General features: G+C 34.8%; 2 protein-coding genes and 1 non-coding gene across 4 annotated transcripts in view; all 3 read right to left on the bottom strand.

Moving 5' to 3' along the window:
• Positions 1–257: 257 nt before the first annotated feature.
• On the bottom strand, positions 258–83,486 carry LOC113500571. Of its 2 annotated transcripts, XM_026881418.1 has the most exons (36): positions 83,049–83,486; positions 41,320–41,398; positions 36,557–36,581; positions 19,334–19,415; positions 18,856–19,169; positions 17,621–18,742; positions 17,361–17,540; positions 17,064–17,246; positions 16,603–16,887; positions 16,236–16,513; positions 15,720–16,150; positions 15,324–15,640; positions 15,059–15,240; positions 14,087–14,972; positions 13,510–14,003; positions 13,210–13,423; positions 12,654–13,124; positions 11,729–12,570; positions 10,734–11,617; positions 10,266–10,645; positions 10,019–10,184; positions 9,653–9,904; positions 9,025–9,566; positions 8,734–8,946; positions 8,492–8,647; positions 8,269–8,410; positions 7,764–7,835; positions 7,398–7,588; positions 7,142–7,315; positions 6,750–6,926; positions 5,911–6,072; positions 5,193–5,317; positions 4,635–4,785; positions 3,598–3,796; positions 2,348–2,673; positions 258–1,739 (listed from the first exon to the last, which is right to left on the bottom strand). In XM_026881418.1, the coding sequence occupies exons 2-36, from the start codon at positions 41,389–41,391 to the stop codon at positions 1,708–1,710; spliced, it is 10,722 nt and encodes a 3,573-aa protein (XP_026737219.1). In that variant the 5' UTR covers positions 41,392–41,398; positions 83,049–83,486; the 3' UTR covers positions 258–1,707. The 2 variants fall into 2 exon arrangements, with proteins under 2 accessions (XP_026737219.1, XP_026737220.1); XM_026881419.1 differs by lacking the exon at positions 7,764–7,835.
• Trnar-acg lies at positions 77,991–78,063 on the bottom strand. The gene has a single exon. It is a non-coding gene; the product is annotated as a tRNA-Arg (tRNA).
• A 27,167-nt stretch (positions 83,487–110,653) lies between the features above and the next one.
• Positions 110,654–121,896, bottom strand: part of LOC113500547 (cytochrome b5-related protein-like) — a 14,242-nt gene continuing 2,999 nt past the window's right edge. The window contains exons 2-5 of the mRNA XM_026881378.1: positions 119,213–119,622; positions 116,198–116,386; positions 113,591–113,815; positions 110,654–111,064 (exon numbers count right to left, since the gene is read on the bottom strand). Coding sequence (XP_026737179.1) covers positions 110,770–111,064; positions 113,591–113,815; positions 116,198–116,386; positions 119,213–119,622 — 1,119 coding nt within the window. The 3' untranslated portion in view covers positions 110,654–110,769. The remainder of the gene's footprint in view (positions 111,065–113,590; positions 113,816–116,197; positions 116,387–119,212; positions 119,623–121,896) is intronic.

Genomic DNA, 121,896 nt, shown 5'->3' with positions numbered 1-121,896 from the left:
AATTTTACTTACGTGTATGAAATAGGTTATATGATGTCATTAATGAAACGCGAGTGTACCAAAATCTTGTTGGGTGCGTTGTGTGTAATTTAGGCGGTCTAGTAAGACCTCTAAGTTAGACATCTTCCACTTGGTGGACAGCGCTCTACGCCGTAGTAGTGCTCTGTCTCGCTTCCATAACAGTTTTACTTTAAGAAGTATTATTAGGCTATAGGATGTGGGATATTAAGGTAGTAGGAATAAAATGAAATCCATAATAAATATAAGTATTAAATTTATTTCGTTATTTTTTGTAAAAAAATATCTATTAATGTAATCACTAATGTGGTAAAAGATTGTGATGGAATATTGACCACCCGCTGAAGATTCTTTGAGTATTTAATATAACATTTAGGTACGTACACAACGGATACATGTCTAGATCTATTCCTAGTTCGAATACTCATATATTTGTTACGAACGATCCTGTACGGCCAAATATTGTGTTAGGAAGAATATTTACTATAAATTATATCAGCTTAAAAATACTTTAATACAAAACGTATATATAATACATGCCCCATACACTCACGTGATTATTATAAAATATCATTCTATACATTCACGTTCATTCACTCATTCATTCAAATCATTTATAATAATACAGTCCAGTTTATAATACAAAACATAAACCGTTAATTTATATTTACCTAACTATTCTTATGTTAGTAATAATTTGCCGTATTTTCCCTTTTAATGTTCAGTAAAATAGACTAAACAAAAAGACCAAGTCTTTTGATAACGTCACAGGGATTCCTAAGGACTTCACTGAATTTTAATTCGATATATCGTCCTTTTAGCTTAATTATTACTAACATTACAATAAAATAACTGAGTTCTACAAAAATATACAAAAAATATTTTATAAAATATATTTACACGATTATAAATCGGAATGTTGTTGGAATGTATTTTTACATAATTCGTTGATAGTACTTCCCTGCATCTGATATGGCGTTCGCCTTATAGTACTTGAGCATTTGTCTTTCGATCATAATTATTTTATTTTAGAACATCAACACATTCACTGTTTGATATAATGCAACGCCTGTTACGTTTAAAAACTTTTGACTTTGTGACGAATGTTTTAAATATATTTGGTGGGGGCTGTAATTAAAACAGTGAGTGTGTTAATAAACAGTTAAAACTAAAAATCTTAATAAAGCTAATAGACATTCTACAATAACATACTGAATCTCGGTTCGTCGCGAGCGTTGTAGTGTAGGTACCTTACGCCTAGTACCAATTGCGTGAACAATAGCTTGACTTGTAGTACGCCGAGAATAGGGATGATGACTGGGTATCAACAGTTACAATCTTTCTAGTCCGTCAGATAGATAATTAAAAATATTAAACACATATTTTTTTCTTTCTATCGGAACTATAAAAGTATTACAAAGAGAAAATGTCATCAAATTTAGGACGGAATCTGACGTAACGACTTCGCAAAGTTTATACACATAAGTGACGTCACATGTTTGTTGCATTCTCTGTTATTTGATAAATATATTATTATGTTTCCAGGTCAAAAGAAAAAACATACGTATTTAATATTATTAATTAAACTAGCTGACGGATATAAAAAAAAGTCTTCATCCCTATCGAAACTAGTACGAAAATATTATGTAAGATTGACCAGAATACGACAAAACGCAGTACCTTGTTTCATTATTGACCTTCACTGTCGCTGTCACTCTTATCTGTAAAGAAATACGTTTTGTCGTTAGGATTTCATCATCGACGTTTATATTTATGTCCCAATGACCGATAATGTTGTTTGCACAAGTGGAATTTTTGTTGTTCACATTCGTATGTTTATTTACATCATGCATTGTTTTACGTAGGTTTGTGTAATTTATAATATTGACGTCATGTTGTTAGTTGTAAATATCTATTAATAAATTGAGATAATTTTATAGTATTAAAATGATAAGTATTTGCTTAATTTTAAGTTATTGGTTTTTAGATTAGTTTAGTTTTTGTAATATGATTAGTTCAGTTAACACTATTTTTTAGTAAAACAGCGCATTCTAATATTATTCTTAAGTAGATTAATTAATTTTCAATTTCTCTACATAGTCTATTAGCGCAGAGCAAAAGTAACGAATCGACAGAATAATAAAAAATATTGTATGAATTAAGAACAATTATTTTGAAAGAGATGATTATAATTTAGCAACATGTTGTTTTTTTCAGCGCTAATAAACCAATGCATCAAAATTCCACAACCAAATTCTACAAAGCGAACCGTGCAAAGCTGCATTCCAACAAAAAAGTGTGCACTAGTCTAAGTGCCGTACATACTGACCTTTCTTACCCGGGTACGCGTGCCTCTTCAGTCTATCGTAGAGGTCCTCTTTGGTTCCGTATATGCTCGCGTTGGACCGCGCTAGGCTGTTCATCTTCCCATTCATACCATTATGAAGGCTCTCCTTCATGTACGTTTCGTTGTAGAAGTTTGGCATCTCCCAGCCGTCTTCCTCGTCGTCATAGTAGTGTGCGTATGTGGAGTGGTGTGAGGGAGCGATGGACTCCGCGTACGGCGTGTGAGCTCCGTAGTAGAAGTTCACCTGGGAACCGTTCTGGTCGATCGCTGGTGTTAGTGTCTTCTTTGGTTCCTTCTTCTTTGTTGATCTGTGGGGGAAATTGTTTTTTTTATTATGAGGTTGGGAATGGGAGGTATGGGAGTCGTGACAAGGTTTTTTATATCAAATAAGATTTTTTGTACCTGATGACCAACATACACATCACAAGTAGTTACGCATGAGCTAAAAGGATTTGATCGCTAAGGATACCTTTTTATCAATAAAAATCCGTGTATGTCTAAAAATATCTCTTTGCTAGGTAAATTAAAGCGGTTCTATTGGTGTTTAACAAAGACTCCTGTTTTGGCTGTGAAAGCGTTTATCTTTAATCGAATATTATCAAAGTGTCTGTGTCTGCCAATTCTACTATGGAAATTACTTATTACTCTTAAATTTAAACAAGCTCAAGCCTTTAAAATAACACGGATGAGAGTCCCGCTGCATAATAATCAAGCTTCGTGAAATTGAGTTACTGTGCTTAAATATTTCATTTATACGAAAAATTTAATCGAAACGTTTAAAATCCATTACTAACAACCTCCCTGAAAATTGAGTTAAATAACCCATTTTCGGTTATTTAATGTATTACGGATTTAATGCCTACGCGCTACGTAGGTACGTACTCGTAGGCTTACTTAAATTTTGTTTCGTATTTTTTTTACAGCTCCCCAATTTCCTAGATGTTACCAAAGGGTTTGTAATCGGATTATTTTTTTGTATGTTAATCCGATTATTTTTAATTGCGTCCCGTAATACATTTTTTATCCCCCACGAGTCCCATTGCACTTGGTCAAAATTTTGCCGTTGGTGTAATAGATTCTTGTCGTAAGTTATCTTTGTATCATCAATAACGTCCAAGGTTTTTTAGCCTCAAGTGCTTGGTTGAAGGATGTTCTACTAGGGGTCAATAGAAAGCTAATCGAGTTCACCTGAAAAATATTGGCAAAATTATCCAACACTTTTTTTTACTAACCTGGCACAAATCATCCATACAAGCAGTACTAAGAATATAATAAATATGACTCCTCCCGCGACTCCGCTGGCTATGTACGCGAACTCGCTCTTCTCGCGGCAGTGGCGGCCCGTGAACGAGCCCGTGCAGCGGCACGACGGCTCGCCTCGAGCGTCCTTCACGCACTCGCCACCGTTGTCGCAGTAGTCCAGGCAGACATCTGGAAGGACAGGAGATAATATTATTATTTGGCCAAGCAAGACGGCTGGCAGCAGCTGATTGCAAGCAGCCGAAGATAGATCTCGATAGCGTGCAATTGGAGAGGCATATGTTCAAGCAGTGGATGAATATGGGCTGATGGTGATGATGATAATGATTCAGTCATATATACATATATAAACTATCTGCCATTGAGAGGTACAACAGATTTTTTGTCCAACTGAAATTTTAGGTAAAACTTAACTCTCTAGATTTACTTGTAATAACTAAAACTGCGCGACTCACTTAATCTAATGATTACTATTGACTCCAAAGATGAAAAAATGTCAGCCTGTCAAATTCTCAAAGCGGAAGCTTTCAAGAAATACAACAGCAAAGATGTGTATCATAACAAGTCTATACAAATTTGCGTTTTGACAGAAATCAAAAGCCTCTCAATTTGAATACAAATTATCAATTAAACGTAATCAAATTTCGGCTGACGTTTAGGCGACACGAAGGTCGACTGGTACAAGTTCAATATAATTGATTTAAATTCAATAATTTGCTTTAATATTGGTCTTATTTGCGTCATATCCAATATAAAAGTTTTAAGTTCCAAGTAAGTCCTAACTTACATAATATATTTTTTAACAACAAAAACATAAAACCGACTTGGGACCAAATGGCACTTTACGTTAAATAAAAAAATAATTCAGTTCAGCCAGTCTGAAGTTCGGAGGTAACAAAAAAAAGGTTAAGAACCTCCTCCTTTTTTGAAATCAATTAAAAAACAACCTTAATTCCCTGTAAAAAAAACATATACGGTATAATAAACGTTAATAACGTGATATGCTTACCTATACAGACTTTTCCAGTTCCATTGAACCCTGGTTTGCATTGGCACTTGAACTCGCTCGTTTCGGGTATCAAAAGGCAATACGCATTAACATCACAATGCATCTCGGGGCCGCTCATCTCGCATGGATTTGTGCAATCCGATTCCGCAGTCTGTTAATCGGATAATGTATTCATTATTTATATTTTATATTTTGATTCTGTATAGGAACTCTATATGGTTTGAATGTTATGAGCTGTTAAACATTTTTTTTTGTATTACGTTAGTATTTCAAAGTGAATACGATTTCATATGGATTCTGTTTCCAAAAATGTGCCCTCATCGGAAGTTCTTTTCCACTGAGGGGGTTTTTCATTTTTCATTGTGATTTTTAATACTTCTAATACAAAATATGTACAATAGAAAGTCAGAGGTATTCTCTACCAACCAACCCACAGGTTGTGAAGAGAAACAAGAAAGCAGTTGGAGTTATATGCATGTTATATAGTGTCAAATTTCTCACAGTGGTATTATACTCTAAAGTTATACGAGGGATATTATTAGTTTGAGTTTCACTTACAGCTCCAGGGCCTCTGGTACTGGTGTTGATCGGGCAAGGAACACAGACTGTCTGTTGAGCCTCGGATTGGTAAGTTCCCTTCCTGCACTGCACGCAACTGTTCAAGGTCACGTTCAGATATGAGCCTGTAATTAACAAAAATAATTAATAAACAAAACTCGGGCTGTACAATCAATCAATCTAAAATGGTAACAAGAGATTGTATTACAAGATATTCCTGAAGTCCTAAAAATCGGAATTGTGATATCGAATTCAATTCGAGAATTGTTTTGAAGGCAATTTTTGATTTTGTAAGTGTTTTTGGCAGGATGTCTATTTTAAGGTTTTGACAGGGGTTTACAATGACTAGTTAAAGTAGCTAATAGTCTCGGTCTGTATTTATATTTCGGGAGAAAGAAATCGACTTTCGCGGGATAAGGAATTAAATTCTGGTGTTGTAGTTTATTTTAAATTTAATAAAAGAAAATTTGGGTGTCGCTCTGTTGAAATGCTTAGCAATGCGAAACCAAAGTTTTGCTATGCTTTTAAAAAAACAATTTGAAGAAGAAAACATCAATTTTTTGTTCTCCTATATTTTCATTTAATTATCTTTCAGTTTCCGTTTACCTATCTGAAGCTCAAATTAGTTTTTCAGACTATAAGATCGTATCCCAACACGCCATCAAAAGGGATCATTTTATCTTTCAGACAGTTTGAATGTAGTTATGAAGACACTCACCAGGTCTGCAGACAGGCAGCGAGCACTGGTCTGCGGAGGAGGCGCCGGCTTGTGGCGTGGTGGTGCCGGGCGGGCAGGCCGCGCACGCCGCGCCCGCGCCCGACGCGCGCCACGTGCCGCGCGGGCACGCCTCGCAGCCGCCGTCGCTGCTCAGCTGCTCGCCTGGGGACAACGGTAAAGTTACAGAGGTTGCGGAGAAAATGTATACGATGGTTTTTCTATACTAACATTATAAAGAGGAAAGATTTGTTTGAATAGGCTTGGGACATACTGGACCGATTTCAAAAATTTCTTTCACTGTTGAGAAGCTACATTATCCCCGCTGAACATAGGCTATAATTTATTTTGAAAAATATTAGGGTAACGTAAGAAAATTTCGATAATGTAACCTAAGGTGTAAAATCGGAAACCTATTTCTGCGTACGCTGCTAATACTATTGACAATAGTACAAAATGATGTACTACTGGTTTGCTTACCACGCGAACGAAGTCGCGGGCAACTGCTAGTGGTATATAGAATAAATGACTGCCGCACTAAGGAACTTACTCCTTGCATCGCGGGGGACAGATCACGTGCACAACAATACCCAGACTCATTACAAGTATTCGTGTATCACACAAATGCTTGTCCTACGTGACGCGTACGGTGGGTTTGGCGTGGTAACCTCAATGACTCGGCTATAGGTGCAGTTGCTAAGAATAGTTTATAACGAAGGAAGAAGAATATTCTATTCTTTTTTCATTTTTATCATACATTTAAGTGATTTTATAAGTTTATATGAGATACTAATTATATTTTATAAAAAGCAAAGAATATAAATTTAAACATTAGATTTTACCTGAAGGACAATCATCTCTGCATTCAGCAGCCGACACGGCTTCCGTAGCTCGAGTAGTTTGTCCTCTGGGGCAGGAGAGACAGGAGAATGCACCCTCGCGAGGCTGGTAGGAACCGTGACCGCAAGGACGGCACAGTTCTGCTTCAGCATCGTAGAATTTACCAGCAGCACACCTCTCTACAAAACAAAGGTAAGTTTTAAACAACCATCCATCACGCCAAGTATTTTTTTCCTGTGATACAACTAATTAAAGCTATGTTTAGGACAAGTACAAAAAGATTCTATGTAATTTCCCATCTTCAACACAGTTCAGTTTAAACTGGTTAAACACATTTGTCATACTATAATCTTCTACTAAAATATCTGGAGTACCACCATTCATGTGCCCATACCTTTGCAGTCAGCGGCGCTACGAGCTCCAGTGGATTGGGTCACTCCAGATTGTCCGGCGATCGTCGGGCAAGCAGTACATTGGACCTGGCCTGCTTCAGACTGGTAAGTGCCTTGCGGGCAAGGCTTGCAGGTGTCACTAGCAGCGTCCAGGAAGGTACCGACAGCACACGCCACTGAACAAAACAAGAACGTGAATGAACATCGAAGGCATAAAAAAAAAATCAGTTCTGTCCTCCTTTGGGTTCCAATACTTACCACAGTCAGGTGCCATAACAACTTGTCCAGTTGGGCAAGCGTAGTCAGAAACTAGCTCCAAGCTCGCTGGATCAGGAACAGTGTTTGGAAGAATATTCCTCACGTCGAACTGTTCGTCTTCGAGAATCAGTTTCTCCAATAACCGTTGGACAGTTGATCTTTCGTTGTTTCCATTATGAATTACTGGATCACTGTAAATTATGTCAATGATTAATATTTACAATCAAGTTGATTAGCTATTTCAATTGATTTGTATCAAAACAGCTGGTATACAAGCAACGTCGTTATTATTTTACAAAAGCATTTTACAATTTGTACGTTCATGTACAGTGCTATGTGCTACTGTAAGGCATGCAGACCACTTACTTGACAGACGGGAATGAGACCTCAACGTTGTACGTATCGCCAGCTTGACGACCCTCCCTACTGCTTCGTGTCCTATGTGCATAAAACACATGCGATTGTGATGGGAGAACATGCTTCATATGTATGTAAGACTTGAGATAGCAAGACATTGAATTAAACTGTCGGACGAGTATGGCATCAAATATAATGAAAATATTTACTTTTTTGTATCCTCAGGTAAATAAACGATTGTCGGCCGGTGTAATTAAAACCATTGTGACGAAATTTAATATGACAGTTTAATTGAAAATGCTTGATCTCATTGAAGTGCAATCGGATATAAATTTTCAATATTGCTACGATACGAAAGTGCTTTACGAGTATTGTGTTATAATAACACATGCTAAGTGCACTACAGGTATTATTTTTTTACAAGTTTTGCGTAACGGTAGGTCTACGCCAGCACCTGATTACGACCAATTCCTACTTTATTGGTTTGCCTGAATGGCACAAATTATGAACTTACTCTTCGACGGGGATGATAGCATCCAAGACGTAGGTATCTTCAGCAGCAACGGCGGGAGGGGTGGATACTTGTCTCGTTTGCCTGGCATTGGCTCGGTGGTCGCACTTCACATTGATATCCAGTTCTTTGCACTCGCGGGTTCCTACATAAATATAATTTTATTAACATTTTTTCTTTTGTTTAACTTAGGATGGAAATAGGAAATAGCAATTATATGACGTACCATCAACAGCGTAAGAGCAGAAGTTCCAGTCCCTGTTGAGTTGGTTGATAGCACTGCGAACCTTCTGTCGTAGGACAGCCTGTCCGGCATCATTGCAGAGGACTGAGCTCGGGAACAACATTGATATCTTGAAGACACGTTGCGCTGGCGACGCCGCTGTATGTGGCAAAAATATATGTTAAAACGATCCATCTTAATTCAAGAGAATTTAATACCACATAACATTGTGAAGGTGTTCTTACGTGAGCAAGCAGGGTAGACTAGAGGTAGCGTAGGGTCAGGAGTTGGACGCCAGAATCCTTCTGCTCCGCAAGTGTAGAATGGTGGTACTGGTTGAGAGAACCTGAGGCCGTCGCGACAGGCGATCTCGCACACCTTGAACTGACCACCGGCACCCCAATCGCGGCAGGATTGGTAGCCACCAAGCGGGTCGGGTAATGGAGGACAGAATTCAGCTGCAAATATAAAAAGAATCAATAAAGTAACTTTAAGTAGAATGTATTGACGTTACTTGATATAGATAATTAACTTACATAGTACAGTTACTTTGAAGGTACAAGTAGCCGCGTTGCCCGCAGCGTCATATGCGATGTAAGCTATATCGTAAGCGCCCCAAGCCAAGTTTTGACCAGGCTTGTGTCCAGATTTCTCAACGACTTTAGCAACTCCGACATTGTCACTGAATACGGGTATATCCCAAGTGACAATAGAAGATCCGTTCTTCGCAATTACCCAAAGGTCTCCAGGGCAACGTTCAACTCGTGGTGGGTCCTTGTCTACTTGCAGTTGTTGGCACTTAGAACCAGAGTAACCGTTGGGACAGACTCTCTGTCCGCAGTGAGATGGCACGATTCTCTCAACTCCTCCGACTACGTCGTCATATCCTGCCCAGGTCAGACCCAAGCCGCTGTATAGTACAGGCTCGGTTCTGCAGTCACGAACTTGTTTCTGGATTTCATTGGTGACGTCAAGAGCACGGTTCCAGATTTGTACTTTAGTCAGATGGCCTTGGAAGCCAGATTCTGTGTAAGCCTTGGGATTGTCAGATTGAGGCTTGCCAAGTGTTACCCAAACACTGAAAATAAAAAAGGAATTTATAAAGTTGAACTTCAAGCAACTTTAATCAACACCTAAGATAGATTTATTACAAAAAGTACTTACTATTGTGGTAGTGTTCGTCCGCTGCCATAACCTTCAATCTTGCTGGCAATTAATCCTTCAGTGATAAGAGTCAATTCGCCGCCGTTGTTTCCGTCCCAAACCAGAGCGACATGATGCCATTGTCCGTCATTCACCGTTGCATATTCACCGAAGCTTAGGTAAACGTCTTGCAGTTCCGGGAACAGGGAAACTTGTACGCCATTTGAGTGAGCTTGAATTATTTGCTTCCTATTCAATGCAATGTGGGAGTTGCTGAAATTCGCAAATGGTTTACGTGTTTACGTTAAATATATTTAGAAAATAAGAAAACATGAGAATCATATCTGTACAAAATGGTAATATTATAAACGTCGTTGAGTATCTTACCTAACACTGTACGCAGTAAAGAATACTCCGCCTTCGTCTTGTTGCGTGTATTGTACCCACATAGCTATAGTCAAACTATCGGCAGATCCTGTATCAAACGGTACCACTTGAGCCGCACTTGAACGTAACGGGTCACTGAAGTACAGATCGTAATCCACACTTATCGCTGCAATATGAATAAAAGGGTATAAATATTGATTATCGTGATGAAAATAATATTTTTACGACGCAATATCGCAATACTTACTCTTTCTACAATCGTCACCGGTTAAATTGAATGGACATTGGCAGTAGAAGCGGCCGGGTAAATCAATGCATGTTGCAGACGGTGGGCAAGAGTTCTCTTTGCAGTCGACAATGTCTTCATCACAGTTCTTTCCTTGGAATCCAGGAGCACAGACGCAAGTATAATCTTCACCTTCATCAATACAAGTGGCTCCGTTCTGACAGAGTCCAGCTTCGCAGGCGTCGAACTCGTATTGGCAACCGATTCCGGTGTAGTCCTGTGAACACGTGCAGTTGAGGCCAGAACCGAAGTCTTGGCACTTGCCACCGTGCATGCAAGGGCTTCCAATACATCTTTCTGGAGCAGTTTCACATTGTTTGCCATCAGTACCGCTTGGGCATCTGAAAAGATATATGAATACGTTTAATTACGAAATAAAATAAATTACCGGTAATACAATGACAATGAAAATGTAACTAGGATACTTACACGCAGAAGTAATCTTGGAAGAGATCGATACACTTGGCGTGGTTTTGACAAGGGAAGTTCATACAGTTGCCGATGTCGTGTTCGCAACGTTTGCCGGTCCATCCTGGTTGACAACCGCACTTGTAACCGCCGATTTCGTCCTTACAAGAGCCTCCGTTAAAGCATGGGTTTGATGCGCAGTCATCAATGTTTGTTTCACACGTTTCTCCTGTGAAGCCCTCGCGACAAACACATTGGTATTTGTTGTCGAGATCCACGCATTTTTCTGTTCCTATAGCATTGCATGGTTCATTCAAACACTCGTCAATAGCTGTCTCACATTGTAGACCTATGTATCCTGGTCGACACTTGCAGATAAATCCTTCTAACTGATCAACGCATGTAGCACCATTCTGGCACGGGTCTGATGCGCAGTCGTCAATTGTGTGTTGGCATCTCTTTCCTGTGTAACCAGCTTCACAAATACAAGTGAAATCATCGATACCGTCAATACATTGACCTCCGTTTTCACATGGTGACATAACACATTCGACGATGTTGATGTCGCAAGAAGGACCAGTCCAGCCAGGGTCGCAAATGCATTGATGGATAAAGAGTTTGTCAACGCATATTCCATGTTTGCAAGGTTCATTAGAACAGAGGTCAATCTTTTCATGACAACGTTTTCCAGTAAAGCCAGGTGGACAGGCGCAACTAAAGTCATTGACTAAATCTGTGCAGGGCGCGTCGAGGAGACAAGGCTTTTCGATACAATCATCGGTGTTTATTTCACAGAGTTGTCCTTCCCATCCTGGTAAGCATTCACATTTGTATCTTCCTTGCTGAAGCGCTATGCAGCTAGCTCCATTTGTGCAAGGGTTGCCGTTGGCTGTGCAAGGATCAATCTGAAAACATAAAATTAAAAAATAATGTACAGTACGTTCAAGTTAATTCAATAAAGTTGATTTCAACAACATTTTTTAATGCATTAAATTATTCTTATTAGGTATTCTTACCGTGATATCACAATCAACGCCAGTGTATCCTGATCTACATAAACATGTGTAGTTGTCAAATCCAGGTTCATCTTTGCACATAGCTCTTTCGGGACAAGTATCATTTCTGCAGTCGGATCTTTCCTCTTGACAGTTAATACCGCCATAGCCCGTAGGACATGAGCAGCGGTATCCTTGTGGGAGATCAGTACAGGTACCTTTGTTGTAACAAGGTTGACTAGCGCACTCATCGATATCAATTTCACATCTGCGACCAGAGAATCCGGCGGGACAGTAACATTGAACACCGTGTCCTTTAGGTACACAGAGACCGCCGTGTTGACAAGCGCTGTTCGAGCATTCTACCGGCAGACACTCTTCTAAGCCGGTCGCTCCAGTACCTACTGTTTTCATGTTCGTCGGACATTCCATACACATTGTTTGACCAACGAGATTCTGGTAGAAGTTTCTTGGACATTGAGAGCATGGGGCCAATCCTGTTGGTGAATAAGTTCCCGCAGCACACTTAGCTCTGCATCGGTCTCTACCTGGTGCGGCTGGTTGGTAAGTGTAGGTGTTAACGGGGCAAGCCTGGCAATCCTTGAAACCTCCTAGTGGTGGTTCGCCAGTGTAACTGTTTCTCGGACATTCCAAGCAAGGAACCAATCCAGTTGGTGAATAAGTACCGTATCCACACACAGGTATACAGTCGTTTATGTCTTTAGATCCTTCTTCTCTTGTGAACGTTCCAGAAGGACATTTGAGACACGATCCTTGACGGGCTTGGTTTTGGAAGAATCCTCTCGGGCACATCGTACAGGTCTTTTGTTTTTCTTCGGCGAACGTCCCAGCAGGGCAGTGCACTAAAATATAAAAAAAAAGACAAGTTAAATAAATTATCTTAGCAGTTAAGGTACGACAACCACAAATATGTCGAAATACTTACAGCATCTTGGAACATCATTTGTATCCATGTTTAATACTTCACCAACGCTGCAAGTAAATCCTTTAGTGATGGAACTCCTGATAGCTCTCAATGGTGGACATTGGTTGCCAATAGATGATACGTTCAATACTGGTTCAATAAGAGCACTAGCGTAAGGAACAGACAGGTCAAATATAAGGTTCAATGTGGAACCACAAAGGTCATAAAGCTGTGTTTGTCTGATTGCCGGGGCTATGGCCAACACAAAGTCCATTTTGACTACGTTCTCATCAAGCAGTGTGGGTATCACATTGACGAATGTTACGTTTATGTTAACATTGACGGCAGAACAACGCTGAGTAAGTCTGTCGTTGAGAACGTTGTCGTATTGAGCAACCAAGTCTTTGTATTGAGGTAAGCAAGCGTTAGAAACTGCACCGAGAGCACGGTATTGTACTGTTGATACTACGTGGTAAGCGGCTTGCTGGGTATCTGTAAAAGGCAATAGTCATTAAGATATTTCTTTACGTAAAGGTACGCAAAAAGTTTCACAAGTTCTAGTAAAATTAGTACGCACTTTCTGATACACAATCGGGCACAACTGATGTCGGCACCCATTGCCGTTTGGTTTCACATACGAATGTTTTGACTGGTTCACCGTCAGTGAATCTGAAGCCAGGGCTGCAAGTAGCTATACATTGGATTCCTCTATCACCAGGCAGACAGTTCATGGCGCCATTTGCAGGTGGCATAAGTTCCCAATCCACACAAGGGGTGGCTTGCACAGAAACCTGAAATTAAGGTGTAATTAAGACATGCTATCTCAATAACCAAAATTTATTTATTTCTTAGTATTATTTTTTAATGTCAAACTTACTTGGAAGTTACATTGAGCTCTGTTACCGAATTTGTCTGAAGCGATAACAGTTACGTTTTCATACCCACGAATGGGGATAACAGCTCTTTCCGGAATGAATTTAAGGAAAACTTCGCCTGAAGCGTCCGTTGCGTTAATCCTCCTTCTGGTTTCATTGAAGTTGACGGCGTAGCTGTCTTGCTTGTCAACCAATTCAATGACGTAGCTTTGAGGGCAGCTCAGCCTTGGAGGAGTATAGTCAGGTACAGTGATGTTCACTTCGCAAATCGCAACGTTACCGTCAAAGTCGAATGCGACGTATCGGACAACCATGTTGTGGAACACTTGGATAGGTGTTTTGAAATGTTGAGGTGTAACTTCTAATCTAGCTATGGCACCAGAATTGTCAATTGCGGTAGGTTCAGTGAAGTTAACTGGTAAAAGGCCGCCATTTACATCGGTTTGGACGAAAATTGGCTGTTGAGGGCAGTTTTGGAACACTGGAGGCTCGTTATCTGAAAGTGACAATGAGTAATTTAAGTATTGGTAGCTCACAACAAAACTCATTAAAAATTACTGATGTATATTTTTTACTTACCAACACAAGGTGAGTATCCATAATCGTAACCCAATAAAGGTTCTGCAGATGGTTCATCACAACCCATGAGTTCAAATTTGAGACAAGCGTTGTCCATGAAGCTCACAATACCCAGAATAACGAATCTAGCTTGAACATATTTCGGTAAAGTAATCATTGCCAATTCACCGTAGTTACCAGGATCTCTCATAGTCAGATTGAAGTTGGGGAAGTAAACAACGTAGTTCTCATTTTCAGCTTGTTTGTAGAAGAAACGGATTTCAGTAGGTCTGCCCACAATGTCAGAGGTTACGACACCCTTAACGAGTATCGCTTTGACTCTGTATACTTTGCCCAAGTCAACGCTAACGTAAGTGAATGCTTCTTGTTTACCGCACCAACCGGTGACTGAGTTCAACCTAATGTTCCTTGCTTCGTAGTTTGGTCTTTCGGATGTTGCGTTGATAGCAGAATCAGGTATTCTTCCTGAGGCCAATCCAAGTGGTCTGATGACTTTGCACTCAGGCTCGCGAATACAAGTTATCGGTCTGGGGTTGATTAATATGTAACCAGGTCTAGAACAACCGAATAGAACTTCAGATCCTTGCTCGTAACTTCTTGCGATTTGGTAACCATCGGCTGGTCTGCCTGGGTCCTCACACACTGGTCCTTCGCATCTTAAGTCGCCGAAATCCCAGATACCGTTGGCTTGACATCTGACAACATTGTCATGTTTGCTTGTTTGACCTGCTAACTTGAAAGTGTTTTGGCATCCAAAGAAGAACGAGCTTTGGTATTTGGTGTCCAGATATTGTCCGTACTCCGCACCAGGCGTGGGCATTGGGACTCCACAGTCTTGTCTCGGGCATTGAGGTTGGGCTCCAGATAGCCAGTAGTCGGGTAGGTCCTGAAAATTACATTATTTTGTTACATGATTTCATTCAAATGACTTGTATAGTTTCTTTATAAAATTTTAATAGTAAGTCAACTTACTGGTTTAGGATCATAGACACACTGTCTGAAGGATGAAGTAAGTGTGTTTCTCAAATGCCTTCCAGGTGACGTGCAGGTAATAGTAACGTTATCTCTGTAAGGAACCAGTACACTCTCGGGGTCATCTCTGATTACCTTCAAGCCATCGTTTTTGTTATCAGAAAGTGTCACACAGCGGGCATCTGCAAATATAACGTGTCGATTAGAATAGGCCTGAGGCAAACCTATTGTATTGTATTGGAATTTTTAGCCTTATTTTACTTACATTGACATTCAGGTACAGTTCCATTCCAAGTTCCACTGGATGTACACAAAAGCGTTGAGAATCCAGACATAACATAGCCGAAATCACACTGAAACTGAACGGTGTCTCCAAAGTGGTAAGAAGTCTTCGTAGATAAGAGTTTTCCATTTTCAGGTGACGAAAGTTGAGGGCACATGACAGGCACACAGGATTTGTTCTTCTGGTAAGTATCACCATCCCTGTCTCCAGTCTCTGATTTTTCGATGGCGAAACCAGCAGTGCCGTTGTTCGAATAGAGCTCGTAGCCGAGGTTGCAAGCGCAAGAGAAGTTTCCAGGTCTAAAGGAAAATGAATATACATTAGTATGATTTATACATTATGTGCTGCAGTATAACGAGTGTATATAAAATTACTTACGTATTAAGACATTTCTGGTCACAGCCTCCGTTGTTCTCGTTACACTCGTTGATATCGAAACAGTCTAAACGAGCACATCCCATGATTTCGAGTTTTAAACAAGGCGCGCCAACGTAGTCTTGGATCTTGAACTTAACGTACTGTGCTTCAATTGGCACTGGCAGATTTAGAACGGATAGAGTAGGCTCCAAGATACGGAACTCTACAGCTGTACCGTCTGGGTTCGTGTAGTCTTTGAAGACATCAGTCAAGTCGTTGGTGTATTGGATTCTGATGGCAGATGTGAAGGCGATGTTGCCGTCAGCGCGCATGACGCTCATGGTCCTGAATCCTCTGATGATAGTTGGTGCTCTCAAGTCAATAAGGATCCAGTTAGCTCCAGCTTCTAAGTTGTTACCGCACCAACCGCCGCCGTTGTTAAGACGTACCATCTGCAAGAAACAATTAAGAGGTTAGAGTTGTTTTTTCAAGTGTTGCATTACGTTTTAGCTTTAATCAATGTGTGAATAAACTTACTCCTTTAGCGTATCCTGATTCCGGAGTAGAAGTAGTGATCGATTCATCAGGAATTGCTCCGTTAATCAATCCTAGATCTCCAACGGGTCTGCAGTCTAAGTTCGGTGTGAAACCAGGTCTGCACGGGCAGTAGAAACCACCATTACTGTTCTTGCATTCAGTTGAGACGGAGTCACATTGACTGCTGGCGCACTCATTAATGTCTTCACAAGTCGGAGGGTTGTCGAATTCTTGGTTAGTTCCACATTTGAGCAAGCTAGGTCCATTGAGTTTGTATCCTGGAATAAGTAGACCACAGTATAAAATGTTGTTTTCGTTGTTTAAATATTTAATTGTTAGATCTAGATTTTTTATTTTAGGAAATTACCTTTGAAACATTGAACACGAGCTTCATCGCCAAACATGTAAATCCTAGTTTGGTCAACAATAAAGCCATTTTTGATTTCGGGGAATTTGGGGCAAAGTGCTTTGGAACAAGTTGGCACGTCTCCCGACCATGTGCCATTACTCATGCAAAGTAGTACCGGCTGGCCAGACCTCACGTATCCGGGTTCGCACTCGTAACGCACAATGGTTCCGTAGCTTCGTCCGCCGCCGTTCAAGATCGTGACATTGGCATGGGGAACGTCCGGTAGGGCGACACATTGGGAAGCTGTGTAAAAAAAGATTTATGAATAAATGGTTACAAAAACACTTAATATAAAAAGAAACATACTATACATTCAAATAATTTTACTTTTATTTAAAATGAAAATTATTAAACTTAACACTCCACAACTACAAATGTTTTGTATGGAAACTTGCAACTGTCACATTGTATTTACTGACCTAAACAAGTAGGCGTTCTCTCCCACCGACCATCTGACAAGCAAGAAATTCTCTCAATAGGTTGTCCAGTCGGGAAAGCAAATCCGGCATAACATTGGTAAGTCGCAACACCACGGTAAGTCACGTTTGTAGAGCCAATTGAAAATCCATTATCGATTTGTGGAACTGGACCGCAATATACCTCTGTGAAACAACAAATAAGTCATATTAATATACAATTTTAGTATTACGCAATGTAAATAAAACCGCACCTTAGAACGGATTTTGGAATGTTGCTATTTATTGTACGTCACTTACCTTGACAGCTAGGAATGTAAGTGGTTGACCATTTTCCTCCGTCTAAACATTTTGTAGTGATACGAGATTTCCCTGTGGCGAATTCTTGTCCAATTGGACACGAGAATGTAATAACTGTTCCAAAGGCGGTATCTCTGTTTGACGCTAAAGCACCGATTCCGGAGTTTAGGGGTGGGCAATCTGAAAATAAAATAGGGATAAGTAGATGTGTGTCTTTGTGTTTGTTTCTCGTAGAGTGTATTGTTAAGTGAATACCATACCTGCCGAGAATGTCGCCTTCCAACCCATTCCATTATGCAATGCATCAGACACAAACCGTAGCAACATTTCACCGCTGGAAGCAGTCAGTGTAATTCTTGGCTTAATAACAAAACCGTTGTCGGAGTGGAGCCTTAAACCGTTAGTACTGGTTCCGTCAAAAACTTGTACTACATCTGTAGTATGAATGCTAAATTCGTCAAATTTCAAAGAAAGTGGACCACCGTTAGGGTTTTTAATTCTGTAGAAGCATTCTTGATTATTCGGATAGTTTGAAAGACCGTATGCTGGCGATGTAACGTTACCATTGGCTGCAATGATAGTTGCTCGACAACCTTGGGAATATCTCATGTTGAATCCTTTTTTAGAATCTCCAAGGCTCGTTCGGAAGTACATGTACAGATGGTTCGTTGTCGAAATTATAACTTTTTGGTTTTCTTCTCCTGGTCCAGTCAGCCTAGCTAAGACAGGGCTAGATGGTGTGTTACCATCCTTGATGACGATGTAGTCCCTGTTCATTCCTAATTCCAAATCTTCGACTTCCAATGAAACTATTCTGCCGGGTTGAGCTTCAATAACGTAAACACATTCCAAACCACCAGGATAACCATTAGGGTAACCAGGTGAGGTCAGTACTTGTCCTTGAGGCGTGGCCCTAAGCATACCGCCGCAGTTGGAGGACTCAGTTTTCCATGAAGCACGGAAACCCTTCCTTTCAACAGAACCATCTGTACTAAATTTAATAATCATAAAGTTCGAAGCGGAAACGTAAATTTTGCTAGATAAATCTTGTTTTCCTGAAAGTGTCGCTAAGTTGACAGATTTATCTTCGGTCCTGCCGCCAACCAGAATTTGAACAGTGTCGAAAGACTTTTCAGTTTCAAAATCTTGGAACTGTAAAACAATGTTTTGTCCTTGTGGCCCCTCGAGAGTCCATTTGCATTCGCTGAAGGGAGGGTACTTGTGAGGGTAGTTTGGACTCTCGACTACATCTCCACTGCTGGCCATGTAGAAGTGACATTCGGAAGCACAGTCCATTTCGTCGGAAGCATCACCACAATCGTCTTGCTTGTCGCATTTGAAGGCTGCGTTTATACATTTTCCATTAGAACAATGGAAGGTTCCTAAAACAAATTTAAATTATGTAAGCATTGTTTGGAATGACCTCAACATTGAATTTGAATGATTGCGCTAATGAGCATAAAAAAGACAGTAGTTGTCTATAAACGATTCTTACCGGCTGGGCAGGCGGTAGCTCGACACATGAATGGCAAAAGGGTCTCGCAGGTCGTGAGTTCCCAGGACTGGTTGTCCGATGTGACGTGGACGTCAACACATTCTCCAGCCTTGGGGTTGGGCTGTTGTAAGTCCCAGAAACCGGCATATTGTGATACCAGAGTTCCAGCCGCCGACTCGAGCGTGTTAGTCCTGAGGTCATCGACCGTCGCGAGCCCCAGCCAGTAGTGGTTGTTACTTGGACTAGATGGAACCATGCTGGCAGTCATGTTGTTTTCCGTGTACGAGTCTACAACCATAAGTTCGCTGCCGTATCTAAAAACACAAATACAAAATATTATAACGTTATGTATTTAACTTAAATCCATTAATGTTCAAGAAAACAAAAAAATAGTTTGCGGGAATTGAACCCATGCAGAAAGTCGGACGCGTAGTCATTGCACCAATCTGTTTAACGAATGGAATACGTATTTAATTACCTTCGACATAGTTCCGCCGCTTTCTCCCACGAATGTCTGATGTTGAAGAATTTGTAACAGTGTAAGCCTTTCAACTCCCATCCTGTAAAAAAGAAAGATCGGTTATAATACTTTGTTTGTTCTACTAATATTATAGAAGGAAAGTTCTCTACCAAAACTGTTGACTTTTTAAATGGCTGAGTATATTTGCAAAGACCACGTAATGTGCCTAGAAATTAGTGTTGATACGTACACATGAGTGAAGGCTTTCTCCTTTGAAAGGGCTTTAAGTGAAAGTCTGTTAATTTCGCCGACAAAATTATGTTGATTTTGGACCCGCCTTTATGTACAAAAACTATTTGAATATCCGAAACGTGTTTCATGAAAATTGAAGTAACCTCACAATTTGTCTGGGTTATGAATTATGAACGACAAATAACTTCGACAGACGTTTTCTACAGCTGAAGTTGAATACTCCCTGATTGTGAATTTGAAACAGCCTAAAGCAATTACTAATTCGAAATTTGTGACTCAACAGGTGTTCTTAACTAGCCTATGAAACTCGCCAAATAGAAGATTCAATTAGATATTTTAGAATTTATATTATGCCAGTGTGTTTAATTGGATGAAAGGAATTGGAAAGCTATAATTATGGACTCCATTCTGTCAAGAAATTCTCTTTTGTTTCTTTTAATTGAATATGTAAAATGTAGTTATTTAACACTCAGAAATAACCTACATATGTGTGTCTACATATTTGATTGAAGTACTTAGTCAGGGAATAAAGGAGAGAATAGAATAATTTTCTTTGAAATAGCAGCTAAATATAAATTTGTATTTATACTTCGTATTAAACTCTAGGTAGGTTTTCGTGTGGAGTATGTTATCGTATGTTGTCGGCTTGTTGACGTGCCTTTAAGACCTTTGTAAGCTCAAGCAGTAAACTCAGCTTAATGGACGTCAAGACAAGCTCAAGTTTGGAAAGCTTAGGCACTTGCTTTGTGTGGGATTTACTATGTTTGGTAACCTCGTTCATGTCATTTATAATGCCTATTAAACTAAGTCAAAATGTTATTGTGTTTATAGACGGTATGTTAAACTCCTTTGTATATTGCTTTACTTCCTGGTATGGCTTTAAAGTCATTAGATAATTTTATTCTCCTCTTGGAGAATTTATCCTTTGTTCCGCGCTTATTGTACTAATCCATGCTTTTTACTTATTAAAACATAGTTTTAGTTTCCTATTATTTTTTTAGTTAGGTAATTGTCAGCCTTAAGTCAGCATCTCTGTAACTCTTACTACAGGACAAAGTTTGGACTTAGAAACAAGAAACAAATGCTAGATGGATGTTCAATAACCGCTCATTAACGTACAAGATAAAAAAGTAAATAGGCATAAATAGAGCGTGCGAGTTTGACGACCGATCGCGAAGACCGCGATACGAACACGCTTCACCGCCCCTCCGCAACACGATGCAATGTGTTTGACCTACTTATCTAGTTATGTTACTCCAGCGAAATGCAATCGCACTGTATATAAATCGGTATTATAACTGCTTTTATAATAAGCGAACTAGGGTAACTGGGAGCTGATAATATCATTTCGAAGCTGAAAATTTAATTTTATGTATCATGTGGAATTTTGGCGGTTCGACACGTTTTGATTATTATTTTAAGGTCCGCAATCAGTTTTCTTTTGGGAGAAATTTCTTTATCTATGTTTTGTTACACTCGTTGATATTTATCATGTTATCATTTACTTATAGATTAATGGCTAATGAATGTGGCAAAAATAAATTTTCAGAAAAGATTTAATCTATTTCAGCACCTATGGGAAAGCTCTCTCCATTTAAGCTTCCTAAAACTAAGCTCCTAATCACACACCAAATCACAGCACATAGTCCATTGCCTAAAACAGTAAGCATAAACTCGTTTTTATAGCAGTACCTTTTTTACGTACGGTATCCGCTAGCCAGACACGTTCATGCAATTTGCCAATTTAGTTGGGAGGAAGCAGTTTTTGTTGGGCCAACGGCACAAATAAATTTAGACGGAAACTCGAATAAATATTTGTTGTAGATGCGATTAATTAAATCGGTTTTGTTTGCATGTAAATGGATGTATGGTATTGTTAGTAAATCCTTATCTGATGAGCGTTTGATGTATCGATTTAGAGAGATGGATGTATGGGCTGTGTGAGAACGAAGCGTGGATATTACAGAGGTGTTTATGTTTTTGTTTTGGCTCAGCCAAGTTACGGTAATTTGTTTGATATAAATAAGTTAGTGATGCTGCAATGAGGTAAAAGACATCAAACTTTAAACTTTAGATAAAGAGAGATTCATCATTCATGAATAAGATTCTCTTTTCCAAAGCGCCAAGTGACAACGGCTGTGCTGTAATTTATTCATTTTCTAATATATGTTTCGACTCTCCGATACGACGTAAAACAATAGCTAAAATATTTACATCGTAATCTAAATGCATGTCTATCTTGTATATTCCCTGTACAATATTTATAATCAATAATATGCCACATCCACATATGCTCATACTATTCGTTCAACCATCGACTAACGCATCGGTGTCGCTCAGCTCGACCACATTCTATGAGGCTCAACGAGCTGGCACATAACGCCATCACACATTTATACCAAGATAAAAGTTATGGTGGACAGTTGTCGGGGATAACTGCCTGTAATCATTATAGTTGAGTTTGTTACATCAGAGTACGTCAAGGTTGGTACGTATAGACTTACCTACTATTCTTGGGCTTGTATTTTACTAGCTTTCATTTCAAGAAGGAAAATGATTTTTAGTCTTGTTTCGTCTATTTCACTAAGATAGGTTCATGGTATGGTTTTGGGGTAGTCAAAAACAAAAAGTTTCATTGCATGGCTATAATTAAAAAATACGTGGTCGCTCTCTATCTCTGTGTTACTATATTGGGAAAATTTATCAGTAAAAAAACCTATGACATAAAAAATAAATGTAGTTTTTAATTATATCATAATCATAAAGCTATCGTCTTTTTAAACTGCATATTACAAATCGAAATAACTAAAATCCATTCAAACAAAACATTCACGCAGATAAAATGTGTTAGAGGAATCGAACGACAGGCGTTAATTTACTGAATCGCGATTAATCGTACAATGTGTCGCGTAAAACGCATCGCATGAAACAATTTGAGAGCACTATGTCTATGCAGATAACAATTACGTGCGTTCGACGTAATTATTGGGTGTATAGACATGTTGCGCGATTTTACTGAATAGAGCTAATACGCGTGAGCCGGCAAACGTTTGATGTTGAACGCACGATCACCGAACGCAATGATTAGTTGTGTGAAACAAAAGCTGGCGGGTGATCTAATGCTGCGATGATTGGTTATGAAACAAAAGCTTCTGATCGTTTGATTGATTTTGTTGGAAGATGTTTTGGACATTGCTTATTTATGAGTAAAGAATTAATCATAGCGGGCAACCTTCACACGAGTAGGTAGTGTAGATTCAATGTTTGATTTGTTCGCAAAGGTTGGTAATCAAAATGTTAGAATCATCTTGGAGCCATGACTTAAGGTAACATAATCCGTTAGTAGATAATTATTAATCATACACGCAATATTTGAAATAGTCGTAGTGTATAACAACGTATCTTGTATCTATGTTACATTGAAACATAATATTCCAACATACCTAATATCTGATGTTTACCAACAGCATTTTCCATTAGGATCCAATTATGTCTAGTAATTTCTGATACACATTCATCTCTTGTATGTAATACCGTGCAGAGGTTAAGCTTTCATTCGGAAACGCATTCATTTCCCATGTCTGTGGCCTCGCATGGCTGGCTTTGTAACAGTTGAATATCGAGATACAAGTGCGGCTTTCAATCATCAAGGTCTGTCTCACTTCGGACGTTTTCACATTGACGCCGCGGAGAAAGTTGCGATGAAATCGATTACGCACATAATTATTATCAAACTTAGGTACGAGAATAACTCTTTGATATGTAATCGATTAAAAAATGTTACGTAATTTTTTGCGTTATGTAAAATATGCAATTAATTTTGTTCAACGGATAAAGAAGTAATCATTTCTGTATATGTAAATCAATTGTGCGTGGGGAATAAGTATTTATGCGAATTGCAATAATGATAGGTAATGAACATGTACGACGAATTATTCCTTGTATAGAGGACAATAGACGTACTAAAGCCCACATTACAGACCGTATGTGTATGAATAAACGTTTATGCGTCAATAAGGCGGTCACCAACTGGATCGAGACTTCGGGAGCAATGTCGACCGGTCGCCGACACGGTGTCTGCCGATCAATTGTGCCGAGTGCCTCTTAGCGAGGCAAACCTGAAACCTTTGAAGGATATACGGATATGCCTCTACACCGGAGATTGACTTACTGCCCCTATTAAGACACTAAGTAGACATATTCACTTAGTCTGTGACGTTCGTTACGCTGCGTTAAAGCAATTATCTGATCCCTGTATAGAATGTTGAATAATTTGCTTTGACGTTAGTCAATAAATTAAATTGCAAGTAGTAGGTTCCTACTCTGTAGTTGTTCATGGTATTTAAAACTGAAAACTTAACAAGAGCAATATTGTATTGTTGATTGAAATAAACATTCAAAGTGAGTAAAACAGAAAAGCTAGTGCAGAATCCAATATAAATTCGTAACACAATTAAAGATTGGTATTTAAAAAAACGCTAGTTTTAAATGCAGAATGAATAGGTTTGTAGCCTGGAGCGTTAATTTATATTGGTATCGGTACCTAAATCTAATCACAGCGCTCGTGGGAAAATGTATGCAATGATGTTTATCTTTGTTACCGAATTCTATGTTCTAACTGTTTTCGTGTGCAGATTGTCGAAAGTCCGCGATGCAAGCTTTCGTCGAAGTTTTCTAATATACCTTCTTACATCAGTCATTGGTCGCATCTTTTGTGGAGTATTTAATTTAGTTCCAAATTTGAATCCGTTCACGATCACAATAGAAAGAGTCAAGTGGTGTCCCCACAGAGATGTATTTTCTAACATATCTACGTAATAAAAGTGAAGGCAGATTTTGACTGCTTTACAGAACTGTAGGATTTTTTAAGAAAAAAACCCGTAACTAATCGACCTCTGTGAAGAAGACTTAATTTAAATGTCGATACATGTTATATTCTCATATTAAAGTCATCGGTGAGTCACGTCCCTGCTATGTATGGCTGAGGCGGTTCCTTTCACTCATTACAAATGTGAACCTTCAAGGCTGGTTTGCCGCTCAATTGACTTTAGCAGCACAAAGCCCACATTGTCTCGTTTGATAAAAACCATTCAATCAATGATATTTTTGTCGCAACATGTAACAACATGTTCTGTATGTGAATTAGTGAATTACTATTCTGGTTACCTTTTTGAAAATTGATTTATTTCGCTTCCATTTTCCGTTCGGAAACAAAAAATATGTATTACGTTAAAATTCGTTTTTTTCATGTTTGTATACTATTTATCAAACGAAGTACCGAAACCAACTAATAAAATAATTTTATAATACACTTTAATACTTTAATGCACTTCTGTAAATCATTATTAAGTATGAAACATTCGTCTATAAATTTGAAAAGTCATAATAAATGTGGGTAATAGTAGACATTGTGTCTACAATTTCTACAAATAAGTGGTATTGAATGGCAGTCTATTGAATCCTTACAATCACTTAAAACAGTAAAGATATCCAACCTTGTTATCTTTCATTTGCATATAATATATGTGAATGGTGAGTCATTTCCATGAATGTAAGTAATTTCAGTGGGTTGTAATTGTATAATCAAATGGCATTGTTAGATGCATCGAGGCGCGTGTGTTATACCGAACGAATGACAATGGATTATAATGTACTAGATGATAAGGCAGTTCTTGTAGGTTTTAGTCTATTATAATATGAGAAGCGAATATGTTATGGGAAAAAGTAATTGTAGTTCACTACAAAGAAAAACTGAAAGAGTTATTATTAATTTAACATAACATTATTGTGTTAAAATTATGTAGATAAAAGAGCGCTATTTTTGCCAACAAAGTGTTTAACGGCTTGACGTTCCTTTTTATTTTTTTCTTAAATTTTGTGTTTAGATAAATGAATAAATAAATAAGACAGCTTAACAGACTTGATACAATGTGATATTTGAAGTCGCATATTTTATTTCGATCTATAATACTGATCTGATGTTATATGTTCGATATCGGAATAAAGAGTCAAATTATTTTTGTTATAAACTAAATGAAACCAAAAACATTCGAGCCTTTACTCCTGGACTAGGTATAAACATGCATCAAGGAGACTATGCCTTCCCAAATACACTTCTTCTGTAAGTAGGTCTAAGCTTAATATGAAAGAAAAAAGTATTGTATATTTTACATTGTCATTTTCACATACATACATTCACAAAATAAAGAATAGTCGTGATAATTGTGATAATAAGAATACCGTGAGTGTTCCACATGGACGTGTGCTAATAGCTCCTGTTAGCCGACATATGCATGTTCTGTGTCACAGTTGACAACCATGAAACATACAGATGTAGGTCTGTCAATCTTCGTGTCTTGTATGTACGAGATTACAGGTGACGGTACGGTACTATGTGTACCTAATGGTAATCTCTAGAGTATTGTTATAACAGTAATTTTAGTACGGTTTGCAAGGTTTAATTACGTTTTGTTTTCGGAATTATGATTAAAGACTCATTAGTTTCGAAAGCAGTCGGACGATTTCGACGAAATGCGCGTAAGTAAACCGTCCCTCTACAAGCCAAGTGAGTGACATTTTCACAACCGTTGTTGTCAATGGAAAACCTTGAATGAATGAAGATGACAGGTCACGTGACTTATCGAAACAAAATGTAATTTCCATACATTCGAGCGTTTTGTATGTTCCTTTAATTTTAGATACATTTAGAAGTAAATACATCAATTTAGTTATTACAACCTACATACTTACAATAAGTAAACACGTCTATGTTGCTTTAGTAAAAGATACACGCGAGTATAGAGGTAGAGCAGTTTTAAATTATGTATAAAAGCTTAGAGCAAATTGCCAGTGACCTTTCCATCATAACAAATTTAAAACTATAATGGCTCTTTTAACACATATTTCATTTTTCTGACCGCGGAAGAACTCAGCGGAAGGTCACAGTTCTTAAGTCATCATGATGTAAGAAAACAAACCAATTTACTCTAAAGTCAGGACAGACATTCTGTAAACAAGACTTCTTTTGTGGCAAAATATAGAAGAGGAAATGCTAAACTGCTGTATGAATCTACTAAAATAGAAATACTATAATAGCTTTGATTGATGATATGTTAAAGTAAAAAAAGTAGTGCTTTTTTTAGTAGTATAGAATTCGATTCTTGAGTCACTGACGATTTCAAAATTATTCTTAATTGCACCCAGACTCAGATCACACAAATGTTTTTCCTATGCGGAGATCGAACCCGCGTCGCGTACTGTGGGTTTGGAGTGGTGACCTATACCACTCGGTTATTCGCCACTTCGCCTTTGTTAGAGTACCTACCGTAGCATACCCTACAAGGTATAGTATACCCATAGTATATACATGGTTTTGATACATAATAGTCCACATGGCAATTAATATGTATAATACCAGCTGAACGTTTCAAATAAGTACGGTTTAGGGGTCGTCAATCTTGTAATGTGTAGTTTCAGCTTTATATTGCGCTAAATAAACAAAAGATTTGTCTGTGATTTACACATTATATTTTTTTTCGTTGGAACGCACGTTTTGATATTAATTTTCCATAATGTTCAATGATTTAAGTGTCATGTTTTATTTATAAGGCTGTTCGTATTGTTAGTGTATTTCTATGTTTAGAATTTTAATACGCTGAGAATTCTTACCTATTATATACAGCATATAGTTTCATTTAATATTGATTTCGATGGTGATAATATTCTCTAACTATACAGTCCTAAGTGAATAACGTAACTCAACTATCGAATCAACAAACTTTGAACAAGATCTATTAATGTGTACGTGATATGAAGTTATACCCAAGGGTATCAGGATATTCTCCTATTACCAATAAAACCGTGTCTAATGCCAGCTATAATTACAGACAGGTAGGCTAATAAACCCGGTCGTAGGTAGTCTAGGCAGCTAGTTATGATTGGCTTGTTTGTAGGCCAGGAGTTAACGGTGCGCCGGGATGCGGATAGTATAGAAAACTGGAGGCTGCAATTACTACAGATCGATAACACAGCATTCATTCTAGCTACGGTATAAGTTTTATGCTTCACGACCGCGATATGAGTCCACGACTGGCTTACAGCAAGTTATAAAGTAAGATTCTTGCAGTTGTGGAAAAGAGATGCCGCACTACGCTGTCTAGTGCTGTTTCATTTCTTTAACTGCAACTATATAGCTTCGTGATGTTGTGATACGAAGTCAGGAAGGTGTAAATAGAGTAATTTAAACTACTTGTACATGTATAGATATAAATTTGAAAACAAATTGCAGAGCCTACCTATCTAGTTATACATTTATGCTGTATGTATTAAGTATAATTCCGCTCTTTGTTCTAAGTTTCTACGTGACCCATTTCATGCTACAAATAACACTAAAGACAATGAAGCTCAAAATTGTATTTAAGTCGTCTGTGACGAACACAAGTTTTGATTTAAACTTAACTCACGTTGATTAGGATTTGAAGCACGTAAGCATAATATAGTATTAAAGTATTATACATTGCAACAAATGGGCTGTTATCTATAAAATGATTATTGCTTTTTAATTGATAAATGACCTAAGACAACGTATTATTTAAGGAAAACCTAACCTCCCTCAAATCGTTGTAAAGATTAATAAACTATGGAAGTTTTCGTTTTAAGAATATATTTTATCAATTTATAATAAGTTAAGACTCGGTAATTACATAAGCCATTAGATAAACTTTTTAGATTAACACTTAGTTTAATCGTTAATATGAAAAACTATAAAAAAACGATGTAACACATTAACAAATCCACGTCACTTAACCATACAGATAGACAAGATTATAATTTGTATTTCTAGGACTTAATCAAATCAACAAAACGTACTTCTTTTGTTTTTAATTTTCCATATTTTTTCTCATGTAGATGGTTTTTCGGTCGTAAGGTATAAACAGCAATAGGTTATACCCATGCCGATGTCGGCTGCATTTATCTTGGCGTTTCATAACTCGCCCGATCCAATGCGATGGAATCCGGCCCTGTCGTCTATCGAACAACAGCGTCGACTGTTAGGCCAACGTTTTGAGTTAATTTTCTTCTCTCATGAAGTCTTAAGTATTTGCTTCGTTCGCTATATCGTCATATTTGTCGAAGGAATTGTGAGCGGACTTTAATTAAACTAAGGAATGCCTTAGAGCTCTCCGAGTATAACATATATATATATGTACGTCTAGGCTACATTTTCAGAACGGAAAGACTCGTGTGACGCAGGGAACTAAACTTATTTATCTCTATGATATTTTTATAACGAGATATCACGTTAATTTCTAAAATATCTGGTTTTTAGTAAGAGCGTACGTCATGGACTCTCTTTTTAATCAACTTCAAAAAGGACTAGGTTCTCAATTCGTCTGTTTGCCATTTTATTTTTGTCAGAACTTCAGAGTTTCGGTTTGCTTGAACGGATTTCTTCAATGCATTTTTTTTATTTAACCTGCAATAACTGTCATTTCGCCCCAGTAGTACTTAGTTTTGTAAAAATAACATTATTACAATAGAATATTTAATAATGTTTTAGAAGTCAGTAAGATTTTTTGTCTCCAAATTTTATTACTGTAATGAAAATAAGATCTCATTTCATTTATCTAATGAAACAAATGCTTAACAAGAAGCTTTTAAAACGACTTGATATAAAAGTCGTTTGTTGACAAAACAATGGATAATGTCACTTAAATAAATGGGAGAACTAAGTGCCTTGTTTTCTTTATCTAGTTAAGTATTTATTTATTTGTGGACTTGCTTATTCATATTAATTTCTTTTTTAAAAATAAACTTTTTTGTACGATGTAAATTTAAAGACTTGGTCTATAATATGTTGTGAAACACTGCCTCGTGATCAAAGCTTAACAACCAAAATTAAAACTATTTTTCGTTATAAAAATATACTTTATGGATACCATTTGCATTTTGAATACCTATGGGATTAAATTTCGTTACACTTCATGAGCAACATTACTCTAAAATTATTTAATCGGTTTTCCAAATGAGTTTTAAATTAATTCGAATAACGAGGTATTGTTTCCAAATACAGACTTTGATTCGATTAATTTTTTATTTCAGTTTATACATTAGCTTCCCGAGACAATCTCTAATTATATCACAGCACTATCATAGCAAAACTTTGCAATAACCATATACTTATCTGTTCCTACGTAAATTTTAATATAACCTTTGACATACAATGCCTTCGGAAACCAAACAAAAGGGAGAACGAGCAGTAATATATGCAGATATGTTGTCGACCTTTGTAATTAGGTGGGTGTAGTGCATTTTAAAACGCCTGCAAGCTTGCTCAGAACTTCTACCAAGGTCTCTTAAAGAATACTACTGCTGATGTGGAAGAGAGACAACGCTCTATAACATGTAGTGCTATCTTGCTTCCACAACTACAACAGTCTAATTTTAGAGGGCCCTCGGTAGAGATTGGCTGATTTTAATAGTGTGCTTTACGTAAGACTTCAAACGAAAAAGAAAAATGTTTGTTGTGCATATTTGAATATTGAGGGTCTTAAAAAGGTTTTTATGAAAATCTTGATTTATTTTCTTGGTTGTAGATTTTTAATTATAATAAGTGTTTGCTATGTAAATAAACTTCTGATTTTAATGAGATACGGTAGGGCGATGATTTAAACAAATCATGGATATTGATGGATAGGTGGGTTTTTTAATTAAGGAATCAGTTTTGAGGTCAAATATTTAAACAGACTAGCAATTATGAAACGAATAAACTTTGCTGTGAGTATTTTTATATTCTTAGAGGTAATTATTGACAAAGATTAGAATAAATTATTTAAACTTTTGAAAATAAGCGACATTTAACTCAAATCTGAATGTGTTAATGGTAAGCATAAGTACGAGAAACATAATTATTTCAAAGAAATTGATGGCTTAAGTGTTTCTTGGTACGTAGAGAAATTTCGCATTTTATGAATTGAAATATTTATTGCACACAATATTTTCATGTTTACTTTTAATTTGTACTTGGTAACTTTTTTTAAACAAATCTACCTATAAGCCTCGTTAAATAATGATGTTGGTATGTTTGCGCTGACCATTTATTATCTATAAATTGTCGTAATATACTCCCTTAAAAATATTTGTAAACATTAAAGCTAAGTCGCATTATTCGTTCATTCGCAAAAGAAAGACTTGTATTTCTATAACATTCACACAAAATTGTTAAAACAAAACAACAAGTAGTACCTACCTAGATCGAGGCCTGTCTAATACTGAACTTTTTATCAATAAGACAAATGTTCGAAGCTACAGTCACTACCTACACATTTACGATTACGTATTTCTAATTAACACGCATCTTACGTAAACACGTAATGCTGTAGGTTCTAATAAAAGCTTCAACTTTCGCGAAGTTTCAATACGAATGCGTAACGGTGTGAATTAACGCATTCACTACTTCGATTCATTCAATAGCAACGAGATATGTACTTTTGTCAATTTCCAATGCCTAAAAAAACAAAATTAAAAAAAGTAAAATAAAATGAGTGGCGTAACTTGCAGTTTTTAAACACAAATCATTCTAAATTCAAAATTTGAATCTATTTTGTTTCATAATAACGGTAAAAGACTGGTATTTAACGGTCTGCTAATTTTTCGTTTCCATTTTTGGTTCTATTATGTTTTTTTTTCATTTTAATTTTAATTTCAAAGTAAATGAATTGCTAACTTTAGTATCCTTTCCATTTTATATTGGTTTCAACTTATGTGTCTGTGAAGATAAACTAAGATTGTAAATAATAAACAACTTATTCGTTGTTTTCCTTTAAAACTGTTTGTGTGTTAACTATTAAGAAATCACAAGATAATACGCGCAAGACCCTGTATCTACCTATTTAAAATCAACAGTAAACAACCTTCACAAGAATTCATCAAGTTTCGCGTAATCACCGCACGTTAATTCCAACCTGATGTGATTTTCGACTCAATCCGTTTCCCGACCGCAGTCACTTTAATATCCTACGTAATCACTGGAATAGAAATAACAGGTTCTATTCGAATACACAACACTAGCCGTTTTAAAATCAAAATATTTCATAGGAAGGAAGGAAATCTATATTCGGTACCCAGATTATTAATATGTGAAAATAAGTTTGTCCGCCTATTATACTTTTAAGCTAAACCGCTTAGCCAATTTTGTATAGAAATAGATTTACTAGAAAGTAAATTTCGCGTGTATCGGCTAAAGCGGCAACAAAAGCGTTACCTATATTTTTGGAGCTGTTGTATAACAAAACTTGATAAAATCCTGCTTTGCTTAGCTTTGCAATTTCCCCGAAAGCATAACAGATAAACAGAAGAGACTACGAGTTAAAGATAGTGAAGCAATTAGAAAAACTTTTTGTTTGAAATGCGAATATCTATCAACGAAACTTCCTTGAGAATTATTATGTAAGAAGTATGCTCTAGGTATATAAATAAGTTACGTTAATTCTAGGAAGATAAACAGTACGAGTAGTCAATGGGTTTTTAATATGGGCACATATTTATACGATAATGATCAATCGCTTCACTCAATTTCGGGTAAATGTTACAAAGTATTAATTAATGTATGAGGTGTTTTATTATGTCTATTTGTTGTTATGCGATGGTTTAATGTTTTTGGTACTGTGAGTAGTTGAGGATAACTTATTGTACAGAAATGATAGGTATTTTAAATTACGTCTGGGTATTTATAAGGTTGAAAAACTATCGAGATTATTTTTTAATGTTGCTAGATAAGATTTCTAATTACCTGCTTCAACATAATCGCTTCTAAAAGGTTTTGTAATTTTCATACATTTTGATCTAAATTACATGACTACAAGATTAAATCTTTCTTGCTGTAATAAAGGCGTTAGCCTTATGTCGTGTTTGTTAAGTTACCATTTTAATCAGTTTTTGTGCAAGAAAATTGATATTGGAAGTTGAGCTCCTTATATCTCTATTCTTAAAGATTTTATGATCATGCATCTTTTTTCTCTAAGGTTTACTGTATCAGAAATAAATTGAATTATTTTTTTGCTATTGACTTGAGATTTGATGCCCTCAATAGTTTTAGCATAAGTATTTTCTGTAGGATTCAAAGTTAAGAAAACATCTCTTATAATAGAGAATAGGACTATCTCCTATCTAGTCTTTAGGCCTAACAGGCTATGTCGGCTTCCCCGTTTGATTACACAAACCAGGTCGGGTAAAGTGTACGTATGTCGGGAAGGCAATTTCCTACTAATTATCTGGCTGATGAAAACGTGGTGCCACGTGACAAACTCAATTCATTACGAACTACGTTTCGGTGCCTGATTGGATATAGAATTCTTTAGTGGGTACTCCCAAAGGATTATTTCATTTGTTTGAATTTGAAAGGGTAATGTTTGCGTGAGGTGCAGATCTTACTTCTATTTTTTTTATAGTAACGGTTTTCTCCTAGGTGTTTGGTGTTTCTACTTTACATGTGTTGTTTTCAACACCCGCCCTTGTAATAATTTTTATGGGACTTAGAGTTCTAATTTCGTTTTTTTTTCAAGGGAAATACTCTTTCTCCGAGGTATGAGAGGTATCTTTTACCGGCTTAACCAGCGGAGTACTTCACTCTTTCCTTGTACCTAAGACCACGAGAACGCGATGCAAAGTACCGCGATCCTAGGCATAGTGTACTGATCTAAGTGAACCTAAACTAACAGATGACTACGTGAAGTAGTATATATTTTACAGCGATAAATATATTCTCTTTATTTTCACAAGTAACTACATACATATGTATGTAGTCATTACTGCTGTGTAACAAATATTTATTACAATTTTTATATCTAAACAGGCAATAAAACACTTTCACTATTATTATAAGGAGACTAGAAAGGGTACGAGAAAATTTATTTGATATGCAATCGACGTTCCGCGAAAACACATTCTGCATAAGAAAATCACTTTCTCCACGTTTCCCATACCAATATACGGCGATGGGATCTGAAATTCGTAACTACACACGTACTTTGAATCTATGGGTACTGAATCACTATCACGTAGGTACTTTTATTTTCTTCGAACATTCTAGGTTTTGTTTGAACGATATTTTTAGCATTTAGCTAATACTGATATACTAACGAATGTATGTTCTAGTGATTTTCTCTAATGTAAGAGACTTTTTCCTAGTTTTATTAACTGTCTTAAGGTGATCACTGACAATCAGCGCCGAGTTATAGTCCGCGCCATAGCATGGCACAATGCAAAGTGGTCACCTACTTGTCGCAGTTTACCTTTATAATATATTTATATATTAAAATGTTATTTATAACTTTGTTTGCATAAGTCTTTGTGACAAATAAATATTTTTTCTTTCTTTCTTTCTTACTTAACAATATTAGCAAGATTTCGATACGTGTTTAGTTTGAAACTGAAATGTTTTTGAAAATATAGTATACTTTTTTAAAGTGTTTGTACACGATTTGTTAACATCTTTTAATTTTTTGGATATTAAAGATGTGTCATTGAGTTAGTGACAGTAAGTCAAGCAAGAAGCCAAACGTTAGATATATTTCTAAATATAATTAACGATGTAAGTGTTAATTTTCATAATGAGTATTTAAACTACACCCGCTAATAAAATACGTAGGAGCTGATAATGTTTCACACCGCCTGTGTTTTATAGTCCACAAAATATTTTAGTATCGCTCTAAACAAAGATAAATTGTTTGTGGAATTTAATTAAACGGCTACATTTAGTGAAGAAAGTGTTCGGTTTTCAGAAGCTTTGACTTTGATAGCGGGTTGTTGAACTATTTTTTTGTTAAATTCTATGATATTTTTCTAGCTTGTGATATTCTGTAAACTTTAAAAGTATTTTTTTGTAGTGTTTTATGTTTTAGTTGCTTATGTTATTGTTTCAGACTGGTAAAAATAAACATTAAGACTATCTATAGAAACCCAGGGCAGACATTTAAATCTATGAATTATAGTGTTAAAAGCACTAAATTAGCCGTCAGCATCTAAAAAGTATTACCAAATATAGTTTTCCATTCATAAACATAATTTTATTCAAAAACTTTCCAACATTTATCTTCTGTTGTATGACGTCATACGGTCATACCTACTTGTCTATACATATGTGTATAACACCAGTTAGGTCAGTTTTTCACGTCTAGTCGTGAGCGACGCGAAATACCACAAGATGTAGTCACCAGTGATTGAGCTTAAACGGATACTTGCGCAAGGTCGTTAGAAATCGCTATGAAGTCGATGCAGGCCCATCTTATATTGTTAGACTGTGTCATATCTGTGTATTGGTTGTGATATATTATGTGTTAAGTGTGGCAGCGGTAGAGCATGAACTTTATCGAAAAAGTATGAGTGGCGAAACGTAAAGGATCGCCGACAGGGCTGCTTTTGATATGTTGGTTAGGCCTACGAAAGATGCCATATGGATGTGGAGCAAGAAAAATGAAACGACCAAATTTTGTCGCCGGTACATACCCGGCCTATAGAGAAATCTTCACCTGGTAACCGAAACTATGAGACATGTTTCACAACACTAAATATAAAAGTTTGAAAAACCAAAAAGTACGCGTTTACGTCACAATCCTTATTATGACGCTTCAGTATGAATACTTTTTCGAAAATCTTCGTGCTATTGACTCTATAAGACTATATTCTTCCAAAATATACTTGATTAAAAATATGTGATATGAATGTAGTCTACCAATCTCGGGTGATAGTTAAAAGAAATATTTTCATATTTATATCGTATTTTACAGTGAAAGTTTACCGATCAGTTATTAAAGCCACTCTTACTAGAACAACATTAGTTCTAAACGTAGAGTTTTTTTTTTTTTTTTACTCCCGCACTAAGGAATTTAATCCTTGTATCGCGGGGTGTTTCACAAACATACAATTCACATGCACAATGACACCCAGACTCAGAACAAGCATTAGTGGATCACACAAATACTTGTCTTACGCGGGGATCGAACCCGCGACACGATGCGCAAAGTGGATTTGGCGTGATGACCTCAACCACTCGGCTATCCGTGCAGTCAAATTCGATTATCCACGACTCTCGTTCTAAAGATTGCGTAGATGTATTACGCAATTTTGCAAAGCCGTGTAGGTAGTCTCAAATAACAATTACACGCCTTAATAGAACCTACCAAGACCTAAGTACTGTAAAGCTTACACACATGATTAATCGTTCATACACACCATGTATTAAAGTCCGAATATTAATTGCCTGTTTGCATACCTTACTTACGTATAACCGTGTAATCTTAATATAATTAATACTATGTACCCTCAACTTCATACCAGGAGTACCATATTATGGTTTTTGTCACCTCTATTCCAAAGCAATAAAGTTGTTTTTTCAGTGAACTTGGTACGTTCAAAATGCGGTTGGATGTATCTAGTTTGTAAGGTATCTTGAACAAATATAGTACATCGTTAGTTTAGTTTAATTACGCGTTTTGGGAGATAATGTAGTAATATGTTAAGCCACGATATAGAGACGATTTTAAGTGTAAGGGGTCTGATATTGAGGATGGTTTTTTCTTGGGGTTATGAAGGGAAATTAGGTTTTTTTAAACTAGTTATCATATTTATAATTAGATTAAGAGAGACCGGATTCTCTTTTATACACAATAGTACCTACATACTTTATCGATTCTGTATTGCATTGAGAAACAGAAGTGGAAGACAATAACTAATTTAAGTACGTTTCCTGTTAATTAACACAAGAAATAACCAAATAATTGAGATACATTAAAACCAAAAATCAAACAATGAAAACATATACATGGTGTTCATTAAAACGTTGAAACAATTTAACGAAGTTTTATAACTCCCAAGAGGTAAACCAAGGGCCCGATTTAATTAAATACACAGTCGAATCGCCCTGTAAAGTTATCCGAAGTATTGGCCGAAGTTATGTTAGCAAAAATTTAAACAATAAAACGGTTTACTCACCATTTGGACACGTGAAGAGGTTGCCCTGTGGAAAAACAAAAGAAAATTAGTGTTTATAAAGAAAAAGAAATGAGTGATGAGTCTTTTGTTTTTATCGTTCTTTGATCTTGTACACAATGGTTTTGGATAATTGGTTATTGAGCCGATGAGTCGGCTGCGTTAAGTTTGCCAGCTGACCTTTACTTCTTTCCTCTGTTACGGGACTCGTACAAGTATTAATATCTTTGTGTAATAGGCTAAAGAAGAATATTAGTCTATAAATTATTCTAGGGATAAGCTCACTTCTTTTATATTTGTTGAATTTAGGTAATTCTTACATCAAAGTTATTATACTGTTTCAATATATTTTATCTGTCGAGAACGAAACTTGTAATTCTGCATGAAAAATTATAAAATAGAGGCTTCAGTCAATTGATCGATTTTATAAGGATACGCTTTTTTTATTAGACTACCGTTCCGCTCTTGGTCGTGTATTCAAGTTTTTCTTTGAAAACTAAGTCCAAGCATCAAACGACAAAACACCATTAATTATTCAGATTGTATAAATTCCTTTCATTTCGACTTATCACAAAAACAAGGTTGATTAAGTTTTAAAACTTTTGTCCTCTTCTCAAAGCGACCGGCTGTTGCCTAATTGCTTTTTATTTGTTGCTCTTTTTAGATTAAGTAATTTATTAGACGCGAATAGATTACCGTAATCTGTGAATGGTCTAAGAGGCGCTGCAATGCTTTCTAATGTACGGTAGTACCTACAATCACCTGTAATTCGGGAAGCGTGTCCTTCGAATAGAACTTGAGCTGTATATCTAAGGCTCCACCGCCAGGCCGTCCGTCTACGATCATGGTTATCTCAGGAAAAGCGATAACTAAATAGTTTAAACGTTCACAAGAGTATTCCATATCGATATTATAACCTACCTATACAGGTTCAGTACGGTCATAAATTGAATAGGTAACCTTTATTACGCAAATATTTTTTCTTTAGATTATTTTGTGCTAAACTACTTGCTCAACAACTCGCAATTGACAGGTTTTATAACAATAAGTACACAGGATCCGTGTTTATCTGGGTAACTTCGTTGCGTGCTTGTTTCTTGATATATGGGCCAGTATGCGAGTAAAGCCTTTATAGTGAAGTAAACTTTGTGTGGGTTCGGCATCATATTACCAAGCCCATATTTGAGAATCTCGTTACACCGTACACCGCCCGTCAATTTACCTTGTATGTGACATTACGACAATGGATCTGTGTTATAGTCGAAACTGTTACGTTGGACGGTAAATAAATTTTAATAGGAAAGTGCGTTATTGCAGAAATATGCGATCGTATATGGTTTGACCACGCCTGTGTAATGTCAAAAGCAATACCGTAATAACAATTCTAAGTTGCGAATAATACATTGTAATAAATTGTTATATCCGCTGAAATATCACTTTAGTTCTTTGTTACAATCTTTTCGATATAATGACTACATTTTACGAACTCCTTTGTGTCAAAGACAATACTACAGCTCTTTATAATTTACATTGTTCATACGAATACCGATCGTCAATTATTAATTTACATTATCATTTCAGATTCTCGTCTGTCATTGATTTAAAAAGTATTATCATGGAAATGACCGGTTAATTAAAAATGTATTCGATTTATAATTAAAAGGATAATACGCAACTTATTGCCTTCGGAAACGCTTCACTTGCTGAATAGCGGCCATTATACTGTTTACAAAAAGAATGATTTAAATTTTCTGACCGCGTACGATTCGAGTCTGAACTGTGGTTGTACAGTTTTCAATTCGAAAATTGATACAGCGAGTCGGTCACGACAGAATGAAATATTTCGAGTGGCTTGCCAAACAGGGGAAAGTGAGCCCGCGAGGACACTTGCTACCCGTGACCGAGCAGAATGATTATAAACAAACCGAGCTTCATAGGCTAAAACAATTGAAACGAGAATTTTATTTTTATTATTTGTTGTTACATAAGACGGCGTGAGAGTGACAGCCATCGATTATAGAAAGTAATTAATGCAATAGACATCGACTCAGTGATTTATAATAGAACCGTTTTCGTCGTTCTCGCGAATGACAGCAATCACACTTTGTTCGTGACGTGGGCTAGGGAAAGAGAATAGACGGATTTATGACTCGCAGTTTCAATTCACAGAATACCGCTGATTCGATTCTGCGGTTTGTCACAACGTTGCATTTGTACAGTAATATTGTCAACTGTATTCTTGCTGAATTGTTTTTTTTTTAACTTTCACACAACGCCATCTAGATTCAAACTAAGCAAAGCTTGTATTATGAGTACAACACAAGTGATAAATACTGTATACTTGTTCTAAATACATAGATATTATAGATAAATTACGACTAGATACAAAAAAATTATTGTACCCATCACACAAACATTTGTCCTGGGTGGGAATCGAACCCACGACATTTGGTATAGCAGTCAGGTTCACTTACCACTAGACCAACAGGCCAATAAATTTCTACTCAGCGTTCCGTTCGAATCCTATAGCATTAGGTATGTATAGTCAGCTTTTACCAAATCAAATATATGCCGAAAGCGTTAACTAGCAATGTTTGCTGTCATATATTCATCAATTTGAACCAACACGACACTCGGTACATGAAAGTTAAATTCCGATGTTTTATAGTTTTTGGGTGTAGTCAACCTGTATTCGATGGCATAAAACATGGCGAGAGATCTCCACGGTTATACAACTCGTTAACAGTTACGAGACATTACAAACTTATTGGAAATTAAAAATTCACGCATTAATTACCTTGTTCTAGCTTATAAAGTATAATTGGGTGCTTAATTTCTGTATCAAATTCGACAACTCTTGAAACAAGTATTTAATCGATAAAAATGTTTGGAAAATCTTTATGTAATCATTAAGTTGTGAATAATCGTTTAATTCTTTTTAATTTGACGTTTAACGGCATTGACATATTATGGAAACTAATTAGACCAATCAGGGTTGCCACAGCGATAATGATGCAATTATTTGCGTGTTTCTAAACAAACGAATTCGTTAATTGCACAATACAGGCATAATGATATCTCGATCGCGGCTATTGATAATGGTATGGTTTTAAACAGATCTACTAATGAACTATTTGATATTCCCAGATAGAACTGATTATGCTAACAGTATCAATTAATAGTGTAACCAAAACACTAGTGTTATAATAATTTATTTTCATGTTCTGCTCATTAATAAGCATCGTTTGTTTGCCCCATGTCAAAACGACGAATTAAAAAAAAGCTAATCGGACTTCGCTATTCGAATAAGGAATACTTACTTTTAAAAAGAGTTCAGGTTTTAATTCAAGCTTAACAGCTGTTAATTATGTGAAATACCGATTAAAATTAGGTTCTAATAAAAGCTTCATTACTCATGAGCTAATCTCGAAGCGGAGATAGGCGTGTTTCCTATCACGCGTTCTAAACATCTATTTAGCTCTGGATTTTCATAGTCAATTGGGAAACGAAAATGTTGTCTCATAACACAGCATTTAGTATTTAAAACTTTTGTTCGTATTTTGTGTTAAAGTTGACTAATATTATTTATACAGTCGTGGTTGGTAGGTATCTGAATTAAAATTCTGACTATTAACAAAAAAATATTTCAAATTTCAAATTAAGGTCGTCTTTATTTTTCATTAAATTATAAAAAAATAGAGAATATTTAGGTAATAAAAGGCAGCGTATTAAGTTTTTAAAAGTGGAATATAATGCCTGTTTAAATATGGCCATTACATTCCACTTTTAAAAAGTCGAGTGCCAAAACACTTTTTACGGCCAGTGAGCAGTCGGGTAAAAGTTATCGCAATACGTTGCAAAATTGCACTTGCATTGTCTAATAATACACTTACAGTTTGTTTACCATACAATGAGATGTTTCGCTAATATTATGATTGAGAGGCTGAATGTACATCCGCCCGTGCCAAACAATACCATTTTACTCAATGAACAGTTTTTAATTAAAACTATATTGTTTTTTTTTAGGTCACTGCTTGTATCAATTTCAAACGATATATTTATTAGTTCTTAATTGCTTTTATTGATATCCGATTCGATTTTAATGGGATTTATAGTTGAGTGGACTAATCGCCGAGGTTTTAACGTTGCGTAATAAACATTTGTCTTTTGTTAACAAAACTTGGATATTGTTTCTTTCGATCTAATGCAGGTTATGAACTTCATATTTTCACTTCACAGAGAGCTGCTTTTACGATTAGTGGACATAAAATTTTTCATTTTAAATTACGAGCTTCGTAATGTTCTGCGATATATAACAATGTAGTCAGACCAATCCTAGCACTGCTGAGTCTACAATGTGAAATAAACTATTAACAAAGTAATTTAGAGCGAATTCTTTGAGCAGTCTCTAAAATTAAGTAATCTAATTTTTGATGTTTATATTATAAAAACTAATTGTTCAAGTTTTGATATGTCTTACTTCCTAAACAATTATTAATTCTTTAGTAATTAAAATGTATTTTTCATGAATATCTTTGCCTACATTTTTTTCAAATATGTAACAAATAAAATTGTTTGGAGTAAAAAATACCCGATGGGCTAAATAACTAAAAAAATTGAAGAAGAATAAATGGCAGTTTCACAAACCATTTAATTCTATTATCTATTATTCAAAAACCATTCCATATAGGTATTAAGCTACTGGCTAACCGTATAAAAAATCATCATATTTTCATAAAGCAAAACCAATTACAATCACAACTCACCTCATTACTGGCGTGCACCGCAGCCAGTAGGAACACGACGGCACAGAGTGCCGCCGGACACCTTATCAACATCGTAAATCTGCGAACAAAACATTATAACATTAGCTTTTCTAAAACTTTGTAGAGAAAACTTCGACACATACCCCTACAACAATAATTAAAAAGAAACATTACACCAACGTGGAAGCGAGACAACGCCATACACCGCGACGCGCGCCATCTCGCTCTAACAAAGTCAACAAAAATTTTTTCAAGAACTCATAGTAGAGGATCATAGTACGTGCGAGTAAACTTAAATCGTAAACGAAATGGCCAGAACGCTAGTGGCTTTTATAACGTATCAGTATACCAGTGTATGTACTTCAGAATGCTTCGTTTGTATTTGGGAAGCTTTGTGTTGTGTAACCCTGTAATGTACTTTGGTCGGAGAAGAGTTACTAGAGTTAGTAATGAAATTCCTAATTTTATCTATCACATTTTCTGTTTTTGTGCCTTTAAAGTATTGGAAAAACTGCACCCTCTTGCAATCGATAGATACCGCTTAAATGATTGGAAATGACAATTCTTTTCAATAAGTCACGTGACTGATCCGTCATGTCCATAAATTGAATTTGTAATTTTGTTCTAACGTTATCAATTGTAGAAATATCATTAAGAGGGGCTAGAAGTAACAGTAGTCATAGTTACTTAAACATCTATTGTCATTCATATGTCTTTTCATCCCATTGCTGGGTGCTGCTGCTAGCTTTTTTCACATACTATCTTTTCGAGTCTAGTCTCATTAAAATTGGACTAAAAATACTTATAATCCATCAACCTAGCCTTTCTCGCTTACTCTTTGATTCATTATTTTGTCCTACCATCTCTATACTCCATTCCATTTCATCCTACATGCTAACATACGCACATACTACACTAATTACCATAACAATCAATCATATCACCAATTTACATTATGTAAAGATCATAAATGTTAATGACAGGAAACAACAAAAATCCATCCTGCACCCGTTTATATATTAATTGAAATTAACGTTCTCATATTTACACAGAGATTCCGTATTGAACCATCAAAATGAAAAGTGTACAACCGTTTACTTTACGTATGTGTTGTTGATTTTATGTAGATGGATTTCAATGTGTATACTTTATATTCGTAAAATGTTTTTTATTTTAGGTTAGGAATTTAATGTGCGTCATGTGCGTGGACTATTATAGAAAAAATACTTATGGTTTTTGTACTTGCTAGTGAGGTCCATACATGACCTTTAGTGGTATGGTGGATGTAGTAATGTTACGAAAAGTCGCTTTACATGGCTCAGATCAGTGTCTCTTTTTGAAAACCACCCGTTGTCTAGCTACGGGTAGGTGTAAGTATCCTAAGCTATAAATTCCCAAATTATGAAACTTCTACATTATCGCGGTACAATTTTGACGCTTCAATTATCAACATCAGTGAACTAGATCGAAATTTAAAAGCAAAAAGTAGTACAAACATGTTTCAAAAGAAAAATAATGTTAACAAGGCATCAAATATATAAACTTAACGATTCATAAATCAACCTCGTATTATTCTACAAACCAGCTAGCGATTTTTCGTAAGCTTAAATTATGAGAACTTGAAGCAGAACTGCAATTAAAAGATAACATTAAAGCTTGGAGCACAATGAGTCGTTTCGTCACTTTTGAAACAGAGTGCCGCGGTCGCCGCCATGCTGTGTAGCATGCGCGTGAGCAACTTAGTAAGTAGAGCAAGGGCAATAGGCGCTAGACACTCGGATATACAGATTAAAAACTAATCAATTTTGTCATTGAATAGTTCATAAAATCACTAAAGGAAACAAATATGATTGCAAGGTTAGTTAGGCTTCCTATTATGTTTAAATGTTGCTCCATATTTAGATGAATCGTGGGAGTATGTAGCTGTAAGAAACATATAAAAAGACTTGATACTAGAGACAAAGTAACTCGCTAAGCAGCCTTTTTTTTTTTCAGCCATTACTTTCCCACTGCAGGGCAAAGGCCTCTCTTAGATTCGTCCACTCTGTCCGGTCTATTGCTTTTGCCATCCACTGTTTGTGGTACGCATCCAGTTCGTCGCGCCATCTCATTCGAGGCCGTCCTCATCGCCGTTTTATGTTTGATGGGACCCAGAGGAAACAGACTTTGGCCCAGGAGTTATCGGGCAAGCGACAAACAGCCTTAATGACAAAAATGTCAATTAACGTCTTTATTTATAGCAAATTATTAATGTGTAATTCAAAACTTTGATTTAATCCAGACTTTTTAAATAATTTATCGATAAGTAAAATCATAAGCATCGTTAAACATGTAATGACACAATAAACTTGACGTCAAAAAAACTATGGGGTCGATTTCTAAGTTTAATGATTTGCACAGACAGACTATTGCGAATACTAAACAACGTTCATGCCGCGGATGTCTTAATTCACCTGTACTGTTCCCTACTTTCAAGTCCCCCCAATCACAAGTAATACTGACAATAATGCGCATACACGAACATTAACACAACTAGGAGGGAGAGAAATAGAGTTATATTTGAGTAACTATCTGTTAAGCTTTCACTAAATTACCGAACAGATTTTGGCAAAATTTGGTAAGTAGTAGTACCAATATCAGGAAAATGTCTGCATATTTGCTAGTGACGCATTCTTGCCTGCGCTCAGATTAACTAGTTGCAGTTTTGTTAAGACAAAATATCAGAAAAGAAGACCATTTTTTATTGTGACTCAAACGGACCTGCCCCTAGTCAAGTGACATTTCGATCCTCGTTATCATTAAACACGTCGTCTTGATCGTCTTCTACATTCAAATGTATATAGATGACAGGTCAAAGTCACTTGACTCACCGAAACGAAATGTCATTTCCATACAAAGTGCAAAAATTGGCTTTGTAGTAATATTGTCGCTACTTGTTTAGAGGTGATATGTCAGAAACTACTACTCGACACTCTACAATAAGTACCACTCTCGCATTAAGGAACTTAATCCTTTTAGTTTAAGTTTTATAAACAGTCATGACACAGGCACAAATACACCCAGACAAGCATACGTGGATCACACAAATGCTTGTCCTATGCGGGGATGGAACCCGCGACACGTCGCGACATTCGCTCAGTGTGTTTGGCGTGCTGACCTCAACCACTCGGCTATACGTGCAGTCAAAGACATTCTATTATTTTGTACCTTAAGTATTAAAGAGTCTGAAGTATTACAATATTGAAATTGGTGAAATTGAAATGATCGATGTCGATAGCGTAATATAGGATAATACGCTATATAATATAAAATAATTCATTCTTTCACAGGATACTTGTAATGGACAACCGGGTTTCTGGTAAATGCATCTCACAAAGGAAAAACCGCTAAATGAGAGTGTACTTAATTAAGTTACAAAAAGGATTTTAATGCATATCGGTGACACATTTTATAGGAAAGAGTTCGTTTACCAAATATTTGTAAATTTATGTATTGTTTCGGTTTGAGAATATTTTTTGTAATGCTGAATTGCTGAATAATAATAATAAGAATGAAAGAAAGAATGCTGAATACTATGATGAATTGATGATGTAGTGATTTACATTTTAATATTCTTGTCTGTGATCTGCGTCTGTTTGAATCTATTCTTTGAATCAATATGTATTTTCTTGTTTAAAGATACTAATAATTATTCCGTAATCACCGCAAATCGATTTCCGCATAGCATGTTCTTGAATAGGCTGACGAAGGCCAAATTAAAACACAGGCAGGTTAAAAAAAAGTAATATCATTGAAAGAGTTTCAATGCTATTTATTTCAGCTTATGATACAAAATTTCGTTTTGCTGGGAATTGTACAGACGCATTAATCAATATTCCAGAAATTTAAATTAACGAAGGATTAACATTCGAAAAGGAATTTCATTTTCGCATACGACGTAGGTAGATGCTCAAATGTCATGGGTTTTACCTTGTGTTTATTCAAAAATAACATATGAAGCCTGTAATACATTTTCTCCTGTCTTTCTTCTATACTATTTTGTTTAATAACCAATGCTTCATAAGTATTTTATGTGCTATGAGATCTTTCAGTTTTACTACAAGCTGTTATTAACTGAATGTGAGTACGACAGTGAGTTACAGGTGCGTTTGCCTGTTTGTGTGTCTGTCAGACATTGTCTCTGTACCATAAAATCTTAAAGTGGGACTCTAGTCATTATAGACGAAAGGCGAGACAGCAATGCTCGTAGCACTCTCCCTTTTCCACAAACCAACAGTCTTAAGGTTTTCGACCACTACTTAAATTAAGACTTTTTAAATTCGACTTAATTTGGAAGCCTGACAGCGCACTACATAATATATAGCGGTATCTCTTCCACAATTGTAATTCCTTCTTCCGCGAGCTATCATAGAGTGTTCACAACGGAAGCCTTACACAAAATTGTTTTCAATTACACAAATTGCAATCCAATGATTACATTGGATAACGTTTATACATTTTCTCTATACTAGCGTAGATGCAGTAAATCTTAGCACTTAGACCACTTATGTAACTTTTACTCCAGATTAAGAAATAATGTAAGCTCATTACGTATTTAAGTCTAGTTTGTGAAACTACTGGAGGAAGTTTGAACCTAATTCGAAGCGAGCGCAGTGAATTTCTAATGTTGTGAATTAACGTTCAAGGTTCGATGGTTTGTAACCTCTTTTGATTTAATTATTGGTGAATTTAACTGTTTTCAAAAAGTAAAGAACTGAATGGTTTTGAAAAGAAAGTCGTGAATTATTTCAAGCATTTTAATAAAACGTATGCGTATTAATCGGGTCATATGAAGGTTGCATGTTTTTGAACAAGTTAAATCGATTAGATAATTTTAATAAATTTCTATCTCTGATAATAATATTTAGTGTTTAATTACACAAATTAATCTTCAAACAAAATCTCCCATGTTGCACTAATATTTAACAGAAAAAGTACTTGCACCAACAACGGCAGAATCTTTCTTGATTATCTGTAAGCAAACGCCTCTTCGCGTTGTCATGGCAACTGGGCGTAACAGTTACGTCACACCACAGATTATACGCTAGTCCGAAATCATCAATGTTGTACATATACCATTCATATGAATGCAGCAGTAATCTTTACACAGAATGATGTCATTCGTTGACGGTTGTGTTTTTTATCACGAACAATCGATTCATTAGCATAAATTGTAATTGTGTTTCCTAATTTAATATTTGTGAGTATAATTTTAAGTTACGCGGATATAGCATAAAAATATTGATGATTCAATGCTACGCTAGATATTTTTTTCAATTTACGATCTTACTACTAGTCATTAGACCAACATTTTCAAGAAAACAATTGAGTTTGTTTTGAACAGTTGATAAAACGGCGCTCTGTTAATACATAACTGGCAATATTGTTATTTTTTTCTAATCTATATCTATACTTCTATACTAATATATAAAGCTGAAGAGTTTGTTTGTTTGTATGTTTGTTTGAACGCGCTAATCTCAGGAGCTACTGGTTCAAATTGAAAAATTATTTTTTGTGATATATAGACCCTTCACCAAGGAAGGTTTGAGGCTATATACCATCACGCTGTGACTAATAGGAGCGAAGATACAATCGAAAATGTGGAAAAAACAAAGAAAATTATTCATTTTCGAGGGCTTCCGTACAAAAATTCCTAACTTATATCTTCTAACCACGCAGACGAAGTCGCGGGTAACAGCTAGTGTTATAAAATTCTAATCTTAAATTAGTCATCGCCGGTATAAAACTCAGACAGAACTTTGTTTTACCTGTGCAATGATGTCATGTCTTTAAAATCTGGTTTCCCAAAGGGTTGTGGAGGTCACGCGGTATTAATGTAGCTTTAAACCGGAATCTTGCTTCATTGTATTCTTATGATTTAAAACTTCTTTAAAGTAAAACTGCAATGAAAATGTATGAATGAATTCCTTACTGAGCTTGCTTTTCAAGATGGCGCCCTTTTGTTTTTATTTTTGAATTGTTTTAATATTTAATGGCTTCATTATTAAAATTTGAATTTCGAATGTTTTTGGTGGCCGGTTGCAAGACATTCCCTTCGAATAGTATTTATTTTATTACGAAAATTAATTGCAACGTTAAATTTTTGAATAGAAGTTTGTAATTTAATGAATTTGAGACTTCGATATATAAGCAAGTATTTTTTAAACATAAACTACTTAAGTTTCGTAATAATAACATCCGCTGAATGAGTATCAAGAACTTAATGAAAGACGTAAAACCGCACTTAAAACACACGTCTTAAATTTGCAACTTCTTATTAAAGTGTCATTGAGTAATTTATATATAGCAAGGCAGTTACAAGTAATAACTGGCAATAGTATATGATCGAAGGTTAAAACAGTTAACACATACTTAAATTTTTAACAAAATCAACTTTTAGCAGTCTCATTAATAATTTATAATTAATTGGTAAAGGTAGTGGTTTTGTAAGAAGGGAAATCGATATTACAGGAGGTAATATTACTGTTAGGATATTGCAACAAGTGATATACAGGTAATAAGAAACCAGTTATAATTTGACCAATTAGGTTGTAGGAAAAGCTCACTTTCAGTAAACTGTTTGGTATGTAAATATTTAATGCTATGTATTTATAGTACGCACCGCCCACCATTTAACGAAATTGCTGTTTTTTCGTGGAAAAAATAAAGAAATATGTCGATTAAAACCAAATGAAAAAGATAGTCGAGTTACATATAACTACAAGTACTAAAGCTAACATCCAAACAGCCAGCGCGATTAATGCTGTAAAAAAATACGCATTCTAATTTAAAATTTAATTTTTTATTTGTCTTGACTGACTTACTTATTTTTGGCGAATGAAACTAAAACAATATTCTGTAATTTTTTTAATCTGTAAGAAGATTCTGACAGCTTGCATAGAGTTCAAAACGTACATTCATTTGTTTCCTATGTTCGAAGAATGTTCTGAATGTAAGCAGAGCATTTAACATAAGCATACAGCAGCCACGTGTAACTTGTAAGATAGTGTTAGGTTTATCGACTGCAAGTGCATTAGGTTAGGTTCAGTGCCTATGCGCATCAAATAACCTTTCCCAGAGACAGCTACTAGACTGAAAAGATTAGCCGAGCATATATTTAGTATTCTTGACTTTCAATGCGGAACTAGAGCAAATACTTCGAGACGAGTCGAGTCATAGATTGAATGAGGTGTGAGTGTATGATTGAAGAATGAATGGTTTTGTAGTTCAGTTCAATGGTGTCGAGTTTAGATGTATTCAAGCTATACAGCAATCACCTTTGCTTCGGTAATTCTTTTTTTTTAAATATGTTACGGAAAATATTTTAAGAGGCTTTATGCTTAGATAGTTTCACTAAATAAAATAAAATAATGACTGCACCTGATAAAAGCTAATATATTAATATTTCGCCTTCTATTTACTTTCATAAATCCTGTTTTGTATGCGACTTGGTAAACATTATTAAATGATGAAGATAATGTCCGTGGAACCGTTAACCGCGGCCAGTTATTCAAATGATGATCTTAGCTGATGTGGCTGCAGAATAATCAATAAGTTCTAGCAATAAATATTAATTGAGAGAGCGGTAAACATATTTTACAGTAAAAGCGATTGGAAATAAACTGTAAAAGTCTGTAGGTATTCAGAGTCACTTAACAGCCATATCTTTCATTTGGAGTTGAACAAAGCAGCTCTTAAGGATAATTGATTTAAATAAGTTGAAAATACTTGTTTGATCTGGTTTATGATTATTTAGTTCTTGCTTGCTTAAGTTACTTGGTATGATACAAAACACTGCGTACTTAGAAACAAGCCACATAACACTAATAACAAGTGTACCCAAAGAAATTAACTTAACAGTAATCTCAATTTTAACACAGAATCCCTAATGATACAACAACGTAACCCACTTTCGCTTAAATAATAAAATTAATTAGAACGGAACAAAATTGTCTTATCTGTTCACAGATAGTGGCAACATAAGCGATCTCACGCTTGTGTCTGCGCCGGTGCAACAATACGATGGCGGCGGCGTTTATGAAGGGGGGGGGGGTGCGTGTGAACAGGCCACGAGGGCAAGCGATACATCACGGACTCATAGATGAGGAAGTTGTTCTTGTAAGAGAGATGTCAAATAAGTTCCCAAAGGATGTTATATATTGAATGTTTGAATATTGCTATGTATTAAATAGAAAGATCAATAGAGATTGATAGACAATAGAATGTCTTTCAGTCTGTTTTGTTTTGTAATTTTGATTTGATTCCCATTCTCATGATGGTGAATATTGTATTTAACATGGAGTCATTGTCACTCTTTCACATCCCATTTTCTGGGTAACAAATGAAGATCACAAAATCAACAGATACCCTTCCTTTTTCTAATCAAAATTTTACATTCATACTTTATTTTCAAAGTGCTCTTCCTAATCTTATTTTCTTCATTAGCAAATCACAAGCGATTTTCAACACATTTCGTAAATCATCACTTAGTCACAAGTGTATATTTAACACTTCTATTTACCTAATATCTCAGCTAATTAACTCACATATTCAACTCATACAATAAGGTTGTTTCTATTGTAAAGGTCACCTCCATGTCAATTGTCACACGTTCGCAATACAATACAATTTACTTCATATTCTATGTCTGTGACCGCGCTGACTTACAGACTGTGGCTAATGTTAGCCCTTTTGTTTGATAGTTGCTTATTATGATAATATTTAAACACTATACCCTTCAAGGCTATAGTTTTTCTCATTTAAAGTGTGGGTAACTACATAGGTAGTGCGAGCTAAACAAGCGAATCTCAAATCAAAAATATTGCAGCGTCTCTCGTTATAAACAGCTGTATATTAGTTTAGACGAGATGGCATGCCTATACACTTAATTTAATAAGGAAATATTGACTTTTTGTGCTATATTTAAGTTGTCAGCTATAATAACTTTGCATTAAGAAAGAGCAAGAGCCAATTTAAGATTATGGAGTTTCTTGCCGGTTCTTCAACATAGAAATGACATCTGTAAACCGTGTACAAAGAGTCATTAGATTACTGTATAATTTTCAAAGTGTCTGAAAACGCTCTACTTGAAATAAAAGCCTTAGATTTTGATAAAGAGTTACATGAAACCACCTACAACCAATTTAATTTTCATAAATATGTTTTCATGCAGGTCATTATTTACGGTAACAGTAAGGTTGATAGGGTTGTATTAGAATGCCAAAGCCTATTGTTTTGGGGTGAGCACCTACGGTAATTTTGTAGCGACAATAACAACTGGCCGACAATACGGGCCCTATTGTTCTTCAATACGATTGCTGATTTTATTAGGATGCCAATGTATTCGATATTAATAACAAATAAAAGGGAAATGAAATTATCAGCTGTTATTACCTGTTTGTTTAATACCGGAATTGTTATGTTCGGTCGTTGAGCTGATGTTTTCATCTGTATTTGGTTTTTAATCGAGGTAACAATTTTATCGATGAAGTACTCGTTTCAATTAAGTTTTGTTAAAATAGAAAAACTACTAAAGAACAGTAATGTCGTCATAAGTCCTTGGTAGAAACAGAAAACTAAGAATTCAAACAAAAACAGCTTCACCATATCTATTAGATTAACTGTTATTTATATTTGACCTTCTTGCCTATTTTTATAAATCTAACAACATTATAGTTCATTAACTTTGTTTTTTTTTTATATTATAACGATGAAAAATCTTAAACAAAGAGGTTTCGAATTTGGAGGATTTGAATTTGCGTTTCAAGTAATTCATAAAATCACTATTTAAAGTGACTACGAGTCCTGTATGAGGCCGTAGTAGACCCCTGGTCTTACCAACAAGAAGAAAAAAAAACATTTTGGTCTTGTGTTCTAAATAAAACAAATGGTTTAAAATAAAGTAGGTGGTATACTTCACCCAAAAATATGAGTTATAATAGCATTAACGTGTTGTACTACAGATAGTGTGAACTAAGATTAACATCTTTAAATTTGTGGTTCTCTCACGTGGTGTCGTTGTGATGCTCCACATATTTTGACTATTGTGATCTGAGAAACTTGCGTCGAACTGACCTGCTTATATAGTTCGTAATCACAGGTGTTTTTCGAAACAAAGTCCCACGCCTCTAAGTTGAGCGTGAGCACACTATTATGCAAACAATGTTCAATAAAATGAGCTTCGAGGTTATAATTAGGCTTATTTTAAACAATTGTAACATTTTCATTTGCTTTTTTTTTTAAATGTGCTACTTATAAAAACAAGTGATCAAACATGTATAATAATGGCCAGTATGACAGTTTGAAAATAGAATTTGGTGTCAAAAAGAAACTCTTTACGTCACAAGCAAGTCTTAAAGTCTAGAAATGATTGTTTATTTAGTGACCATTATATTACGCATAATACAGTTTTAACGAATGAGTGATTTGTTGAAGGAAGAAAGAATATCATTCGCAAAACTTGACGTCATTTCGAGCACTTTGTATTTACAGCTCATTATTACCTACACTTACTTTGTGGGTCTACTTCCAGGTCTTAAAAAATATTATTATGGTGGTGGAAGCGGCGTGACAGAGCAATACACTCATAGCGGTATCTCTTTCACAACCGCGATGATATTGTTTTAAATCTTCGTGGTAGGACCCCAGATCAGAGCCTGTTTTAAGTGACAAGAAAGGATCTTCGCTTGAACTCTCAACCTTTACCATTTCGGCTTGTCAAGGTAAAGTAGCTTTGTAAAGGCGAGCGGACAGATGGGGCAAGTGCTTATCACGAGTGATCTTGAGACTTTTGACCTTAAAAGTCATTTTTAGATCTCTGCTTGAAAGTGGAAAATTGATTCTTGCATTTATGTGTAACATTTTAAATAATGCTCTAGTGAATACTCAATACGCAATCAATTACTGAGTATTGAAATTTTGCATCATTCGGGAATCGTTTGGACAGAAGTTGTTGATACAGTAAAGCAAGGTTTAAAAAGTGACAATGTCTTTTTAAACATTATATGTCTACACGTCAAACTAAAAGTAGCCAAATAACGGTTTTATGATTTTAATTTCTTCTACTTGACTGCACATTCATATTTGTCAATGAATCAATACTTTTTTGCAAATCAATATTAAAGTCGATATAATAGTCATTTTTTATACAATATTGTTACAAGTGTTACAAAGACCTAGAATTTTTATAACCCACTCGCAAACGGTTAATGCCCGACTAAGCTATTAAACTGTGAATGATATGACGCAATATTCGCATATTGTATCGATATGGCCGTTGAATTGTACTGAACTACTTCCACTGATTTACAATCATAATTCGTGCACCGTTAGCTTATAAAAAATAATAGAATGATCGCTGTTCTAAGCCCAAAACGTCGTCTTGAACTAACTTTGTGGTATTTGTAGAAGTGAGATCGCAATACTAGGTGTAGAGCGCCGTCCCACTTCCACGACTGCAAGACTTACTTTAAGTACTTTAAAGTATAGTAACAGGTCTACTGATTTCTCGGTATTTCACTGCAGGTTTTAAAATATACAAAACGCTTAATAGGATTACTCAAGCCTCAGCTCGCCTTTTTGTCTTTTAATTATAGCACAAAAACAGTTCGTAAAATTGTTTAATTAGATAAGGTTAGCAGGTAACAGCTGCGAGTTGCGACGCTACGCCTGAGTGGACAAACAGTTGTAAATACATCACTTAAAATAGACTGGTTTGAACAGAATTGTATCAAAAAAGGTTTATTGTGTTTCAGATATACCATCTACTTGGTATGTGCGCTGATATTTGCAAATCCGTTTATTCGTCGGTTTCGCGCTCCTGTCACGGCTGTCACTTACAAATGGAATTTTTATTAGATACACCACGGTAACAGATATATTCTGCCAACTTTATTATGGAACTCGTTTTGCGGAATTTGAATAATATGAAAAGTTTATTCCAATTGGAAATTCTGATGGCCAGTAGTAAAATTATTTAACTTTGCTACGAAACTTTACGGTGACTTGACAAGAGAGGAAGTTTAGCGTTATATTTTTGTAAAGTATTGAAGTATTTAAAGCTTGATTCACGCATACGGTGCGATGACATTTATTAATAAAATGAAATGTATTGTTATGTATGTGGGTTGCCAAACGAGTTGTTACTTTCGCTTCCTACTATTAAGGCCCTAGTAATTCGAGATTTATTGTTAGAGATATAGTTGAATCCAGTTCCGCAACGCCCTTCTCGTTTCAAACGATGTAGTCACACGCCTAGTCTGACGTAACAATAGTTAAATCGAAGTTTCTACTAATATAAATAAAACATGAAGACTTATGTAACGATGCTAATGACATCTTTCGTGAGTTTAAAGCTCATAAAAACTGCATTTAATTGACAGCATATGTAATGTGTAATCTTGACCCTCACAACATTAATTCTTAGAAAAAAAAAGAATATATTTCTTTTGAATGTCGAATGTAACACTGAATTGAATGTGATTAAAAAGTCACATTCTTAGACATGAGAATACGAATTTCAGATATCAATTATTAGACTTCTGATTTCAAATCGATTTTCACTTTATAACTGTCACTAGTCGACAGTTAATAACTGATATATCTAGTTCTTCCATTTCTGATTTTTGTGTCAATACTGGCCGTTATGTTTGCCTAAGGATTAGTTTCAAGGGAGGTCACCAAACTCGCCCTGAATATTAATTCGAATTTCGTTTACAGAACTGCACGTAACATTTTACCGTTGTACACAAATATGTAATGTTCAATTCAGAATTCAATTAATTATTTCAATTGCTATTCAACAATCAATTTATATTAACAGGTGAGCTTTATTTGGTTAGTTTAATTCGATTATTTAATCGATAATTCGATTCCTGTGAACGATTGAATGGTTTCAGATTAAATCGTTGCGCTCTGCTTTAGTCAAATATAGTATGCTGTTGTTGATTTAATTATGTAATGATCTTTACACAGAGTCATATCGATAAAATGGTACTTGTTTGAACTAAGTAATATATTTAAAATAACATAAAATGAACATGAGTATCACAACATTGCGTCATAGAGACTATGGGAACTGAATTTGTTTCGTAATTTTTTTTCTTAAGGTATTCAAGAAAGGAAATCTTGACTCCAGCGAGCTCAATAGAAGAAATAGACTTGTAAACGTGAAGATTACCAGCCAAGACGCAAATTTTATCATAATATTGTAAGAGAGCATAATTAGGTATGCTTCAATAAGAGTCCAACTTTAGTATTGTAAAAAAGAAAACGTGCACTGAAAACGTTACCACTATCGAAAACTTTTTAATCATGGTTCTATGTTCTATATTTAAAACGTGTATAAGCAGAATAAACAATGACAGGAACCAACTGTTTTTAACATTTTACGTTTTAATTTATTTTATAAATTTACAAACAAAGCTAGAATTTATTTGTTGACGGCGATTGATAGTCGGATCGTTTTCAAATGAAACAATTCGTGATCATGTAATTTGTATTTGGAACGAGTGGAATTAAAAGCTTACAGCGGCTAGTCTACGTCACATAGGTTTGAATTTGCATTTGTGTTTGCCTTGTTTTAAAATACAAGGGTTTAATATTAAATTATTATCAGTAGTTGATAGGGGTGGACGGGAAGGGCAAAACAAAAGAAAAATTGAAGAAGATAAATACTTACTTAGATCTAAAAAATTCGCATTACGTTTCAAACGTTGTTTTATATGCAGAATATTATTTCTAGAAAAATAATTAGATATAAGGAATTGGAATATAGAAAATAGTTAGGGGTGGACAAGACTTATCATTTAAAAATCGTCATGCCGTTTCGGAGATGTATTGTACTATCATTCTTAGACGAAAATTTTCTACATGAAATCAATAAAACTTATAAGGCTGCTTAACTGTATCATAGATTATATTAAAGTTCAAATAATTTGACAGGTACTACGGTCTTGATAAATTTGGTTAAATTACTTCACATATAAAATGTACAAACGTTTGTTGAATATGTAAAAACACATTTTTGGATCTACAATGTTGGTAAGAGTTAAATTAAATTAGCAGTGTAGAAAGCAAATCACATTTTTTCATTTATTTTTATATTCACGTACGTAACGAAGATTTCTTTCAAAACCAGTACTTATACTAACAGAATTCGAAAACTTATTTGTTGGACATGTCTAAACAAAACAAGAAAGTTAAATAAACTTGTTTGTTTTAAGTAAAGGTGAAAACTGGTGTTTGTTCAACATAATGTTGGGTTTAAATTCCTGAGTTAATAAGAAAGTCATACACAATCAATAGTATTAACTGGTTGGCAATAAATGCTCGTTATGATGTACTGACGATTCACTTTCACGTACGTACGAGCCCGAATTTGAGATATGTTCCGAAGAAAGTGAGAGGCAAAACTTTTTCTTTGCTTAAACTGTTTGAGCACTCGAAACTAACCGGTCGATGCTGTACAGGTAGATGCGAAAGTCAGTGTATAATTTTACCGAATACTTAGAACAAAAAGTTTTTAATTTAAGTAGTGTAGTTTTAAAACGTTACTGCCTTGGGTTTCGGTGCAAAGTTCCAGAATGTCATTCATATAGAGCAGATTCGGCAAAAATCTCCATAAGTTACTCCTTTGATGGATATAGATATAATACACGATATTATTAATGTATGCAACGAAAGAATAAAGTAGCAAAATTTGTCAAACAAACGCAATAAGCCGTTGATGCGAGTAAATTAGAATCACTAAAACTCACACAAAATCGAAATAAGATGCCATCAAAGAATATAAAATAACCTTGACATGAGAGCTCAATTAAAACTAGCTAAATACAAATAGAATGTCAATGAACATTTCCGCCATTTTGTAATTATGATTTCCTTCCATAATATTGCTGACTGTGCACATCATATTACCACTTATAGAGAATAATAAACTTTAAAACATTGCCATAAAGTAGATTATCGTAAAACATTGTTACTATAGTCGGGGATCCAGTACATTATAAATGTTCGGGAAAATGAATGAAAGGATTTATATTTACTCATTTTCGATTTCGTTTGCATTCGATGTTGAATTATTCTGCGGGCGGCTTAAGCTGATTCGTTGAGCTCTGAATCAAAGTTAATGAAAAAATAAACTTTTATTGTTCAGTTCAAAGTGCATTTGATATCTGACATTTAAAAATTTAAATTTAAATTGTACTGGGTGGTTAGTATGACTTCTTTTTCTACTTCTTTTGCTTAGAAATAAAGAAGCATTGATCTTCAATTTCTTGTATGTTGTAGCTGTGTATGTTCCAGTCTAGATGTCATGATGTGATTTTCTTTTTAACCGACTTCAGAAAAGCGTAGGTTCTCATTCATTTGTTTTCTTTTTATTTTTATTACCTCAGGACTTCGGACTGGATAAAGCGATTTTGTTTATTCTTTATCATTTCATCTGAAATAGTATTAAGTTTGGTTGAGTAGTTTTTGTTATCTTGGAGTTCGACAATACAATATAACTAATATATCTTTACGTGGTACTATCTAGATACTTATAATTATCACTATTACTATTGTACCTCTTTCCGTCCGCAAAAACTCTTCAACTTCTTTAATAAGACAGCAATTACCTGTAATGAGAACAAAGTGATTAAAAATTAAGTACGATTTCGTAGTCGTGAACATTTTGAAACTACTTTTACTTGTGAGTAATTCGCATGCTATTGTTAATATGAAATTATGCCACTATTGTGGGCTGGTAGCCTAGTAGTGTGTTTTAAGGTGAAGTTTGGTTGTAACGGTCATATGCAATGACTACGTAGAAAGGAGCGTCCCTGCCGGGGACCTTCCCCAGTACAAGGAAAGAGTGAAGAACTGCGGTTGGTCTTAGTCAGTAAGAGTCACCTAGAGTACCTCTATGCTTTCCTAAGGCAGAGAAAATTCTTAAGGATTCCCTCGAGTAAAGAAAAGGTCAAAAGGCAATAGTACAGAAAAGATCATCGTGGTAGCCTGCGAAAAACATCCCGTCGATCTAAGTCATAAATTCATTGAATGCACTGCTGACAAACAAAATCAACAGTTAAACATCAAACTTTAAATACCGTCAAATAAAAATTCAGGAAAACAAACAAATAAACAGCTGAGCTAAAAATCTGTTAGGATAAACGTGGTGCAGCTATAAAACGCATACCAGCATTTTATTGTCCTAGATATTATCGTTTTACGGTACGAAACAGAACGACCTAGTTCATGTAACAGTACCTAACTGTGATGTTTAAGAGATAGCTAACGATGTAATACAACATTGATTAGCTGATGCTGTTAGTTTCAATCATAGACCTATATTAGACTCTTTCATCACACCTGTGGTTTAAATGAATGGAAAACGTTGTTCAGTTGATACATATATGTATGTATTACTAGCGGTGTAACAAGTTTTCTTTCGTTTCATCCCATATTCTTAACAGGAACAGGGACTTCGTAACCGTAGAAATATAAGGATGAAATGTTAGTCTGATAATAGCGCTTGCAATTAGCGAAATCATTTTCAAAAAAGGTTCATTGTTTTAGGATGTCAAAGCAGAACAAACAGGCGAACAAAACCAAATTCGTATTTGCATATAAGTAATATTACTGAGCTACAATGTAGACTACAGAATGGCAAGTGAATCCCATTAATGTTCATAGTTTTGAACTTTAAAGCAATTTCGTGTATCAGAATGGCTCTAGGAATTGTTAAATGGTGTGGAACTTAGACTGGAACTCAGGATTGAGGTTTAAAAATTCGAAATTTGGACGACGCTTACTTTAGAACCTATAAACACAGTTTAGCTGTCGTAATGGTAAAATGTACCTTTGACGTATTCATTTTCTGGCTTAAGTATAGATAATAAATATAAAATATATATGTATAAAAGATTCAAATCCACGCATAATCGCTTCCTTTCAATATTTTTCTGAAGCAAACATCGATTTAACAGTCTCGAGGGTTTACAAATTGATTAAGATCGCGTCAAAAAAGGAAATTTACTCGAGATATATCTACAAGGAGAGGATCGAATTGAATCGGTGTATTAAGTCGTGTTGAACGAAGCATCGTTCACTCGATTTTACTCGATATTACTCTATCTCGATGAATTGAGCGAGCAATCAACGCGCCATCCGATACTCCGATATTTTGTTCCGATGAAAAAATGACTGTTTATGAAAAAGCCTCGATGAGTGACGCCGTTCGATTGGGTTTAGTCACGCGAACTGTTTGGATCCTCTCTATACGTTGTGAACATAGAACAGGTATCATAAAGTCAATTTATTTGTATCCTTCATTTTTGATTTGATGACTCACTTGGCCGACTTCGTGCGTTTCGACGTCTGAACAAAATTAATTTTGAGTTTATAACATTTCTAGCAGTCTTAAACAAAAGACAACTCAAGAAAACTCATAAATGTTCTAATATCAAAATGTTTAAAACAACTGATATTTAGAGAAACTGTATAAGTAACTTTTAAAGTTAAAGTAGCTTACCTGAGTTGAGTTCTAAATATGCATATTATAAACTTGTCTATAAACGGTGCAAAGTTATCGGCACTTGTCGCTTCGTTAATCAAGCTCGCGAACTAAGTGGGCTGCTCTAAGAGGGGCTGCGTGTAACGGAACACAATCGCTGTGGAGCGCGAATTCAAGATGGCGGAATTACGTTACGATATCATTACGCGGGATCTACATTTAAATGTGTATGAGATATTCACAATTATCATCATGATCAATGTATTTGTAACTGTGGTTGTGCAAGTCTTGGAATTAAAAATGTAAATGACCATTTGTTTTAGTAATACAGAATGTTACAATTTTACATTTGGAAGTTAATCCCATTTTATATAACTCCCGGTGTCTGATGGTCAATGACAAACAGAACTCATGTAATTGTTTTTTTTTACTTAAATAAATAATTTTGTTACGTGGTTACATTAATTATTAAATTCATTCAACACCAAAATAACCCACTACAACCAACCTTGACGACAAGCGTGGTGATTACGCTATTGTTCTAAAAAATTACGTTAACATTATTCGAAGAAAACTTCTCCGGACTGCAACGAATGTTCTTTTCAATTTCTTAAAGTAAAATACAAAGGGAAATAGTAACAAAGTCTATTGAATCTTTAAAGCAGGGTAAAAGTTTTACACGACTCTTTTGTGTCCAATGCCGTGGAAAGTCGTACGTAAGCTGGCCGGCAGGTCGCCTCGCAAACTATTCACGTTCGACTCGCATACGTGATGCTCGCCTAAAACGGAACGCAACTCCTCATTGCCAGTGTCACTCGTCCATTGACTGCTTTACAGTTACAACCATCTACACCTCCCCTCCCTAAATGGCGATGGACGCGCGTTTAATATTCATAGGAGTGAAAGACCGGCAAGGCACGGTCACTGAAAGTCGACAACATTATATGACTTCGAATCTTTATCCTCAATCTGCGTTTATATCCACATCGACATCTACTCATTTTTATAGTTGCGTTATATCAGTTACCGATAAAAGAATCCACTTGGAATCTAATTGGCCCACATCCAAGCTATGATTCACCAGGGTGATTATCCTAGTGACACCGCATTCATACGTGTGTCATATTACGGTAGGGAAGGTCGTTTAGTCCTCAGCTACTAATTAGCTTTGAGAAAGCAAACACGGCGCTAGCTGGGAGTAGGTACCTACTGTTGAGAAGAGACTTGGGTTTAAGGACTTAGTCGGTTAGTATGTCATGTTAGCATGTTGCCAACTTCCTACCATTGGCTGAGCGGCTCTATGGCAATTATCTTGTCTTTCTTGTTGGTTTGTGGACTCATGAGCTGCGAAGCTGCGACAGAACGTAATTAGTGAACCGCGGGAAAGTTATTGACACTAAAGAATTGCGATTGTTCCTCTATTCTAATGATTTCTGGTGAAATCGCCCGTGATTGATACATTCGGTTTCTGACCTCTTAGTGCCTATTCTTTCTTTTTGTACTCGGTGAATGTGAGAATGGTCCGCAAAAAGGAAACTCGGTTCTTATTTACTTAAAATTTCGTGTTCATTTAATTGTAGGTATACCATGTTTTATTTACAAAAATCTCTTGAACATCAAGCTGGCATTCCTCTTACACATGAAACGCTAAATAACGTCGAGGTTTGTTTAAAGAAAAAGATCATTTGTTTTTCATACTTTATATCGTACTTATACACATGTTTCCTTCAATAACTCTCAGACTTGTGTAATTAACTCCTCGAAAAGGAACGTATATCAACCGCATGGTGGATGCATTCGAACGGTCAGATACTTAAGTTGTTGGAGCGTTATGTTGGTGGCTTTTTCCACTGGCTGCAGTGTGCAGTAGTGCGGAAGAATCCAAAGTCTTGTACGACTCGCGCTTCTATCGAGGGAAAAAATCTCGTTAGAAAATGGGAACCTAACAGTTGGAAACGAGTTGTACAACTATGTCGGGTAAAAGTACTTTTAGTTTACTTAACTCATATCATGATCCAGTAATGCGGATCAAGGAAATGGACATGTTTATTTGTTGACAAATATTTTGTTGAGTCACGATCGCTTGAGGTAAAAGTTGTGAGTAATGTAATAAAACTCTTTGGTCGTGTTTTCTGAACCCATGATACCTACTCGGAACTAAGACCCAGTTTCGTACGTGTTGCGAAATTCGCGGTCAAGTGGGAGGCACAATGTACATTACACCGGTAAATAGTTTTACTTTTATCAAAAGTTTCTTATAAAGTTACACAATATCGTTACGTCTTGTTGCTACCCAAAAATAACTTTGAAACAAATAGGGCAATACTTATTACTCAATACAATTTGAAATTAGAACATAAATACATTCACACGCAAAAGCGGTATCGGTATGCAACTGACTAGATGTGTGGCAAACGTGATAACGACCTTAGTTTAATTGCCTTCAAACCATATTTGCGCGACATTCTCCCTTTACCCCGCCGCACTTCCTCAATAACAAGGATAGACTGTATAAGGAGCGCACATCGAACTTCCCTTGCGTAGCAGGTGATAATTATTATTAGTAGTACCACTTTCCGTTCGTTGAACCGACACCGTTACTCCGTTTACGCATTTAGCTCTCGTGGCAGCCATACGACATGACACAAATAACAATTGGCCAATTGGTTACTGCTTCTCTCCTCGAAGCACTAACGGTGGTATTCGTGAGCTGTTTTCAATAGCCGACGACAGGTGTAAATAATATTTTACAAGATTAAAAACATTGTTAATATAATTGTCTGTCACTTAGATTGATTACGAGATGCCATTTGGTGCTAAAAGGAAAAAATAAACAACGTTCCGATTTAATCGTGACGTAAAAGTATGCATTCGCTTTTGTGGCTTCGCGCTTTTTTTGCGCCGCCATTTTGTTTTCCTGCGGGGAGACGTTTAGCGGAATTGTCTTGTTTCGCGGCAAAAGTGAAACCGTGATCACGTGGTGGCCGGAGATGGTTGAATGACACTTAAGTTAACTGCAAGGTATCGCTGGTTCCCTCGCCTCGCCCATCAAGATTGATGCGGTTTCCTGACAATGTATTCAATAAAATGAACTTTCTCCGTCTTAAATTTAATATCGGAAAACAATAAAGAGAAACCATTAGGTCCGTATCTGCTTTATCATCTTTTATTTGAAAGTTTCAACTAAAATTATACGAACGCAGTTTATTAATTACTTTTCCCTTATTGACTCAAATTATGTAAATGTTTCTTATTACTTCCAGTGACTGTTAAGAACACAGATCGTTATAAATATCTAGTCAATCTTGCTAAAACTAGAAATGAAGAATTTCTTCACGAGTTTCGACAAGAACAGGTTTGACTAGAACCACGAACGAATGTGAATTTATTTTCGTAATCACATTTAGAGATATTTTAATCGTCGTCCGTGAACATTTCCCGTCGTTATCATAATCTTGTAATAAGATAATATCATGTTGCCATGTGAGAAAATATGGCGGCAGCTACACGTGATGGTTTTCAACCCCTGTCTTCCGCATCAATGGGTATAGTAACATTTGCTCAAACTAGCGAACAGATAGACGGAAAGTTCAACGAATAAGTTGTCATAAAATGCGCAAACCACGCGAAAAAACGGCGCAAATATTTTATCATCTAATTTCGGGAGGGTTACGTGCCAATCCGTTTTACTTCGAGAAAAGGGAAGCGTAAAATGTGAGCAAGTTTTGTGATGTACACACAAAAAAAGATTTATTTAACTAATGTTTGGAGAATTACTTAAATATAGGGTTCTTTGCCTATTAATTAACGTGAAGGGACTTACTAAGAAGCAGTTCCTTTCTAAGAAAGCAACCCAAAAGAAATCCGAGAAATATCAGCCGAAGTTAAAAGCATACATCCTGTAAGGTGAATAGCCATATTGTAACGTTGAAGTAGAATTATAGCCTATAGTTTCCAGACAAGAGAAAACTAAGCATATATTTCTGCAGCAGTGACCATTGTAAAAGAATATATTCATTTTAGACTGTAAAGAATTGTTGGATGAACACAAACTCCGTGTGTATGACTATTAACGGACACCCAATGGTCATGCAAAGCAGACGTTTTTGTATGAATAACTGTGAGACAGGTTTATGTTACTTTCGTATATACATTTATATACCGTGATTATATATAGGCTGTTCCTTAACTGTATATTAAATAAGCGATTGTATTAAATGCAGCAGATAAAGCAATTAGATACAACACGAACTGTTATAAATAATTTCTTATTAAGAAAAGAGGGCAAAAATGAAGAGGAAAAGTAACGTTATTTTTTTCTAGATATTGTTTCGTCTGGGTATTCTTTGTTAAGGCTGTTGTTCAGCTAATTGCTAATCAATTATATTTTTTAAACATCCGATGTTAAGCGTGTAGTTGGTAGGCCAAAAAATATATTTCAAGATTTGTGACGTGTTCTTAGCTCAATGACTGGGCGGCTAATATAATTAGTTATGAAAAAACCTTTTAGACACACATACATAACATTGCTACATATACAATTGTTTTGCTAATTGACAATATGTGACCAAATCCACTTTAACTAGGAGCTAGCTTCGTCATCATTTTAACAGTCTTAAAGTATGCTGATACATTAATAATAACATGTCATTATTATTTTTGGGTATTGATGTCAAAAGCGAAATATTTACAATCGTACCAAAAGAATAAAAATCTAACCGAAACTGTCCAGTGAGTCAGCCCATAAACCGGCTTTTATCACAAGTGGTATGTCGCCGAATATAAAACAGGTTTCAACATTTTTCGTTCAGACAGGTAATTTACGTAGTCAAACGTTTTAAAATTTCACCGAAGATTTATAATAGCGAACATTCTTATTGTAATTGTTGTATTATTTACGGGTAAAAAAAATGTGTACCTGACCACCTGACTCACTATAGAAAGCTTTGAGGTAATCCTTAAAATCGGATGCCGAACCCACTATTTGGGACGTGGGATACTCGATGTTTTGACCCTCACAGGTAGTCCGGATATTTTATACGAGCTATTTTTGTGTTATTTATTATTGTTGCTTTGTATTTACTTCGCAACCTGTTTGAACGTGTTTTTGACATGTAATGCGCATTTAGGAAAAAAAATGCTTTACGCTATTGACTTTTGTTCTCCGTGTATAAGCCATTACGTTTTGCGACTACCCAAAAAGTGATTCAGAAATTCTGTAGACGGTATTTTTTGTAGGGATAATAACTATACAGCAAAACGGAATATATTTAACCATAAATGTAAGTCATCAAAAACATTAAATTGCAGATCCCGTTCAGTCCAGCCAGTTCCGCGATATAAAAAATTAAGATGAGATTTACGAGCTGCGGTTTGACGTCAAACGAACCAGTGAAGCTCCGATATGGCAGACTGTGGAGAACATGGCCGCTGTGGTCATGTACACAAGGCCAACCGGTCCCATTATACATGTAAGTATCCCCAAAAATACTGCAAACGGCAGAAATTTTACATTTACTACCAACATTACATATTCACGAATGGAGTAGTCTGGACTGTCACGTTTTACGTAAATGTTTACATATTTTTATGTACTGCTTACACATACAAGCTGTTTTCTAAGAAACACTTAGCTCGTAATCTATTCCAAATGATGATTTAATCACGTCTGATCTACCAGTTGACGATGCACATTAATAACTTTACTTAAGAAAGTGTAGGTATATTATCAATTTTCTAACATAACCTACATATACAAAGCTAGAAACTTTGATACTGTGTTGGTTCTATTGAAAATCAAACGCGTTTCCCTGACTGTAATTAAATCTTAGCTAGAAATCAATTCAAAGGCGAATTCCCATCAAAATCCAATCGTGGATCTGGCGGGCGTTCGGGAAAAACAAAAAGGCATCACGATTCATATCAAAAGGACGGAATTCATGTCGGGGTGGGGCTGTGGAGTGACTGAATAGGACTAACGAGACAGTCGGTGTATGACGCCTGTTGTTAACCCCTGGTAAATCTTGGTAACGCTTACTGGTAAATACCTTTGAAATCACATTTAGTGCTGATTTTGTTGTAATGGTTTTAGTTTTCTTGAGGTGAAGAGAGTTATGCGAGAGAATGACAACAATGTTTTATTTAGGCATGAATTTAAGGCTTAAATTATTTTTGGTATTAATTGATTACTTTAGTATTAATTGTTTCATATTGTGTGAGTCATGTTTTCTATAAACTGCGTTATTTATTCTTGCACACATTAAATCGATTGCAGCGTTATATGACTAAGAATGTTAAAGATATGCTAATAAATATTTATATAAAACTTGATCTGAGATGCTGCGTGATTCATCTGACATTATCCTTGTACCTATTCGATATAAATTTAAATATTCTTTTTAAATAAATATTAATTCTCACGGTGAAACAGACATATCGTTCCTACTCTACCTTTTATAGTTTTTAATCTTCTAATTACATACATAGGTTGGTGGTCCGCTTTTGGTGTTAATGGATTTTGAAAACTCTGTTTCCATGGAAACGACTGACTCACTCATACAATACCACATACAACCATACCACATACCATTTCCTAAAATAATAGATATCAGTTAATCAATAGGAAATATAAATACTAGTCGATACAATGAGTCTACTATACCATTGTCTAACAGCGAATAAATATTACGTCCAGTTTTAGTTACTACTAAATAGTAGACATTGTTTAGATAAGGTTAGCATTGTCTACTGATTCTATAAATGTATCTTTAGCTAAATGTGTTAGCAGAATATTGAATTTTCATCGGAGTGAATCGCGTTAAATACCTTAGAAGATAATGATTTGTTACATAGTGGTTTCTTAGGTTTACGCGAATGTTAGACATTGAAATGAAACTACTTTTACGGATTTTATCGCGTTCTACCTTCATATTTTAATGATGTTTAATTAAAATATGAAGGTAGAACGAGCAACATCTTCTGTCAAGACGAACACCATCTCAGTCTGCCCGTGACCATGATACCTGCAAAGGTTTCGAAACGTCGGGAACAAAAATCTAAAATTAAAACCGCGATAAAATCCGTAAAAGTAGTTTCATTTCAATGATTTGTTAGTTAAAGTATAAAGGGAGAAAAAAATAATTCATAAGATGTTCTGAGGGTTTGATAGCTACTCTAGGACTGCTCATTATAAAATATATGTACTTATTTCTTAGTAGGTATTGCTATTAATGCCTTTTTCTATCACACACTACGGGCGGTGTAAAGGTTGTCTGAAATAAATATTTTTTATTTATTTTATTTTTATTATTACTCGTTTTAGACCCATAACTATATTATGTATATTACCTTTAAGTATCTGTTGCAGTTGTGAGAGTGAGATGGCACATTACAAGTTACGGATAACTGTCTCTTTTCCACAATTGCAATATTCTAACTTTGATAGATGATGGAAGGCGCACAGTTAACATGTATTATATAACCTCTCAAGCGTACATTTCTTCATTAAAGAAAGTACTAAAAGTATAAAATAAAGGCACATACATGCACATTATTATGAGTATACTGAACGAGCAACAAGTATGAAAATATGCAGTGAATAATTCACAAGTCGTTACGAAATACCGACGTGGCTCTCGAGGGGAGAAAAGTTCAAGGTTCGATGCGCAGTTGTTGCGATGTTCACTTACATCATTAACGATGCATTGAATAAATATTAGACAATAGTTATTTGTTTATTAATATTCGTAGAGGCAAAGATCAATGTAGATATTTGATTTTCAAAATTCTGATTATGTGATCAAAATTTAAATCAGACTATTAATCTTAAAATTTGTTTGTATATTAACTGAACTAAGTTAGATAAAAAAATCTATGGAAATAACTTATTTTCAAAACGGGCTACATTTTTTCAGAGTATTCATCAGAGTAAGCGAAAATGTGGCTTACCAATTAAAATAATAAGTAAATCACAAGTAATAACGCGCCCAAGAATGTTGTACATTCAAATGAGTTTAACACAAAACAGTATTATGTTAATTCGAATTATGAATAATATTGGCATGACACGCTTCATTAGTTGCCAATATTTCAAATAACTTGCGTTTCTGATTCAAAAATAGATTTCATAATAAATGATAACAAATGTAATTCCGAATTAAAACCTCTTTTGAAGCAAATGAACTCTTTTTGAAAATTTTGTTATAAAGAACAATTAGCAAGTCTTCATTAACAAATGATCAAAACAATAGCCGTTAATTAAAAGGGCTTATAATCTGTCGCGATTGAATCAGAACTGTGTTTAATTAGTAATGAAGCCTTTCTTTTGTGAAGTCTATATTTATAATTTATGTGAAATATTAAACGCTTTGAGCAAATAGTAATTAAATATTATTTTTAAAGGGCTTCGTTATATTGCTTGGAGCTAAGGTATTTGGAGGTTAGGTTAGGTTAGTTAGAGGTCACGTTTTGCACACCTACTTGCAGGATGTGTGCATGTTCTTTGAACACTAGGTTATTTTATATTGTGGTATGAAATTTTACGTATGGCTTGACAATGAATACGTATATGTTGTTTGTCAATGGTGAATCATGGAAATTTATTTACATTGCAATATTATTAAAAAAAAAAAGATTTAGTCTCTGACCTTAATAAAAATTCGTCTTAAAAAGAAACAAAGGTAAATCAATTTTGCATCTCTAATCATAAAACGATTAAACATTATTATAGGAACTAGTTGACGCAGCGCAAAATATAACGCGCGACCTTGCAACATTGCTTCCGCTAATATCAGCAATTTTTATAAACAAATGCAAATAACTGCTGTTGAGAACATTTGACACGTTTTGCATACACGAAGAAATGTTACGGAGATACAAAAATAAGACAATTATACTTTTATGACGTCATTAGAGGGGTGTAAAGGGTAGATAAAAATTCGCCTGCTTTTTGCAGTTTTATCATCTTTTTATACATTTTTTGTACTATTACAAGGTTATTTTTTGGCGGTCCTATTTGACTGTTATACTTATATATAAATGGGTTTTTTCACCTGTTTGGATTTCGTCCGTCTTTTTAGCTTTGTCGTCATTCGAAATCGTTTGTAACTACATAGTTGGACACAAATATATTTTCTTCATAGCTTATTTATAGAGATAAGAAAGCAACGGATCTTTGCATCTTTTAAAAAATTAAAAAGAAAAGTGTAATGTTCTTGCCTCTTAAAAAATACCGTTTCATAATTCCGCTCCACAGTATGGCATAAAAAATTATAGTTATAGCAGGCACTTAATTACGTAGACATAAAAAATATAAATATGTAAAGGCTACAGTGTTACATTACAGGAAAATGCGAGACAACCTTGTGCCAGCGTCCTGTTAAACCTCTCCAAGCGTGCGGCACTGAAGACAAATTAAATTGAAACCGTTCCACAAGTTTTTTCTAATCTTTGAACTTCACAAAGCAATTATGATTGCCTAAGTTTTTATTCGTGCAGATATTTGTAAAAACATGCAAGCAAGGCGATTGTTAGCACGCACGTTAAAGGTTAGTGCTTTTAGCTGTTTATTGGAAATTGAAAATAGAATAATGTAGTTGCATTGAACATTGTTGGGTGGTTATAAACGTGTCAGACTGGTGTATTACAAGAATCATGTCGCGCAACGAGTAGAATATTAAATATCTTTGTTACATAATAAATGATATTAAGTTGGAAATATATCCTTAAAATTATAACCTTTTTAGACCGCTACCTGTTTTTTTTTTTTAAGAAATACTGGTTGAATACGCTGTATTGATATAGACAGCATACTATAATTACTTAAACAATTAATTGAATTAAGTAATTGCCAATAGTTTAGAATGATTCCCAAAACAAATGACATTCATTGTCCACGTATTAGCTAATTAGTTGTAAACGATATCGCACACCAATTTATCACGTTCTCGCCACAAATCGAAACGGTTTTCAATATCAAAACGATATTTCTGTTTATTGCTTTGCAAATCTAAATGGGCGTGACATTCAGGTCAGCCGCCGTATGAATTTGGTTCAATTATCTAGCTTTTAAGGTCCAGATATAACTGTTACTTGAGCTAGGTTGACGTCGTTTTATATTCCGATGGCGTTGGAAAGTGCTGCGGTGATATCGCCAGTTTCTTTGGCGAATGGCGGTGTAGTGTTAACATTTATTATTCTGGAAGTGGCCGTGACACGGCTATAGAATAATAAGCACCTTTATGACTTCAATCTCGAATCTGAAGCCCGACGTAGATTTGGCTGAGCGTAGGTTTTGCGTAAAGCGGTGCGAATTGTACGAGTATGTGTCGAAACTTGCCTCGTTTGAAGTTTGCTCTGCTGTTGTTTTTGTATTGTGCTTTTTGTTAAGCGTTGCGTACGTATATTTACATGAAATATGATTTACAAGAAAACTAGGAATTGTGATACGTTTACACTTTACCCGATTTTCGTGTAGAATCTTACTGCGACTAAAATTCGAAAATTTTGACTGTGAGAAAGATTTATTTGTAATTTGTATTCCTAATTAAAGGAAATATCTAGCACTTGTATATTATTCCATCGTCCATCCTAATCTATTGTTATCTAGATCCATCTGCTTCAGAATCTAAAATAACAGCGCAAAACATTAGATTAAAAGATCTTATCTACACACACGATCTTTCAATCATCATAAAGACTACAACCGTTTTGCTGACACAACAAACAAAAAATAATTCTCGACTAAAAGCATTGAATCATCAAATTCTTTAATTAAACATCACATCTTCAACACGACACACTTAAGTAAAATCTGTCTATTACGATTCAACAAATATTTGTTCTAAAATAACTTAGTTGTAGTTTTTCTGATACGACACGTATCTACACCGACGGGCACGTAATCTAAGAATGGTTATTGACTGGTAAACGTGAGAATATTCGCGTAATACCGAACTTACTAAGTATGTTATACATATGTATGTATGTATATGTCACTAAGGCATGTAAGTTTTACTAAAGTGACCACGAAAACTGCCACCATCTTAGTATAAACGCTGTTGTGGGAAAGAGATGGTGCTATACATCGTAATGCTCGGTCTCGCTTCCACAGTTCTACAGTTTTATTTGAAGACTTGAGTTCAGTATGTCCGCGGCTTATTGGACATGCGATGAATGCGAGAAATCCTTTCTCTGAGCAGGAACGTGGTGGTTTAAGGGATCAGGCGTATGTCAGATGGAACTTCCATTTGAATTTTGAGTTGAAATGGGCAATTTTATGTTCTACTGTTTGAAAAATATGTAAAACGTTACTTATATTCACCAGTTTTGATACAGTCCTATCGCATATAAGTTACTCATACAATTAATTGCACTACACTTACATTCATTATTTATTGAATCAGGACAAATTCAAATATTAAGTAAAAAATTAATGAATGAATAAGTCAATTTTTTTTTTGTTACATTTTGTCTGTAGATTTATTGTCATAGGATTTTTCATAAGTTACTATTTTATTTATTTTCTTATATTTGAAAACAATAATGCTCAGCTAGCTTTAACCTAAATTTACTTGATATACCTCGTTACATGTTGTCTGTAAAACTATTATTTCATTATAACAATATATTGGCCGTCAAGTCAAGTAACTGTCGGGTGCTAAGCACTGACCCAAATTCCTGCTGCCTCAGCTATGCATTTGATAATCATTATTTATAACGACTGCCATTAAAATAAATTGCAAGTTGGTAAACATTATATAATAGACAATAACTCCCGTTCTATATAAATTTACCTTGTAATTGAAATTCATTTTAATTTTACACTTAATATAGATTACACAAGAAAAAGGGCAATTAAAATATATGACAAATTGTGCGAAAAATGTTATAAACTATCCGTGTACCAAGTTTCGTCTAAATCCGTTCAGTGGTTTTTGCGTTAAAGATGTACAAACATCCATGCATCCATACATACAAACATTCGCGTTTATAATATTAGTTGGATATTTCTGTAATTGCCTTTATACACCCAAAACAACAACATCAATTATTAACAAGTCAATTAAACATTTTACAATTATGTAAGAGTTATTAGAGGTTTTATGAACTAGATGCTAATAGAACGACTTTGTTTCGCCACATCAACTCATTCCTAACGGACAGTTGTTTGTCAGTGAGACCTGTCAGTAAGTAGGCGCACAAATTTGATTTCACGATACGCATTTCGTAATAACTGTTAGGAAAGTAGAACCTGACGAAAGATACAGTTTTTTTTTTTATTTTTAGTGGAAATATTCACGGCCAAGCTATGAATAGGTATTAAAAAACGTAACGATCACTTTACTCAATAAATGTGGTTGTAAAAACGTCAAAATACGAAGTGAATTGTAGAGTTCGATATTTTTCATCACAATACGAATTTTAAAATATTTCTGTTGTTTTATTATGATCATAATCAGAAAAATAGTCATCATAATTATGAATAGCCTCATATCTTCCTCAAATGGGCATAGGTTTACCCCACTCTTCAAATTTTCTCTCTCTAGAGACCCGGGTAACAAAATCCAGTAACACTGAATTAAAAAAATATTTTTTGCTTTTGCAACCTCAAAACCGCGATGTAAGACACAAGAGCAACCGCAGGACAAGCTAGTTTAAGATAAACGACATTTATTGCTATTAAATAATAGCGAGTTATTTATCATTCGAATTGAGTACATTCATTCTTGAATTGACAACTAATATTATGAGATACACATTGGGAGTCGTTGCCAAAAGCAAGCGATACATTATTGTTAATATCAGCTTAGATTGTAAGTCGTTGTCAATTGGAACTGAAGCATGACTGTGAATATGTTTATATGAGCAATATATTACATGATAGATTTCGCTTTAAGATTTGGTAAAATAAGTTTTTCATTGTAGATACTTATTTGTCAATAGATATGAGGGCGTAGGGGAGTTTATTCCGCCTACATCTTCTCTGCTAGCACTAAGGAATTTATCAAGCCGGTATGAGAAGACCAAACAAAGTGATGAATATTTTAAGTAGATACAATAGGGATCATGACAATTTTATTTTTGCAGTGTCCGTCTTTTTTTTTGTAGTTTTTTGTATAAAAATGGATACGTATTTTTTAATTTGTCCCGCAAACATAAATTGACCAAATGACAGTGAATGAAAATTACGCGTGACGTCACGATTGAGTATAAATTTTACCCCTCTCCTATACTTTACAGCAGTTAATCTTTGTCAATTCTAGTTTTTCTGAAAAAAGAAAGAATACGTGTCTCATACTTTTCAATTATCTAACTGAGGGACTAATGCGATTTTTTTCTTTTTGTACCCAGTCATTATCCCTATTACATTTGTACAGATTAAATAACAAAAACATCAGTAATATTGTAGAGTTTGTTCCGAGTAATTCTTTGAGCTAGTAACACTTTTTATCAACCAAAATTTCATACTCATCGCACAGATAACTTTAAGTTGCTCTTATAGGCGAGTATTATAGGTCACCACGCCAACGCATGTTTTCATCCACGAAAGCTTGTTCTGAGTCTGGGTGCCTTATGCCTGTGACTAGAATATTAGCGAAACCCCAACAAAAGGACTTAGGAAAAAAAATGAGTAAAGGTAGGGCTTTTTTGTGAGGTATTCCTTTTATTCAAAAGAAAAACAGGACTATTGATTGATCAGACTTAGTTCCCTCAGATTTGCTGGTACTTAGCAATCCTTACATTTCTAAACCACTCCCAAATCCCCTTTGTAAGTCACCATTCATTGAGTTCATATAATCACCTGGAATTCGTTTCTCGATAAGTATCTACACCTGGAACAATGACAACGTTTCGTCGTATAATAAGTTGTTCAACATATTGTGCAAACGCTTTTGTTTCAATGGAGGCATCGAAATCGTTTACGAACGTAATTTTATTCATGATCTCAATTGTCTTTTGATAAATAATCTTCTTAAAACTGTTCGCTTGTATATTTGAGGCTGGATAATGGTTACGGTTGATATTTTTTTTGGATTTTAATACCCAAAGAGTGAATACAGAACCATAGACTAAGGTTCTTCTGTCTGACTTTTGCCACGGCTCATGAACCTTGATATCTCGACAGTTGAAATGTTCATGATGTAGTTCCGTTTCCCCTAAAACAACAAATCCAAATCGATGATAAACAAGAAATGGTACGGTCATCAATTTAAAGGGTGAATTAATTTCGCAAAAAAAACCTTCCTATTTATATGAAACCCTCAGCGTCCCAAATCCGACTCGGACTTAACAGCTTTTGCTCTTGTTTTGTCTCCACGCCTTTCGTCTTATGAGTCGTGATATTAAATAAGATTATTTAGATAGAAGTGGATATACGGAATGAAAGCTTACTCTGTTTGTCAAGTTTTCCGAAAATGATAAAGTTATTTCTGTTATTTATGATCCTCGGAACATACGCGTTGTCAGCTCTTCTCGTCTTTGCTTGACAATATATTGAAGTATTATCACGTACTCAACATACATGTTTTATTGGTAGATCTGTCTGTACGTTCAATGGTATCTGTGATTGGAATGTTGTTTGTAGGTATAATAATCGCTGTATCAGTTGTTCAGACGGTTGCACCATTTGTATTAAGCTTCATTTCGACTCCTACAAGACCGGTTCTTTGGCAACGTTTGAAATTACCTATGGAGGTCGACTGCTTTACCGAATTCATTAGTCTATCATTTAGATGCAAAACAAAAGGATTTATTTTTTAACGAATTGATTTCAAGTTTTCATAGTGGAGTATAATTTGAACGTCATTTGTTTCTCACAGTAATTCAATTTGTCATTTGTAAATCGAACTTTAACTTCATCAACATAAAGTTCCTATTTACATAATGCCGAAAGTTCAAGAACTTGAGTGAGTATCTTTAGTGGATGACACAACGAATTAATAACAATGATGCGAGTTTGAAAGGTCAAGTTATGGTAAGATTTCATTTTGATGAGGCTTTGTTAGTTGCTTACAACATCAAAGGCTTGTACAATGATAGATGGAGAACAAGAATGTCTGTATGGATCTTAGGTTTACCGCTTCACTTCCTTACCACTTTAAACATTCATAATAAAATTGTTGAAATGCCATATCAATCGAATAAGGAAAATCGATCGATATTTAAATCCCACATATATTTTTTTGTGCTAAGATACAGTTTGTGGAATGATATATTGTGTGTTCTTGGAGGCGGTGTTCCACTACAAATCCTTACTGTCCATTCAAATATGTATTTATGACGTCAGAACATTATTTTTCATACATAGTTTTAGTACCTTCACAAGTCACCTTCAAATCCTTGAAGAATAAGTACTTCAAGATGAAGTGCCGAGTATCTACATAGCATTAGCAGATTCCCTTTCACAGCTAGGACAAATGTGTTCGATCGCGGAATTCTTATGGTTCGTCAACTGGCATTATGCTCGCATTCCGGCAAGGCAACCGGCAGCGAGCCTTGCTTCACAAGGTCATTTGTGAAGGGAGACCTGAATAGGGTCGACGCTCTATTTAGATATCTTGTTTGTGACTTCCTAACACATGTAGGCTATATTCAGGTTTTCGACCTCCTTTATGACCTGTTGTGCTGGTATTTTTGGAATCGATATGTTTTTTGGACGATTCGGTTAAAAATAGGATTGAATTAAATAACTGAGTAGGAATTCATACTTTTTGGGCATGCAAGTATGTTTTGAGTAGTTGATGCTAAAATATTTAGGCAGAGTCTGATGAGTCATCAACGACGCTTAAAGACAAGTTGGTGAAAAATAAGAGTTAATTTAAAACTATAAGTATACAGTCAACAGCAGTTGAGAATAAGGTTTCTATGCCGCGTCAACCCTATTACAAAGCTAATTATCTACAGGCTGTTCTAGAGCTGATATAAACGTCTGCTCACAACCCACTTCCTTGTTTTGTATGCAGCTGCCTTAAAAACAGGTTTCCGCACAAAATAAACGATGATCGGCTAATGCGAAATAAAAAGAGCTCAGATTCCAATTATACTTTTTGCTGATTCGAATTGTGGCACGAGGTTTTAAAATGCGAACAAGAAACAAAAGCATTACTTGCCCTAAGGCTGTCCTTTTACCAGAATACATTAAAGTGGTGAATATATTTTTTTACACCATATTACCTACATTAAAATCCTTTGGTATTATTCTGATTTTTGAAATATTTGTAATAGCATTTTGTATTGTTATGGAAGCGTGACAACGCGATACATGCGTAGGGCGGCATCTTTCTTTCACCCCCGCAATAATTTTACTTGCAAACGAGACCCTGAACAAATTTTGATACATAGGCTTCCAAAATCAAAGACGTATCCATCATTACTTTGTCTTAATTAAGATAAAAGTAAATATATAAATGTAAAGGCTTAAATGTGACTAAAACAACCATTGTTTCCTTGTGCATGAAATTATAGTTGATGTTTTTTTTCGCAAAGGTGTAAAACATTCAGTCATTTTAAATAAGATTTTCAGGAAACTATAAATGTTTACGAGCCCTTTGATAAGGAAAATATAACAAACTAATCTCTAAAAACATTTAGTGGTCACGATCCGAGCAAAATTTATTTTCCTTGCTTTATCCTTCTTTACAAAATGCTGCAGCAAATTCTATTTATCAACCGCTTGCTAGCGATCAGACTTTTATTTTCGACAAATACGGAGAAACAGTTTATATTTAGTCAATAATGGAAATGTATACGTATGTATGTGTATTTTATTTGCAAACATAAATTAAACAAAATAGAGTTTCATTTTCTTTAAAGTTTACATATCATGTTTCATTTTCGTTACAATAAGATTTTGCTTAAAACAAAGATCGGAATGTCAGCAAAGCACCCAAATTCCTAAACTAGACATGACGAAAAACTTTACGTGACGAAATTAAAATACCAACCTAACAATATACAAAGTTACGCCTCGTTTAATTATTAAAGCGGCACTCGGTAACCATTTGCCATCTAAGTCTCAACGCACGACAAGCTGACCGTTACGCGGATTCCAAGCGATTCTACAGCGGTTGTACGGCGATTCCTCTGCGTTTCCTAAATAATGCCACTTGGACGACGGCACGAATGCAAATTAACTCGTTTTGTATGTGGACCAGTGGACATTGGAGCCAACGGTCGAGTATCGGGAACCTCTAGATGTGCTCGAAAAATTCGAAGCATTTTATATTCATGTTGGATTTAGTTGGCATTTGTGGGGAACCATCTGCTGCTTTGATTGGATTTGGTTGATGATACAGTTAATATAGGCATATAGTAGTATATCTAATTTTGGCAAGTTATTCAAATTTGGTCTTCATGTCCTCAAAACGAGAAGTGTTATGAAAGCATCAGTCGAAGATGGTAAAATTTGGGTAATCGTAAAAAATATTGCGGAAAATATGTGTTTCCAAGAGGAAAAACTTTACAAACACTTTCTAAAAGATTTCAAACATTTAAAGATTTCAACAACATAATATAAATTTCCGAAATAATAAAATTTGAGTATTTCATTACGTAAATAACTTATCTTCCTCCCTAACTGATGGGCAAACGGAAAATATTAAGCACAAACTAGGGAACTCCAGAATTGCTTTTGAGAATTAAGTTCGTTAGAATGGACCACTGCACTTAGCTGCAAAATTAATTTTACTTACAGCATTCGAAAAGGAAGGTATTTTGCTCCAAAAGTTAGTGTTGCTAACGGCTAACTAGCGACCTGTATTTATATAATGTTGATGTCTTAATGAATATTGTGACTGTACTTTGAATATGTATAATTAATGTAGTTCTTCATTTGTTTTAAGTCGCATCAGCATAGTCACGTCCAGAAAACTTGGAATGACATTTCATACATTATATGTGGTATTTGGTCAGCTTTTTGAAAAGTAATTGAATGATCGACTGGACCTGAATGTATATGAAATGTTGTAATGTATCTTTTGGCAAGGTAAGTCAGAGTATGGAAAATATTGTGCTTTGCATTCGTTTTTAGGTAGAGCTATGAAAATATCTCACTTTTTTGAGGTTTACAACGTAGAAGTTTCAAAGTTTCTATTTTTTTAACGTGAATTCGAACTGATAAAATGTATTAAAATATTACCACTGTAGTAACATAAAATGTTACTCTGATTTCATTGTGTAACCGTTCACGCAATAGTTTCGATGACCGCATGCGCTGTTCTAGTACGCACATGTTTATTTTAATTGTTTGTTAAGTCATTGTTTACAATGTTAAGTCATAAAGATTACGTCGTTTTTCTGTACTAAATACTCCAAATAAATGAAAAATACTTTTGCTTTTAGTTTTCCCGGATATAACTGGAAAAAAAATCAGGAGGCGACGTTATATTTGACCTAAACATCAAATGTAAAACATAGTCCCTATGATAATACTGAGTTTTAGATTACTCTATTTTATTTATTATGTTGAGGTGGTTGATTTAACTTTTGATAAGCGAACAAAATCTGCTTAGTCAATTGCGTACTTCTGATCAAATAAATTGGACCTGCCTTTACCTATTAGTCTCTACCTATTACCTCTGTCTCGACATCCTACCTATTAGTGCTACCCTCATGTGTGTTTCATTCGCTGACTTCTACTGACTATCATATTTTAATGATTCCCAGAATGCTTTGTAACTTATGTACTAAAATGATCCAACCCACATATGATTCAAACCAGCTTTTGATATTCTCACAAATTTGTCAATCAACTCTAAACTTTATAACATTGCCATAAGGTTGATATGTGTGTTAAACTGTATTTTCAGTCTGGATGTGCGTTGAGAATTCTCGAATAATCGAATTCATTAGCAGTCTTTGTTTATATATCTCGTAGTTTGGAATTTTCGTTCATCAAAGCTCTAAATAATAATAAAGATTCATTTTAATCAGATTAAAATCGACGAATAATAAAATGTGAAATGATTCCGTCAAAAAATCCAATTAAAGATTTTGAAACATTGCAAAAAATTACATTATACAAAAAATATCACACTTATATTAGAGATAGTCTAAATAAATAATGAAAGAGTTTGGAATTATCTATACATTGAAATAGTTAAAAAATAATAAATAAAAGTAGAGCCTAGGATTTATATCCCGATCCTGCCAGGATTCGAACCTGGAATCTTCTGATCCGTAGTCAGACGCGTTATCCATTGCGCCACAGGACCTTGTGTATGTTTTGTAAATTTTTCTTTTATATTCGATTCACAAAGTTTTTACTTACATGATTCCTGAACAGTAGGTACCCATGCCATTTCAGTAATAAGACTATTATAATAACATTGGCAATCTATTTTGCAAAAAGAACATTAGTGAACTTTCTCACACATTGAAAAACTTTCCAAAGATACGTCGCTCTATTATTTGAGTACAAAATGTATTTTATTGCTTAATTGTCGTAATATTGGCAGTAATAATCTACGCCTAAACCTCTATTTCCATGATACTCGCTTTTATTTCTAGTAAAAGTTTTAATCAACTTTTTTAATTGTTTTTATTATGTCTGCGAGAGCAATACTTCATGTTAAATTTCTTCTTACTTATTTTGATATTGTCGACTTTGTTATCCCGAGTTTACTGCTAGTTCAACTTCTTTAGAATAATAATTTGTATTAGGATATATTTTTTTAAAACAAAAATCGTAAAGTTTTTAAATTATTAAGCGACTCTACATTTTTTGGAAACTTAATGGAAGCAGATAATCCGATAGGATTTTGTCTTTTTTTTTTCTTTTCAAAAAGAATATTTTCGCGTATTCCAGGTCGAATATAAACGAATGTCGGGTGTGTTGAAAGTCGCGCATGCGCGCCTGACCCCCTTAGCTGTAACGGAATGGTAACCGTTGGCTGGCTCACGTCTTCATGCATAGCTCTGCGGTATCAACCGCTTTAATTATATAACTAGAGATTTAGTCATTCGAGGCCTAAGATTTTTAAATCAATATTTGTTTAAACATGTTGTAATGCATATTTTAGTCTAGGTGAAGAAATTTGAAATTGACAAATTGGGTTAAAGGAGAAATATCATCAAAAATATTAAAAAAAAAATGTTTCTTTGTCAGAGTTTTGGAATTAAAACTGTAAATCCAGTAAAAAAAAGAAAAAACAAACAAAATGAGTTAAGAAAATAACGGCGACAGTCTTAAAAATAAAAAAGACACACAAATTGTCTCTCCAAAAAGTATTAAGTTCTAAACCAGCCAGTCTTCATACAATTAGATACAGTTTCATTGTGTGCAGTATTTGCAACAATCCCACTTATGTTTGCAAAATGCAGGTACTCTACATTCTATGCGGGTCACTCTGTAGCGTGGATAGTGAGAATTAAACTGTCTTTTGGTGTGTGTAACACTTTCACCTTAAGCTTGGTTTTACTAGCTAAATTATGTATGAAATTATAGTCTTAGAGTAACATAATTGTATGGCAGTTTAACTACTTTAAATCTATAAATCAACTAAGAAAAAAAAAATCTTGGAACTCTACAAAATCAGTAGACGCAAAATCTTGATAATTTTTGAAATTGTAAATTTTAAATAAGATTTCATTATTTCAGTTGAAGAATATATTATAGCTTGGTAAATATCGTTATTTATCAATGTTTAGGCATCATAATTATTAACATAGGGTAATAATCTGTTGTATTTTCAAGTATTTCTTTTTTATCTATTCATATTGTCTAGTTAATCAGTAACAATTTATCACATTTACTATTTTATTATTTTTGTATTTACCAGTCCATATTTTTTATTCAAACTATTTCAATAGAGCAGAAAACAACGTTTTACAAGGCTTATAGACATCAATTCAATTAAAGTTTTCTGTTAGAAAACCTTTAATAAGCACTTGTCCTGCCTAGTTAATCCAACCACAAGAACATTTTAGTACCTTGGATCAATAGCACTTATTTCTTAGGTTATAACTTACCATTAAAACTGTTTATGGCAGTTTATAGTAGCTAATTTAATTTATAGTCGGAGAGAGCGTGGAAAAATTATTATGGAATATTGTAAGACTTCAAGTAAATATTTTTTGTTGAATTATTAATATGGAGTTATATTATTATTAATTTAATACTCCCGAGATAGTGTCGTTCGATCGGAGCAAAGATTCGTCCAATTTTTATTATTTATTGCTTGGTCTTTCATTTACATTAATTTAATGAGAATAATTGATTACTTTTCTTTTGATAAAATATAGCTTTTGTTTCAGCAGCTACCTCAAAATTTGACATAAAATATCTTAAAGAGATCTAAAGCTACAAAACAACGTTCATCACTTAACTGAAATCAAAACGCTGTAATATTGGTGGGACTTAGATCCCAATCTTTCTTCTGCAGCACTAAAATGATGACGAAACGAACGTTCATCTGCCCTCAATGACCTTAATAGTCCTTTTTTACCAAACGTTCGCTTCATACTCTTTGTTCTTAATTATAGCATATGAAATATGTATGAGAGTTTTTGTGAACGTGGGATTCTGTGCATCTTCTAACAAGTTGTTATATTGCTTCTGGTTGTAGAGTTCCTCATTATTGTAGTTTCTTTATCGAGGAAGGTTTGACATGGTTTTTGTTTTGTTCCGATTAATTGTCTAGTACATGCATTGTTTGGTTCTGTTTAGCAGATTTCAATCTCGTAATCGAATATACTGCGAACTTAAGATTATAAGTAAATACTGTTTCGTCGTTTTTTGCCGCGATTTAGAATTTCAAGGACAACAAACAGGCTTTTTTAATTCGATCTCCGCCAGCTTACAAATGTTGCTCATTATAATAACTTTTCATATGAATCATGTCGTTGCTACACAATATTCGATTCATAATCCTCGCGACAATTTACATTCTACAGGAGGTTATTTGTGTTCATTTCGTTCGAGTCGTACGAATTTCTCCAAGAAAATGATTTATTCATTAGAGCGCGGCATCACCCTATCGGCACCACAAACCTAATTTAGTAGTATGATTGATATGGAATTGAATATTTTTATTATAATTAATTCATATTCGTAGAATAAAACGTCTCAGAGGAATGAAAATGAGCGATCATTCAGGAATTAATGATAGAGCTGAAATAATTTTCATTTGTTTTGGAAATTTTGTCTACTATTTTACGTTATGAGTTGTTAGGGCTCATAAATCGATGAAAATTTAGTTTGTTGACAACAGTTTTGCAAAGCAAGAGAATATTTTTAATAAAGTAGGTACTATGAAGTACTTCGAAAACAACTTTTGTAAGTTATTTAGTTTCTTTATGCTCTTAAAAAATGTCACTCATTTCGTTAAATCTTTTTTTAAATTTCCTTATCTGTTATTTCGGATAACCCACAGCTTGTTTAGATTTCTAAGGAGATTAACCTTTTTTAGTTTCCAAGAAGGTTATAGTGTTCCGGGTTGGGAATGCTTTCTCGAATGCGATTGATTATTTTCGTTTCCGTGAACGTGTTCAGATAAAACTTGTGTTCAGAATAAATCCAAGTTATAAACACATTATGCGTTGAAAATTGATAGTCATTTTTTCCGCAACTATTAAGGAGAGTTTTGGTCAAAATAGTTGATACTCATTTCAAATCCTTCAAGTATGATTGAAATAATACTTAAAGAGAGAGTTGTGACTTCTTATAACGCTCAAGAGGTTTTCGGGCCTATACCATGATCAACTAAAGCCTTTTTACATCATATGGCTTAGCTATTTATGGTGAACCTACTTAGATTATACGATGCGTAGGAATGCACACAAGCCGGTGTAAATTAGGACGGTGTTCAGATCATTTAGATAATCTCGTATGCGGCGGAGGTGTGCCAAGTGCATCCAGGTTGGCACACGCCATTTGGTGCTTTGGCACTATTACGTACCGCCGCATTAATTATTCATTTATGTTTATTATTGTTTATGTAAACCTGTTCATTTCTTTGGCAATGAATTTGATACGTTAATGTTATGTACCATTAATAAAGGTAATTTGTTAAAGAATTTAATTGCATAACGAAGTGTCGACAAATGAAATAATCAAGATTTTTAATTATTGTTATTACATATCAAGTCAATACATTAATCAATTATTTTTTATTTATATACCTGTGAGCACCAAGACACAAACGTGTGCTTCAAATTGACTGGCAGGAAATAACACATTTTATGACGTTACTTATCATAATTTATGAAAATAGAGATGCAAGGGATGCACTCAGGCGCATCGCGCGTTACTGCGGCGACGTCTGAGGCGAAGGGGGGGGGGGCAGGTCTCGAGGGGACCGCGGGGGAGGGGCAGACCGGTTCAACCTCGTCAGTAGGCATACTCAAGTCTGTCCCCGTTTGCCTTCCACTACTTGTTTATAGTGTAATAATTTTGATTTTCTATTATACAGCCTGAGCTGTGCGATGTTGAGTCCTGTGAAATGTCTTGAGGGAGAATTGTTGTTGTAATTTTTTTTATGCTTTTGCAGGAATATTTTTATGGGTTTGTTTTATTTTAAGAATAGGTATATTTCGTCGCAAGATGTATTTTTGAATTTACATAGTTCTTCAAAGAATTGTTCTCAACACTCTATGGTTACGATTATTCAATGACCTTAAGAGAAATCTTCAATATAATTCAGTTATTAACTCAGCTTAAACCTCAAGATAAAAAAAAACATTACAAGATAATATTGATGACCTAAAAGATAGACAAGAATTGTATAATAATGAAGCCAGTTTTAAATCTCACGATTATTCTATTCCAGATAATACATAAGATAGCGACAAAAAACAGTGCAACCAACAGATAGAGCAGCAAGAAACCAACGGAGCGCGTTGATGTCTTCCGTTTGATGGCATAATCCCGAGCTTTTATTATCATTCGCTTGTAACTTTAGTGTTTTGTCAACATTCGTATTTAATAGCCTCCGCATAATAGGCCCATGGCGCGGCAGAGTCAAAAACCTCCGGAAGAAAGTTGTCTCGAGATCGGAATTTTGGTCGGACACGTATTACTGACACACAGCCGGCGCGCCCACCTGCCAGCGACCACACCTGAACCAAAAGTGTGTCAACATCGCTGACTCCTCGAACTCGACGATCGATCGTCACAACTTTCACATTACCTTAAATTAACACTCGACCGAGCTAGCACTGATACGTCTATGATAATAAGGGAAGATAAGATTCCACCCACCTTTTGCACGCCGCGGGGCGTTCCAACTAAAAATCCGGTTAAGCACTATCAGGGGTTGGGGTTAATGCACGGCCACTGTGCTTGTACACAATTCACAACACTTGAGTCACAAGGTTTGCCACATGTCGGCAGGCCGGTGCGGTCGCGACGGCCGCCAAGTCAGCACTGAGGCTTTCTTCCGCGGCGGCGCGCGCGTGCGCAGGTAAGAATGAGACTACGGTTACCTCCACACCGCTACGCGCTGCGCGTGTGTGCGTGCCGCTCGTTCATCGACGTTGCTCACAATTATGTTGAAACTTAGATCTTAGCTGTGTTTACTTTTGATATTACACCTATCGGAATGTGGGGACATATTTCTAAAGCTATTTAGCAGATTCCTTTGAGATAACAGTAGTGAAATATTTTTTGAAAACAATTGTTTTGGGTAATCAAAATATTTATACAGTACACAATACAACAAACCAGTCACAATAAAATAAAATTATACTTTTAGTTACGTATTTATTTAATTAGTTTCATCGCAGGTGAGTGACTTATTACAAGCTTTATCGATAACTAAAATATAATCGTTAGGAATATTTTAATCACCGTTACGGCTTGTACAGGAGTGATTGTTAATTTATGCATTACTAATCACCGTTTCATTACGTATTTTGAAGTAAGGTGGTTGACCTCCTAAACAAAAAAAATCTAAATGGCATCGACTAACAGGTCATTTCATTACACATTGATTTAAAAAAAACCTTATCACTAGTAAGGAATGACTCTGTCATTAAGAGTCCGCCATTTCATATATTTTATATGTATAAGAAGTATTTAATTAATTAATCAAATATGTCACATAAATCACAAAATATTTTTAACTTAGCTATCCTTATCAGTGTTCATTTCGAAGGAAACTCTGTTACATTGTCACGAAAAAATGGATCGTTGTCTACGATATTTGGTTTCAAGTTTCTTATAAGCGTTTTTGCAATTAATTCCTGTAAGTCTATAATTATTGCGCAACATTTTACATACAGAAAAAATATGTTCTTTACTTTAACACCACTGAATGAATTAAGATTTCTTACCAAGACTGACGTATCGAGATAAAATGGTTATTAATTTTGTATTTTAATGATGAGATTAAAATTATAGACGATATTAATAGCTATTAAGCTATCATGCTTAAACTCTTCCATATTAATACTGATAATTACATTTTAATAGTAATTGATTGGACAAGATTCCACGTTGAATAAATTCTTGAGACTCTACAATAACATTGTTGTAGAGTTTAAGGTTCAAATTTGTTTGTAGGAGTTCTGAGTAAGAGAAAGACGTGGTTTCTCGATGCTGTTTTATTTGCTACTGACTTTAAAGAATAATTTATATTTAATATTATAATGACACACACAGATTATACATACTGACTTAAACTCAAAGGACAGACATACAGACTTAAAAGGAGTTTCACACATACATAAGGTTCTATCACAACAAATATACTTAATACATATTTTATTACTTTGTAAGTAGAGTGATGTTGTTACCTGCTGTGAGCTGTATAAGATACCACGCGAAACCCACTGTTCCCGGAGAGTCGTGGGTTCGATCCCCGCTTAGGAAAGTGCACGCTGACAAGATGTGTGGTGTATGCCTTCTGAAACGCGCAACTTGGTTACGTCATAGATGGTCTCCCATCCACAGACTGACCGTATAATCTGTGATCGATGAATTTGTGCAGTTGTTGCTAAGCCTCCTCATATTAGTATAGTCCTACTTCATACCATGGTACATACTATTCCTTGAAGAAAGACAGGTTGTGGTTGTGGAAGCAAGTCGACTCTAGATTATAGAGTCACATCTCACTTCCGTAACTGATTCATTCTTACTCTGATTTTTAACTTTATTCTTGTACTAGCTGTTTCCGACGCCGCGTGGTTAGAAGATATAAGTTATGATTTATATCTGCCCTGTTTTTTTCTACATTTTCCATTGTATCTTCGCTCCTATTAGTCGCAGCGTGATGGTATATAGCCTAAAATCTTCCTAGATGTATGGCCTAATCAACACAAAAATATTTTTTCAAATTGAACAAGTAGTGCCCGAGATTAGCGCGTTCAAACAAACAAACAAACTCTTCAGCCATATATATTAGTATAGAAGTATAGATAACAATATCTGAATATAAAGAATTCTAACTTATAAGACAGGCAATTTACCAAGTCGCAGTCGGTCTTGTAAGAGGACAAAATTGAATGACTAATTAGACTATTTCAAATTGTTTCTTAGTCATTAGATACTTGCTTATGTTATATTATTTACACTAAAGGAAAATTAGTACTTGAATTATTAATTACATTTTGCAGTCTCAAACGTAATTGATATACAACTATAATTTGCAGTTTGTTAAACTTGTGTTCAACTCAGAAAACATCACGTAATAAAATTTAATAAAACAATATTACGTGCGAATATTTAATAGTTTGAAAAAACCAATATGAATTGTATGTTATAAACAAATATACTAGCGTTAATATCTGTTTTATAAACACGAAATGTATATGAATTATCAGAACCAAAATTAGAGGCATTAAAAATAGATTTGCAAACCGCAGTCATTATATTTTCATGATAGAATTGCAACGACGCTTAATAAATAAATATTCAACGATGTGCAAAGGTCAATGCTAACACACATGTGCCTACAGTTGTTGACACATATTAATGTACTGATAGGTTTTAGGAGGCTTTAGGAGTCTACTATCTCGTTTTAGAGTAGTGTTATTGCAGTTGTTTAAGCTTAACAGTGCACTTCTTAAATAAAAACTAATACATAAAATTCTCACGGTGTACGAAACTGAACTCCTCCGAAACGGCTCGACCGACTGTTATGAAATTCACATATTCGTAGGTCTGAGAATCGGACAACATCTATTTTTCAAATACCCATTCCTCTTTCTATTCTCTAGAACTCACATGACAAAATAACGTTTGCTGGGACAGCTAGTATTAATATAATATTCCACAACGTTCACACAACGCCATCTAGTATCGAACTGAGAAAAGCTTGTATTATGAGTAATAGACAACTGATAAACATACTTATTTATTATTTAATTCTTATGTTAGATTATAGTCTCTCTTCCACGACTGCATTAATATCATTTTGTATCGACCTAAAAATTTTTAAGTTGGCATGTTTTCTACAAATTTAAATATATAATAAAGTAATATAAATAAAAATATTTATTAGTCAACCTTAGAATTTAAAGAGAGAACTAAAAATTTGTAGCAAAAAACTACTGTTCTATATTATAAGCATCAAACGGCACAGTTATCAAAAGGCACAACCTAGGAATTTAAAAAATCAAGCAAAAATGTTGTCTTAACAAACGTTGTAGTATATAGTAAGCATCAATGTTGTCAAACGGCAGGACATTGAACTTTTAGCTTAGATAAACATGTTTCACATACAAAAACTGAGCAATGCTTGTGGCATACATTTTTAGAATACAAAAATATTTATCCGTCGGCGAGGATCGAACTCACAGCACGTTGTACTGTTGAGTTGGCAAGGATACTTCAACATAACTCTGTTGTCTTCGCAGGCAGTCATATATTGTACGCGGTGAATTGCAACGCATTGCCACGCAAAGGCCAAAAGGCGGGAGATGTTACATGGCGGTCCAGGAAGCTATCGCATTTTGAAGAATCATTATTGCAGACGTGGAAGGGCATTCCGCGTCTTTATTATTAAGTGTGGAAGTGAGATACCGCAATACTCCTTATGAAGCTCTGTCACGCTTCCACAACCATAGAAATATAATTTTGGTGAAAGATCAGTCAGTAGGTCACTCAGTAGGTTTAGTCAGTAAGTCACTCCCTACAGGTATACATGAGGATTCCCCAGTAAAAGGCAGGTTGTTCATAGAGCCCAATATTAGCAATTACAGAAACCGATTTATCACCTTATTTAAAAAAAGACTCCTGGCATTAAATCGAAGTTTGATGAATGAACTGTTAGTCGCACTAAAAGTAGTACGCGAGTGACAATATGTTAAGAATGTGGTACTTTCCCCGGCGTCGGTGACGTCATGTATTTAGGTCGACGAGTCATACTTAAGGATACCATAAACGCAAGAACCGTAAGTCTATAGGATGTGTGTACACTGTCTAAAGAATTGAATGTCACGACCGGTTTGTAGGACAGATTATTTTTGGTATACATTGTATGCTTAGCAACTGAAGTCAGTTGACACGGTCAAGTTTACAAAGTAACTCTACATTGCTGAATTTAATTTAATGTATTGCTTTTATGCTATTTGGAAATAAAATAGGCTTGAAACCTGACATATTTCAAATATACACTGAACACTCATTCCTACTTTCCAGTTAAAACACATTAGTACAACTAATCAGTAATTCATAACCAAGATATTACACATCATATTATGCATACGTTTTCCAAACGAAATCACAATATTCTTTTTTAAAACATAATTTTCCTCATAAAGACGAGGAACACAAAAGTTAAACTCGTTCCAAATATCCAATTTTAGTGGACCGATTTTCCGCTTATAAATAGACCAAACAAAGATAAAACCTGAGTTATGAACTGAGAGCCTACCACGACTTCTACGCTTAGTTATTGAAACGTAAAAGAGAGACAGCGCTCTACAATGTGTAGTGATCTATCACGCTTCCACAATTGCAAAAATAAATAGTCTAAAAAATGTAAAATTCCACGTTTCGTTTAAATGTCACTCGATTTAAGTGTTATCAACATAGGTCCAGCCGTTTTTAGAGTTTTAAATTACATTGTCATCGGGTTTGAAGCTAGCCATAAAATTTCAGCCTATTAGCTTATCAGGAAGTGCCCTAAAATTGGGTTTCAAAAATCCAACCGGAAAAACAAACAAACAGAAAAGTGAGTGTATAATAAAAACGTGGGCAAATATAAATTAAAGTGGTTGTAGGCCTCCTGAATAAAACTCATTCCGTATCATATTATGTAGTTTTATCGGTATATGAGAGGTTTTGGGCGAGGAATTTTAAAATCCAGGCGAACCGTGGGCGGTGGAATGTAATAAATATAATTTATACAAATAATGCCTTATTTAAGTTTATGAGAACGTTGGATGATTCATAAATGATTAAATAATAATATAAAAAACTATCAGCATAATTGTCTCAGTGTTAACAAAGCCTTTCTAAAATAAAAGAAGGTTTTCTCATCGATCATCACGCTCGCTAAGGTGCGAGTAACATCTAGATTTTTTTTAACGTCAGGATTACTCAAGTTACTCAAGAATTAAGTACTTACACTGATTGAAAGACAAAACGCTACCTTGTCTAAATTAATTTTAAGCTAATGTTATTTTCACCGCTAGACACTCACAAAATATTTAGCTAAAAAAAAAAAAAATTACAATGTATCAGGTTATTAGATTACCTCTATAAAGGTACTCAAATTAACATACAAACACGAACATTATGACCAAGTAAAAAAATGAACTGCCATTCCCCACGCTATGGTTCGTTACCTTTGAAAATCTCCAAAGACATTTCCCGACAAATCTTTCTGTTGCCACCATGAATCAAAGAGGCCACTTTATATTTTCATATTATGGAAACACAATTTTTCGAACCCCTTTATGTTCCCAACCATGGGATAGCACGGTGACCTATATTCCCTGTCCTATAGTTCCCTAAATCGATGTGTAAGTGAGACGAAGCTACGCGTTGAGATTTGCGTCGTTACTCTTCTGCGAAAGCAAAAATCCTGTTTTAAATACTTAGTAAACCATTGATCCCGGTTAAGATCCAGCTTGAGTCTCGAAAAATAAACTATAAGTAGTTCGGAGAATTTTGTCTCTTTTTTTTGCAAGGATAGGTTTGCTTGAGTTGTTGGTAGGGAGTTGTGTGACAAGGGAAAGGTCGAAGGTCGATATAATGGCAAGAGCCAGTCGGTTCAAGAAAACGTTGGATTTTGCCGAGCTAGGTTTAGATTAATATGCTATGTGAGATGCGATCGATACCTAATAATTCCTCCTTTAAAATACATAATTGTTTCAATACAAGTTTCTTGCGTACATAGCATATTTCTGGCCAAAAGGAAATGCTGTATTTCATAAAGCCATCTCTGAAAAAATATCCAACAAAATGCATGCGTAAATCATGAAAAGCAAGGTTTACTACGTCAACAATAGTTACCGTTTCACTCCCGCTAAAACCACATAAATATCAGACAAAATCCGTATTTACTCTGGCCATTCCATATTGCATCCATGTGTCAATAAGAGGGGTGGCAAAAACATAGCAGTGGTAGCTGTAAGCGGTCGATAGTGGCTAAAAACCTATGGAAGCTTGGATCACGACAGCCGGTAACCGATCACCATAATTCAGGTGTGTGTCACATCCTCAAATAAATTTGACCCTTCCACTTAACGGGCATGATACAGGGAAAATGGCCGCCTGGGTTATTTACTGCTTTTAGATGCGTGCGATTATGGTCTTATGAACACTTTTGTCGGGTTTCCGCAGGTCATCCAGATTATTTCTAATTTTCAGTTTTGCTAATTGAGAAAATGGAGCAATTTTTCTTTTTATACTTTGAACAAATGTATTCACAAACACAGTTTCAAAAATAATGTTGTATAGTGAGATGTCTAGAAAATCCTAATATCCATGTCAAAAATAGATTCTCATTACGTAGGAAATATAACATTCTAGAATTAATCATCTATGACGTCTCATGAGAGCTATTCAAGTACTAACATTTTGATCTGATCTCAGCTTATTGCTTTTAAACGGGGAATGAGGAGACACGCGAAATTACGTTTTTGAAGATTCACTTGAGAGCGACTTTATTACATTTATGTCTTCTGAATTACGAGTTACAATTTTACTTAAGTACTACGCTGTTTTAGCTTATTAAAAACGTTAAAGTAATGTTAAGACCTGAGGGCCTGTAATGTCTATCAAGAGAGGAATCCGGAATAACGTTATATCTTTGAATTAAAACAGGATGTTTAAGAATGTGTAACCTCCTTTTTTAGGAGTCGGTTAAAAAAAGTATATGCAATTGAAAGATGTGTGAGTGCTTAGGAAGTGAACAGAAATCGAATCAGGATGCTGTCCAATTTCGAATTTGTCTCTAGTAAAGTTCTACTTAGTAACCTTATTTAAATAACGACTTCTGATTTTCGGTTTTAATTTATATAAATAAAACCACGACCAACATCAGAAAAAAATGTTGTTGAAAATGTTTTACTGATAAATGCTGTGAGACCACATATATATCTTTTTCGACATACAGAATTTTGGTATCAAAACCATTCCGCACACATTTTTGGGCCGTTGAGTCCGTTAAAGGATTTCAAAAGCCAAACAATATTATTGTGAATGTAAAATAAACATTCCAAAATCCGGGAATAATAAAATTAAATACTCCATCAACTATAACATGACAGGTTCTCAGTAGGGCAAGTAATTTTACATCCCATCCTCTATGCCTGTAGGGAGTTCCTGCAGTCAAAACATTGAGGCCGAAAGGATACAAATATGTTTTACAAGTACCCTGTACTATGTAGCCATGTTAGCTAACCCACTAATTTGTTAGTCAGGAACTTTGCCGAGTCCGTACAGAAACCACTTTTACCTTTTAATTGCTAATTGTGTCACGGTAGGCGTTTTGTTTCGAACTAATTTTACGAACTATCAAATTAGTTCGGTTTAGTGAGCTGGTTTTGAGGCACACTGACCCTAAAGGACAAGTAGAGCACGTTGCACGGATAACCAAGTGGTTAAAGTTACCACGCCAAACTCGCTATCCTCGGGTAGTACAAGCATTTTTTGTTATCCACGAATGCTTGTTCCGAGTCTGGGTGTATAGGAATTAAATCGTTGTGACACAAGGATCAATGCCATGCTGCGGGAGATGTCGTCAATATTGATAATTGATCACACTCAAAAAAGACAGAAGAAAGAGACATACCTATATATTGTCATCTGCTTCTCTAGCCTCACTTTAAATAAATATGTTTCGGAAATGTTAGTCATGATAGAAAAAACTCGAATGTACACAAATGACGGTTCAAAGTCACGTAACTTATCGAAACGAAATGTAATTTCCATACATTTTCAATCGGAACTAACGATTCTTTGAATGTCATTTAGCTAGAGGGGCAGAGGAGAAGACTGATTGGTGATTTCATGATCTCATGATTATTATTTACAGCCAAATCGTATAAATTTCTAGGAAGCATTGGCCGCGCGTACGTCTGTCTAACTGTTCCAGGAACTTCATATTTTTCGTTGTAATCGACGGTTAGCGTAATTATCCACATGAACAGTCAAAGCCTGCGTTCAGATTAAATGCACAAATCTGTATAAATAGCTGCAAACACGATTCTGAAACCATGCTAATTTAATATTCTTATTTCTAATGTTCAGTGATGCGAATACTCCTTTTCAAATTACTTCGATATTTGTTCTTTAATAATCGTTTCATTAATCTCTTCTAGTCGCTGGTTGTATTACGTTTTTATGGACCGTTTTGTGGCGTACTTTTATAACTCGACTGTTCAAAAACATTGGAAATTAGACCTTCTGCCGTAGGCTTAGATACTGAGGTTTCATTCACCGAAATGTGTATCCCATAATTATCCTTGTAATATAGGAAGTTTTAATGAGGACCGAAGAAACTGGACTACTAGATAAAGGAATATGACCCTTATTGCATGAGAAACTAGTTATATATTACATGTTACGATTACGTAATGTTATGTAATAGAAGGTTTGCATGTCCGGTCGCATGGTGTGCTTAAAACTTGAGAAAATCGGATGTTATCATCATAACTTTTTATAAGAAGCAATTTTTTATAGTAGGTCACGCCGGAAATGATAGACATGGCGACGACATCGCCGCACCTTAGATTCTTGAGATCATTTGATGATATAAATTATGTCATTGTAAATGGTTTCTTAACTTGGAACCTGTTTTTTCGAGTCATCGTCTAAAACACGATAAAATGGTATAGGCTGGTATATGAATAGGACTGGATGGCAGGGCTTAAAAATATTTATGTATAGAATAAACTAATGGATTACAATGACTTTTTTCTGTTTAATACTAAAAAACCACCAATAACGACACGTAAGGCAGTAATCACTTTACAAAACCCATCTCTCTTTACCCCCCAGTCCAATTCACCTCATTATACCAGTACATTTCACACACACACAAACACGTAAAATACGTACAAAGAAACGTATATTAAAACTAAAAACAATTTTCCCTGCAATGGGACAGTAACAGATGAAGAAGAAAAAAATAAAAGAATAATTAAAAACTCTTTTTACAGTTGGCTAAAAATAGCTTCCTGTTCTTCTTCTTACAATCCCAATTTACATATGAAACAGGATACCAATGGTATGCACAAAATTATTTATTTTAAAGTTCACCTTCAGGCTACTCGTATGTAACTGCAGGATCATGAATATGTAAACAGTTGGCAATTCTGATATTCCCAAGTTATCAAACTTTACGATGGCTGGCACCCAATGTGAGTGCACTCGAGTCGTGTGGCAACTTATTCCTCTAGAGCATCGCATCTCTAGAAATAAGATTACATTTAGGGTATAAATGGCTTCTCATTTCATCTGGACACACCTTAACTAGAGAAAAGCTATACCGATTTCAATTATTTGTTTCCATTAAGCTTTCTGGTAATTTTCTCTTAAGGTTTTTCATAAAGAAAGAGTGAGATTTTTTTGTAGAAAGGAAGGAACATATAGTTTAGGATGTAAAAGAGAGCAATTTTCAATTGGTCACATGCAGGCTAAAGACAAAGGTAGGTAATCAAGACAGCAATATGTTAAATTAAGGAAAAACAATTAAGGACTCCGGTTGGATTCGAAACTATTCGGGCGATCCCGATTAATAGGTACTCATGAGTAGAGTGAGTAGACCACTGTTAAATAAATAATTATAAAGTAATAACTTATAACAAGAAATATTTTAGGTTAGATTTGAATGATATTGCTTGACAGATAGAAGCAGAATCACCTCTATTTACCACAGTACAATTTACCTAAAAAGCTAAAAATTCAATTTTTTTCTTCTCATTATTACCTTAGGCATCATTTTTCATACTTTTGTTAATAAATTCGGTTCCATTTTACACCGCCATCTTTGTCAGACTTACGACGTCATAAGATTCAAGAGCGCATAAAGTAGTCACTGACTTAAAGTCATTTTTGTAGAGGAAGGGAGATAGCACTCTACCCGGGGTGTAGAGCGACGTCTCGTTTCCACAACACTTTTATCCTACTCACCAGTTCTTTCGTCGGATTTGAAATCGTCTAATTGAGTTAAAGAGCCACAAATGTATTACAGTTCTTTATCTTTACAAATACTAGACATTGTTCAAGGCCTTTTTATTTAGGGTTCTGTACACATAGCTTAAAAACGAATTCCTCTTGCTGAGGCTCCGCGGTCCATCCGTGGTCCACCGTGTTTCACCTCATGATCCGTCTAGACAGTTGAAGTTTTCACAGATCGTGTATTTCTTTTGCCACTATAACAAGAAATACTAAAAATAATTGATAATTGTTGCGGTAGTGAATTTAACGGTGTATATTGCGTCCGAACCCATTCGTTTAACTAAGCCTTTTTGTACGGACCTATCTTAACGCGAGTCATTCTCGCAATTGACCGGGTTTTTAAGTCTTATTTGTCTTCAGAGAATACAATCCACACAGCTTAGAAGCCATTCATTCTTTCCACTTTCCAAAAAAATTAAAGCCTAAGAGTAAAAGCAAGTAAAGAGCCTTGTATTACAAATAATGTTAGTATTTCATCATTATGAATACGTAACAACGCATTTATCATTACTTTCATCAGTATTAGTGTCAATAAAATAAGTTTATCTTTATATTATGCGGACTACACTTGATACACTACTATAGATTCGTCAACATGTGTGTTTAAGTTTTAAATTTCGACGTTAATTAATAAAGAGATTTTAGAAAGTGTATAATTTGTGTTAAATTTGAATAGACAGTTATGATGCTGTGTTACGGAGTGTGCCTACAATTCCGTATGTTTTTTTTTAGATTTATTATAGTCTTGGCACTTGCAAAACCCATAACAATTGTCTGTTAATTTCGTGGGAGAGTGTGAGCGTGCGCTTTTGGGTGGGGTGTCAGTGATGGTGTTAGAAAAAATATTACTTTTTATTATTATTTCAATATGAATTATGTAATGGATGAATTGAATGATGCGTGTGCTTTACTGGTTGCATTAAATGGAAAACTAGTATTCATGTATAATATTTCTCAATGATATTAAGTAATGAAAGTGTGTATTAATACAATCCAAAAATAGTTAAATGGTACAATACAAAATGAAACCTGTATCAAACGTGTAATTTTAAATATTAAAAAAAGCACGGAACTATGACATTGAATACAATATTTTCAAATATGTTTGCAAAATACATTAGTACACTGAGGCACAGATTGGATTGTTTATACTGTAAACTAGAAATATTTATAAAGCATCTTAAAAACATAGCTAGAGAACCTAAGTGTCTTCGTGTATGTGACTTGAATATTTGTGAAACCCCCGTCGACACAAGGATGTCATTCTTTAATAGGTCACTAGTATTAAAAAAAAGTTGGTGTATTTACACAAATTGTCCTACGCTGTTAGTGTGACCCCACATTTACTAGAATAGTAGGAAACGTTACGTGGACGAGTCCTCTATTGTTTCACTACGTTTTGTGTTTCCTTGTTCGGCAGTTTTGATCACACATTTTTGTACACAACCATATTGTATGGTCGACCTGGTTATGTGTTTGTGTGAATTTTAGGCTCTATAACACTTGTTAGAAGAAGGAGTAGGCCTTCAATGTTTATTAAATGGTACATTTGTGTTTGTTCTCCATGTAGCCTTATTAGCTTGGCATAAAATAAGATATTTTTTTGTGAACCACCCGCTGTATACAATAATGTTAATGTTTATCAAAATTGCCGTTAATCTAATCAGTTTAGGGGTTCTATTAAGTTTTGCACTGCTCATGATTTTCTCGAACAGTATACTAGTAAAAATTGTCGAAAGATAATTTGTAAGTAATTACAAATGGTGTGTCTGTGTAGTTAGTACTAGAAAGTTGCGTTTTAGTTTTCATAGACGAAACTTCGCAAAAAAAAAAAACAAAAAAAATATTCACAAATAAATTAAGATAGTTCTATTCAAACTTTTCTCATAAACAGATTCATTCTAAAGTATTTAATAGTAAGTCCACGTACAAACGTATTGGCCTAACAGATCACGTCACGCGGAAAGTCAACGCACCATCATATCCTTGTTGTAATTCTGTAACAGATGCTAAAGAAATTACTATTTATATATTTACTTCTATCACAGAGAAGTTTCCTTGCTTTTCTTGGATTTTCCGTTTATTTCAAACCAAAATAAATTGAAATCACTGGTTAAAAAGTGTTCCACTTATTTTCGCATTCATTATAATCCAGCCACTCACTCAATCAAAATATGGATGTGCAAATATACTATAGTTTACTAGGATATTGTATAGGTACCGCGATGTTTAAACGCACTCGCGACGTAATACAAGGCTTAAGGTAAACAATTTGCGAAATAAAAATTTCCTCTCATCTAGTTTAGGACCGTACTTTTCGTTGCTTAGATTTTAATTCCTACATCATCTGCAAAAATTTCAAGTGTTAGCCAACACGGTATTTGAATAGCCTGATGATAGACAAAATTACAAATATATAATATTTGAGTCAATTGTTCTTGTATAACATTCGTAACATTTCCATACCTACACAAAGACAAACTTCAAAACCTCATCTCTATATTACTTGGTGGCCTGTACCACAGAACTATTTGCGTAGCCAAGAACACATACATACATACCCGAGTCTCCTAGACATTCTTGTGAACTACAACGAACAGTCTAGGAAGTTTAATTGAGTCAGCAATGTACTGCGAACATCAGTCTGTGGGGGAAAACTCCCTAATCTACTGAGTCGTTTTCCCTGTGACCCTAAAAACGTAATTAAGATGTGTCTCAGGAGGCCCTTCATGAATAAAACGGTATTAGTAAGCCTTGCATGCATTTCGCACGTCTTTTTCGTTATATTTACATATTATTTAGGGTATTAAATGTATAAGGGGTTTTGCAATCCCCTAATACAAGTATTTTTATATCTATTTAATTTACAAATCTTATTAATAGTTGGAGGAAGAGTGTTTTGAAGTAGTAAGGTCTGATGAACCTTTTGCGACATGATAGTACTTTTTTCCCTGAATAGTGACAAGTGACATTTCGTTTTGATAATAAAAGTGACTTTAAAACCTATCATCTCCATACATTCCAGTGTTTTTGATTATCTATAAAGATTTCAAAATGTCACTCGGCTAGAGGTAAAATCAATTCCATAATCCACTCAGCTAGTTCGGAAAGAATCTGTTATTTGATAAGGAATAGGTTTCAAGTGTGAATCTTAAACACTTACTTATATTTCAACATAATTCGTATACTCTCATATGAACTAGAATTAAGACAGCTTAATACCCAACTCCTAAAACCTCATTTATTAAATACAATATAGTTTACTATTAAAAACAAAACAGTCTATCTGTCTAGACAGCCTAAATGACCCTCGGTTATTTGATGACCGTAATTAGGAGCGACCCGCATCGCTCCAGTGCTAAGGACCTTGGTGAAGATTATGTATCATCAAACACTTAATTATTATTGAGGATTAATCTATACTAATACTAATATATAAAGCTGAAGAGTTTGTTTGTTTGTTTGTTTGAACGCGCTAATCTCAGGAACTGCTGGACCAAATTGAAAAATTATTTTTGTGTTGAATAGACCATTCATCGAGGAAGGCTTTAGGCTATAAATCATCACGCTGCGACTAATAGAAGCGAAGATACAATGAAAAATGTAAATCATAACTTATTCTACCCACGGGTACGAAGTCGCGAGCAACAGCTAGTTTATTATATAACAGTATGTACTCTGAAATCAATCCTTATTAATCATACTCAGTAGTTACTTAAAAGTCTAGAATAATGTAACGTTTTGAAATTGCTTGGAATCGGCCTACTTGAAATAAAAACTTTTGATTATTTAGATTAAGATATAGAGTTCCGATTTTACCCTCTGGGTGAAACATATAAACATCGTGAAGGAACCAGAACACATGAGATTTTTTAAGCGTGCGCTATCATCAGAAGCCAACGTGCAACTTAAAACTCTGATCTCAAGTTGTAGCTGGTCAAGGAACAACTAGGTATCAGCTTCGTACGATCTGGGAAAAAATAGCTCTAACATTTTTCTTTTTTCCACTAAATATCGTATTTTTATGTATTTTCCTATATACGATCGCCAGGGCATTGCAAATTAGTAGAAGACTCTCAACAGGGCTTTTCAAACGACTTATTATATTTCCTTCTGGAGTATTTTGTTATAATGTTTCTTATTTAAGATAGAAGAATAAAAAAGGAGGAAAAATTTACATTATTGCCATGTACATCCGTCAATAAATATATTTCAATTTTGAAAGCAACCTCCTCACAAATACATCACAAATTTCTAACCTTACCAACCTATTCCTTTACCTATATAACCACAGCCGCAGTCAGGAGGTAGTCCATTATTACCGGCGCACATCAGATGTGTTCGTTTTAATTATCTGTGGCGACGCGTCGACACGGCGGGAACGCACGCTGACTCCGTCGCCTCTTGCAATCTCGACTACGAGTAGAGTCGGCATTGAAATTATAGAGAGGACATTTTTTCTATTCACTGCTGCACTGGTAAAACGTTTGGAGGATTCGATAGAATAAAATATTATTTTTATAGCTTATTTTAATTATCTTTAATTTCAGCAACAAAATAGGTATTTTTTTCTAAAATGTTCATTTTACTTTTTATTTTCCTTGAAAATGTTACAGCCTGATTATTAGATAATTTTTATAAGTCGTTTTTGTGAACCAATAAGAAACATTGCTAAATGCACCACTAGAACTGCTTCTTTTATGTAAAAGATTCGATTTTGTCCGTCAGATGAATTCCGAACAATAAAAATAAAAGTATTATTTTGTTTTATCGCTGAAATATCGTGTGACGTCAGTCTTCATGTTACTTCCATACCTTTCACCACCTTTGTTTAGTTGTGTCTTCGTAATTGATGGACACATTATCTTTTTTAGACAATAATGCCTTATCATATTGGCTCTGGAAATACCTCTATTTGATTTGCTCATCTGTTACACATAAGGCAGAACGAATTGACATAATCCAAGACAACTGTTCAGTTCCCCCAACTCTACCGGTAATTTGCCATATGCATTCTCTATTCTGCTGTCTTTATCCCTAGCGCGACGACTTCCTCACCTATTACGGCTATTAGTAACAAACGCATGTATTTAGACTTTTCCTAGACACTACGTGAGCATGAATATTAATATGAATAGAATGTTTTGTTACAGCTAGTTGTGTGTTCTCCGCGTAACTTTATTGCCTAAGACCGTTACTTTCGAATGACTAACGAGAAACTTAAGATCCTTGATGGTTATTTGTTATTATTTGATTTTCTTAGTGAAGCAGTTGGTATGGTTTTATGATCCTCATCTGGCGATTTTTTACCATAAAGGCACACATATGACAATCCGCCAAGAATTGAGTAGGGAAAGGGATAACTGAAAATGTTCATGTTTATGAAGAGAAACCACGTTTTTTAAAAGTACTTACCTATTTCTTAAAATTGCAGTTTAAGCCAGTTATTTTTAGCCGATTTTCTTTATATACATTTTTATATGTTGTTCTGTATTGCGGTTAGTAGTTGCCTACTTAAACTATAGTAAAATACTCTGTTGAATATTTCAATTGATTTGAAATCAAAACGAGAGTTGGTTCATAAGGGAAATTGATAGCGTTTCCATTAAGAAAAATGTGTGAAAACAACTTAATAAATGAGTAGAAGTACGAATATATTCTAGCTTATAGAATACCTCGATACTTTAGACTTATTTTACCAATAATATGCAAACATGATCTATTTGCACCAATAACGTGTTTCTCTAAGGTGTGTCTATTGAAGCTTATCTAGACTGAAGCATTATAACTTGTTGAAGATCTAAGTCTAGCCGGCTTACGTGTATAGACGCGCAAATATTTGTATCTCAACAGACTTTAGTGTAAATCTGTTTAAACGTCTTTGTTTATACAATATAGATATTATATACGAGGTTCTGTAAATCTGGAATATGGTTGGATAGTTTGACGAATTATTTGACAAATCTGTTATTGCCAAATAATAGTGAGATAGAAATCCTCCTATGTATATATGGAAGAACTCTTAGCCCTGTAGTGGGCAAATGGATTCTGCAGCTTGTATTTGTCAAAAAAGTATCGATGATTGTGATAGCTCTCTCTCTTCTTTTCAATATCGCTTTTTCCTTTATGATAAACGATATTTTCTGATTCAATTTACTTCGAAGAGGGGTGAGATCTTTTTCTCTGCACCGGGCATTTTAGTACTCACATACTAAATAACTTGGACTTTAGACTTACGAAAAACATAACCCATTACATTTACGTATTTACTAATATATCACACAGCTAACATCCCAAATGATTACCAATTAAAATCGCTGTCACAAGTTCTAAGCCTTTAGGTATTGTTTTAAGTTATACATTTTAGGTATACCCGCGAAAGGTATTTTGAATTAAGCATTAATCACAGCCTAGACAGCTGAGGAGGGCCTCGCTATTCTAGTCAGATTAGATAGCTCTACTAGAGAACTATTTTGATCATAAATCCTTATTAAATATAGAGCTTCGTGTCATAAAATCTCCTTGGCAGTTAACCTCTTTAATGTGGGCATGGAGTGGCTGAAATGGACTGAGACGGTTGGTAGCACTGAAAGCAGATTTAAAAAGGATTTATTTAAATATCCTTTGAGCTTGGAACGTCTGTAAAATGGTATTTTATTAGATAGAGTAGATTTTGTTGCTTAAGAATATTTGAATCTTCAGAATGTAATCTGTATTTCAGCATGGTGATTCTTTATTATTGAGATTAGGTGTACCTTGAGTATTCAAGGCATATTTGTATGTAAAGTTTAGTGAAATAGCGTCTCGCAGCATATTGCTTGGATAATTAGTTAGGATATTACAAACATAGTTGATTACTGATAACGACCATGTACGTCATTTCAAATGATATTTTCATCATAAATTCTCAAAATTGAAAATACCGTGACACTTTTTTTAGTTTTAGAGATAAATAAAACAAGAACTTAGAATATACTTTAGTCGATGTTAACACAAAGTACAAGGATTTTGTAGTCAAGTATGTGCACTTCTTTGCAGTATAGCTATTGAGCGGACGTTGGCTCCAATGAACGGAGATTGCGTCCCGACCTCACTACTTCTGCGTCCGAGCTAATTAGTAATATAAGGATTTGTCTCATAACTTTTGGTAAGTATTTGCTCGAAGTTTTACACTGTAGCGTTGTGGTGTATTTCAGAAATTGAAAAGAATCGTTTTGGTATGTTTGTTTTTTACATTATTCTATTGAAGAGTTACTTTTGATTTTTAATTTAATCTCGAGAGTATATATGGACTTTTACATTTCTCATTTCTCAATTTACGTCGATCATCAAAATTATTTTAATACTAGCACCGTCCAAAAGTAGTATTTTATAAAAACTCGGGATCAAAAGCGTTATGAAAGTAACTGTCAAAAAACAGTTGATCTCCATACTTATCCATGGACTATGTGTGGACCAGTATAATACAGAAATCGACAAGTATACACCGTGATTTTTTAGTCGTCTTACAAAAGCAGCCCAGTTCATGTATCCAATGACTAGAACACGTTCATGATAAAAAAACAGGTATTTATGAGATTTGAATAGATTTAAAATGCAATTTTTATTCAATATTATGATGCAATTCGTAGTTTTTTTAGAAACACAGCTCTGTTGCGAGCGCAGTCCGAGCCATGTAGGGTGACGTCGATGTCCTAACAATGGTGAGGGGGCGGGCGGCGGCGTTTTTATCATTTTTAAGAGTATTTTCAGATTGCTCTTGTTTAATTTTTCTTCGTACTTATTGTGTTAGTTGATGATAAAAAAATAATAATCGCGCCTAGGGGAATTTTACGTCGGATACATGACCTGGGCTTCTTTTGTAAGACGACTAAAAAATCACCGTGTATAATGACATATGGGAATAGCGTATATAGTCCTATCTTACTAAAAGTTATTCAAAACCAGAAGAACAAACATAAAGTACCTTCAAGATAGTAAAGCAAGTATTTTTAATGACAAACTTTTCCGGTAGACGTGACCAGGGAGTTCCAAATTAAGACCGAAGCTAATTAAGTCCGGGAACAACGGCGCCATCTTTAATTTTATTCGCGTTTTGTGTAATCCTTACAAACGTTAGCTGGTTTTATTACACCTTATTAAATTTTTGGTACTTGCTGGTCTATTTTATAAGTAAGTTGTAAGACGGATATGTAAAGGATTGATAAAAGAGTATTGAAGTGAGATTAGAAAGAGTTACCGTTGTACAAAAAACTACCTGACCCAGCAAACGTTGTTTGCCTAATGAATTATTTCTAATTGTATGTATTTTTAATGCCACATTATAAAAAAAATAAAATATTTTTTTTAGTGTGAGCAACCCGTATCACTTAGGCATATGAAAAATAGACGTTGTTCTACTCTTAGACCTACCCAATATGTATACAAAATTTCATAAAAATCGCTCGAACCGGTTCGGAGGAGTACGGTAACTAACATCGTGACACGGGAATTTTATATATTAGAAGAAGAAGATATAGGTTAAGTAAAAGCCGGAAAAAAAACTATAGAAAATGGTCTTCTATGAAGTTCATAACCAATGCTAAACCTTGATTTACAGTCTGTTGACATACGTTCGGATAGATGGGTAGACAGCGGAGATAGTAATAGCTTTAGCAATACGTTTTGCCCTTTGGGTATGGAACGTTAAAAAACCTTTTTCAGATTTGGTTTTCTTCGTCTTATTCTTACGAAATCCTCTGTATCGCTCCAACTCACATTTGAAGAGTTTTTTTTAGATATGTTTAGCTGCTAATCCTATACTATTAAAAAAAATCTGCCCAAAGATCAACTAACTCTCGCTCAAAATTACTTCTTGATTCGACTAAAAACAATAAAAAAGCTAACTTTGGAACATGATCTTAATAAACACTGGAGTAAGCCTCACTTTACTACGAACATCGTAAAAGAGAAAATCTCTTAAGTTTATGGCTCTCTATCCGCGCTATTTTCATGGTCTGTATACCAGTGATAAGTTTGACTACGCACTTGATTTGTTTGGGCTCATGTTTATATTCGACTAGTTGATCCTTGGGCTTTGGTTTTAAGGCCCCCATACTGGCGTCGTAAACACCTTCGTCTAATATAAAAAGTATGAGCATTCCTTACATCACATCAGAGTAACAGTTTGGTTTTTACTGTGTTGGGAGCTTGCAAACGAATGTTGCTGTTGTGGAAGCAAAACAGGCAGGCGAAGCGTAGTCTTCTAGTAGTGAATTATCCTGTGGTTGAAAAAAAATAGAGTAGTCCGTCAGAAATTACCCAAAAATAGCGTATCGGATAAAGACTTTTGATGAAGAAGAGATGTTTTTTTTGTATTTCCTTGGACGGTTTTGGTCGATTTGATTTCCAAAGCATCATCAATATAAAGATGTCATTTACGATTTTGAGTTGTCTTTAATATCAGGGAAGTACTAATAAACTTTCAACTTTCGAGAAAATCCAACATTTTACGTACATGGACTGGGCATTTGTATACGGGGGCTCTTGCCAAAAGTTGTTTTTGCAGATGTTTGTCTCTTGTTTTAGAAAAAGTCCAGATGGATTTCCCCCGGGTAAATATGGCGTGTTCTTACATATAGGCTTTCACGTATTTGTATGATTCTCTGGTACCGGGTACACCCCACTAATATTATAAAGGCGAAAGTTTGTCGAGTGTCTGTGTGGATGTTTGTTACTTCTTCATGTCAAAACGGCCGAAATGATTTGAATGAAACCCTGGATTAACACATAGGCCACGTTTTACTACGGGAAAAGTCCTATTTCCATGGGCAAATCGATGAAAATGAATTGGGGAACTTTTCACATATTTTCTTCAGATTCATAATACATTAAGTACCATGAAAATATATCAGAAGTTGCCTGGACCCTAAAAACTACACCGATAACTTAAATCTTCTATCCACGCGGACGTAGTCGCGGGTAACAGCTAGCAGGCAAATAAAGTTGACTTGAAAATGAAACATGCCAGTTTTCTTTGACATACCTTCCATATTTTTCATAACATGAAAAGTTATTTCATTACATATGCGCTGTTCGTAACTCATGTTAACTAAAACGTTTGTATCTCTCAACTAACAGTTCAACTTACTGTACACAAGTTGAGTTGTAGTTCTGAACTGTCTAACAAACTCATTTGGCCAGATTACATTTTCGTAGAAGTGATGGGCAGTTTGCTTACCAATGTGAAGTAATAGGTTGTGTACCTGCAGTTATTTGCGGCGAAGCGCTTTTCAGATGAAATTGAAATTCTGGTAACTACCAATATTCTTCAATTTGTTATGTGTACATTCTGAATCCCTTTGTACTGTTAAGGTAGTTAGTAGCCATAATCAGATCTGGTTAGTCTTAAGTACAAGTAAAATATATACCTCCTTAAGTTTTGAGATTAATAATAAAGTGCAGGTTTATTGGAGTGACTTCTTGCATTTCTGCTTCTTTTTTGCAGTAATTTTTCGTAGAGCAACATTTTCAGGTGCTATTAGGCAATAAGCAAACCATTTTGTTAGAATTAGTTTAAATTGCCTTACGTTATCGTTTTGCCTCCTTTTGCACTACAAAATTGAATATGGTATGGATGCACGAATTCGTTATCACGAAAGTGAATGTTCAAGGGTAAAGGGTGGGTGAAATTGAGTGCTGTCCAATGTAATATGACCTTCAAAAAGAGGTTGATTGCCTAATAAATGACTTTTGATTTTGATTGATTTTGAAGTACACTCCTTATTAGTGAGTGAAATCTGTCTATGCAAATTGGTACGTAACATTCATTCATGAGCGCTTCTTATAGACAAAGTAGATTTAAAAAAGGACGAAGTAGGAGCAATAGAATTAAAAAGATAAGAATACTTAGTGTAAGCTTACTTAACTCCTCTTATGCAAAAGCGATGGCTATATCAAGACAATGTAACTGAAGAGCTCAGTAAATACATTGTGGTTACCACAATCCAATCCCATTTGATATTCCAACTGGAGTCGTGTGGAGCTGAAGAGTCCAGAATTCAAGACTATGAATATTTATACCAAGTAATGTATATTCAGCGTAGTTTAGCACCCACGTTGCAGATTACATTGCATTGGTACGGTCCATTTTGTATTACTGAAAGTGTTTCTAGAAATATCAACGAATATCTTTATATCCAGAGGAGAGAGTATTATCGTTTGTACAATAGACGCTGGTTCTCACTAGCAGCGAACGAAAAAGTAACCATATAATTAAGAACAACAGTAGTCTTAGTTGTTCAAAGGAATGAATTACTCATGCTTGAATTTTCATAGTCTACAGCTTGCTCTTATAGTAAGGATATTGCCTGTTTTGTCTGAAGCCTTTTTAAAATATATTCCACATATAGCTAAGTAGTATTGTTCATTCGTCAAACCCACCACGTGACCAGTTGCTGTTTCAAACCGCGCAAAGGACAAGCATAGTATGATCCATAAATTCATGTTCTGGTACATGTTATTAATGTTTGGAAATTCTTCACCTGAAATCCTTTCACTCGCACCATATTTAGCATACAGATACTCCTTGTATTTTACTGAAAATACAAAAACCTAACCTAAATGACATAAAAGCACTCCACGTTTTATAATTGATCCTTGGTTTTTGGGTTTACCTTTTAAACTACAAACCAATTAACTTTTGTTAAAATCAATTAACCTTTCCGTGCTGGCTGACCTAATTATAACGAGAACAATTATGAGTGAAATTATCTCTGAAGCCAATCTAATTAATAGACTCCAATAATGGGGGGAATGATAATAAGTTATTAGGAGATAAATTTGAGCAGTATCTATCTTGTGCAGTGTTCGCAGACATGAGGCATGCCACAGGTGGGCTACGACAGAATATTGTCGGCCAGGGATTAATTAAGGATCCTAACCAAACGTATAAGGGGATATTTCCTGTTACTTAACTAAATAGGTAGCTTGTAGTGTCTGCTCTTCTGCTTATTGATTTTATGAAGTTTGTCTGGTGATCACATGTTCCTTGTTATTTAGATAACTAATCATTTTTTACATCAAATCTTCGCTATGGTTTTGATAATAGGATTGCTTTTCCTAAGAAACTGCTTTATTACGTATATTAATTTTTGCCTGCGGAATAATTTAACTCACGTAAACAAACACCGAAAACACGTTATTGTAGTACCCATTATATATAAAGCCCTATTTACTACACGTGTAACAAAAACATCTATCTCGAATCACTCTAAATAAATTCCATTTGGGTACATTACAGGTGATTTGTCAAGGTTATGCTATATTAGCGAGTGAAAATTACGAGATGGCGTAATGAAGGAGGCACGAACATTACAACTTCGCACCGTAATACTTTAATTTTATGTGTGAGAAGATTCCTTTCCACATTTTATGTAAAAGGGTTTTAGTGTCTAAACGAAAGTTGAAATGTGTGTCCGTACTTAAAAATTACTTATAGCAAGGACGTCGTCTAGTTTATTGCTCAAAGTTATTTTACAGGCGTTTTAATATGAAAGGTATTTTGTAGTATTTCCCAGTTGTAATTTCCTCCGTTCGGCTTACCTGTTAGAATTTTGTTTAATGTTGTTTTGATGTAAACTGCGATTACTCGGTACTCTGGTAGTTTTTGCACTATCATAGTTCCATCCTTCACTCTTTATCAAAGAGAGAGCTTTGCGTAGCAAAGGGTGGATTTAGACGGGGCATTAGATAAATTTTCGATTTTCATGAATGGATATAAAGTAGTTTAAGACCGTATCGTTTTCTCCCTTACAGGGTACATTATTTAATGATCTCTAATACGGTTTAAAGTATCTATTTACCGTTAGTTAAGTTTTTCCTACATTTTATACAAAGGATGCAAAGAAAAACGTATTTACCGAGTATTTAGGATTAAAACTTAGATATTTCTAAGTCCTTACAAGATAATGTTGTAAGGCTCAAGGTTTCACTTCTTTCACGAAATATTTGTGTAGATACAGATGTGTTTCTAGGCGAGTGTGTCTGTAGGCTGACATGAGCCATTACACTTTACTTAGTATCAAGATAAAATACTTCGGGAATGTACTTTTTTTTTTGTTCTAGACGGCGTATTTCGCAATAGTCTGGAGGCCAACTTTGTTATTTCTACCAGTGGTTTGAGACAGATATATTTATTTAGGAGAGTTAAGAATACAAGATTAAATTAATTTTATTCATTAGAGTTATTCTATTCAATAATACTTAAGGGCAATCTTGGGCAAAAAAAATATGTTCAAAAACATCTAATCATTTTCTAGATTCGCTACGCTTCTGTTTCAAAATCAATATACCATGTAAACGAATTTCAGGCGCTGAAAAGTCCGCATAAAACTGATTGCTAATAACTGGCATTCGCAACCCGTGAACACGTGTTTGACTTTCGGATTCAGTTTGTAATTAGCGTCGCCCACGACTCGTGATTACTCCAATTATCGCTTATTGAATTGACCGATGACACGTACGTTAATTAGCCAGAGTTTTAAACCCCGGCCTTTGTATATTTTGTATTTTAGGTGCAACCTTCATTTTTGTCAGGTAATCAATTATGAGAAGGTAAAAATAAGGCTGTTTTTTTCATTCTATATGTTTTTTTTTACCAAAAAGTATCGTTACAGATTTAACTGGAACTGTAGAATTTTATCCGTGTAATAACTTACTAATAAAAATCCGCCATTTTAGTTAAAAAAATTATATCATTCACTCGAACCCAAAACACAGAACTTTGTCTGTAACCGAATTAATAGATCCTTTCAATCCATTAAACCGTTTCCAACACCAATACAATTTGTCTTGAATCGAACTCCTATGTACTGCGGAAACTTTTAAAAGGGAAGTATTGTAACCGATTTATTTTCTAATCAGCTACAAATTAGAGTTATGTTTCTTAGAAAGTTGTTCGATTTCCAGCGACACTACTGCAATAAATTTTTAGAATGTCGCCTGAGCTTTTAAGTAAAGCAAAATTTACTAAAAGCGTCTTGCCTTGGTATTTTTTTCATTTGTTTGTGTTTAGGATCCCTATATTATTATCTTTTTCCTACTTCTCTGTTTCGTAAATATAAAATATAATTTTAAAATAATCGTTAAATACATTGAATTTTCATACGATCTAAGTGAGATCTTTTGAGGCCTTAAAAATCAAAATTGAATTCTGTATTAAATTTCGTCAAGTCTCGTTTTTTACGACAGGTCCTAAACCACATCTTTTCATTGTTATTTTAGTTTATTATGTTGACCTTAATATTGCCAATCTAAATGCCTTGTAACAGCCTTGATCGCAGACAAATGTTTTCATTGTGACAAAATTATACTAAACTGTAGAACTTTCCAGTTGTGGTCTCAAGTAATTCTATTTCTAACTACTCCGCTCCCCTTTAACTTACCCTTGATTTCAGCCACAAATATAAATACTTAGGAATCAAAGTTATAAATGTCCTATACAAACATTAGATAAATTTCAATGTTATCTTGAAAGTAAGAAACACAATCTTCTCTTCGTACGATTAGTCGTCACTGGAAATTTCTATTAAATTTCAATAAATTGATAAATCAAAATCCGTCGCATGCACATCCAGGCCAGGGACAAGCATTCATGGATCACACAAATGCTTGTCCTACGCAGGAACCGAACCCGCGACACATCGCGCACAGTAGATTTGTCATGGTATCCTATATGCCTTGGCTATCCGAGCAGTCAATTACCACGAGCATGCAAGTTGCTGTGTTGAATCGATTTGACTTAATTCTAGTTCCTTCTTTCAACATTCAACAGTCAATGAATTATTGATAATTGAGACATATAACATTAAAAAATATTTGGTTGACACTTTTCAAATTATTCACATTTTTCGTTTAAACACAATATCACTTAGTAATAAACTGTTAGACAAAGATGAATTCTTGTTTCAAATGCCACACCCCATCAACTCTCATATTAAAAATTAATAAATTCAAGATGACATTTAATATGACAAGAGTAATTGTAATGGATACCTGTCAAAATTAATTGACTCCCGCTCAGACCCATTTGAGGGCCGTATTTGCTGTATTATAATTAATTGTACAATTAGACCTAAGCAATTATACTAATGTATTACTGAGAACTGACAATTAAGCGTAATATAAGCGTTGTATTTGTGGTCTTATAAAATTGTTTCATTACGATCTCAAATATAACAACTTACGAGTATGTAGAGGAATGAGATAATTTTGGTCCCTTCTGTTTACGATTTCTTTTGTATTAAAGGGTTTTAGATAAAAAATATTTTTGAGCCTTTCTATCTGTGATTGATCTCCCTACAGTTGACGACCTCCGTGGTCGAGTGGCGTACGCACCGGTTTCAAGGTGTCGCTAGCTCTGAGGCCCCGGGTTCGATCCCCGGTCGGGTCAATGTAAAAATTCACATTTGTACATTGTCTCGGGTCTGGGTGTTTGTGGTACCTTCGTTGTATCTGAATTCCATAACACAAGTGCTTTAGCAACTTACTTTGGGTTCAGAACAATGTATGTGATGTTGTCCGCATTTATTTATTTATTTACTGGTGGATCCAGGGGGGATCACAGAAGAAGAATAATATATCAAATAGAAGTTTTGTGCAAAACATCTTAAAGAATTCAGAAACTAAACATACAAAAGACCTACGACTGTTATTAACGATTAAGGTTTTCTAAATGCCAACACTTCTAATTCAGCGTCGTTAACAACCTAACGTCTCTACGATTGTCCTCAAAGCTCTTACAGTTTCCAACTCAGAAATATCAGTAACAAACACATTTTTTATTTCAGTCTCAAGGCTCTCAAGTACGATTGTAGTTCATTAAGTTTCCCACACGATGCCCTCAGAGGCTGTGGTTCCCTACAAGTGTCGCAGTGTCTGGTAGCGGGTGACCGCAACACCACACCGGACTGAGAGAACCATCTTCACGATTGCTAGTCATTTATTAGCTTGGATTTTGTGTATTCTATTTGCATATAGTTTTGAATTGCCTTGTGCTATTTTTAGGTAGATTTATTTGTTATCAAAACTTATAATTAATTTATGACATATTTCCATCATGTGTAAAAAATCTTCGTCTTGGCAACTAATTTTCTATGACAACCGTTGGAGGATTGAGCATTTCTTTGGTTATTTTTTAATTTGAAAATCTATTAGTATTGGTTACCTTGTGAGCTAATCTTTTACCATACTTTATTAATCTGTATAATTATTAATGTTTGTTTTGACTTTATTTCAATCCAAAATCTGCTTTAAGGCTTTAAGGCTGCTTGTACGTTTGTCCTCTGCAATCCGAAACCAATGACCAGTAAAATGATGAATCCTTAAAATCTTTTATCACTTCCGAAGAATTTTCTAGCTCTTTTGACCTCTAAAAGGGTATAATATACACATTCATAGTAACATATACATTTATTAATACGAGGCACAGTTTCCAAAACTTTAACCGCGTACGTTTCGTACATCTCATTGGCTGCGGTAACTACTATTGTGATGTTCAACATATTATTAAGTGTCTCTTGTATTCAAACTCTGTTATTTTGAGGTTACTAATACAATACTACACACTACTAATACACATGGAACTGTCGGTAATGTTACATGTTATTTTCTTCAGTTTTTCTTGTATTGTCTTTGTTAATTATGTAATGGTTTTAGAGTCTCGTACCTAGCAGGTAAAAAGGAACCTGTCCGTCTGTTTGTCCGTGCGTCCGTCACCAGGCTTTATCTCATGAACCTTGATAGCTAGAAAGTTTTCACAGATGATGAATACTAAAAATAGGGATCGAGGCTGTTACGGTCATAAATTAGTTGATGGGTAACAGACAAATTTTAGTCACAAATTTATATTTAGAATATTTTTACGGAATTCTCAGTTTCGAGTCCAACTTGCACGCCAATCGCCACGCCACTATTCAGGGAAAACTAACAAAAACGCGATAAAATATAATTAAAACAGTCTATATTCATAAATCCACAGCCATAATCTAAGTTTTAGACCTTAAGTCTAATTAATAATGGAAGCAAGGTCACCGTATTGCATTAATTCGTAAATTCAAACAGTTTGCATAAACATCACGTGAATTGGGCATGTCCCAATGTTAATAAGTACACTAATAATAAAACAAAAAAGAATAAAATAATTATAGTGATATTTTATATGCACAAAAAGCTTTTAAAATTTCGTTTGATTTTTTTGTTACGTAGGTATTTAATATTGAAACCGACCAAAATTTTGTGCAAAACTTGCTCTAAATTTAAAATTAGAGACATAATATCTGTCTTATTTTTACATACAATTAAATAAAAACTATTTTATATGTTTTGGCTCTTTAAAGCTGTTTGGCCGTTTCCTTATCATTTGCTTACTGGCACTTATGACTGCTTCGTAAAACGTATTGGTTTTTAAATGTGATTCAAACTTTTCACAATGCTCGAATAATGTTGGGTACAAGTATTTTAGTTCTGCATGGTCTAGTGTTGGGAACAAATGATGAAGAGCGTGGTCTCCAAATCGAGTGATCGATTTAAAGTGATTGCCCGCGTAATCGATTCTTTCCACAATTGTGTCCAATTGGTGGAGACCCCAGTCGATATTTTCACTCCTGAAAAAAGGAAACAATGTTTTAACGACAACTTATATTAATAACTTCAAAAGCTAATTATTCTTTAAAGAAAACATTTGTTGAAATCGTTTGTCACCTAATACAAAGGTTAATAATAATTTCGTCTCATTATTATTTATTTTTATTCCACTACGGTTTTTTCAAACATGAAAGGTGTTCAAAAATAGATTATTTCTTATTACGTCGTTTTTATTTGACACGCTTGTTACGTTTCTAATAAACCTATAAATTATGAAGAGATTAGGCAGTAGGCACAACATGAACGTCTTAGGAACTAATCGTTTGGAAACTTTGAATGAATGTAGGTATTCAATATAATCTTGTATTAAACTTTCGTGTTACAATATTAGTTACCTAAAATAATGTTCAAGTTTGGTGGATATTAAAAGCTTCTGCACTAAGTTGTCTCCGGTCTTCACGTTACGTACCTTTTATTTGTAAATTTGTAATTGAGTCAAGAACAAAAACAATTTGGGCCTCAGGCCAATAGGCCTAGTAATCCTACAAGGCTCATAAAAGAATATCTTAATAAAGATAACGATGTTAAAATGCTGATCGCTCAAGTATATTCTCAAAGTAACGTGACTAATCCAGAATTAATGCCAGTCTCCTGAAAAGGCCTTTTTATTGATAAGGGTGTACGAAACTGAGCCAAATTTTGACTTTCGAAAAGTGCTAGCAGGCTAATTTTGAATTTGATTTGGATTTAATAATTTCAAATTCTCATGAGGACTCATCTCTTTGGGACAGGAAGTAGTTAGTGAGTCAGGGTCTAGAATATATTATTATATCACATTAGCATTATAAAATTATAAATTATTCATTATTTTTCCACAAGTGACTTGATTAGAATTGTCATTGAACCTCGTAGAGTTATCTACTTCTTCAATAATGCTTGTGATGTCACATAATTTAGTAGATATATATGACTTCTTCATCTAAATTCCTTCTTCCTTTCCTTCCTTAGCCTTTGATAATAGTCTTTATCGATTTGTCATCATTCTGAGCGCGGAGTTCATTGAGAAGTTTATTATAATGACGTGAAAGGTGCAGTTTGTGACCGTCTGAAAGTTTGTCTGCAATCCGGAAAGTACTGTCGTTATAACTTTGATATCGAAGCTGAGTTGTATTTATAATTGATATTGCGTTGAGCGATAAGGCGCTGAAGTCTTATGAGAGTCGAGTTTGAGGAGGAGATCAGGACTTTAGAATAATTCTAGATTTTCTTTCTTTATATTTTTTTTGGTTCTTGAGGATTCTAAATCCTAGCCAAAAAAACATACTTTCGAGGCCTGCGAAGATGAATCCAAGGCTTTACTTATATAATGCGATTTTATTAACAAAACTATGACGATTTAATCTGGTGTCGTTAATTAATGTTTTAAGGTCACAACTCATTTTACTTTATTTTTTTGGGAAACGATTTTTTTTGTTCTCTTCAGAGAATTACTGCAGTAACTCAATAAATATTGATTTATTGACTAAATTAAGAGACTCGTTTTATATTTTACTATACGTTTCTTTTGTGTCCATTTCAAGGTTAAGTTAAGCCTGTTAAGATTATTTATTGATGACATCTTTTTGCGATAAAAAAACAAACAGACATTCACAATCATTTGCATAAGTATAAACTTGATATACCTAACTAAATACGAACTACTTTTGCCGTGTACGACACGGATTAAAATTTTTCCATTGAATTTTTAAAACCAACATTACCGAGTGCATAACTGTATTGATTTTATATCTTGTGAGTCTTACACCTTATATGTCATACAAGAGGAAATGTAGAGCTCTCATTCCCAACAATTTCGTCTGGAACAATTCTTAATTATTTCTTCGATTAGTTCAAATGTTGATAATCTCTTGAAGACTAAAATCTTTAGCATTGTGTGGCCGAGTATATACCAGGCATTAGAAGTAGGGCAGGCGGGCGGGAGAGGTAAATCCACGACGCAAAGCAAGTCATTAATAACTTTGCTATCGTTGTCATTATTGCCTATTGCCTTATGACAATAAACTAGTTCTGAACAATAATGGTTATATTAAGTGAACGTTTTGAAACCGATCTGTATTTTATGGTCCCATGGCTATTTCCAGGACAAAATTTAGTTTCAGTAATGCGTATTTCAAGGATACATGATCTTTTTTAGTCAATCACCTCATTCGTACCCCGTATTCCTGTATTTTCCATCCACTTTTGTGTGTGTAATTTAAGTAAGCAGTTGCTTTTAACCGCAATTATATGTATTGTATGCTGATTATTAAATGATGCAACGGTTTAGTCACGTGTTTTTATTGGGGTAAGCTGTTGCATCATGTAATAATTAACTATCCCCACAAAAGTTACTATATGTATATTCCATAGCCAATTAAGTTGTCATTGTAAATTGCATTACGAAAATGAAAAAAGTATGTATGGAGATCAATCCCAAGTAGTGCGATAAATTGCTATGAAAAAGATTTTTAGTATCATTGACAAAAGTGTGTGTTTGAGCTACCTACCTCGGAACGTCACCTTCAAAGAAGTTCCTATGGCTGTGATGACCAGCTGTCAAACCGAAGAGGACGAAGAAGAAGCTGGCTGGTATCATAGTGATCAGCCAGATCAGAACAGTCCAGGGTAACGGCAGCCCTCCGGCAAAGTACATCCATGCAGGCAGGGCGAAGGGAATGAAGCTCTGCCAGGTTAGAGACTTGCCTTCATGCTGTAAAGCAGACAGGGTAAAACTGAAAAAGAAGAAGAAAAATAAATGAATGGTGATTGTGAAGGATTGTAGATTATAACAAAAAACAATTGCCTCCGATTAATTTCAAACTTGTGTTCTTGTGACTATAATTAATTACGACTACCAATTTTTAACGTTTGTATTTTTTTTAATTCTTGAGTTTAAGATTATTAGAAAAACATTTCAAGACAATAGTAAAAAACTTTTATTTTAAACTGTCAGTGATATTCCAAGGCCATAATTACATATGTAATTAGTCACGACAGCTTCGTCTCAATATAACGACTACATACGTGCTAATGACAGCAACTTAATTATCGCATCGCAAACTGGTCATGAAAATACATTTCATTTTGTATTGGACCTTCCAACCTGGAAGCAATTACACCCTTTATACATATTGTACCCAAATACCAAACTTATCCCATTTACACCAAATATTATTTGGACTCAGTTAAATTGTAGAGAGTCTACTACCGTCACTCAATGTACGACAAATCTTCATGTGGAAGAGAGATGACGATATACGCGGCGTAATACGCTGTCTTGCTTCCACAGTTTCCATAGTTTTCTTTTAAGAGGTGGTAGGGTTTTTAGGTATACAGTACAATCATATAAGTTAAAACGATAATCCTGACGACAAAGCTATATCTCCACGACTTTGTTAAAATCCGCATTGTTAAGGCAATCCCATTTGTTATTTGAGTGAAACGTTTTGGAAACCTGTGTTATGACTGTTGTGAGTACAAATGTTGTTTGTTTGAATAAACGGATACTTTTTCAACGAATCGTTTTTGTTTATTTAACGCAATTTAATGGATGAAGTGATTTAGAAGGTTAATATGAAATTATTTTGTTTTATTTGTATGGTTCCTGTTTAAAGGCTGATTCGACTAGTGACCCCGGTAGGAACTCTGATTGAGTCCGAAACTAGTCTGGTGATCCCGATAACTAAACGTGAGTATACTGTTTAAGCATTACTAGTACACCTATTAATCGAATTATAAAGATAATATTGATAAAGTAGTTATATCAAAGAATATTTTTGGAATCGTGATTAATTATTTTTAAGTAAATATATTTGAATTTCAAATCGCGCTAGTTTTGAACATGTGGTATGCATTTATGCAGCTGTATCATATTATAATTGTCTGAGGACGGCCATTGCGTGACTACGAATGGAGTGGTTACGCAACACGTAACAAAAAAATAAGTTACTTTCTTTGGTAACTTTCTCAAACCAAGAACAAAAGACACATTGATTTAACTTGATGTTTTACGAGTGTAAACACTGGCTTAGCCAACTACATTTGCAGTAAATTGAAATAACTTTTTTAAGATCATTATTGCAGTAATATTGAGAGTTGTACGTATAGACCATCACGTATAAATCATCGACAGTTGACTCGTAATCCTGCTCAAATAAATGTTCTAATGAAACTACTTTCAATGTCTCACATTCGCGTAAACCTAAGAAACCACTAAATGTTCTAATTTAGAATTCAATTTGAAAATAAAAAATAAACATCTTAAATAATAAAGTCAGAAACTTTATAAAAGTTAAGTAAATTAGCATATTAGAGGATGTTAAAATGTGTTCATTTCACTTTGAATTAGTAACAACCTATTTTTAGCATAAAATACCCAGCAACAAATATATACATATAAATTTCCAGTTTATTAACTTTTTTCTGTATTGGGTTTTTTTAGATCACCGACTTTTGTTACTATCTTAAATATACAAGTTATCTTATAGCCATAGAGTTAGAATGGAACAAGGGAAGAGAGGCCGTTGCCCTATAGACACTAATGTCCAATTATAAATTATTTTTTATTCAGTCATCTGGCTCGCCAACAAATAGTTAAACTAATAATATGCTTAGGAACTATTTTCCATAGAAAGCAATAATCAAATATTTGTCTAAAGGTAAAAACCACAAGCACAATATTGAGATAAAGCTTAATAACAGTTTCCGATCAATTTAATATAGAATTACACAAAGATATAGGTTTCAATAACGTATTTCATTTCAAGTAAAACAAGTAATAATCATAAAGTGCTCTTCATCGCAGCGCGTACAGGACATTCGATGTCTCAGGGTAAATTATTACTTCTATAATCTTTTACAGTTAATTTTATAATGAATTGCAATATACAATTTGATTTGATTTTACAATTCAAATCTATTAGTAACGTGACATTTACCTGTAGTTTTCAAACATTTGAGCGTTTTCTATCATCGCTAACATTACCTACCTTTAACTACTGAACCAAAATACCTACCAATAGGGTAGGTATTTTGGTTCAGTAGACCCCGAGATTCCCCCCTACCACGTTACACACTCTATCTCCTTAAAATAACTATTTGGTAGTTATACTCACTTTTGAAACATCATGAAAAGCAATGACGTTGCATAGACGACGGGGTAGTAGAAGGCTCCCATCTGTGCCCATATGGGTTTGTCCTTGTGCGGCAGGAACTGTAGGAAGGGCTCCAGCATACTCAGCTCTATGTCCTGAGCAGTGTTCGTGTGTAGATGATGAGACATCGAATGGGAGATCCGCCAATCACTGAAAGAAAATTAAATTGTTGATTAAATTCATCTTTTTCTTGTCATATGGTTGATGTCGGGTGGTTAAGCTTCCAGGTGACCTCTGATATAGCCTTTCCAACCGGTGAAGAATTCGCAGGTGTGCTGGTGCCCTCACGTTTTTAACAAGTAATAAATACTTGGCATTCGTGCATTGATTCGAAAAGACATTAGTTATTGACGCACGTACTTTGCAGTCCTACGATCATACATCTAAGCTATGGCTTCTTTAAAACGTAACTTTTCTGGCTACTATTCCCGGGTATCTTCCTAGCAAATGTGCTATGGAGGTCAAGTCGATAGCCTTACTCTATTTCCTTGAATATATTTTTACCTAATTGCCCAGTTTATAAGCCGTCTCAAACAAACCTCTTCATTTTATCAATCTATTCGTACTTCTATTATATTTATGTTTATCTAAAGGTTTCTGGTTACCTACCTAATGTGACAAAGAAGTTAAGAATATTAAAATTAGAAACCTGAATCTAAGCATTAGTGCAAATATGCGAGATTGAAGTCATAGCACGTTTGGAGTTCAAAGCGGTTTGTAACAGTGATATGCTACAACAACATCACTTAAGTACTAAGTGATCTTGACTTAGCTGACTTACTTGGAATAAAAAAATCCTTATCATTATTTACTATATCAATAAAAAAATCACTGCCTATTTTTTTTGTTTATATGACACCTATGCTATAAATATTTTTACTTAGTATCCGTAAAGTCTACGGAAAGTTACAAACGTGATTTATTGTTTAATTTCAAGCTAGGTAAAAGTGAAATATTTTAGGATGAATAATGTCAAAAAAGCATGTCTCAATCCAGGTGGTCATCTGAAGTCATTCCCAAAATCATCAAAATAGACTCAGCTAATTGAAAGTGATAGGATAATAAGAAACATGCATACAAATTAACGCGTAATAAGATTTTAATTAAAATCATAATTGACACTATCCACTTGCCAACCTTCTTGTTCTATTGTTAACATCGCATAATCAATGCCTCGCTTTTGTAAAATTAATTAACGTAACACATACCATAACATAATATATTATTTAATCAATAACCCGTTACACAGCAAAATCCAATCTAGTATTAGCAATATCCAAGCTGCTAAAGTTTTCATTACTACAACTAAGCTGGGTTAGTACATAGCTTGTAATATCCGGAAAGTGCGGTCAAACTTCATGTTGCATTGCCCTCAGCAATATTTGAGAAAATACCTAATAATCTTTGGATATTACTGCAGTATAACTTCTGAGTTTCAGAGATAAAGAAGATTGTTTTTGAATACTGAAAGCAAAAGAGGGGTGTCTGTCCGTCTGCCTGTCTGTCTGTGGCATCATAGCTTCCAAACGGATTGAGCAATTTCAATTTAGTTCGTTTTATATTGAAGTTTCATTATGAGCGAGTTTCTTTAGACTTGTTTGGTAACAAGTGTAAGTTTTAACTGGCGGTGTTTTTCTTTTAATTTATCTTGTTTGAAGACCGCTGCGAAGATGGTGTGATGATTTTGTTAGCAAAGGCATAACAGGTTTGGAAGAATATTATAGACCTATGTCCAAAACATATAAATTCACAAAACTTGTTTAAGATAGACCTTTGTTTTGCCCATTGACGTCACGATCGTTAATTTATTATTTCGTTAAAAGAGTGAATGGATCATTTGGAAAAACCAGTGATACCGAAGAAACCACACTATCTTTTGCGAATTATTTAATAACCTACGGATTCAAACTAAGGAAATTTGCATTATTTAATTTAATAACCATACAACGCACGGTGAATGTCCCACGTCCAACGTCGTAGGGCAATGACTTTTATAAAAAAAAAACAACAATATTTTTGCAAACCAAACCACGTCATACGCGTTAAGTAAACTTATTCCAAAATGCATCTGCATCATGCAAACAATCATTTCAACCTGTTGTGGAAGCAACACTTCTTACAACGTGTGTACCTTCGTCTCGCTTCCACAACTGCATAAGTCTTACACTAAGTTAGCTATTGCCCGCGGGCCGTCTCGCTACAAATCGGAAATGATGCCACGGAAATGTACAATCGGGATAAAAACTATTCAATGTGTTAGTGTACCTACGAAGATTCGTCTAAATTCGTTCTAGTAGTTTTTGTACAAAAGAGCAACAAACATCCATACATACAAACTTTCGCGTTAATATTATTATTAGTATGGATAATTATCTTACTAATCTCAGATCTTGCTATTCACCTTTTTCGTGTCTGTCACTACCAGATCTAAATATTTCTTCCTTGATTTGAACATTGGTTGGCATTGAAATAATGTTAAAATATAACGTTTTATAAATCACTTACTATTTGTGTGCGCATGCGCTGTTACTAATTCATAATGTAGTAAGGTCAACAGCTCAAGTCCAAGGCTATTGTTTCGTATTTACGAATGCCAAACATTGGTCTTTTACATTTCTTGTGTAAGTGTTAATTGGATTAATTGGTAATATAACTTCAATTTAATTAAACGAAGATACATTTTTAAATCTTTTTGTTTTTGAAATATTATCATATTTTATGAAAAAATACTCAAGAGAATTAGTTAGCACATAAAACCTAGTGGTATCATTATAGGTCACCACGAAAAGCCCACCCAGTTTCGAGTCTAGTCGACTCGTGCATGTGACTTAAATATTTGTGAAACCCCCGAGTTGCAAGGATGAAATTTCTTAGAGCGGGAAAATCCTTATAAAAATAAGCCGAAAGCAACCAACGGAATAGGAAAGCGATTAAAACAATTAGTTTAAGATAAATTAGTGTAAATTATGTACTCACCTATACGACGCTCCTCCTAAATTAAACAAAAACATTCTCCAATTATCTCCACGGTGGAAGTAGTTATGTGCACAAGTGATCAAGGAACTCAAAAAGAAACTATTCAAAACGGTCAGTGCGGCTCCGAGCAAGAAGTTTTGAGGCCAAACCCAACAGCTGACAGGACTTAACACAAGGACACTTAGCAAAAGTGCGTCAGTCACAAAATCACTTTTTTTTCGAGCATCCTTTGGTATATTTTCGATTCCAGCCATTACTTTTAATTTTAATGTTTTGTAGAATCCATCCTCTTTGAATGTGAAGGGATCGTTTTTTGGTAGTGTTGTCTTCCTGACGAAGTATTTTGGTAGGAGGGTTTCTGCGAGGCCTTTTAGGTGATGTGTTTCGAATGCCACTGTGATGTCTGTGCCCTGGAAAGAACAAAGTTATTATTATATAATTGATAGAACGAGGTAGGTGTTCAGTCTTCAGTATTTTGTGGGGTAGCTTTTTACATGATATCGATATCATATGAAATCACAATGATTGCGGATAGACGGCATGACCACATCATGGTCGACCTAAGAAGCTTGGGTTGGCTGATCTATTTGCAAACCGAGTGAGGTGTTTCTAAGAAGTCCTGAGGGTGATAGGCCTTTCTTCGTCATTTCATTTAATTTCATCCTGAGTCTAACGATCTAGTTCATTCAAGAAAAAAAAGTATCGAAACATCATGTTGTAAAAAAATATTTCTACTAATCATAATATTACGCAGTTGGTCTATGGGATTTTCCTCCTAATTATAACATCGCGTGTTTTTGCCTATTTTTTGTATCTGTTCAAGGACTCCTTTCAGTAGATAATCAAAACATCAGTATACCAAAAAAAAATTGATCATTCTGACTGCGTTCCTTATTGCTTTTTAGACGTTTCCGTTTTCAGTAAATCGACAATCAAAATATCCTGGAAAAAAAATAACAATACAATAATATTTTCCATTTCTTTCTGTCGTGATAAATTTCAATACTATCAATGAACGTCAGTTATACTGGACAAGACTCGATTTTTGCTGTCCAGTGGAACTTAGCCTCCCTTTATAACTTCGTAAATGCTCAACTGCACAAAAAACGGTGCATCAAACTCTACAGCCCTAGGTTAAATAGCCTTCTTCCTTCAGGACATTTTGCAACATCTCAAGTATGATTACACATAATTGGATCTCACGTATCAATACAAACTTTCTCCGCCATGTTGTATATACATTTAATTTACCTAAACACGTGATTTATTACTTAGGTGTGACGTTCGCGGCTAATGATGGAGTAAGCTTATTAAACGAGGTCCGGGCTGCGTGACGTTTCATCAACTTTAATTAATGTATGGATGGACCCATTGCGTAGTGGTAGTATATTATGTAAGAACTGTGATCCATTGGAGATGATGTTAGACTGGCTGAAATTGACTGAGAATTAATAATTTTTCATTCTTTTTACATTTAGTTTTAAGAAAAAATATTTGATGTTGGTCAAGTAATTGAATTTAGCTGTCAAATTAGATTCAGGTGCGACACGGACCCATGACACTGAAAATAGTCACTCCTTTTAATTTGTGAACAGTACTTCTCCTATTATATATGATACTCCATCTCGTTTTTAGTTGTTCATTGGTAGCAATTTCATCTAATTTTACATGCTACTAGCCGTCACGGTTCATGAGATACAGCCTCTTGACAGGCGGACAGATAGCTGTGTCTTAGTTTCGCTTTTTTCCCTGTTCCATTTCCACTTTTTATTCGGACCCTTTAAAAAGCATTTGAGAAACATTATTTTACGAATATTAGCTCCTCGTATAACCTTACATTTTTCAAGTGGAATTTACTCTAAAGCTTTGTTCATGTAGAAACTGACTCGGGAGACGTATAGGCGAAGGTTAAAGTTTTATCTGTTGTACACGTCCTGGACTAAGCAAAACTATGTCAAGTGACAGTCTCCAGACGATCGCGATGTCTGTAAGTTCTGCAGTTGTAAAATAGTTGCTATGTTTGGACTTCAAGTTATGTGTTGGACGTGATATCTGGTTTATTTTATTCGTTAATGTTTGTTTTTATTGCTCTTAATCTGTAGTTGTCATTGTTACTTTGAATTATATATTTTATTTCATAGGTATTAAGAACTATCTACGAAATATAAGTATTTTTTTTTTAAGAAAGTTGCAGTAATTCTTGAAAGTGAAAAAAAGTTGACACAAAAACAAAGAGTAGATTATACATAGGCTCCATAGTAACATTAAAAAATAAATATTATGAAAGGCTTAAGTTGTTGGTCTGCTTAATATTTAACGTATACCTCATAAACTATTTAATAAAAATACTAACAGAAGCATAAGGCTCAATAATAAGCGAAGCAAGTAAAGTGATTGCATTAGCCTTCAAATTTAATAGAATTGTAATTAATACACGTAATTATAACTATATCTATCCCGAGATGTGTTTCCTCTGAAGCAATGCATTTTATATCTTATTGTTTTAAAGGAAGTACTTAATGTGAAATTATTCATTAATTAAATATTATCTGCAGACACCGATGCCATAGAAATCTGTATGCATATTTAAGGTGTCGTAAATTCAACCCTATTGATTTTATCTTTGACGTCATATTAAAATATCACAAGTTATATGAAGAATGGAGAATTTAATTAAAGTTATA

The sequence above is a fragment of the Trichoplusia ni genome, chromosome 14 (genome assembly GCF_003590095.1).
Source record: "Trichoplusia ni isolate ovarian cell line Hi5 chromosome 14, tn1, whole genome shotgun sequence".
Classification (NCBI taxonomy): Eukaryota; Metazoa; Arthropoda; class Insecta; order Lepidoptera; family Noctuidae; genus Trichoplusia; species Trichoplusia ni.
This window is presented reverse-complemented; position numbering and strand designations above follow the sequence as displayed.

Bases quoted from the DNA above. Each gene is read 5' to 3' on its own strand.
- LOC113500571 (XM_026881418.1), bottom strand. From the start codon at position 41,391: ATGTTGATAAGGTGTCCGGCGGCACTCTGTGCCGTCGTGTTCCTACTG. The intron at 19,416-36,556 runs GTGAGTAAACCG...TCTTTTTTACAG, and splicing joins CCTCTTCACGTGTCCAAATG to GATGGGAGTTGAAAGGCTTA. The intron at 14,004-14,086 runs GTAAGTAAAAAA...TGTCACTTTCAG, and splicing joins TGGATACTCACCTTGTGTTG to ATAACGAGCCTCCAGTGTTC.